The sequence below is a fragment of the Uloborus diversus genome, chromosome 5, assembly GCF_026930045.1.
Source record: "Uloborus diversus isolate 005 chromosome 5, Udiv.v.3.1, whole genome shotgun sequence".
NCBI classification, from domain to species: Eukaryota; Metazoa; Arthropoda; class Arachnida; order Araneae; family Uloboridae; genus Uloborus; species Uloborus diversus.
This window is the reverse complement of record NC_072735.1, coordinates 82,490,789-82,597,075: the sequence shown is the minus strand read 5'-3', so window position 1 is coordinate 82,597,075 and position 106,287 is coordinate 82,490,789. Positions and strand designations below refer to the sequence as shown.

The 106,287-nt window shown below is 34.4% G+C and overlaps 1 protein-coding gene across 1 annotated transcript; it reads left to right on the top strand.

Annotated features, from left to right (window-relative positions):
- The first annotated feature begins 13,250 nt into the window (after window positions 1-13,250).
- On the top strand, window positions 13,251-73,813 carry LOC129222613 (uncharacterized). Its single transcript, XM_054857137.1, has 8 exons — window positions 13,251-13,464; window positions 49,123-49,202; window positions 50,265-50,340; window positions 51,890-52,051; window positions 68,917-69,072; window positions 69,969-70,115; window positions 71,081-71,420; window positions 72,571-73,813. Exons 1-8 carry the CDS (start codon window positions 13,314-13,316, stop codon window positions 73,811-73,813), a joined length of 2,355 nt encoding a protein of 784 aa, XP_054713112.1. The 5' UTR covers window positions 13,251-13,313.
- Window positions 73,814-106,287: the final 32,474 nt, after the last annotated feature.

Below are 106,287 nucleotides of genomic sequence, written 5' to 3'. Positions count from 1 at the left end.
TTTGAAATAGGTAGTATACGATATGAGGGTGAGAGGCAGTAGCGGATTTTAGAGGGGGCACGTGCCCCCCCCCCCCCCAAAGGATTAATTAATTTCACTATTTTGTTTATTACTTTTTTAACTGACCTTTCCTTTGCACTTTTTTACGTAGCCCCCTAATTAAAAAGAACACAAAACACACACACACACAGCATATTTTGAATAAAAGCATTTTTGTTTGCTAAAGAAGTCATACTGGAGTCCTAGAGTGGCAGAATACATTTATACATTTAACTCGCTGGTTTCGAATTCAAGAGACCGTATTATCGCGATTCGTCCATTAATTCTTCTTTCATGGAATCAAAAATTAACATTTTTTAAAAAATGTGTAGGCGCACCTAAAACAGTCATTTTGATCTAGGAACCTATTTGCGAAATTATAGATTTCTTTTTCAGCTAATAAAAGATGCAAAATGAAAGAAATCATATGGTAGTTTCTTAGAAAAACCATGATTTTTAATAGAAACAGCATGCAGTATCAATATGTTATCTCAACTGTATCATGGTTTTAAGAACAAATCAGCAATTGTTTTGAAATTCACACAGAAATACTTTCTGAATGCTTTAGTGAAACTTATATATGTTATGAAGTTATGATTAAATTAATTTTGAAAAACTCAAGAGAGGTATGGGTTTATTTAATAACCTTGCCCTCGTGTTATAATCATTATGACAATGTTCCTTGGTAAAGCCGCTCATTATCTAGCATCTTGGTGACATTATATTGGGTTCAGTATTTAAATGGCTTGAAACGTTAAAGATGTATTCCGCCCACAATCAAAGTATATTAGTGCTTAATATTCATGTACTTAGAAGTAGATTCATTGACCTTAAGGAATCCTAAAAAAAAAAAATAATAAAATAAATAAAAGAACACGCACATTTAAAAATAAAGTCGTCAAAACTTTGTTATGAAACATCGAAGGCGGGGGGGGGGGGGGGGGTATTCAATTTCCCGTGCCCCCTCCAAAAGATTTTTCTGTATCCGCCCCTGGTGGGAGGTCCTATGTTTCATCCAGAATACTTGCATTTAACTATGCAGACGCTTTAAATAAAAGTTTCTTAATGTTCGGAGAAATAACAGAAAAGCTGACAACCTAAGGAAGACAAATAGCTATATGAGATAATGCTCTCTCTCCCCCCCCCCCTCCCACACACACCAACCCTTATGCTTCAAGACCAAATAATAAAAGTTTAGCTAGGTTCTTTAATGCAGAAAATATTCACGCATTTTTGAAAAAACAATGGTATTTTAAATAATTTATTACATAATGGGGCATTCCAAGGTATTTTTGACATTTATGTAGAGTCCGTAACGTGACCTTTTTTGCCATAACTTTTTAGTTTACTGTTTGATTAGCATATTATTTAATTTTGATCTTTTCCTACCAACGCACCAGCTCAAATTAAAATAATTTGCAAATCAAATGGTAAATTAAAAAGTTATGGCAAAAAAAGGTCACGTTACGGACTCTACATAATTTTAAAAATACCGTGGAATGCAACTAATACTAGTTAACTCCATCCAAACTTCTCAATTTTTAGATATCTAGAATCGCAAAATTCCTGATAGTCCAAAAGTAATATGTGAAAGTGGCTAAAAACATTTGAAGCAAGCATCAGTTGTGGAAGAATGAAGAGCAGTGGCCCATCCACAAGGGGGGGGGGGGGATCGCCCCCTCCTTCCAAAAGCGTTCTAAATTTGAAAAATTTCCAGGAGAAGGCCACCAAACCTCTCTGCCCCCCTCCTCCAACACATCATAAAAAATCGCCCGCTACCATATTTTTACGACTTTACTTTTCAAAAATTTCCCGGGGAGCTCTCCAATGTCATCGAATATCGTCAAAAGTTTTGGACTTTTGGAGCTTTCAAAAATAGCCGTGGAAGATTCCTTGAACCTCATCATATTACCTAATGTTACCAAAATCATCCTACAATTGCGTTTTTAAGACTCCAGTTCCAAAAAATTTCCACGATGGAAGACTACAAAACCTCCTCTTTTTCCTAACATCACAAAAAATCCTAAACTGTGTCTTAGAACCGTAATATGAACATATTTCCCTGGGGAGAGTTTTGAAACTCAGACCGTTGCCTAATGTCTAGAATGAGAGCTTTCGATTGCGTTTTCAAGACCTCAATTCCGAAAATATTCCGGGGATGAGCGCCCGATCCCATCCCCTAGCATCAATGAAGATCCTGTAACATTTCGTTTTGCAGCTTCAAAAGTTGAGGGACAGCTTCTAATCCCATCCCTTCCCTTAACACTCCCAAAGGTGTGGCCAACAATCGCATTTTCAGTACTCCAATTCAGAACAATTTCTGGTGGAACGTTCTGAAACCCGTTCCTTCTCCCAACGTCATAAAAAAAATGGCCTACAACAGCGTTTTCAGGACTTCAATTTTGAAATAATTCCGGAGAGGAGCCCCCAAGTATTTCTTTCCTCATCTTTCATCATCATTCAAAGATCGTCTAAAACTGCGTTTTTGGAAGTTCTACATCGAAACATCTCTGGGAAAGTTCTGAACCCCATGTCTTCTGCTTCGTCTTCAAACGTGGTCTACAAATGCTTTTTTAGGACTTCAGTTCCGAAAAATTTTCCGCTGGAATGCACTTGAACTCTAAAGATCTCTCGCATTTTTAAAGCTCTAACATCAAAAAACGATTGAAGAAAGTTCCTGAATCTCATCCAGGAATTTTCCCTAATCAAGCCATCTTTGGTGCCTTGAAAAGAAACTTCAAGCCACCAAAAATGGCAAACAATTGTATTTTCGAAAATATACATTTAAATTTTAATAATTTTCCAAAGAGGTACCTCCAAACCTCCCTTCCTCCTATTAACCCCCAAAAAGAGTCTAAAAATGAGTTCCTTTCAACAATTTTTGGGAGTGAGCCCGCAAACACCTACTTATACCCGAATAGTAAGCAGCTCAATCAACAAATCCATAACTACCTTGAAATTTTATTTACATATACAATTTTTGTATTTCATTATTTTCGGAACAAAAACTGGTAAAAAGAGATGCCATCTTGATACTGTAACGCTTCTTTTATGAGGAGAAAGTACAATTGAGAGACTGGCTACTGTGAAAATACCTCATGAGTCCTCAACGAATCAAAAGTTGAGGGATTTTATTTGGATAATGGATCCTAAGTACTAAGAGATATTCTTCCTTTTTTTTTTTTTTTTTTTTTCAATTTCCAATTTTTTATTTTTCTTACTCGAAACACTTTTAACTATTATTCAAACTTTTCGAATCAATCAATACATTATTCGGGAAAAAACATGCTTTAGTTCTTTTTTTTTTTAATTTTTCTTTTTATTAGTCCCCCCCCCCCATAATCGCCCCTCCCAAAAAGATCGTTTGGATCCGCCACTGATAAAGAGTTTCCATTTTATGACAATTTAAGCTCTTTTTTTTTTTTTGTTATTTTAAATTAATAATATTTTATTTATGGTGTCCAAATGTTCCCCATGTGGACGATATTTGCATTTTTTTTTTAATGTTGTCACATTTTTTTTTTACTTGACCATGCGGGATTGAAGTGATTAGGTGTAAGATAGTTATTAGTCAAAAAATTTAGAAAATGAAATTAAGAAGGCAAGTTTTTGCGTAAAAAAATTATATATATATATATCCACGTGTGCCCCCTCTCTCTTACTAATACTGTTCATGCATAATGCATATCTGCAATAATTCTAATACTAAATGAACAATTTAACGCAGAAATTTTTAGAAAATTCAGTGCTTCATATGCGATTTGTGAGTGAAACTTTCAATATTGAACTAAAAAAATTTGGTACTGTTTGCTAAACATTTTTTAACTCTAAATTCGACAACTAACTGAGTCCATTTTCTTTAACATTATTTTATTTTTTTATTCTTTCCAACCATTAGCTCTCTTTCTCTCTCTCTCTCCTCTTTCTCTCTCTATCTCTCTCACTCACTCATTCAGCTTGAGCTACAACTTAGTTTAAAAACATCTTTTTAACGACTGAAACAGCACACACGGAATTAATGTATTTAAAATAAGCAAAATCATAGCTATGAAAATAGAATCAAGCTCACCCTCTCAAAATGTTAGGTATAGGTTTCAGCAACTTTAAAATATTTATGTAGAAAATTGGCTTGAACAACAAAAAAAAGTAAAATACACCATATAATTTCGAAACACAAAATTACTAAAAATTCAAAATTAATTAAACTGGTAAGTAACTATTATACAGTAGTGTAACAGCCTTGAAAAGACATATTTTCTGAAACGAAGTCCTAATTAAGCACTTATTTTGTTTTTTTCCCCCATGAAAAAAATTCATTCAGAAACCATTCAACAATGGCAAATTCTTCCACCCGTAATCGATTGCAAGTATCCTTTGCGCGTAAAGTGTTTTTTGATGTTTTAAGTGCATGTCTGGGCAGCCTGGGATTGTTATTTCAAAATGTAGCTAAAAATTGTTTTTTGAGAAAAACACTAATGCGAGATTTGTGCTTTGCGATGAGTTTTTCATTGATGATTCTTACATATTTCTTGCTATTTATGCACGGGCAATTGGTCTTTAGGGCAAACTTAAGGAATATTTTACCTATATGCAAAACCCCTTCGTAAAGGTCATGGTTATCATTAGGGTGTAGGTCAGTTGTAGAGGGTATAAATGTTCCAGAGATTCAGGGGGAAGTTTCAAATGAGGAGTTAGACTGGGAAACTAAGGGTGTAATTTTGGGGGACTCTACGGTAAGGGAGGTGGGGAACACAGTTGGGAGAGTAAAGCGTAAGGTGGCTAGGTGTTGTTTACCAGGGGCTCGGGTAAAAGACGTTAATATGGTTGCTAAAAAGAAGAGAGTATTCAATAAGGAGGACATGGTTACTTTGTGGGTGGGAACAAATGATGTAGGCCACAGTAAAAATGAGGAGTTTTCTAGGTAATGGGAATCCCTGTTGGATAAAGCAACCAGCTTTTCGACGAATGTCCAAGTGGTTGGTTTGCTTCCCAGGTATGGAGTGCATAGGAGCTGGCTAAATTAACGTGCAAGGTGTATGAACCTGCTACTGAAGTCAATTTGCGAAAAGCGCAGTATCAGGTTCATTGATGTATGGAATCATTGTAAACGGGATTGGATTGCTAGGGATGGCCTGCATCTGAGCTCTACAGGGGTCAAAATGGTTAGTGTATTAATATTAGGGGCTTCGGAGTCAAAAAACTAAGTTGGAATGGTTCAAGCATCAGGTATCGAGAGAATGAAATTTTTTTGGGTATTGCTAGAAATGGAAATAAAGTGTCGAACAAGAGTATTAATGTTAACAATTGTGATTTAGGAAATTTCAGGGTGTTAAATAAAAGCAATTTAGGCATGCTTAAAGTTTTCTATACCAATGCTCGCAGTATTAGGAACAAGATGGATGAATTGAAAAGCATAGTTATGAATGAGAAGTTGGATGTTATTGGAGTTACAGAGACATGGGCTACCGAATCTGATGCAGAGTTATTACATATTGCTGGGTATAATTTGTTCAGACAGAATAGAGTAGGTAAAAGAGGTGGTGGGGTTTTATTTTATGTTAGCGACAATTTTATTTGCAATGAATTGGTCATAAATGATAAGCCTACTGATATTGATATGGTTTGGCTGGAGTTGATGAGCAGTAAGGGAAAAAGTTACGCTTTGAAAACATTTATAGGCCACCTAATTCAAACCAGGGACAAGATGAACAGATGTACCGTATTATTAATGACATGTCCAGTAAGGGATCCGTTATCATAATGAGGGATTTCAATTTTCCGGGTATTGATTGGAATAATTTTTATCCGGGTAATGGCGACGATGTATGCACACGGTTGTTAAGAAAAGAGGAAAATTATTGGGAAGGTTACAGCCTTTATGTTAAACTTGCGTCGCCTGCTGAAAAAATGCTCTAGTTAAAGGTGGGATCTGTTGATATTTGTAAAATTCAAAAATTTTCCAAAGCATCGTATTTTTCCAAATGGCCTCCTCCGAGAATTCTGTCTGGATCCGCCCCTGATGTGTTCCATGGAGGAACTCCGACTGCTCTGAGATATCGAGATGAGATCCTTGATCCAGATGTCCGCCCATACGCTGGTGCTTTCGGTAATGACTTCAATCTAATGGATGGTAATGTACGACCTCACCGAGCTCGGACTGTTGAGTATCTTGAGGACCACGGTTTCGAACGAATAGAATGGCTAGCTCAATCTCCAGACCTGAATCCGATAGAACATCTTTGGGACTATCTTGGCAGACAGGTTTCTGCTTTAAATCCTCCTCCAAGGTCGTTACATGAGCTGGAACAAGGCTTACTCTGTGTCTGGTCTTTGCTTCCTATTCCGGCGTCCGACAACTTAATGAACAGCATAAAAAATCGATGACGTCAATGCATTCAAGTTGGTGGGAGGCACATTCCTTATTAGAACTCACTTTTGTATTGGTGTCTATGACATTTTACTACGTAACACAATGATGTTCTGTTTTCTTCAAAAATAGGCTTTTCCGCAACGGTTGCGGGTTTTTTTTTTTTTTTTTTTTTTGTTATAAATCGTTTTTGCAATACATTTATACAAATTGCTATGACGCATTCAATAAAAAACCATTTAATGCACATATCCTCCAAAAAATTTTTGTTTCTACATTCATTCATTTGTAAATTAGACGCAAAAAACTGGTTGTACCTTAGTTTTTTGAGGCCAGTGTACTTCTTATACTTCATACTAGAAGGTAAACAGAACTGAAAAGTCATTTCCGTCACATATAATAATATTTGATCTTAAAAGATAACTTTCGATATTAAATCTTTTCTCATGGGATATCAAAACCATTCGATCACATTTAGCTCTCATATTTGTTATCGATAACATTACAATACTATCGATAACATACTCCTTTGTTTCCAATCTCGCAACTGGCTTGGAGCTACACGTTGGCATTCGGCCCAATCTTTTTATTCTGGCGTCTTGCAGCGATGTTGAATAATTAAAAAGCCGTCGGGATTGCACTAAAATATCTTCCCATCTGTCCGTCCTATTTTTATGATCACAGTTTTCGTATTCAGAATAAATCGGACGGTTCAAAAATAAGGACGACCTTTTGACCCGTTTCCTTCCCGAATGATGCTTTTCATGTCTCGCTTTCCCTTATCTTCGTTATCAGAATGCTTTGTCTGTGTCGTTCTTTTAAGAAATGCGACTCAGTAATATGTTAAGGAAGTGGAAAGACTGAAGTACTAAACATAATCTCTCTGTGGCTTATTCTCCTCTTTTACCGACATTTTGTTTTTGCCATGTGTCGTTTTTTATTCATTAGCATTATAAAAAGATTCGTAGTGTTTCCCCCAAACATTTTTAGCCCCCCCCCTTGCAGGCAACTAGAGACGTACGGAGCAGCGCTTTGGCCGAGTACCATGTACCAATTATGTTTTAAGAAGAACCACCGACACACACGTTATGAATTTTGAACTCATTGCAATAGTAGTATAGACCTAAATATCCATATAATAGTTTTAAAACAAAATTCCAGCTGAAATTTAATCAGACATTATTTAAAAAGTTTTGTTTTTGTCAAAAATTTTACAAAAAACTTATTTGTAAAATTAAAAATAAACAAATAAATAAAAGGTATGATTAATCAAGTTAAAAATAAAACAAATTATATGAATCTATTATAGTTCTAGTCCGTCAAACATAAACAATTTTTAAAAGCAAATGAAACAACGTTAAAAGCTCAAATGAAGCAGGAACACTGCAGACATGTGTTTATGCATAACAAGGAACGTCTTTTTCAGTGCTTAAAATGTGAGCTAATGAATGTAAAGACATCTGACAAAAATATCAGACTTTTGTCAAAAAAAAATTTTTTTTTTTTTTTTTTTTTTTGTAAAAATTGTCATTTTCGTGGAATTGCCCTTCATTGAAATTAGAGGCACAGTGGAAATTCGTTTTTACATACATAAAATACGCTTTATCATAAAATCTGTGATTCTTTTTGGTAGGAATATATGTGTTGTTTCAGCTGATTCAACTAGACTGAGTATTTTGATTACAAGATTTTTTTTCTTCGGCAATAATTTGCTTTCGTTGTAACTGTAACGTATGTTTCAACAAAATACCTTTTTATCAGGAGCGGCACAGATTTTCATTCCGTTCTTTAAGTATTTAGTATTTCAACAAAATTATTTATTTTTTGGGTTGGGAGATTTTCATTTGATTCTGATTCAGCATTCAGGATTGCTCATAGTGGTCACATTGCCCAATGTCTTAAGTTTGTCAAAACCTATTATCCTTGCAAACGGTAGATAGCGAATAACGTGATCATTATCATGTTTTTGCATGGACAAATACAGTGTTTGTTTTTATTGATTACTTTTTGTTCTGCTTCTAAATATTTTGAGACGATAAATTTAAATTTAGTAATCTCTTTCTATTTCTTTGGTTCTTTTATTGGCAGTATCTTTCGGATTAGAGAGTTAGAAGTTACTATCATATTTTTTTAACTTTAAACTCTTTTTCTACGGCGATTTTAAATAATTCTAAGCGTATTTAAATTAGATGCTATTTTCTTTGAAAAAGATAATTTTGACGGACAGGTGTCATCTTTATATCAGGATTTTTTAAAATTATTTTTTGGACTATGTTTGGAGCTTAACAAAATTATGTGTGCACATTTTAACTAACGAAACAGAATCTTTCTTTTTATTTCGGAGTGGAAGGGGAAATTTACACTTGCTCTAAGAGTTTTTTTATTTAATTTTATAGCACGAGCAGAGCCGTTCGGGTACTCCTAGTATACTAATAAATATGAAGTGGTGCAGAAGTTAACTCACATGATTCAAGTTACTTTAAATGACTGTAAGCACTGTAGGTATATTTAAGGCAATTTTGTTATAACTCTTATATTGTTAACGAAGCAAGAAACAAAAAATATTTAAATTTTCATAGAAAGTACGATACATTCAAAAGCACATCCCAAAATTGTAATTTTGGGAGTCGAGTGTTGCGCGCCATTTTAACTTCAATGTTTGAAACACCAAGCAGACTGAATCTGCCAACTTATACTTAGTTCTTCGCTTCCGATTAGATCCACGATAAAAAAAAATCACGTCGCTTCTAAGCATCTGCCTATAATTGCTGTGCCTCGGGCTCTTGAAAAAAAGCGAAAGTAACATAACATTCCTATGTATTCCAAACTCATTACTTGTTCCGTTACATTCATTTCAATGACTTTGTAGACTAAAAATAGATTCTCGTTTTTACGAAGATATTTTGTTAATAATAGAAAGTCGTTTCCTTGAATATAAAATGTACGTTTTGCTCTTAGCGTCCCCCCCCCCCGCCTCTCAAAATAAAAATGAAAAAGTGTTTTATTTTTTCTGCTGCAGATACTGAAACTGATAGGTTTGTGAAAAAAACGTTCTCTGCCTCAGAACTGATTTTCATGTTTTCCTTTTATTAGGCAATTTGACAAAAAGTAGCCCAAAATAGTTGACCCTAGCATAATAATTTTTATCTGTGTTTCTATGACTCTCCGTGGTAAATTTATCTTTCTCTATTGCTTTCCTTTATTTTTATTTTTGAATTTTTCTTTTAATTCAATGTGTACAGAGAATATTGCTAAGAGAATAATGTAATTTCAAGCGATGATCAATAGCATAAAATTCTAATCTGTAAGCCATGTAAATTTAAAATTATGCGTCAAAATTGGGAACATTTGGGTTATTCCTTTTGAAGGAAGGGGCATTTCGAGTAGTTTTGTCATTAGACTTTAATTCATAAATGCAAATAAAGCAAGCTAAAAAATGTTATTTTTTATGGCATAAGAATTACGTAGAACATTAAAAGTTATTGTTTTCAAATAAAATAATTGAAGAATATGCAATAAAAATAATAGTTTAAAAAACTAAAAAACACGCTTTCGTAGCAAAATGAACTAAAAAGTGAAAAATAATCTTTGGATGATAGTAGTTGACCAATCACTTAATTTTAATGTAATACAAAAAAGCGTGGGGTGCTGTCTATTTACATTTTTGCTTGGACAACAAATGGAAGAAATTCAAGACAACTGATAAGAAGCCCCCCACGCTTTTTTGTATTACATTAAAATTAAGTGATTGGTCCACTACTATCATCCAAAGATTATTTTTCACTTTTTAGTTCATTTTGCTACGAAAGCGTGTTTTTTTTAGTTTTTTAAACTATTATTTTATTTTTTCTGCTTTTTAGTCCTTATGTTGGAGAATTATCAAGCGACGAAATTATTTATAAAACGAGTGCGAGGTAATATCATAAAGTTAAGACAAGGGCACCCCGATGGGAAGCTACTGTAAGTCATCGATGTATGTTTGCAGAAATCATATTTATATTACTTTGAAAATTTGAGATGCATTTGAATAAAAGTTTTGTTCAACAATGGTCTGATCAGCAATGAATTTCCAATTGAAGGCTCACCTAAATTTTGGCATGAAATTAGTTAAAAACAATTATATTTTCATGTTCTAATTACCTTGGAACATTGGAACAAATTTTGTCTGATGCAGAAAAATTAAAGGTTTTTGTAGATATTTTTAAATAATTTTTGCGAGCATTTTTTGATGTATTTTTTTAAATTTTTTCCTTTTTCACATTGTTGGATTTATGCCAAAATATTGATTAAAATTGGAGGAAACTAACAATTAAAAGGGTTAATTAATTAATTTGATTATAGAATATTGCATTGTCATCGGGGCTGAGATCGCGTGCCAAATTTCAAAAGAATCCGATCGCAGGAAGTGGGCGAAATTTGAGCTGCAAGATTCCATCACAAGATACATACATACATACATACATACAGGTGAAGCTAATAAAAGCGTGTTAAAAATGCCCGTGACGCAAACGGAACTCGTATGAGTCCCGTTCTGCTATTATATTTGAAACAAAATCTACCTACAAACCTACTTCAAATATCTTGTTCCGTCGCATGGAATGGCCCCTTTTCTTTTGCAGTAAAAAAAAATGTAGATTTTAGAGAACATCGCGTGCGTCTCTTTTCAAAGGCTCAAGAGGCCCCTATTTTTAGGCACATACTACTTTGTTTGTCGCCGTTTTCATTGTAACTTCTCAGCAACCGTTTCAAATCCGTAAAAGTTGTTTCTCTGCTAGCGGAGTGTCAATGCAAGGAAATCAACATTATCTCACTGAATTTTTATGCATTGTAAACACACTGTGTATATAGTCCTATCCTTCTCCTTGTAGCAAGTTGTTTTCTTTTCTTTTTCACTCATCATATAAAATAGCAGTCAAGTGTTTTGCATGAATATATCTTAGCAAATGCCCGGAGAAATAAGAAAACAACTTTAATATCAATACTAGGGGAATGTGGGGAGAGATGTATTTCATGAGTATTAAATGATCTGTTTCTTTTTTTTTAATATCGATATTATTGCAAATATTTTAAAACCTCAGAGCGAAAATCCCAGAAAAATTCTATTTGCGGAAACAAGAAGTCCAATACTGAAGACACACTATAACTGAAACATTAAAGTCACGGCTTATGTGAACTGAAATATCAAAAGTTTAGAAATTTTAGTTGAAAAATAATTGTTGATAATTTATCTGTATTTATTATTATTGTTATTTGTTTATTTATTTGTTTACTTTTAGTTCACTTGTCGTCATTAAAGGATAATTATTTTAATTGAATGATAAATCTTTATACATAAATGGCTACTTCTGTATGTAAGAATGTCCGGGGTAAACTTCAAAACTACTGGACCGATTTTAACCATTTTTCACCACAGATAGCTACATTATCAGGAAGAAACATAGGCTATAATTTATTTCTAAAAAAATTAGTTTAAAAAAGTTATGATGGAAAACAGTAAATTTAAAGTAATGAATGATTAAATATTAAACCCATTGTTACAAAAATTCGTTGCCTTACAACAGCAATATTAATAGTAATCGTAATGAAAATTTTAAATCAAAGCTTCTCCGGAGCAAACATGAATTTAAAGTCATTTACATATTTGGAAACTTTACTTTTTGCGCACTTAGGAAAACAAAGTAGAGAGCTTTTTTTTTTTTTTAATTCTACAAAATTTTATATGCTTAAATATTGTGCTTTCGTTTCTAACTGAATACTATTTCGTTATTCATACTTATTGCTATTTTACTTTTCTCGGTAAGGAAGAAACTCGATTTTTAATCACGTCAAAGCGGTATGTTTCGAGTTCTTTCAGTTTAGTTATAAAAGAAAACGAATGAAAATAGCGATTGTTTCTCACACTTATTACTGACCCAGGCAACGCCGGGTATTTTTGCTAGTATTTTTATAAATTGGTTGGTTGAACTGAAATTCTAAATCTTTTATTGCCTTAAAACTGAAATAGAATAATAATTTGTTTCATAAAATTGTAATACATACAAAACTTTAGCAGTTCAAATAAAATCAGTGTTTATCAAAAATATTTTAGATCTCAACAAAGTTTAAAAGACTGCTGATATTCTCCATAATAAAATTCAGTAGGTTTTTTTTTTTTTTTTTTTTTTTTTCAGATTGTACCCTTCGTTTCATAAATCTTTCGAATTGGTTAAAACTATTTCAAATCGTTCATGAAACGTTTAAGCGTTACGCCTGCTACGTGAGTTAGTAAAAAAAATTTCAAAGACAAAGTAAGCAATCGAAGAATTGCAATCGCCTTAAGAACATCTGTGATTTCTTTATAATTCACTAGTAGTATCCGCACGGCTTTGCTCGTAGTAGAAAATTAAAAAGTCATTTGGCTCGCCAGTACATTTACAAATACTGGATGAAGAATTTCCCGCCAATTTGCTATATTCATTTGCTTTCCCATGTTATGGTTCCACGTTGTGAAAATTACGTAATTTATTCGTCCATGTTGTGACAATTTTCTCGAGAAAATTTCTTAAAATTGGAATATAAAAAGAACAAAATCGAATTTTCGAAAAATCGCTTCGAGGTGCACACCTCCATGCTACGAATTTCATGAAAATTGGCCGAACGGTCCAGGCGCTATGCGCGTCAGAGACATACATCCAGACAGACAGAGATCCAGACAGACTTTCAGCTTTATTATTAGTAAAGATAAAGACAATATCCAAAAACCAGTCAGCATTCAAATTTTGAAGGGTTTTGAACAGACTTTTCAGTTTATTTTCGAAAAATTTAGTTAGTTATAATAAAATAGAAGTTTTTGGGCTTGCTCAACGTTACTGATTACAGTTAATCTAATCTTTTTATCATCTGTATTGATTTTTTCTTTTGCAGGGGCATGTGGGCGAGCGTGCAACCAAGCACAGGCAGCCCTACGCCAAGCACCCGCTCCAAGCACGCGATGTGCGTGTGCCAGTCGGGGGCCATCTATTTACTAGGTGGAAGGAGTGCCAACTTGCCCCTCAAAGACGTATGGAAGTTCAACACAGGTCAGCAAACTTTCTTTTGATACTTTTCCATGCAATTCCCTGTAATCGTAGGTTGCAGGAGCGGACTGGCCCATCTGCCTCCCATATGTGCGCCTTATTTATTTATTTATTTATTTTTACCGCGCCCTAAAACCTGTGCGTTTTTCTTGTTTTTTTTTTTTTAATCATCATTATTATTCGCGCTCCCCCTTTTTTTTGCGCCCTTTTGGAATCAAGGTTAGCACCCTCTTGGGGGTCAGAGTCCGCCCCTGGTTGGTTAGTTAGTTCCACTGGGTTTTTTGGTGCAAGAGGCTTGATAGGCTGTACTGCCCCAAATGATTTTTACGGATTTAGTATGAAAAAGTGCCAAAAAGCGAAAATGTTAAAAGAGCAAAAAGATGAAACTTCTAGAATTTTGGGAAGTTCTGCCGAAATAAACACATCCACAAAGTTTTAATTTTTGAAAAACGAACCGAAAGAATGAACTGAAAAACATTTTTGAGAAACATAAAAGCATTTTCAAGAAAACAAAGACATAAGAACGAACTTCAAGTGAAACAGAGAAATCTAATCTCCCGAAGGAAGGGGAACAAGTTCGGATGAGGTGTGTCTTTGTGTTCCCTAGTAATTTCTTCAAAGATAGATGAAACTGATTGAAAATTTTAAAGCGAATATGATTGAAAATTGGACAATTGTGGTAGTGAGAAGCAAAGGGATGTAAGTGGACTTTAAGTTTCGAGAAGATAGCATATACTATCCCTTGCACCTACGCGGAGGAAAGGTTCTCCTAACCATTTGTACAGGTTAGCTCAAAAATTTTAATTTTGGCACTTACAACATTTTGCTTCTCACTGCCTTTATTGCAAAGGATGTACAACACTGTCTGATTGACATTGTAAGTTTTGCATATTAGAACTGGTTCTCGAGAAAAGATGTTTGTGAGGGAATCTTGTGTAACGAATACAAAGAATGAATAGGGGGTAATCTTGTGTAACCAATATAAAGACGGGCTATTATAGCTTTTTCTCTTCTGGTGATCTTTGATGACTTGAACTACTCGATTATTATGTAACGTCAACTCGATTATTATGTAATTATCTACTGGTTGATTCAGAGCTAATCGTTCAAAAGCTGCATGCAAGTCGCGCACACGATAAAAAGCAAGAATTATATACGGACCTATAGTTGCAAACGCAGTGCTGGTCCGCATTGCACATTAGGGTGATTCAAAAAAAACGTTTTTTCAGCTAGAGTTCAGGACATCCCCTATTTATTTTAGACTTACTAATAGTATTATGCTGTAAAAGTTATAGCTTCATACTCCAATTTTCATACTCAAGAGGATGCTCAATGACCCCTCAATTTAACATCAACCATAGCATAGAAAATGCCACAACTTTAGAAACATTTAATATCCAAAGCTGTTTTTTTGTAAATGATTTTTTATTGCAATGTATATGCATATTGCTAGTGTATTTTATAATAGGTAGCATTGTTTTTTCAGTTCAATGTATTTTTAAGCCCCCCTCTCCATACTTATAAAGTTTGGGGAATGGGGGGTTGAGCACCCTCTTCCAGTTGAAATAGGAAACTAAAATTCTTTTAGCATATTGCTATCCACAAGTCTAAAAATATTGAGGGGTGTCCTGTTATCTAACAGAAACTTTTTTTTTACATGCATTTTCGAACCACCCTACGCTACATGCACACAAAGCAAAAAACTGATACATGAGAAACATGTCAGACATTTATTGCACAAAGACGCTTTTAGACTAAATTTTAGTTTTTAAAGAAAGTTTTAAGCAGTTGTTGAAATTCGAGGCCTGCGGCTGCAAATGCATGTAAGCGTATAAACAACGGCTTGAAACCTTTCTTAAAAACTAAAATGTTGCGTGAAATCGTCTTTGTGTAATAAATGTCTGAATGGTTTCGCATCCGTCAGTTTTCGGCTTTATGTGCATGTAGCGGGTCAGCATTGCGTTTGCATTGCAACCAGATGCTCCTCTATTATTCTTGCTTGTTATTGTGTGCCTGAACCTACAGATTTTGAACAGTTAGCTTTGAATCTTCCTTTATGTGTACTTTAAAGGGCTTAATTTGTAACAAAAGAAAGTCCTTCAGTCTTCACAATTTATTTTCTTGCGTTAATAGTCTATGATCCGCATAAAACACATATAATTGAATTATTTCCGAAATCTTAAAAGTATTTTTTCTGAAAGAGCATGCATAAAAAAAGTAAGTCTTAACCATTTTTTTAAATAATTTGACAAAGTTTAATATTTTTTAACAACTTTTTTAATCGGTGCGCGAATTGAAATTCATTTTTTACGCTTCTGCACATGACATTACAAGTGATGAAAAGTCATTCACTGATGCCATTAGAGCAAATTATCATATCCTGGTTACGCGGTTGACAACAAAGCGTAAACGTTTAGCTTACCAATGGAGTAGCGTGCCAAAGTACATCACTTGTGACGTCACAATGACCACGCCTTATTTCTAAAATCGGACAATTAAAAAAATTAAATATAAAATAAGTGTTGGGAAAATGAAAGTTTTTTTTCCCCTCGCTCCATGTTTTTTTTTTTTTTTTTTTTTTTTTTGCTTATTCTGTCAGTTTCAGTGACTAAAAGTAGTACTTTTGACCGAAAGAAGTAACCCCATTCAAAAGAAGTACTGGAGCTGAGCTTCCAATGAAAATTAAGCCTTTATGATGTGCATAAAACTTTAAGGTACGTAGTGCCACAAAGATGGTCAATATCTCTTTTGTAGGTGACAACAATCGGTTTCTCTTTGTACTAAAAAATGGTTTTGTCAAAGAAATTGTGTATGTGACTGTCCCATGTCAAAGAGACCCCATAGTACCCATAATAGTCATGAAGTTTGGTACAAAATTACTTCAGACCCTGAGGGTTTGCACCTCAGTGCTGGGAGGGTTTTTTCCCTTATTAATTTTTTAAGCTAAAATTTCACTCAAATGGCCTATTAAAAGGATGAAAGATAACCCACTCTCTTTAATATTGTCATTCGAAATACCTTTTTTTTTCTGCACAAGATGAAGTTTGTTTCAATTATTTTTTCGGACATGGGGTTCATAAAAGTGAGGCAGATACTCTGGTTTTACACCAATAAATACGAGAAAAAAAGCCTCAAAAAACAATCTTCTTGATAAGATAAATAAATACCTTTGTGCAGAACAGTAAAGTAAGACAAAACAACGTTAGAAGAAGCACAAGCACACAAGACATCCGACAAAAGCCAAAAATCTTTTCATCCATAAGCTCATTATTTTTTGCATTGAAAAAGGCGTTCCCTGTAACGCCGAAACACGTGTCTGCTGTAATTTACAAATTTGTGCTTCTTCTAACGTTGTTTTGTCTTACTTTAATCTTCTTGATGTTTTTTTAAATATTTTAGAAAAAATACCCCCTGAGTCTCCCTTGTTGTTACAAATGTTGATACTTTTGAACTTTTCACCTTTTCAGCTCTGCAGAAGAATGTTAAGGGCTAGTAAAATGCTCGCTTCTACTCCTAATAAAAATAACGTCTATGACACTGTCGAAAACTGAAGAAAATAGGAAGGGAAGGACCTATCTCAAAACGGGTTAACGAGGTGGGGGAGAGGGTGTTCATTTTCAGATGCAGGGAGACATTTAAAATAATAATTAATAAGAATGATGTCAGAAGTATTTTGAAGGGGTTTTTTTTTACCGCTCAACGTAATTAATTTTTGAGATTTTTTAAAAAGTTTTTTTTTTTTTTTAACTTTTCGGAAGTGCTCTAAAATGTTATAACTCTACTATATGTATTTTTTGCTGTATTTTATTGACTACTTCCAAAAGTTTTCAGTTTAGAACCATAAATGGATCAGCAGTTATAGCAAATAATGTGTAAACCTTTTGCTAAAATTTGTTTTAAAATCTTAAAACTCATGTTTTATGGGCAGGATTCAAAAATGATATTTTTCGAAAATATCCGATATTTTGATATATGGATGCTTCACTTGCCAAATCAAATAACTCCATAAAACAAAAAGTCGAGAAAAGTGATGAAGAAAATAATGTTATCCATAGGAGTGAATGGACCCTTCTGTTACATTTTCTGCCATCACAGGATCAGAAATGTACTGAACCAAACCTTTAATACAAATTCACATTCTAAGCATTGATTAAGCACTATTAAAGCAGAAATGAGGATTTTTTTTTTTAAAGTGGAGTTAATCGATTTGGCAACTGAGGCATCCATATCTGTATATATAAAATAGCTTTTTCTGACTTACAATCAACGCACAGCCAAAACTACTGACTGAGACTAGAAAGCTGAAATTTGGAACATAGGTTAATTTTATAACGTAAGCGCGTGTTAAGAAACAATTTTTGGAAATTTTAATTTTAAGGGGGTGAAACTGGATGGGGAGCGTTCTTCACTCATATGCAAAATTCTCAAGAACGGGCTCGAGTTCAGGGTCGAACCAGGTATTGAAAAATTAGAAATTTTACGAGGGTTACGAATATTCCAGCCTCATCCACGTAGGATGCTAATTAACGGAGATAATAATTTAAAGCTCAATTTTATGTCCACTTGAACATATGTCTATGCCAAGAAATGGTCCTATTTTTTCGGTTTTTGTACCGTTGGAAAGCCCGTAAAAAATAATCATTTCGAAAATATCCGCAATTACTAGAGCCACGGACATCGAAAAATGACTACAAAAAAGGTTAGAAGCGTTTGAAGTAAAAATTAATTTATATCAAAAAGAAATTTCTTCCTCCATTTTTTGAGCGAGATTAATTTTAGCTTGAAAAAAAGCTGAACAATATTATTTGTTGCCATTTCTTGCTTGAGTATCAAAAAGTAAAATTTCTTGCAATTGGTTTTTAACACATTGGGGCTTTGTGTGTGTGTGTGTGTGTGTGTGTGTGTGTGTGTAGCAGGTCATTTAAAATATGTTCCCTTTTGGCTAGGTTTTCGCAAGGCAATGTTTTCATGTACGATTTTAATGGATGCGTAGTAGGGTGGTCACAAAAAATCGACTTTCGAATTTCTTCCGCGGCACCTCCCCCTAAAATGTGCCAATGGACTAGAAAACATGATTTGCAAAGTTTCAGCTTAATCCGATTATATTAACACGTGTCGCAAAGAAGCTTAAGTTACGAAAAACAGCGATTTTTAGCAAAAAAAAAAATCGAAGTTTTTCCCCTTTAAAACTTTTCATTCTAGATATTTCGTTCTGGTCTCATTTTATAGGAAATTTTATTCTCGTTTATCCATTTTTTTAAATAAAAGTTACAGAATGGTACTTGGCATTATTCAGGCATAGGCGGATTTAGGACTAAGTTCCTGGGGGGGGGGGCGAGATTTTTTTTTTTTTTGAACAACATTTTAAATTGCCCCCCCCCCCCCCCATGTTTTGGTCTGTTTTCCTCTGATGCATAAGGCCATGCTTTACTTTTTTTTGTGTCGTTTTCATTAATGTGTTTTCATGCTGTCCTATTTGAATTGACCTTAAGAGAGGTGACTGGTATCAAGAGAGTGACGCAGGGCTCCCTTTTAAGTAGGACATAGAATATTCCCTAATGTAGGGGGTCCGGGGGTTTGTCCCCCGTAGGAAATTTTGTAAAATGGATATAGAATTCTGCATTTCAAAGCCTTAAAAGGATTAATTGGATAGACAAAAATCTCTGGAAAAAAGACAAATATATATTTTTTTTAAGTTTTACGATTTAAATGTGCTTTGTAATGTAAGTTAATACTTTAAAAGAAATACTATACAGATTTAGAAAATATGTAACATGAGAGTAGCATACTACTTATTAGAACAATTCATAATTTATACACTTGATAAGAAATAAAATTGAAGCACACTTTGCTTAGGAGTTTCAAAGGCTTGTCTAATTATTTTCAAGGTTTGGTTGGTTAGATTGGGTGTTTTGGCACAAGAGCCCTAATAGGTTATAGTGTGCCAATTCTTTTCAAGGATTTTAGAACATTTAATAATTTAAGGCGCCTCATTTACACTTTCCAGTCTCTGAAATTGAGTTCTAGATTATACAATTGTACAGTATTATTCAAACTTTGTAAAAAAAAAACAGCTACTTTAAGTTTAAAAGAAAAAATAAACTATAAAATTTTCTCATTACAATTACCTTGTTTTTAATTATAAGCAGTGCAGAAAACGAAAAGGAATAGAGGTAGTGTATCATTTTTTCCGGGCTAAACAGATTAACAATATGCAGTAGAAGCAAGATAAAAGCAATCAGTACAAAAGAATTTCCAAAATACTGCATTTGGGATTAAATAAATAGCAAGATATGAAACATGTGAGTCACAAAAATTTATTTCCAGTAATATGTTAAAAACGTAAGCTCCATGATTTTTACACTTTTGATGCAGGTTGTAGCAAGGAGCTGAATTTGACATATTTTTGCATTCCTCCTCCTACCATTTGTTAGAAATTTAAAAATTTCAAGTTTGTAGCCACACGTTTTCAAATATTCAAGGTTTTCAAGCACTTGAAAATGAAATTAGTTTTTTCAAGCACTTTTCATTTTTTAAGAAATGCAATTTTTTTGCGAGTTACGGACCCACTTCAAAGCAGTAGCCCGAAGCTATGGCTTGTTTATCTTATAGGCAAATCCGGCCCTTTATGTAATTCACTCTTACCTGCAGATTTTTGTAATTTTTACGAAAATTCGTCAGTTTTTATGGTTAAAGGATTTTTACAATTTTACCAATCTGAACGTGTGAATTCCAGAAGGTTCTTCAAATAGTTTTGTCTGTAAGAACACAAAATATCTCGTTTTTGAAACCACGCAAATTGAAAATAAACATTCTGAGAAAGAAAACAAATCATAACGAGTAGATCGTTCTGTTAGCGCAAATGGGGGAGGGGGAGGGGGGTTCTCTTTGTTTTAGGTTCTAATTTAATACTTGTCAATTATTATAATAGTTGCAGCTGAATGCATAGCTCGTTTAGCCTATATTTTCATTTATATACTTGCCCAAATGGTTTTCAGTCCAAAATAGTGAATATAGGCATATATTTAGCACTCCAGTGACAGCTGTACTATTAGTATTTAATGTTCTTTTTTTCTTCTTTTCTCCCATCAGAAAAAAACATTCGCTATTCTCTTCATTTTCATTGAACTATCCAAAAAAGAAAAAAAATAATGATTTTTTTGTTTTAGGATTTTGGAAGATGTGTTCTTACTCTTTTAAGTCCTCCCAAAACTTGTGTGCATTGCCCCTCTATGCCCCCCTTCAATAAATCCAAATAATAATCCAAATATAAAAATTCTCCCTTCTGAACAAGTCAAAAAAGAAAAAAAAAATGATTTTTTAAAATTTTTTTTGAAGATGTGTTGTTACTATATAAAGTCCTCCCAAAACTGGGGGGGGGGGCATTGCCCCCCTCTGACCCCCCATAAATCCGCCCATGTATTCAGGTCAAATCGTGGAAGATATCATCAATAAGGAATTTTCATGCAAAGACCTAAAAGCATTACAATATTCAATTATATTTATTTGCTCTTTGTTAATTTTAATTTATCCAGTAAAAAGGCTTCATTTGAAGGTATTTTAAAAATTAAATGCAACAAATTGCTGATTCAAAATAAAGGAACTAAGCTGTTTAGAAGAGAAAGCAATGAGTTTAAACTACAAAAAGAAAAAAAAATCAAATGCATTTTATTGCTAACACTGTTAAATGACATACACTGAAAAAACATACATCATTATGTTACTACTTTTCATTGACAAGTTAAAGTGGTAATGGCTTCGATTATGGTAGATTTTGATGAATGTGGAAAGTGCCTGCGCTCAGGCATAACTTGTAATAGGAACTGTCGTTAGTTAGAAATTAGTTTTACACCTATTTCAGCTGTGACATTGACAGCCCTTAAACTGTTTACTATCTTTTTAGTTTTAATATAATATTGGTTTCTACACTATTCATCAAGATCAGTATTTGAAAACTCTATCGATTTCGAATCTCTTTAAAAAAAATTGAATCTCTTAAATAGTTTGAGGAGAAATGAAAAAAATCTACTTTGTCCAATGAAGTAAGCTTTTTTCAGATAGAGCTGTGCTTTTGTATCCCTATCATCACAATCATCTTTATTATCTCATACTTCGGATTTTAATTTTGCAGCCTCCCTTGTTTTGATTTTTTTTTTTTTTTTTTTAAGTATCATCAAAAAAGAGAAATGCAACCTTCACTGAGTTCAGGATGACAGATGGCTAATTATTTTATGTAGTTCTGTGCCTACATCATCTTCATAAATATTCTGGTATTGCACCAAGGATTTTACTAACTGTAGATCTTGGTTGGGGGCCAAAGCTGGATCTCAGAATATAAACCATACTTTTCCATAACTATCGATGAAAAACAACCAAATATCTTCAATACCTTTTATCTCTAAATCGATTAAGGAAAGCTGATTTATGAAAAGATATATCTTTAAAGAGTATATGAGGCAGTGAGAAGCAAAGGGATGTAATTGACAGAATTTAAGTTTTGGAGATAATCATTACAAATAATAGGGGAACCTCTACTCTGCTTAGGGGCAAGAGATGGTACTATTAGCTCTGGTAGGGGCTGTTATATAGCATGATTTAGAAAAAAGTTCAATGAAAGCATACCTAGGATCTGAACTCTAAACGCGTTTTATAAGGAACTTTAAAAAGTCCACTTACATCCCTCTGCTTCTCACTACCTTATATGGCCTTGGTCATCCATCTGGTGCGATGAATAGCTCCAGGTACTCGAGAAGTAACGTTGTTTGGAGAAAGACTCCCTAAATAAGTTAGGCAAAATTGAATGTATTCCTTGTAGTCATCCGTAAGCTGCTACTGATTTCATTTCTCAAAAAGAAAACATGAAATTTCACCAGAATTGCTTATTTTGATTTTAATCTTCTATACTTGCTTTGGATTGCTTCTTATCTATACTATTCATCCTAAAATTCTTGAAAAATCTCTGGCTGAGGACAAGTGGACGTACCTGTTTTGCAAATCAAATCTTCTTTTAAACCAACTTCTAAAGTATGATAGAGACTTGCTAAATACAAAAACTTTTTCTGTAACAACTGCAATCACAAAACGCAGTTTTGCACTGCAGAAGCCCTAACAAGTCCCCGTCTAAGAACACAGACTACTTTCATGGGAATCGTAGTTTTTCCTTTCTCTAGTGTGTCGAAAGCCCTTACAAGACTGGGATTTTTAAGCTATTGCTTAGCTCTGAACACCGAGGAATAAAGCAACGTTCTTTATTTATGGCCTATTCAGCTAATTTCAAAAGTTTTACACGCAGTTGTTTGTTTTAGCTTTGAGTTTTAGAGACATAACTATAGTAAAGTGAAATCCTGTTACAACGAACTTCGAATCACCAGAAATTTAGTTGTAACAAGGTTTAAGTAGTAATGAAATTCAAGCAACATAATGGAAATCAAATCAGGGCTAAAATTTTCTTTCGTTAGATGGGATATTTCGTTGTATCGGTATTCGTTGTAACGGGGTTTCACTGTACATTTCTGATAATATTGCTGTTTTTGCTCTGATTACTTAACATTGTAAGGGGGTTACAACCTCTAACTAAAAGAACTAATACAATTTATTTTTTCATAATTCATTCTTTTTACGCGATTTGAAGGATATTAGCTACGAACTGACTTGGAAAATCTTGAATAATGTTCAATCAATTTTTACAAGAATTTAAATGAAATTAGACTTAAAGGGAATAAAATTCCTTACAAAATGAGACCAGAACAAAGTTTCTAGAATGAATGATTTTGGTTTTACAGATGAAAAACTAAAATTTTTTGCTAAAATTTGCTATTTTTCGTAAGTTTAGCCTCTTTGCGGCACATGTTAATATCATCGAAATGACTTGAAACTTCGCAAATCACATTTACCAGTCTATTGGCACATTTTAGAGGGATGCCGCAAAAGATTAGATGAAAAAAGTTTTTCCCCATGTACCTTGTGACCACCCCAGTGGCGTAGCGTAGGGGGGGGGCAAAGGGGGCACTCGCTCCGGGCGGCACTTTGCCAGGGGTGGCAAATTCTGCAACACTACAATAACATCGAAAAGGCTTTTTTTTTTGTTAAGACGGCGCTTTGCTAGGGATGTATCACTAAATGAACATCAAAATGTTTTTTTTTTTACTCTTTAGTTCTAACTTGTCTCAGGAAATTTTTCTTGTTGAAACACGAGCACGAAATAGTGGATACTGACATTCATGCGGACCATTATCTCTGGCGCTGACATAAAAAGACGAGAAGAGAGAGGACAATCTCGTTGGAGAGGATTATAAATCACAAAGATCGACAAGTAGGCAGGGGCGGACTGGGTTCCCCAAGAGGGCGCCAACCTTAACTACCAAAGGGCATGAAAGAACTGAAGTTCAAGAGCGCAAAGGTTTTAAAGATGCAAAAATAAACGAAAGCGCACAGGTTTGAGGGCGTGAAAAAACGAAGGCGTACTGGTTCAAGGGCGCCAAAAATAAATAAGTAAAATACACGAATTCCCACAGGTTTGGGGGAGCCAAAAAAAAACGAAGGAACACACAGAGGACGTTCAAGGGCGCATCGGTCCGCAAGTCCAGTCCGCCCCTGCAAGCAGTCACTGCCTTAACTAACGTGATCGCTCCTCCCCGTGTTTCCCTGGACGGGATTAAAAGACCTTATGCGCCCTTGTTTGTTTGTTTGTTTTTTCTCCTCCCGCCCTCAAACTTTTTTTTTTCATTTTATTTTTTGCTTTCGAACGTGTGCGCCTTCGGGTTTTTTGCGTCCTTGATCCTGAGCTCGTTTTTTTTTTTTTTACTCGCTTTCAAACCTGGGCTTTTTTTTTTTTTCGCCCTCGAAATTTTTTTGAGCAATCACGATTGCTGATTGTTTTCACTTGACTGTTTTTGGCGTTCCTTTGAATTTTCCCACCGCCACCCTCCGCACCATCATGGTCGACGGGACCTACACACACATACACCTACACACATACAAATACATGCACACACGCATACATACAGATACCCACACATACACACACAAAAACATACACACACATACACACAACTACCCACACATTCATGCCTGCACACAGACACAAACACATATGCCTACACACACATACACATAACCCGTACACACACACACATACCCCCCACACACAAATACACACGCCTACATACACACACTCGTGATTGCGAAAAAACATAATTTGAATTCAAGATGTCAAAATTCAAATTAATTTTTTTTCTTTTTTTTTTTTTTCATTTTATTTTATTTGTGCCATCAAACGTGTGCGCTTTCAGTTTTTCCCCCCTTTTCTTTCGCCCTCCCGTCGAACCTGTGCGCCTGTTTCTTTTTGCACCCTCAAACCTGAGCGCCTTCTCTCTTTGAACAAGTGCGCTTTCGGGTTCTTTTAATACTTTTTTTTTTTTTTTTTTTTGCGTTCTCAAACCTATGCATCCTTTTTTTTTCCGCCTTTGATCCTGAGCGTCTCCGTTTTTTTTTTTTTTTTTTTCACTCTCAGACCCAAGCGCTTTTTTTTTTCTTATTTTTCTTTCCGCTCTGGATTTTTTTTTTTTTTTTTTTGAGCAATCACGATTGCTTTTTGTTCTCATTTGACATTTTTTGATGTTCCGTTCCTTTTTCAACTTGGACCAGGGCCTCTGCAGCACCACCGCTCGCCGTCCTCCAGGCGCGGCTGTCCCCCTGTCTTCAGATATCCGCTTCTCCTGGTCGGAGGCGTCCATATCTACGCACACACACAAACACACACTCATGTCTGCGCACAGACACAAACACACATACATACACACACACACTCATGCCTCCATAGAGCGCCTACACATACACGCGCGTACACATACAGCACCGCCTACACACACGCGCGCGAACACACACAGCACTGCATACACAACACGCACACACACAGCACTGCATACTCAACACGCACACACACAGCACTGCATACACAACACGCACACACACAGCACTGCATACACAACACGCACACACACAGCACTGCATACTCAACACGCACACACACAGCACTGCATACTCAACACGCACACACACAGCACTGCATACACAACACGCACACACACAGCACTGCATACACAACACGCACACACATGCATACATACACACACACGTGCACCCACACACATGCGCCTACACAAACACACACGCGCATTCATACACACACATGCTCGTGATTGCGAAAAACATAATTTGAATTCAAGATGCCAAAAATTCAAATTAATATTTCTTTTTCATTTTATTTCATTTGTGCCTTTGAACGCTTGCGCATTCGTTTTCTTTTATTGTGCCCTCCCCTCGAACCTGTGCGCATGTTTCTTTTTGCTCTCTCAAACCTGTGCGACTTTTTTTTTTTTTTATTTGGCCCTTTGAACTTGTGCGCCTTTGTGTCTTTTTTACTTTCTTCTATATCTAGTATATAGAAGAAAGTATTGGATTCGTGCAAATTTTCGAATTTCGAATTTTGACGGATTCGAACGTTTTGAGGTGTGCTGAGTCCATTTCGACTGTTTTTGGAAAATGTCTGTCTGTCTGTGTGTGTGTGTGTGTGTGTATGTGTGTGTGTGTGTGTCACGTCTGTGTGTGACCAGTTTTTTGTGGCCGCTCTACAGCAAAAACTACCGCATGAAATTGAACGAAATTTGGTACACATATGTGCCCCTATGTGAACTTGTGCCCATTGGTTTTTGGCGCGAATTCCTCCAAGGGGGGTGGAGCAATGGGACGTTTTTTGAGTTACGCGTGCTTGCTATTCCTCAGGAATTAACTGGCGGAATCAAACAAAATTTGGTCCATATGTTGCCCCTAACAAGAGCAGGTGCTGATTCAATTTTGGTGTCAATAGCTCAAACGGGGGTTGAGTTATAGAACGTTTTTTGTCGTCAATTGTGACTGCTGTATCTCAAGAAATAACGAACGGAATCAAACAAAAAATTTTTGACAAGTAGCCCTTAGTGGGTATAAGAGCTGATTTTATTTTGGTGTCAACAGCTAAAAAGGGGGTAGCGCAATCGCCCGTTCTTTTTTTCCATTGTGAGTGCCCTATCTCAGGAAGTAATGCTACGTTCTGGTTGAAATTTGGAATATATATGAATCCATACGTAAATAGGCTTTGGTTCAATTTTGACTCCAATCGCTCCAAGAAATGTTGATTTTTTTTTTTTTTTGCGAATAAAAATAGTTTTATTAATGCAACAATAAGAAAGATAAATCGTAATAGATTGTCGTCTGCGCATTTCTCGTGATTTTAATTGTATGGAAATCATCGTAAATATTATCTCAATGAATTAAAATTTTTAACTGTTGCCATCTTATGTTTGTTAATAAATAGAATATTTGTAATTAATTCAAGTAAGGCTTTTAAAGTAACTTTTAATTTTCGCTCTTTGCTTTGCTTTTACAATAATTCAGACATTGGGATGGTCGTCAAGTTTTTGCATGTGTCATTTTGTTTTTGTTAGGAATATTGCTTCCTCGTCAAGCATGGGGAAGGATCAGAAAAAGGAAAAATATAGAAGAAAGTTTCGTGATGGCCACAACATACTAGTTTTTTTTGTTTGGTGGGGGGGGGGGGGTCCTTTGAGAGTCAAGGTTGGCGCCCTTTTAGAGAATCTAGTCCGTCCCTGGTAGAAAGATCCATTTTCGGGTCCAAAACGTAAATTTCGAATAAAAAAAAGAACTATTCATCGAAATTTTTTCGAAAATGTCTGTAAGCCTTCCCAGCACTAACCTAGATAAACTGAAAATTTTAACGAAATCGGTCCTGTAGTTTCTGAATTTACCCCGTACAGATACATTTGGATTTTGTGTTTTCTTTATTACTAATAATAAAGCGGAAAGTCTCTCTGTCTGGATGTCTGTAGGATGTCTGTGACGCGCATAGCGTCTAGACCGTTCGGCCGATTTTCATGGAAATTTGGCACAAAGTTAGTTTTGTAGCAGGGGGGTGTGCACCTCGAAGCAATTTTTCGAAAATTCGATTTTGTTCTTTTTCTGTTTCAATTTTAAGAACATTTTCCGGAGCAAAATTATCATAAGATGGACGAGTAAGTTACGAAATTATCATGACGTGGAATGGGAGAGCGAATGAACATAGCCAATTGGCGAGAAATTCGTCATCCATTATTTGTAAATATACAGACGAACCGGAATGACCTTTTAATTTTCAACTACGGGCAAAGCCGTGCGGGTACCACTAGTATTTATATAAAGAAGATGGTTTAATGCTAAATTATTGGCACACTTAATTTCATTCGTAATCTTCAGTGTGAGCGTAACTTCAATAAATATACATAATCCGGGAAGGTTTGTGACTGAAGATCCGTGATGCGACTTATATGCAACATACGGTGCTTCAAGATTTATTATTATTTTTTAATTTATATTTATTTCATTCTAGTTATTTATTTATTTATATTTATTTTTTTAGTGTTTTCTTTTTTTTTTTTTTTTTTTTTCAATCTGAACCTTTTTTCGAACATGGGGCTCATAGAAGTGAAGCCGATACTTGGATTTTAAATCGAAAACAAACTGTGAGGGGAATAAAATAATAGTTTAAAAAACTAAAAAAACACGCTTTCGTAGCAAAATGAACTAAAAAGTGAAAAATAATATTTGGATGATAGTAGTTGACCAATCACTTAATTTTAATATAATACAAAAAAGCGTGGGGGGGGGGGGGCTGTCTATTTACATTTTTGCTTGGACAACAAATGGAAGAAATTCAAGACAACTGATAAGAAGTCCCCCACACTTTTTTGTATTACATTAAAATTAAATGATTGGTCAATTTTATTTTTCTGTTTTTTTAGTCTTTTGTTGGAGAATTATCAGGCGACGAAATTATTTATAAAACGAGTGCGAGGTAATAGCTTAAATTTAAGTCAAGGGCCCCCCAGATGGGAAGCTACTGTGAGTCATCAATGTATATGTTTGCGGAAATCATATTTATATTATTTTGAAAATTTGAGATGCATTTGAATAAAAGTTTTGTTCAACAATGGTCTGATCAGCAATGAATTTCCAATTGAAGGCTCACCTAAATTTTGGCATGATATTAGTTAAAAACAATTATATTTCATGTTCTAATTACCTTGGAACATAGGAACAAATTTTGTCTGATGCAGAAAAATTAAAGATTTTTGTAGATATTTTTAAATAATTTTTGCGAGCATTTTTTAATGTATTTTTTTTAAAATTTTCCTTTTTCACATTGTTGGATTTACGCCAAAATATTGATTAAAATTGGAGGAAACTAAAAATTAAAAGCGTTAATTAATTAATTTGATTATAGAATATTGCATTGTCATCGGGTCTGAGGTCGCGTGCCAAATTTCAAAAGAATCCGATCGCAGGAAGTGGGCGAAATTTGAGTTGCAAGATTCCGTTACACGATACATACATACATACAGGTGAAGCTAATAAAAGCGTGTTAAAAAAATAGTTCGTTTTGATGATTTTTTAAATATTTCAGGGGGGGAGAGTATCACTCTGAGCGTCCCTCCTTGCTACAAATGCTCATCTTTCTAAACTTTTCTTTTCTTTAGTCCCTCAGAAGAATGTTAACGAATAATATAATGCTCCCTCCCCCTCCAAATAAAAATATTGACTTAGAAAAAAATTGGGAGGAGGAGGAGGTTGATCTCCAGAACTCCAAAACGAGGTGGGTTATAAGGAGAAATAGTGGTTATATTTGCAGGTTCGGTTCTATAAATTTTGGACCCCCTGCAACTAAATCTAGAGGGCCCTTCACCAGAGGCCAGCATATTTGCAACATTAATAAGTCTTAGTGCTAGTTTTTTACATTTTTTTTTTCAGTTTCTTGGGCCGTCGGGCCCCTTAAGGCCGCGCCACCCCCCCCCCCCCCTCTCATCCCGTACTGCGTGGTCTGCGGGTACGCAGATCCGAACCTGCATATTTGGATTCAGGGGTCATTTTAAAAAACAACATTTTATACAACGTTTTACAGAAACGACTGATACAATCGATATTGATAGTGTTGTTAAAGAATTTCCGTTGATGAAAAGTAGAAAATTAAAATTTTAGTTTGAAGAAGAAAAAAATCTTTTCAAGCATAAAAAAAAAAGTATCGATCAGTATTTCCTGTTGAAGTAAGATTATATAAAGATTTTATTATCTGAAACATGATTTACATTTTGTTTCCGTTCTGTAAAATATTAAGCATGTCGTTTTTTTTTTATTTTGTGTGTGGGGGGGAGGCATATAGAAGGACAATGTGAGAGGGGCGGCAAATTTGGTGCCTGCCCCGGGCGGCAGAACTCTACGCTACGCCGCTGGACCACCCTAATGCGTAGTTTTTAAAAAAAATCTGACTCTTACTTGTTTTGCTTACGTTATTTTTAAGGGTGAATGATATGTTTTGTTCTAATGGCGATATTGAGGAATATTTGTCTTATTTGAAGGTTGTTTTATATCTGATGAATATTTTCGAAACTATTCTATACGAGGATTTTTAAAGAGAGCCCGTCGACTCTCTTTAAAAACTGTTACCTTTATTACGTCGGAGACACTTTTTTTTTTTTTTTTGTTATAGGTACTTTACGGCATATTATTAATCTTGGCGATTGTTTTTGTTTAGCTTATTGTTAGAATGTTTGATTAAACCTACGTAGAAACTATTTATTTGGCGAAACCATGCATTATTTTATCACTGTGCTTTTTTTTTTTTTTTAAAGCAAAAAACAAGAATTGAAACAAAGTTAATAAAATGCAAAGTAATTTTCCAAATAATTAAACCAAACCATTTAAAGTAAAAAAGTCCGCCAAATGAAAAACCCCAGTAATTCGCCAAATAGACTTTAAATGATCCAGTAACATGTAAAATTATTTGCTAAATGAACAAAACGAGTCATAATTAAATGCGAACGTTCCATTAAAATAGAAATTAGAAAGATGGAGCAGGCATGACGACAATGTAAGCATATTTTTAAAATGTTCTTATATTTTACGGGATACGGGATACAAGATTTCCTTTTCGTTCTAGATGTACTGTGTTTTTTAATTACGTTGTTTTTCTGCTGGGTAATTTTCGTTTAAACATGTTCGTTAAAAACATTGAATCGCTAATCGGTTGGAGTTCGCTTCGTTCACTAATTATGTGGGTTACTGTAGCGCGGTCGCTTAGCGCGTTTTACCGATAAGCAATAGAATGGCGGGATTTTTTTGCAATTTATAAGTTACTGTTAATGTTAGTTTGATGTATTTTTTGTTCATTTGGCGAAATATTTAAATTGCAAATAATTGTTTTTAGTTATTTAAAGGCTATTTATGCATTTTAGTAAAATAAATTGATTATTTTATATCAGAGGGGGAGAGAAGATTCCTTTTAATCAAGGAACTTTTTTTTAACACGCTTTTATTAACTTCGCCTGTATGTATGTATGTATGTATGTATGTATCTTGTAACGGAATCTTGCAGCTCAAATTTCGTCCACTTCCTGCGATCGGATTCTTTTGAAATTTGGCACGCGACCTCAGACCCGATGACAATGCAATATTCTATAATAAAATTAGTTAATTAACTCTTTTAACTGTTAGTTTCCTCCAATTTTAATCAATATTTTGGCATAAATCCAACAATGTGAAAAAGGAAAAATTTTAAAAAAATACATTAAAAAATGCTCGCAAAAATTCTTTAAAAATATCTACAAAAACCTTTAATTTTTCTGCATCAGATAAAATTTGTTCCAATGTTCCAAGGTAATTAAAACATGAAATATAATTGTTTTTAACTAATTTCATGCCGAAATTTAGGTGAGCCTTCAATTGGAAATTCATTGCTGATCAGACCATTGTTGAACAAAACTTTTATTCAAATGCATATCAAATTTTCAAAGTAATATAAATATGATTTCCGCAAACATACATCGATGACTCACAGTATTTTCCCATCGGGGTGTCCTTGTCTTAACTTTAAGATATTACCTCGCACTCGTTTTATAAATAATTTCGTCAGTTAAGTCCCAATCTGATTCAAATTTTCATATACCGCACAAAAAAAAAAAAAAAAAAAAAAAAAAACAATGCCTGATAATTCTCCAACATAAGACTAAAAAACAGAAAAATAAAATAATAGTTTAAAAAACTAAAAAAACACGCTTTCGTAGCAAAATGAACTAAAAAGTGAAAAATAATCTTTGGACGATAGTAGTTGACCAATCACTTAATTTTAATTTAATATAAAAAAGCGTGGGGGGCTTCTTATCAGCTGTCTTGAATTTCTTCCATTTGTTGTTCAAGCAAAAATGTAAATAGACAGCAACCCACGCTTTTTTGTATTACATTAAAATTAAGTGATTGGTCAACTACTATCATCCAATGATTATTTTTCACTTTTTAGTTCATTTTGCTACGAAAGCGTGTTTTTTTAGTTTTTTAAACTATTATTTTATTTCTTTGATCATGTTGCTAATCGATCGGAGTTCGCATCACTCGCTAATCGGCTGGGTTACGGCAGCTGGGTCACTTGCCGAGTTTGGTGATGAACGATAGATTTGCGGAATTTTTACTTTTGAAAGCTACTGTTAATGTAATTTGACGCAAGTTTCAAAGCAACTTTAAATGTAATTCAATGTTTCGGTGAATTGTTTTGAATTCCAAAGAAACTTTTGATTTGTTTTTAACCGAATGAAATGTACGACTTTTTCTTCTTCTTTTTTTTCTGACGACGATTTTTGAATGGCCCACGGCATTTTTTTTCTTTTTTCGTTATACAGATGAGATAGCTAATCAATTGGAGTTCGCTTCGCTCGCTAAGAGCTGGGTTACGGTAGCGTGGTCGCTTGGCGGATTGGCGACAAACAATAGAGTTGCGGAATTATTTTACATTTGAAAGATACTATTTGATGTCTTTTTTGGTTATTTGTTGAAACAGTTCAAATTGCAGATAAAAAACCGCTTTATTCGCTAAAGGGCAGGGTTATCGTAGTGTGGTTGCTTTGCGCGTTAAGCAATACAGTTGGACGATTTTTTTGAGTTTTAAAGCTACTGTAAATCTTTTAAAATGTCTTGGTGAATGGATTTAAATTCCAAAGAGACTTTAAAAGGTATTTTTGAAAAATGATTATTTCACAAAAGGGGGGGGGGGTATTCAACGGAATTCCGTTAACTTCTTAGCACGGGCATCGCTGTGCGGGTACTGCTAGTAACAGAAATTTTCAATCAGCACAATTTAAAGTCTTCAAAATAGCAAATGCATCATCAAATCACTTTTTATGTTAATACTATTATATATATGTGATTGTTTGTGAACATGTTTGTTATTCTTTCATGTAAAAACTACTGAATGGATTTTATTGAAACTTTACAGTAATATAGCTTATGCATCAGAATAACACATAGGGTACTTTTCGTCACGTAACAGGGGGCAAAACCCTCCATAGGGGACAGTTTTCATATAAATTCTCTAACATGGGGGTGACAAAATACTTGCACATATTAACATTATATGTCCATGGAAAGCTCTGATTTTTCTGCTGAAGATGGCACCTGTTCGAAATTTTTAAATAAAATAAAAAACGAGTTATAAGCTTTTTAGTTCCATGTTCGAAAGCTTTCATCAACCTAATTCTGTATTTAGTGTATCATCTCAGCTCTGTCGATAGCTAGAATTGTTGTATTGTTGACCATGAAAGGTTCAACAGATCTTATTTTTAAAATCCGAAAAGCCAAATTTTTAGAAAATTCAATGCAGAATTTCCAATGAATTATTGCAATTTCCTTCTTTGAGTTCTACCACAACATAATGAGTCACCTTGCTTCTGCTTAGCGGTTTATTTTATATTTGCTTAATAACAGGTGAAAATCTGCTCTCGGAAACTAAATGAGCATATTTCCTCTGTTATATAATATGAGCTCTAAGCTGTGTGTCCTTGCTTTCTGCAACAGATCTTTGTAACCCTCTCACCCGTTAAAATCTGAGGAGCCGACTGAACAAAGCCCAAGGGGGATACCACTTGCATATTTACGTATTGAAAAGCAATGTGTGATTAATAGATTGAAATTACACTCGCACATACGTACATCATCGCTCACTGCTTTCAAAAACGTCATAACTCAAAAGTTAGCGATTTTGAGTCAGACTTTATTTTGACTTGCATTTCTATCCTCATATAAATAATAGCCGATGATCGAGTAACCCGCGTGTTTCAACAATGAAACTCGCGCCACGACATGATAATTTGATAATATGTTTTGGTAATGTTTAACATGCAGGGAAAGGCTTTTTTGTGACAAGGCTGAACTCGATCCGTTAACTTAACTGTTTTACTGGTAAGACTTTCTCATTTTAGGAAGACGAAGAAACCAAAACAATTAACGCTATCTATAGTCCATTCAATGAGTGCTCAAAACAGGTGTTTAGCGTGCATGGAATATGCGATAATTTTTGACTTCAGAATATTGTTAGGGGTAGTTAGTAAGTAAACATACTAAAAGTCTCCGACCGTCGGGGGTGAGCTAAAGATAGGAGGGGGAGAAAAATTTGGGTTTTTCGAGAAAATGTCGGAAACGGTGGAGAAAATGCGTTTAAAATAAAAGTTCAAGCTAAATAAACTTCTTATGAAAATGTTTCTACACATATTTGTCAAATTTTTAATAGTTTTCCGGGTATATGTTATGAAAAATCGATGATTTTCGGAAAAATTCTCTCTTTTTGTCAAACATTTTCTCTTAGTGCATCCCAGGATCAGTATCCATGAAAATTGTCAACGACAAATTCGTAGAGCTTTCAATTCCCTTCAACTTGATATGCTATTTTGTTTTGTTTTATTCTATAAATCTAGAGTTACAGAATTTCAAACACGCACTTTCATGGCAAAACGTGGAACACTTGCCTTTCACAAATTTCAAACTGACTCGAAGGGATCGCGTACTTCCTCTTTCCTCAATAAATTCGACAGTCCTGATGGACAGGAAAGAACTATTTGTGAACTACTACAACACAAATGATGTTTAGGGGGGGGGGGTCGTTATATTGTGACTTTGTAACAAGGGGGAAAGAAAGAGTAAGAAGTGTGACATCAAGCATTTTTAATACGAATATGTTTATAAAAAGTAGCTCGTAAAACGAACTTTGTGACAAAGGAGGAGGGGGAGGGTAAAAAATGTTGTGAAAAGTGTGACATTATTTATGGACAGCCCTTTACCAAGGAATCGGACGACGATTTGCAAAATTACGTATATGCAGGAATTGGTGAACTTAGGATGTGCAGAAAGTCAGCACTATACATACTGTTCATGTTGAAAGGTTGTGTAAAGCAGAGATTCAGACAGCTGAACATAAACAAAGATGTTTAATACGAAACATGGAGACACACATACAGCAAGACATAGAGAAAAGTAGTGAAGACCCGATAAACAAGACTGTGGCTCTTTAAATAGAATAGAAGGCAGATTTTCGGCATCCAATGATATTTCACAAATAGCAATAAGCTTTCTCCTAAGTCCGATGGTGAATTAAAGAAGAGATTTCGTGAACTCCGTGGAAAGCTGCAAATGTCTCTTCCAATAAGAAATAAGCACAGTTCTTTCTTTTAAACCAATAGAGAAAGCGATTACATGCAACAGTTCAAGGAAATCGATAACGACATTAGTTTAATTTAATTTGGATTTGTTGTTACTAAGGATACGTAGTCTACAAAACTGTTAGACTAAAAGAGACGGTTGTATAAACCATATGGACATCCATGTCAGTTAAAAAATTGAAACGACGGTCAAACAAGAAGGTTTCCGTCCAACTTTCATAATAACAGTCAGCTGACAAATACGCTAATGATGAAGCTGTTGAAAAACGAGACAAATACGCTCCGAGCTGTAGGTGTTGTTGATATTGCGAAGACGGCTATCATCAGATGGCAAAATTCTTCGGTAACTATCATTTGAGAAGAAGTCTTCCTGGTTGTTCTCTTGATAGCCAAATCCCTAACTGATCACAACATTCTGCTGTTAAAATGTACCAAAAATCTAAAATCATACAACATGTATCTAAGGTACATATCAACAGTTCTTCTTCCTCTGAATCCATTGAGGCTGCTGGGATCATATGTATCTCTCATGGTATGGTGCTCTAGCCACAGAAAAGTCCCTCAATGAGTTCCGTTACAGATCATTTATCAATTAACTGCAAACATCAAGACTGATCTCTAACTCTGTAAGTTCCTAGCTACAGGTACACCTGTAGCTAGGAACTTAATGGTAAAGTACCGGATTGGGGGTTTGGGAAAGGAGGAATGACCAGCTCGTGCTGAAACTCTCGGAATCGGATGTTGCTCCTGACGGAATCTTGAAGATGATTTTGACCGATTGCTTTTCTACAAGTGACCAGAGGATCACTTGTAAAAAATTATCGTTAAACTACTCTGCCTGCAAGGGCGGTTGCAACAACGGAATCAAAATATTTACCGGAACGAAGGGGACGACGATGATATCAATATATTACCAATTTCTTAGAACAACTTTTCCACTGCTGGTGACATGATCCTTCCGCCTCAGAATAAAACCAAGGTGTCACCTTAAGGATGATATTTTAATTTTCTAATTACTGTCAGTTCATATTCCATACATAAACACTTCCGCAATATGATTAGTAATGATGTAATAAAAACTATAATTACAAAAAGGTGATGCCGGTCAGCTACATTTACCGGATATCCGGTATCCGGCCTATCCGGCTGATTTTTTAACTATCCGGAACTATGAGGCATCCGATCCGGCAAGCCACTCCGGATCCGGATATCCGACAGTTTTTTGCAGGATATCCGGTAAAGAATTTATACAGAAAACAGAAACCGACTATCACCGAATAATGCAGAAAAACTTTTGTTTGTAATGAAAAATCTAAAATATTCCCCTGCATTGATAAATAAAGATTCTTAAGTGTATATTGCATGAAATGAAGCATAATTCTAACTGTCATATTCAACGCCGATCTTAACTTGAATCCATTGGAAGTTTTAGAATGTTGAATAAAGTAATAATTGCTTTTCCCTGAATAATTATTTTAACTAAGACTTTCAACTGGTATTTAGCATTTAAAATAGACGGTGAATATAGCAGTGAGAAATAACAGCTATAAGTTATTGCTTCATTTTCTTCTTTCTAAATTTTTAATTGTATAGTATAATTTTTAATAATATATTTAAGAATTTAATTTGTATTTTTTAAGAATGTGTATTTTTATTTTTTCTAGAATTAAAGTAAAATTTAAGTTTATTGTTCAAATATAAATTTATAAATTCATTTAAGAAAGATTGAACATGTTTAGCATATTTTTTAATATTATATATAAGATGTTAATTTGCATCATTAAGAATGTGTAACTTTATTTTTTGGAATTTAGTAAAATTTCAAGTTGATTATTTAAGAATTGGTTTATTAATTTATTTTTAAAAGCGTGAACGTGTTTAACACGACTCTTAATAGTTTGTTTAAAATGTTAATTTGCATCATTTACGAATGTGAATCTTTATATTCTGAAATTAAAGTGAAATTTTCAGTTGATTATTTATGTATAATTTTATTTATGTTTAAAAAAAATTGTTAACATGTTGAGAACGACTTCTAATAATATATTTAAGATATTAATTTGCATTTTTTAATAATGTGAATCGTTATTTTCTGGAATTAAAGGGAAATTTTAAATTGATTATTTAAGCGTAAGTTTATTAATTTGTTTTTAAAAAGTGAACACGTTGAGAATGACTTTTAATACTGTATTTAATATGTTAATTTGCATCTTTTAAGAGAGTGAATCTTTGTTTTCTGTAATTAAAGTAAAATTTTCAGTTGATTATTTTAGCATAAGTTTATTAATTTGTTAACTGAGGTGCCCACCTGAGGGGGGGGATGTTTTAGGGGTATTTTTCTCTCTTTTGGGGGCTTACTATTTGGGGGGTTATTTATGGTTTTTAGGGGGGGGCCTTGCTCTTAGGGGGGCACCCCTGTATTTAAGATGCTAATTTGCATCTTTAGAGAGAGTGAATCTTTGTTTTCTGGAATTAAAGTAAAATTTTCAGTTGATTATTTTAGCATAAGTTTATTAATTTGTTAACTGGGTTGCCCAGCAAGGGGGGGGGGGGGGTGTTTAAGGGGTATTTTCTCTTTTTTGGGGGGGCTTTCTATTTGGGGGTATTTATGGTTTTTAGGGGGTGGGCCCTTGCTCTTAGGGGGGGCACCCCTGTATTTAAGATGCTAATTTGCATCTTTAGAGAAAATGTACTTTTATTTCTGGAATTAAAGTAAAATTTTAATATGATTATTTAAGTTTATTTATTTATTTTTTGAGTCAAACTGGCCCTGTTTTAATATTTTCTTTTTTAACTTGTATGTTAGAAAAATTTTACACGTGCATTATCTGTAATAAAAATGATTTCAAAGCAAAGTTTTATTTTTTGTTATTTCTAAATTGGAAACAAGAAAATGTATTACTTTATGATGAAGTTTTAAAAAATTTCTACACGTCATGCTAATCTAATAACAAATACGACTCATTATACGACCTTTATGATTTCAACTATGAATAATTAAAAGTTTAAACCATGTGTACATTACATACAAAATTAATTTTTGCCGAAAGTTTGTCTCTTTCGAAAAAATCTGTCGAAATAAAACAATATTTTAATGTTTCATTTTATATATAGCACAATTCCTAAATTAAAATATAGAGGCTCTAAAAAAGTACATTTGAATGTACTTAACATGTTTTTAAAGAAATGATATGTGTAACAAGTTTGTTTTATTGTTTTGAAACGGCGTTGTAGAAAAATATGCGAACATGCAATGCAATCGAAATGCCGGATATCCGTCGGATCCGGCCCGGATATCCGAATCCGGCAGTTAAGGGGCATCGGAAATCCGGTATCCGGTATCCGGCAAAATCACTATCCGGTGCATCCCTAGAAGAAATATTCATTTATGTTACATTATAAGAAAAATGAGTATTATTCTGCATGAAAAATAAAGTTAAGGAATGAAAATAACGCATTGCACTGTTTTTACAATAATATCTACCTAAACTTTAGAGAAATTGAGAGCTGAATTTCATGTTGCAAATTCAAGTTTGCAAAAATGTTACGTTCGTCACACTATAGTAATTTAGTTTCAAAACCCAATTTATGTGATTTATACTGTGTTTTATTGAATAAATATTACACATACGCTTTATTCTTTCACAAAATTCCACAAAACCACAAGTAAATGACTATAAGACGTTTTAAACTCTGATATGCAACAAAACAGAGTATCTGAATGTTACGTTCGTCACTATGGAATGACCCTAAGATAACTCTTTAGAACTCAAGAAAAGCCATGTTTCATAATAGGAAAATTTTTCTTCCTGCCTTGGCGGAAACTCGTCGACATATTAGGTGTTGAGACTCGTAAATACTGAAAACAAACAAATGAATTTGAATGAATATTTACAGATGAGAATATATACAAATATTCAAGTATATACAAATGCTTGGTTACAATGCGTACATCTAAAAGAGGAATATCGAAACTTATTTTATAACTTTCTTATCCAACGTTACGTATCTATCGTAAGTCGTAGCTTCTCAAAAATAATATTAAGAACTCAAAATAAACAGTAATAATATTTTCTTCTGTTGCAAATACAAAAAAATAGGAAACTGAACTTACTTAAAAGAGGTAAAGTTAAACTGGAGTTCCGACAATAAATCTAAGAATCAAGAAAAGCCTCATTTAAAAAAAATACCTTTTTTCTTCATAAAAGGTACCCTATGTTCTATTCTGCACCCCTGACAATGTGTATAAATAATTTTATGATGATCGGTTTAGTAGTTAAGGCGTGAAAGAATTACAAACAAACAGACAAAGTCACTTTCGCATTTATAATATTAGTAAGGATATCGTCGTCTCAAAGCAACAGTAAGATATCTAATTCCAGGAATGACACAAAGATATCTTACTATTGCTCTGAGGCGACGATATACACATATACACAATTTAAAATATAGGCAACTATAATATAATATACAAAAAAAAAAGTTTGATACTAAAAAAAAAAAGAGAGAGGACAGTTCAGTTTATGGTAGGAGAACTCCAAAATCGCTGTAATCTGGGACTTGTAACGAGTTCCGGGGTGTTAAAAAAAGCAGGAAAATATCAATTCTATTATCTAAAGGGAATACCTTTGTTACATTTCTAGTTGGCGAATATTGATTTCCGTAGCCCCGCCTCTTAACCAACCTTCAAACAAGGGGATGAATGGGTTACGGAATAAATTGCGAAATGAACTGCTTCCGGTGTTTGAGGACATCACCAGTAGGGCGAGTACGGGGGGGGGGGGGGCTCTTGATTAAAATGTCCTTAACAACTGCTTTGTTTTCCTTTCTTTTTCTGAAGATTTTTGAACCCCCTGAATTTTAGTCTTTCACTCCTTAAATACTCCTAAGTTATTATTTCTCCTTGTTTCTCCTGTTTCTCCATGTGCTTAGCTACTGTTGCTAAACCCATTAAGAACTTAACTCGTATGATCACGAGCTCTGTAGCATCCTCGCGAAATGACTGAAAGTAGATTGCTGATTGGTAAAATCTGTACCTCAGAGCCAGAAGGACGTAAATCACATTTCGATGATTTTTCAGGAAAGTGGAAAAAGGTTTTTTTGGCGGTAACAATTAGACCTGGTAAACAATTAGAAAGGATTTTTTTTAAAGAATGACGGTTTACATGGCTCGATGCAGAATAGGTTTCTACATACAATGCACTAATAAACGGAAAATCGCAATTTTTAGACTAACGTCCGTCTGGCTCTGAGATACGGAAATAAGTACGTGCTTACGGCAGCAAGAAAGCGAAATGCATCACAAAAACTTGTAACAATAAATAAAATCAAGTGTCATAAGAAGAGAAACAGAAAATGTTTACCAATAGGAATGAAATTAATCAGGACTAAAGCTGAAGGTTTCATACACCGTTTAATAGTAAAAAAAAAAAAAAAAAGTTGAGAGCAAATTTGGAAAAACTGCAAATGCGTTCTTCTAACGTTGTATTATTACTAATGGGGTAAATATGACGGTACCTCCTAAGTATATGGGGTGCCTGTGTTTTTATTTTTTTAAATACATGAATCCGACAAAAAGTCCAAAAAGAATGTCGGAACAAGCTGACTAATGGTTGATTCTTTGTGTTGTGACTAGAGATGTAAAATTTCCGGAAATTTTGAAGTGGTGTAAAAAAATCGGTTTTTTCTGGAAAATTGAAAAAAATGGAAAAATTGATTTTTTTATGAATAAAAATAGGATTTCTTAATAGCTCTGTGTTTCTTGGAACATATAAAGGCTTAAGCATTAAAAAATACATGTAATCCACACGTCTTCTTTTTCTACTTGACAAAAATGCACATAAAGGTAAGTTTAATTTTAAAAAACCTTTAAAAGGCAGGTATATTCAGTAAGTTACCGGCCTAATTAAGGCGGTAACTTACTGAATATATCTGCCTTGCCTTCAATATTCGAGTTGTACCGAACCATTGCTTTGGTCACTCGTGTAGTCAGTGCTAATTCTGCATTAGCTACCAGTTTGTTTGGCACTCTTAGCTTTCTTAAGAGGTTTCCGCCTCCAGTTCAGTCACTCCTATGCCGGGCTGATGAGTGCTAATAAGCACGAAACTGAAGTCCTCGGCTAAAATTGACTGAGCTGGCGGTGTATTTCATGCATTCAAAAGTGAGTTTAGTGAAAAATCCTTGGATTTCCACGAGAGAAGTCGTTCGTGAGGTGAAAAATTTGTGACCGATAAGTGCGACTAAAGGCAAAAACAGCTCAAACAGAAGCTTTAGGAGTTCCAAAAATTTCAGGCATTCGTATGACTCCAAAGATGCCAGAAACGTTTGCGACGGGCTCCAAGTTCACGCTGGAATAGATACCTTTCACTGATTTACCGTTCAACGAGCTCATAACACCTAAAACAATAGAATTTGGTCTGTAGACACTCAAAGCACCTTAGAAAATGTTATACAACGCCACAATCCGAAGTCTGACTTTGTCTGTGGATCAGTCCAAGCGACAAAAATCTCTGGTTTTTTGTGAATGAGTACCATAAAATGAATCAAAAAGTGTACCAGAGTTACATTTTAGAAGCTGTTGTACTTCTGTGGACCTAATAGCACTTCAGCACAGCAATGTAGACTAGACATTTCAATTTTACTCCACACCAGTTCATACGGCCAAAAAGACAAGAATGGTGCAAGGCGCATTGTTTTTGACATGATATCATCTTTAGAGTGAACGCTCTACTCGCTAGACCTCAATTCCATTTATTACACTGTATGGCCTGTTTTAGAGCCAAAGGTCTACCCTAAACTACACATAAGTTTGGATTCTCTAAACCAATTGCTTTATAGGGAATAAGATTTATTAAAGAACTTGCGGCACTTGAATAAAAATTTCAATTAAACAGTTGCACCTCTGTATTACTGCAAAAGGTGGCCAGTTTGAAACCAATTAATTTATTGATTGCTATAAAGCTCTTCTCATATTATTTTTTTGTTTTTGGTAATTTATTTATTTTTAATAAAGTTACGTAGAAAATTGCTTGCCCGAGTTTTTTTGCCACACTCTGTGCATTTGGATCGCGCAGTCAGCAGAAAAAAAGTTATGTGATCAAAGTTACCCTTGTTTGTTTTATGAAAAAGGAAAATAGTTTTTTTTTTTTTAAGTATTAAATGTTTTTTTATCCATATGCAAATTATATTTGCATACAACAACTTGCATTATCAAAGTTAGACAGTATTTTAACATGCAAGGAGGAGAGGGGAGAATTGTAGAGACGTACCGAGTAGCACTTTGGCCGAGTATCCGAGTACCGAGTACTCGGCCTTTCACTACTCGGCCGAGTTACCAAGTACCAATTATGTTTTAAGAAGAACCACCGACGCACATGTGATGAATTTTGAACTTATTGGAATAGTAGTATAGACCTCCTTGTCCATATAATAGTTTTTTAAACTAAATTCCTGCTGAAATTTAATTACGCATTATATATACAATTTTGTTTGTGTCAAAATTTTTACAAAAAAATAATTTTTAAAATTAAAAATAAATAAATAAAAAGTATGATTAATCAAGTTGGAATTAAAACAAATTACAGTAAAATCCCTCTAATGCGGACACTAACAGGACAAATTTTTTGTCTGCAATATAGAGGTGTCTGCAGGACAGGGGTTTAATAATGTTATTTGCATTGGAACTGGGGAATTGAAAATTGTCCGCCTTTGAGGGGTGTCCGTTAGGAGGGGTTTCACTGTATACCAATCAATTATAGTTCTAGTCCGCCAAACATAAATAATTTTTAAAGCAGATAAAACAAATGTGCAGGAACACTCCAGACACGTGTTTCTGCCCCCCCCCCCCCCCCCCGTTACAAGGAACGTCTTTTTCAGTGCATAACATGTGAGCTAAAGAATGTAAAGACATTCAACAAAAAAATTCGACTTTTGTCGGATGCCTTTAAATCTACGAGCCCCCATTTTGTGCATTGAAAAAGGAATTCCTTGAAATGCCAAAACACGTGTCTGCAGAGTTCCTGCATTGTGCTTTTAACGTTGTTTTATATCCTTTTATTTTTTAAGCAAAGGTATTTTTACATTTTTATTATTAATTTTTGTTTGTAGCAAAAATCCATTTTTAATATAAAAATTCCATATTTTCTATACTTACCTTTTTTGCGTAATTTTTTAATAAATAAGTTTTATTAACTTTGGGGACATTAAAATAAAGATTTATTCCATTGAAGCATTACAAACTTCATTATTCTCAAAATTTAAATTTGACTTTTAAATTTTAATTGTAAATGATTGCAGAATATAATGCTTGCTCTTTTTTTTTTTTTTTTATAAATTTTAGTATCTCTTGGACAATATTCAATTTTTTGCAACTACTCGGTATTGGCCGAGTATCTGATCAGAATTTGGCCGAGTACCGAGTAGTTACCGAGTACTCGGTACATCTATAGAGAATTGCATCAGTATTTAAGTTGAGAAATTTCTAATTTTATCACTTTTTGCTGAAAATTTCAGTTAAAACTTCTGAAAAGTTGAAAAATTCATTTTTTCAATTTTTCCGAGTTGGAAATCAACTCCTTTTTTCTCCGAAATTTTCAGGTTCTTTTCGATTGTTTTCATTTCTAGTTGTGACAAGAGGTTATAGGTGTTTGCTTATTTTACAGTATTTATTACTGTAAATTACTGTTACTTATTTATTAATAGTAACCAAGCTGCACCTTTGTACGTTGGAAGTTGTTCCTTTATAGGCACTCATCTCTCTGTATTAATGTTAAATGCGTGTTTTTTCAGTATTTATTAGATTTCAAGCATAGTTGATGCATGTGATTAAGAATGAAAATCAGGTTGGAGACACGTGCAATATAGGTTAGAGAGCCGTATTTAGGAAAAGCCGGCAATGAGGGGTAAATCATGTTTATTTTTCTTCAGAAAAAGAAGCATTGAGAAGTTAAAATGAAGATGAAAATTCTGCTGCGTCACTGCGTAAGGTCATCTTCAAATGATCAGGGGTGAAAAGTGCACTTGGTGTCAGAAATGCCTCAAATAGGCTCACGTTGGCTGCGCTGATTATCGGGAAAAGAATATTAATCATGATATACAAGCAGTTATTTTCTTACGTTATATTTGTGGTACCCCATAATAGGAGACATGTTGTGTTAGCGAACTTTTTCATAATTTTTCAAACAATTAAAATTTATAGCTGGCATTTTTATTTTAAGCTTTTGAAGTGAAATGATTCTAATCACAGATGCCCGAATCTCATTTTATTCTCAATAATCTTTTTTTTTGTTCCCTTAATCATGTTAGTTATGAGTGAGAAAAACAAAAGCTACCCCATATTCTGTGCTTTTATACTACTCTGTACCAAAAACAGTATTATTTATTTATTACTGAATTATTTAATGATCGAAATAAAAAACGAACTGGTCCCTGTCAATTTTAAATTTGAAAAAAAAAATTCTTGCGGGATAAAAAACATGTTCTCATAGGTAAAATATAACTAGCTTCCTTTTATGCCTCTATCAACAGTGAAGATATATATTTTATTTGCTTTTATCACTGAATTATTTCACCAATGATTAAATAATAGATGTGTAAGTTAGTCATTAAAAGTACTCTACTCGTGAGCATTTTCTATGGTCAGAGTTCTTGAAGTAGTAAGTTACTTGGCCCCTTCATATTTCACTTCTCTCTTGGTATGCCAAATCATTCCGAAATGATTTTCTTTCTCTTCGCTTGTTGCCATAGCAACAGGGAAAAGAATGGAGCAGTGGGTCAATGACATTCTCGTCCCTTCTCTGGCCAGCGAACGTTTACCGGGTGCAGTCTAAACAATCTCGTTTCTGCAAACGATACAATTGAAATCACAACTTCCACTTCGCTGCTGAAAAATCTGTTTATGCGAGTTCATCTTTGCATTACGACATTATTTTATAAGTAAGAGAATGTGAGGCTAAGTAAAATAGTTTTTAAAAAAAGTATATTTTTCAAGATAAACAAATTGGAAATTCAATTTGAAAATTACGGTACATGAAGGGAGAAAAATGTGTTTTGTGAGATAACCTGTATTAAACTGTTAGTTTTGTTCCTCGAAATAAAAAGGAAATTAGAATATTTTCCAATGAAATTTTTCTATTTGTTCCTCAAAATAGTTTCTTTGGAAAAAATTATAAAAAGAATGAGAAACGACAAAATGAATCAATAAATAAAATAATTAATGAATAAAAAAAGAATAAATAAGACAGTGAATGATTTAATAAACGGGTGAATAAACAAATGAATGCCTACGAGTTCATTAATAAATGAATAAATCGATGAATATGTGAATGAATGAAAGTAAAAATAAAATTACCATTTCACTTTGCCCCGTATGCACTTGATGAGTTGTACTACACAGATAAAATTATAAGATACCTAATCTCTACTAACAAGGGCACCCACATAGGGGAGCAAGTGGGGGCTAGAGCCCCCCCCCCTTACAAATGAGAACTTCCTTGCTTTTAGTACTCCTCTTTGCAAAAATGTAAAAACATTTCTTCTTCAGCCATTAATGAATAAGTTATTAAAAATGGCAAATTTTAATGACTCTAATCTGCCCTGAAATCGGTTTCCATGGAGAAAATATCCTGCTAAACCATGAAGAAAATATCTGAGCCCCCTCCCCCCTCCCTTATAATTTTGCACATGGGCGCCCATGTCTATTAATGATAAAGCAAAAAGTTTGTCTGGAGAGACGTTTTTCATGATATCTGTCTGTTGCGCGCGTAGGACCAAGACTGTTAGCTTGATTTTCATGAAATTTGGCACAAAATTAGTTTGCGACATGGGGATGAGAACCTCGAAGCGTTTTTCGAAAACTCGATTGTTTTTCTTCTTCTGTTCCAATTTTAGGCTCATTTTTCACATAAATTTGATATTATGGGGAGAAATATTTCACGCACAGTTTTGAATTTTGGTCATTCGACAGCTTGGAATTTTTCGCTTAAGATGAAGTTTGTTTGAAGGTTCTACGAATACTAGGAGAGCTATGAGAATTGTTTTAAAAAAAAATCCGAGGCTGAAGCATATTTTATGTTGTTTTAAGAAATACATTTTAGTAATTGGAAAAATACTCTGAGGGAGAAGGGGTTCTTCTGATCCTTGATACCTGATGATTTCTCGTTTGCGTTCTGTGTGACTTGAAAAGATATATGGCAGGGATTGGGTACATCTTTACACTGAAGAATGTCCCACTTAATTGGAATATTAAACAGACTGCCACACGAGCAGCATCTTAAGAATTATTGTTATGCATGTACGAGTATTATAACTATTTTAAACTACCAAAATAGAAATTTACTGTAAGTGTTACGTTACTTTATTTCATACAAATCTTATAACGGCACTAATGTACGATAACCAGTCATACTAATTAAATATAGTATGCACCTTGGATGAAATAAATAAAGCGCATCTGTTAAATAATTTATTAGTACTGACTAAAGCCGCTTAAAAACTCAAGAGGACCGTATGCAAGTTTAAGGAGCCCGGTTCTCTAAAAGAGTAGCTGTGTTCAGGGGCGGACTGGGTCACCCAAGGGGGGTCGGGTCAACTTCGAAAAAAAAAAAAACGCACACGTTCGAGGACGCAAATAAAGTGTAAAACAAAATTGAATTTAAAAAAATGAAAAGGTTCGAGGGGGGTAAACAAGGAACACACACTCGAAGGCGCAAAAGAAAAGCCGAAAGAGCTCAGGTTTGAGGGCGCGAAAAAAAAAAAAGAGTCGCACAGGTTTGAGGGAGCAAAAAAAAAAAGCGCACAGAGGTTCGAGTGCAGAAAAAAAAACGAAAGCGCTCAGGGTTTGAGAGTGCAAGCAAAAGAAAACAAATGCGTTCAAGCCCAAGGGTGCAGATAACGAAGGCGCAGAGGTTCGAGGCGTAAAAAAAGAAGGCGCACAGGTTCAAGGGAGTGAAATAAATGAAAGGAAGAAAGAAACGAAGGCGCAAAGGCGGGAGGGCACATCGGCCCTCTGGCTATGTTATCTTTGTTGAAGCTCAGAAAGACATTTATATTTTCATTTTTAAGTGTACATTTGTACGTAAAAGAATGAGAAATTTTGTATATGTTTGAAATTCTAGAGGTTTGCATTAGTCATAGATATTAAGAAATAAATACATTTGTGCTTATACAGTGTTGGATTTACCACGTCGCAATTATCAGGGGTCCCCACGACATAGGAACCCCGAAAATGATCCAAAACTACACACGAAATTTTTTTTACATCGACAAAATGTCCCCGAATTTCATTGCGAGGGTCCTCAAACAGGGTGGCGACATATCAGGGAAATCAGGGAGATCAGGGAAAAGTCAGGGAACTTTATTAATCAGGGAAAAGTCAGGGAAATATCAGGAAATTGTGAAAAAATAACAAAAAATCAGGGAAAATTGATTTTATGAAGAAAAAAATTTTTTTTTCTTTACAAAATTAAGTACTCTAATTCTCTACGCGTTTTCCGCCAATTATCTGTTCAAAAAAAAAAAAAGGAAAATTAATGAGGTGCTATTATACACTGCTGCATACTTGTGTATCTTTTTTCCTCAATGTCAAAGTATTGAATCTTACTTATTCCCCACAGGATGAACATCCTAAGATTGCTTCTGTGTTTGTTATGTTGTTTATTTTACCTAGTTTGAAATTTCCTTTTACGCTTTCAATGCTACGTAAAATAAACAACCATACAGGCAAAGAGGAAGCCTTCATTAATGCCTTAGCTCCTTTGCCTTTATTCCGTTGTCTTGAAGTAATTAGCATACTGTAATCACAATTTCAAGAAGAAATCTTAGGTTTTTGAATTAATACTATAAAAGCTTAAAAGTTATTACTTCTTCGCGTTTTTAATTTAATTGCTAAATTTGAACTTTCAATTAAAAAAAAACTTTGTTTTTTGCCGTTATACTATTTGTTGTCTCCGCAGATTATAAAGGTTTTCTTTTCTTCAGACTTAAGTGATTCTTTAATTTTATAACTAAGTTGTATTCTTCTTATATTTTGAAATTAACTAATTGCTTTTATATTTCTTTTTTTTTTCCTTGCATATCAAAGTTGTTTGTTACTAAAGCAATCTAAGATTTTTTTCCGTTACATACTGAAATCATTTGAAATAGAGTTAACTTGTGTACTTAAGTAAATATCTTTATTTTTTTATTGTTAAAATGCTGTATTCATTCATTAAAATCTATGTTCTTGATTAGAGAAAAGCTCCCTATGAATGGATGTCAAATGATTTTATCTTTTTTGCATAAATATGTCAATTAGTTATATAAGAATAACTACATTACTTCTATTCTTTCACTATTACTTCTTATTCTTGCAACAATTATTATACTGTTTGAAAATTTAGTTAAAAATAATTTCAATTACTTTTTAGTTCTATCATAAATACGCATATGTTTTTAAGAGTGATTTTAATAGTTTCTTAAAATTCTTATGCTAAGTGGTTTCTGGCAGTAAAGTTTTTTTTTTTTTTTTTTTAAATTTTCTAGTCTTTCCATTGTAGAAAAATTTAATATACTATTTTGTAGGTTTTTCCCCCCCAAAAGTGACTTTATATATATATTTTTTTTAAACCATTTTATTAAAAAAGTAGTATCTTTTAAAAACATATCATTAGTTCAACAACTTTACACAACTTAAAACGTTTAAAATACAGCATGTTATACAAACATACAATGGATTTCAAGTAGAGCAAAGAAAGAAAACCATTATCATTGGTAACGTAAATCAGGGAAATTTGGTGAACTTAATCAGGGAAATCAGGGAAAAGTCAGGGAACTTTTTTTCACAGTTCCTGTCGCCACCCTGTCAAATGTGTAAATCTGCAACTGGTGCTAAAAAAAGTGAAAGTAAAATCATTGGAATTAAACAAGCACATACTGTAGAACATTGCAGACACGTGGTTCAAGATCATAAAAAACTTTTTTTTCAACTGACTGTATGGATGTCAAGATATCCGAAAAGAGATTGTAGTATTCGCCATTAGTCGTCAACATTTTGAAAGAATAAAATGTTTGAATTGTGTCTTCCTTTCTGTTAAATAATTCTCCTCGTCTTTCTTGCAGTGGAAAATGCGTGGGAGGAACTGAAGTGTCGTGGAAACCGTCCACCTTGTCTCCAAGAGCATACCATGGTCTGTTGGAAGGTAAATACCGTGTATAAAAATATATATATATTTTAAAACATACTAGAAGAATTTTTCATAAAATTCAAAAGCATAATATTTTTTTGTTTCTCAACTTCTTTTTCCTTTACGGAGTGTAAAAAAGTAACTTTGTTTAAACAAAAAAATAATAGATTTTTCAAAACTTGAATCGAATTTTTGGAACTTAAGTTACTAAACAGTTTACATTTATTGATGTAACTAAACTTGGTATTGATATTTTCAAAAATTTAGAACACAATATTTTAAGTTTGACTCTAGCAAAGTCCTATTTTAACATGATTTCAAACAAATTTTAATACAAATGTATCTGATTCAAATGAAATGTAATCTACATAACATAATCGAGCACTAAATCCAGAAAAATCGGGGAAAATAAATAAATTTTGTCGGTTTGTATAAATTAGTAAATAAAGTTTTTTTGTTTGGCATGTAACTAACTATTCTAAGGTGTTTTGACCCGACTGGATAACTTCTGAAGACAGCAAAATAGGCAGATCGAGTTGCATTACGAATTTTAAACTTAACGATTAAAAAATAAGTCTTTGCAGGAATGCCAATCGCACGAAATATCAATAATATTAGTAGCTATTCCTTTAAAGATGTGAACGTAAATGCCGGTTCTAGTTTCCAGTCTCCTTTGAAATAAAGAAATTTCCAAAAATTAGAAATACTCCTTTTACCCAAAAAATAAAACAATGGGTTTGTGTTTACCTAAAAAAAGTAGAACTAGTGAAATTTCTGAATTTTTATAGATTTCTCGGGTAAAGGTTAAAAAAAATTTAAACGTTTTAAATCATAGATTTTTTTAATCAATTGATTTAAATAATGATTAAAATCAATCAATGACACTTTGATTTGCTTAATCGCACATTAATAACAAGGGAAATTTTATCATTATTTCGAATGCTAAAATTTCATTTTTTATTTTCAATTTTTTTGCATTTAATATCGTACTGTTGTCGTTTCGTTCCTTTTTTTTCCGTGTTCATCGAGCGTTAGTATTTGATGAAATGTTATTTGTTTAATTTCTTTATGCTGTAGAACACGATTTATGTTTTTGGAGGTGAAATCGGATTTGCTTCTACGGGAGAAACCCCCTTGTGGATATTAGATATTAGTAAGTACATTTTATTTATTCAATTGAATGTGGTTTCTTTCAAACACAAATCCATATTTACATTCCTGTTTCTTAAAATTGCCAAAAATGGTATTTATTTGTAGTTTTGTTCTACTTTTCTGCTGCTGAGATTCACCTTAGGCTTTCAATGAATTTGTTAATGAGCACCTGAATCCAACTTTTTCTTTTGTTCTTATATTCAAGGAGAGTTGTATTCTTTTTCAAATTATTATCAAACAAATTCTCTGAGGAAGTAAATGTTTTGCATCAAAAATACTTGGAATACTTTTTCGGTTTGGACGATTTACTATAAATCAAACAAAAAAGGTTTTACACTACAATTTGGTATACATCGGAAACCATATTTTGCCAAATACCGAATACACGGCAGAAAACCGAATATTTGGTGAAACAAATTTTAACTGTAACATTTATTTTTGTTTTATGCAAATTTAGAAAGTAAAATGTTTACATATTTTGTGTCTTATGTGAAATGTGAATACATTTCTATTTATCCTAAATTTATCTACATTAAGTATGATTATTAACTTTAAATAAATAAAACATAAAATAACTCACTTAAAAAGCAACTTAATATGGTAAATGGCTAGTAAACGTTTTTTTTTTTTCTTTTGATGTTATTTCTTCCCGTATATTACGCTTCTTGATTCACCGTATGACCGGTTTTAACATTTTTACGCAAATAATGCCGACTTGATTTTGCTCATTTTCCTACGACGAATCTCATTTACAGTAAAATTCCGTTACAACGAATACTAATGCAACGAAATTTCCGTTTCAAAGAAAGAAACTTTCAGTCCCAGTGTAATTGCTGTTACATTGTTTGAAGTCCGTTACAACGAAATTACCGTTACAGCGAACAAAATATGTGGTCTCTTGAAATTCGTTGCAACGGGATTTCACTGTATTTTATTTCTTCTGAAAACAGAAACATGATTTAAACCATTTCTCATGACTTCTTTCCGTTTAGCCCACTAAAATATGGAGAAAAAATGTTTTCGTGACACTGTATTTCACATCTTCTGCCTGGAAAAATGTGACGCAAAATAGCATCGCCCATTGTTTCATGAAATGTAGATTTCCATTCATAATAAATTCAGATAGTATATGACATGAATTTTTATTCAATAAATATGTTGTAAAATCGTTGTATTTTGTCAATCTACTTCCATTCAAATTATTTTGTAGTATTTAATAAAAATTTGGTTGACCCCTGTATAACGTTTTCCCGCTTAAAGCAAATGGACAAGACTCTATGAATTCTCGTTACTTCAGTCTTAAAGTAATTCACTGAATAATGTGGTGAATAAAGTGATTTTTGATTACGCGTTTGTTCTCTTATTTGCAGCGTATTAAATCGTAGCCTTTCATTAGTGTGGTACAGACATATTTATGACCTATTTACTATATATTTTTAACGTTACTGTTAATTTGTTACATAATTCTGTCAATAATTAAATCTGTTAGGAATAATTTTGACGCTTTGAAAACTGAAGCATTTTTAATGAAACTTATTTCATGTCCGTAGGCACTCAGACGTGGAAAAAACATCACGTGCGGAATAGTTCAGTGCACCAACCTTCGGGGCGCAGGGGCCATTCCGCAGTCGTGTACGGAGATCAGATGCATGTCTTTGGTGGGTATCAAGACCTCAGGGGATCTTCATCCGAACTCTGGACTTTCGACTTGAGTAAGTTGACCACTTTGCGATGCACCAGACATTTCAGTTCGCCGATTTCTATCGTTATCCACTACGTTCTATCTGTCTTAAACTACGGTCTTACTGTCTTAAACTGATAAACTACGTTCTATCTGTCTTTCCTTGTTAACATGTCTATGTTCTATCTATCGACGAATGCATGTCTTAGGTATCAGGACCTAAGTTCTTCAACTGAGTTCTGAACTTACAATGAGTTTTACTTAAACAAATCGTCGCTAAAAGGATGAAAGGGCGTATCTCACTTTTCAGCATTTTGCAGAAAACCGATTTAAAGATTTCCGGTTTACTGTATCGCTTGAGAACCGCCACCAGTGTGAGGGACTGTAACTTTTTACTATTTATTGTAGAGATACGCCCATTGGACATATTATAAATTCGACTTTGGACATTTCTGTGGCGGTCATAACTCATATTTCGATTCTTTTAAGATACGCCCATTCGTCTTTTTAGCGGCGAAATGAATCATACAAAATGTATGAATTACCTGGCATCATGAATACATGAAGATAAACAGAATGAATTGGATGCCCCATTTGATTCAAATGCAAATGCCCGTGATCTTTAAAAAGGTTGGCTGCATGACGTAATGGTTAGACGATGCCATCCTACGCTCTCGGTCGTGGGGTTCACTGCTGATGGATTTTCAAGATGCAGAAAATCGTCCAGCACCTATATGCGACACGTTAAAGATTACTCAAGTCTCTAGTAATCTCACACACTCTATGCTAAATTAATTCCTGGTGTAATTTCGCATTGTAAGAGCCCAAGTGCTTTCGTCTGGTGGGAAACTGGGTGTCAAAACTCCCAACTGCAGTGGAGATCGCGTCTATAGCGGTGGTTGGTGAAAAAATTCGATGACCAAACATAATGGATCGCACCAGGTCTGTGTATTGGGAAGAGCCAATATACACGACTTATTTCATGAGCTTATTTAATAAAGTTGGATTTTTTATCAGTTAACGGGAATCGGAAGTTTGAAAGTGAATTAACAAGATATTAACCAACATTGGAATGTCTGGCTGCATATAATTAATACACTCTAAGACAAAAAAAAAAAGTTGCACCATGAAGGAAGTCTTAGAATACAATGACATTTGGAAGGTATGTTAAGTGTATATGGAAGAGTAAATGATTAGAAAATGAGAACGATATAAGCAAAATTTATTGAACAACATACACAAAATGGGTAACATTCAGTATGGGGTATGGCCGCCATTATTCCGAATACAACATGCTAATCGTCTTGGTAACGAATCGTACAGGTTCTTAATGAAATCCTGTGGTAGTCTATCCCATGCTGCTTTAACTTTGTTACGGAGTTCCGGCAGATTTCGAGGTACGGGTGGAGTGTTGACATCTCGTCCCATGGCATCCCACACATTCTCGATTGGGGACAGGTCTGGTGAATATGCCGGCCACTCCATGCTGTCTAAGCCTTGAAGACAAGCTCTAGAGACGGCAGCAATATGGGGTCGAGCGTTGTCTTGTTGGAATAGCGGCCGAACACGGGTGCTCAGGAATGGCAAAGCAACTGGCTGCAGGATCTCTTGAACGTAACGTTGGCCGGTCAAAGCACCGTTAATGAACACTAGAGGTGATTTTGCATCATGTGCAATTGCGCCCTACACCATGACACCAGGTCTCGTGGACGTATGACGCTGTACAATAAACCGTAAATCTTGGCGCTGACCACGTTGCCTCCACACGCGGATTCTATTGTCGTCTCCACCAAGACAGAAGCGGGACTCGTCAGTGAAGACTACGCGATACCATTCGACGCTCCATGTCCGTCTTGTACGGCACCATTCCAATCTTTTCCGACGATGCAATGCTGTTAATGGCAGTCGTCGTAACGGTCTACGTGAGCGCAGTCCCACGTCGTGCAGCCGTCGGCAAATGGTGCGACCACTTATTGGCTGATTGATGGAAGGTCCCACAGCCCGTTGGATGTCTGCAACTGTGCTGGTTGGATCGTTACGAGCTTGCCTTACGAGCCTCCGGTCCTCCCTCGGTACGGTTTGTCTCGGCCTCCCTGAGCCTGATTGACGCTGATATGTGCCTTGTTGAGTCCACTGCCGCCAAATGCGTGCAACAGTAACATCAGTGTAACCAACGTGCAGTGCTATCCGTCGAAATGACCATCCAGCTTCTCGGAGGCCAATTATGCGACCCCTTTCGAACACTCCTGGTTGCGTAAATTGCTTGCGAACTCTATTTCGAGGCATAATCCAATGTTAAACGACGTAACTAACAAATCAGATTGAGTTAAATTAAAATTGCTGCTCTACTGGACGCCCTTTTATAGCTGGTCTTGCGCTGTGCTTAGGGCCACCCTGCGCGCGTTGCATGCGCAACCCTAACCTGGAAATTTAATCATTTGCATATCTTAGGCAGAAGAACCATCCCTCCAAATTTCATTCACATCGGTCCACACCTTCCTGGTGCAACTTTTTTTTTGTCTTAGAGTGTACAATTAATCGCCGTGGCTAAAACTATCACATGTAAGTTTTCCATAAGTTTGCATCTAAAATACTAAACAGCTATGGATGTTTCTGAAGAATGTTGCAATAAACTATTTAATTTTATAGAGTGCCGCTTATAAGCTTTAAAAAAAAAATGAAAAGAAAAGAAATCTAAGCATTAAGAAAAATCTGCTACTTTCATATGGAGATTGGTGATACACTATGTTTCGAATACTTTTTTACGATGCGTTTTAGTATATGTGTATCATTTCATACGTTAGTCCTTGAAATATATCATAAGGTTTCTGAACGTCCTTGAAAAGTCTAGAAATGAATTTAGCTGAAGAAAGGGAACCTTAGCAAGTTAATGTTCCCAAAGTTTCGTTAAAAGTGAAGAAAAAATATATAAAACCAAGTTATTTATTTTATATTGATTTGATAACTTTTTTAACCTTCCACTGTCGCGCTCTTCCTAACATGGTTGGTCGTCTTTGAGGTATTTCCGAGTTTTTGAAAGCTAAGTTAAACTAATTTTAGTTTAAATAATTAATTGCTACCTATGAACAACTGTTTTATAGTTAGTAAATTTAATGAAGCTCTGTGACTTGAAAAATAATAGGGATTCAGCTATCAGGTGCGCGCGACTAACAGATGGAAGGTAAAAAATTTGCACTCAAAAGCTCTTGAGTTAGTCTCGATAAGAAAAACTACTAAAATTTAAATTTCGCTACGTGTTAAATCCCTTGCATAAGTTAAAGCAGAGAATGACACAAAAACCAATCCGATATTTCTATGCTATATAGCGACTGATGCCTTATTGCTTGCAACTAACCTATCCCTGCAATTATTTCAAAATTGTTGGCGAGTGAACGTGAAAGGGAAGCACACACGTGCCTCAAGTTATAAAAAGTGTGTCTTGATATTTTTTTACCATTTGGGTAATGTTTTAGTTAACTTTTTTACTTGAATTGATTTTGATTTTACATGTTAAATAAATGCTTGTGGTTTTAAATTGAATGAATTCTTGAAAGGAAATTTACAGTCCACATAAGTTGTATAAGAGCATCGAACAGTAAGTAAAGTCAAAATTTGTTTCGTTTCGATTTTCATCTAAAGTATTTCCCTCATTTTTGTCTTTTTAAAATGAAACTATAAAACTTTCACTTGCGATTGAATAACGAGCGCAACAGGGTGTTTCGAACGTCAAACGTCATTCTTTTTCGCCGGCTTCCTGCTGCCATGAATAAGTCAAGATGCTGTTTCCCCCGGGGCTCTTCGTGACGTGCCTTCCTAACTGTTGGCACCCTGTATTCCTTGAAAGCTGGGGAGAAAAGTGAACTTCTTGATGGATGGAGAGAGCTGAGCACATCCTCCACTTGCCAGTTTTACGAACTGTTTAATGTCCCCCTTTGACTTCAAGAACTTCGAGGGGTGTTTGAGGGAGGGGGGGGGGCTGTGTTAGATCATCAACGGTATTACAGTTGGTGAAAACTCACTTTTGATACATACATGATGCATATTTTCAATTTAAAGGATATTTTTAGCGCAAATAAAGTTTCTTGACATAAATAATAATTAAAATAAACGTTATCTTTTTCATGCCGTCAACTTTAAATATACTTTTTTTTTTTTTTTTTTTTTTTTTTTTTTTGCGTTTTGTTTTTTGCAAACTAGGGAAGGCGATTATCCGCAGCCTGTAAATGTAGGACCGTTTCTGAGAGGATCGGCTCGAAAAGGTACTCTTAATTTCGGGAAAAGTTGTGATGGTTTTTCGCCGACTAAGTTATTTTATTTTATTTTATTATTTTTTTATGCGAGACCAATTTTAAAAAGAAAAAAAAACATATTGGTTCTGTTACTCAAATGTTTTTTTTTTTTTTTTGTAAAACAAAATTTAAATTCAGGGGCGACCCGATTTTTTTGGGGAGGGGGGAGAAGTATTCCCAATTTACTGAATGAAGCTCTGAATGAAACATTAGGCATCATTTCTAAAAAAATAAAAAATAAAAATCACATTATTACAATAGTGTTTCTAGATTTGCGGAATCGTCAGACAAAATTTGTAAAATAAGGAAATTTTTGGTCTTTTCGGGCGCCCCAACTGGAGGTCTGAGTGACCTCCAGTTGGGGCGCTCTTGTTGAAACTATTTCGTCTAATCTTATTCTTGTATGCAAAAGCATAGTCTATGCATAACACTATTCATTTACATTTACACATACTTCATGCTGTAAAGTTGTTTTTTTCACATTAGTGGTATGCAAGCAGTGAAAACGGTTTGCCGATGAACTGATTCACTTGTAAAGGTTCCATAACCGAATAATTTTTGAAATTAGGGACATTACTCTCATTTAAATGAGACAAATTTATGTGCAACAGAGATGAACAGGGGGAGAAACAGCCGATGAACGTTGTATATTCAGCATTTTTACTGACTGCTGAATGTCACTCGCGTAACAAAAAAAAAAAAAGAAGGAAAAATATTATAGTTTGGTATATTCTATTATATCATTCTCAGAGAGGCTAAAATTCTGAGCTCGATGGCTTGATTTCTGCCGGAGTTACCAATTTGCTCTTTAAAAGTAGTCTGGACGAGTGACTCGAAAAATTTCAGCTATAATTCCAAAATCAATTTCTGTAATTTATTTATTTATGTCTAATTTTTTTCAGTATTATTTTAACTTTATTTTTGAGTACTTTTTTGCGTGCATTGAAACGAATCACCAAGAAGGTTACAATTATCAATGTTATTCTTTTATATTTTCTGAAAATTTAAAACTTTCATTAACTTGTTTGCAAGTTTTGTTGGCAAGTTTACGTAAAAATGATACCGAGGAGTAAGTGAAATATACAGGGTGTTCCGTTTATACCTCAAGACCTTTATTTTTGCAACCGTTAGTTCTAGATGTATACTTCCAAGTGCAAAAATGTTCAAAATCAGATGCAGAATTTAGATATTGAAAGTTTGAAGCAAAAATAAAAATTAGTCAAAAAATGCAAAATTTAACTTTTTATACGGGCCCTAGGTCCCGTTTCCTTTTTACAGAGTGTACTAACTTTTTCCCTGTCGCAAGTTTTGGTTTCATACTTTTTTTTTTTTTTTTTTGATACCTTCTATTTCTGCTTCAATAGAAACTTGTAAATTTTAAAATAATTTCTCCTTTTTGTTTTGTTCTGCTCATTTTTTTTCTTCCTTGTAGCTTCTAACTGCTCTTGTCTGAGGGCTTCTTTAATCGGAGTATCAGTTAAGATTCTGAGCATCCTTATTTTTTTTCCTTTCATGGTTCCTTAGTTTTGATCCTACTTTTCCAAATGGTCTCAGCTGGGGTAGTACACATGTGACGATGTGGAAGGCCTGCTGAGAAAAATACTTGGATTATCGATAAGCCTTTTTCATTATTTTGACATCTAACGTGGTTATGTTAGTGTTTTGAACTTACTGTCTTACTATCTTTAAAATAAAGAAAATGTATTACAGGCTGAATTGTGTATAAAGTTAATGCTAAACAATCATGAAGCTTACAATCACTATATGATTGTAAGCTATAAGATACAAATCTTTTACTTAATTTAAAATGAATGGTGGTTTTCAAAACTAAATAACCTGAAAATACTAAAGATTTGAAACAGTACAGAGCGAAAAAAGCGTCCGAAGCCCGTTTGAAAGTAAAACACAGTACGTAAGACACAGTAACGTGCGTAAATGTGCCCTAATGAAAATGTGTAAGCGTACCCCGTCGGCAAGTTTGGATTTATTTTTAACGTGCATAAAATTTAATAAATATTTTGTCCATACAAATACAATTCTCAAAAAAGGATAAAATTCTCTTAATCTTTATATATTTGTTCTTAACCGTGTATTATTTACTCACAATAAGCTTCAAAACATTCAACACAAAATTTACTCAACTTGGTAGAAAACAGATTTTCCTATCCGCATGTTAAATTGAAGCTCGACTGATGCTCAAAAACATGTGAGAATATTAGCTAGGGAGCAATATCAGTCTGATATGAGTGGTTGGATCTCCAGTTATAACTCGTTTTGGAAAAAGGGCACTGCATAAACGTGCGCAATGCGTAAATATGCCCCGGTCTACCTTACCCTTATCTAGACTTGCCAGACGTCCCGGATTTCAAACAAAATCCCTGTGCCCTGGCCGGTTTACTTCACGTCCCGGAAATAAAGGGTGTTTTTTTAGAGGTATAGAACTTTAAGTTGGCAACACTGTTTGATATGTGTGCCATTTTGATAACTGTCACTTGTTTTGTGTTCAGTTCGGTTTGCCATTTTATCATAAATAGACAACAAGCAACAAGGCGTGTAACATGCCACACAGCGCGTCACAATTGATTTATTGAAAGAAACGTTCTTTGAACGAATAATTTCGCGTAATGGACCCGTGAATTGGCAAGCAAGATCATGCGATTTAACACGGCTGGACTACTTTTTGTGGGGCTATGTGGAGTCTCTGGTCTAAACTGATAAGCCACAGACGATTGACGTCTTGGAAGAGAACATTCGCCACCTTATTACTGACATACGGCCTCTATTGCTGCAAAACATGAGAAAATTGGACTTTCCGATTAGACTTTCTCCGAGCCAGCCGAAGTGGCCATATGCCAGAAATCATATTTAAATAAAACTGGCAAAAAATCATCTTTCGAATAAAGCAACATTCATGGCAATTAACAACATTTAACTATGTTTTATTTGAACCTAACGTTATCTACCTCTAAAAAAAACACCCTTTAGATACATTTGATTACAAATGACCAAAAAGGTCTAAAAATAGTTAACTGTGAATGATCATTTAGGATAATTACTTTATCATTTGTATCATTGACTTGTAAAATGAAATCTGTTTAGCTTGTGAGGATTTTTACAACATTAAAACCCAAAAAAGACTTAAAAAAAGTCCTATAAAATGTATGTCTAAATATTGTATATTTTTTTATTCCTCATTCAAAGTTTTTTTTTTTTCCACCGGAAATAAACTGCAAAGGTTTACATCTCGGAAGTGAAATGTTCACGTTTTATCGATTTATGACATTTTTTCTTACCCCTGTTTTAGGTTCATAATTTGTAACCATTTATTTATCGCATTGAGAATAAACTGCACAATAAAACGCTCCAAAAGTCAGCTAATGGTGTGTACCTCTTCGAATATTAGTTATGCGGGGGGGGGGGGCATTCCGGTGTCCCGGTTGAACATTTCAGAAATCTGACAAGCCTACCCTTATCTGAGGTTTTGTGGGATTTCATAGTTAAAAGAAAAATACAATTTTTTCCGATGAAATCTACCCTTTCAGCTTACTGCAATAAAATATGAAAAATTATAACTTTAAAAAGATTTACCGTAAAATGGTCCAACTATGGGCCATTTTTCGATGTTTTCAATGAAAATTCCGCATGCATCTTTTATTTAAAAATTTGAGAACTTTAGCAATGGTAGCTATACATTTCATCTTTCAAGTGAAATGTTTAAAAAAATCTATGTTGTAAATAAGGGGAAGGAGAATTTTTTCCCCGTAGCCCGTAGTTGTACCCCTACGGGGTACAGCTATGGGCCACCTCATTTTAAACTAGAAAACACATTGAAAACTTGATCTGGTCTGTTGTTGTCGGAAGCTACAATTTGCCCTCTGCTTGAAAATACATCAAGATTTTTTTTAGTCCATCATTTACCTTTTTTTTTTTTTTTTTAAAAAATTAAGGTTTAATAATAACTTGTCGTCTTGAGTGATTAATAAAGTTCAACATGGTAAATGTTGGTAACGTTCTTTAATTGTATGCCTAGGTTTTGACATAGAAACATTTGAAAACTGGAAAAATAATATCTATACTTAGGTCTACTATACTAGGTATATGATCCTTGTCTAGGTCTCGGAAAATACGTAGGTCTGACAATTTTGAAACGAGATCAACAAATATCTTAAAAACTGAATTGTTAAATCACATTTCATATTCCAAATTTTATCAAAATAAATATTTTTAAAAAATTATCTCAGTTTATATTTGGTTCGGAATTCGGTCAGCACCTTCTGCAAAACCTCTTGCAGTACTCCTGAAAATCCTGAAAACTCCTGAAATTTTTTTTTCTTCTAAGGGCCCTTAAAACTCCTGAATTTTTGTTTTAACTTCCTGATTTGCCCCTTCTCCTCCTGAAAATAATTTTTACTAGTAAAAGTGCTGCATCAATCTCAAAATAAAACTTTAATAATCGCTAAATTTTAATTCCATGTTGTTAGGCGGCCATATTGAAGGCTGCTGCAGCTAGAACCAAATCAAAAAATCTCGTATTATACAGAGCACTCAGTGCTTTTCGCAAATACATGTGGTGTGTTCGAACCGACTGACCGGTTACTCCGTTCGAACATGCCCATTACTTTTACTAATCGTAACTGCCACTAGAGAACAAACCAAGAGCATGTCCTAGGTTTTGTGTTAACTGCTATTAAGCGTATTTTCTTTATTGCTAATTAGTAGTGCTATTGCTATTTTGTACTATATTTAGCATTGATAATACTAAATATACTGTAAATACATAATATACAAAGTACTATATACTAAAAACCGCTTGTATTATTACTCCTGAAAATTCTGCTTTTGACTCCTGAAAACTCCTGAAATTCATTTTGTTTGGAAGAGTATGAACCTTGTGAATACGGGCGATAGAGTAACTCCCAAGCTTTCTTCTGTCTTTTCTTGACATTCTTTACAATAAATAAGACAAAATATGACCAAAGCATCCTTACAGAGAATAAAATGAAGTTTCAAACCACTAAAAACCGCGAAAAATAGGTGACCCATTGTTGTACCCCAACATTCCCATTTGTGAGAGCTTGTGAAAACAATGAAACATTTTAAGTCAACAATCGGCTAAATTCATAACTGACAAAATAGTAAAGCAAATCTAAACTTAACGGATCTTGGAAAACAGCATAAGTGATCTGCCCAAAGGAGACTTTTGGCTCTTCCACGATTGAGTCTAATCACGCATTAAGAACGACTAATTTTTCTAAGATATACAACGACAATGGCGATCTCTGAATTAGCGACTTTAGCTACCTAAATGTTTACACTATCTGGTGAATTTTTTTAGAGCTCGTAAGTTCAAAAAAAAGGCTACTAGAGAGCAAAATCATCACCATGGCAACAGTGGCCCATTGTCGCCCCCCCCCCCTTGGCACAAAGTTGTACCATTTTACGGTATCTGGTACGATACATTAAGAATTTGAATTATAAAAGTTTTTTTTTTAATAGCTTATTTAAAGTTTATTAGTTTTTCATGAGAGTTATTACAAAACTTAAAACGTTTTTCAGCAATATTAGACGAAAGTCTCTGACAGTCAGCACAAATTTGCTTAAATGCAAACAATGCATTCCAAACATAAAGAAGAAATTAATGGAAAAGTACTTGACGTCATGAAAAAGTGTTTAAGCAAGTATGGGAAACGTCGATAGATGGAAACGGAAAATTTCTTGCTTACGTGTTGCTGAGTAAAAAAGAAGAAAGTAAGCAATAAAAATGAAATATCGATTCGATCGTGGACCAAAACGTGAAATTAAGCCATTTTCTCATTTCTTATTGCCTTGATCCGTCGATATAATGGTCCTTTTCGCAAAATTAAATAAAATAAAAAAATATTTTTTTGAAAAATAAAAGAACATTCTTATCGATTAGGTTTCCTGATGTACCAGATTGGAATTCCGTGCTTTTCATCCCGCTTCCGAGGGATTCCTGGCGGTTTGCGTTGCTATGACGACGAGGATGACTCATTCCCCCTCTTTCCAAACTTCGGGACGGAAATTGTGGAGAAGGGGCACGTTTTGAAAGGGCCTACCATGGGAGTCATCTTCGAACCTGCGAATTGGACTCGCTTATATTAAAAAGATACGTTCTCCAGCCGTGCGCTAATGGGCTGATGTCAGCTTCCCTCGTCGTGGGTTTTGTTGAGAAATTGCCCTTGTGGTGAAGCAACATTTGGGTTGGGAGTAAAGCGGATCTTTAGCTTGGGAAATGAACTGAATTTTTAGTAGAATTATGTCTAATCCAAAAGATGCCTTTTTCTTGCTTTTGAGCCTCAGTTATACTAGCGTTATGTATAAAACGAAAATGGGAAAAAGGACACAGTGAGAGACTCTCTCTCTCTCTCTCTCTCACACACACACACACACATACACACACACACATACACACACACACACACACTTGAACTCTTGAATTGCAGAGCCACTCTGTATCATTTCATTAAAAAATATATATATTGGCAATTCCACGAAAATGTCAACCTGAGCATCAAAATTTCAATATTGACAAAACTATAGGTATTGTATATCATTTAAAAGCTTGAAATATATATTTTTTAAAGTGTACCAAACTAAATTTTAATTTATAATTTTTTGTATTGAAAATAAGCCGTAACAGATGCTATATCTTTTCCAGATTTTTTGGGGGGAAATTTGACATGTAGTAATCAAATTTTGTTCTAAAACAAATTCTAACTAAAAGGAAAGATGGTTAGTGTATTTTGTTGTACTCATAATACAGTTTTATATTGGAAGCTTATATCAATAAATGTCTTTTTCGTGTTTCTTTCAGAAACAATCTCAAAATCAGTTTATAAATATCAGTTACTATAAAAAATCAACTTTTTTCCCTCAGCATGAAAATTATTGGTGGAAATTTTCCAAAATTCATATTCTCTGCCTGCATCACAAGTATTTGAATGCTGAATAAGTAGATTTGGAAGTTAGCATCTGGAACACCAAAAATTCCTTAGTAACTAACTGACACACTTGATACGGTAACTGACTGACATTCTGTTTAACTTGAAAATGGCTACAGTGTATTTAATTTAATACTCCTGAAAACAGAATTATTTTATTTTTATTCCTTTAAGTGATATCGATCAACCGAATTCTCTTAATTTTTACGAATGATAACATATTTTATTGATTTTATTCATTATTCATTCTTACATAATTTAGTAATGCTTGAGCCTAAATTTCAAAAATATTTCCCTAACATTCGAAAAATACATTAATTCAATACAAAAGAGGATAGCATTTTACAGTCAGTACAGCCAAAATTTACAACATCAACTTTTACAGGGAGAAATAAAATTCTGAAATATGGGAAGTGACTGCTAATAAAGAACATTTCTATGGAGTTTCTTGTGATCTACAATATCTTGTAGCAAGAGTGATAGATGGTAATAGGGGAAAGGCTAAGGGGAAATTCTCGCTAAAAAGACTTGTTCAACCATATGAGTAGCTAAGATGATGTAGAGGAAATATAGAAATAGTTTACTTTTTATAGCTCAATAATTTTCAAGGATGTGATCTATTTTTAAATATTGAAGAAAAAGAAAAGGTTTGCAAATCATTTAGCAATTAAAAAAAATATGAGGGGAAAAGGGGTTATCGAAAGAAAAATATAAATTCTTACTTTAATTGCTTTTCTTTTGCGTAGAGGTTCATTTATAAATTTTAAGGCTGTTAGGCATTCGGTCAAACACATTTATAGATGCTAAAAAAGAAAAAAAACTATGGAAGGAAGGGCTGCAGAGTTGCAATCTCCTACAGTTTTTGTTTTCATTTCACGTGCTACAACTAGGGTACACTAAGGGTGTAAACTACTTTAACAAAATACAAGGTAGCACAAAATTGTTATCTTGATGTTAAAAATCGATCTATATGTACGTTTTGTATCTCCCTTGCTTTTAAACGTCTTAATTATCATATTAAAACTATATTTTGTAGTAATTTTCTACATGGTTTATAATTTTGGGGGTCCTCATATGCTGAGGGTCCCCTGGTCTAACCCTAAGGGCAGAGAAAGCTCTGCTTTTGTGTACACTTATTTGTATGTTTTACTGCGTAATTCTGAGTTTTTTATGTTAGGATATATAGGAAACTTACAAATGTCAGTCAATTAGCTCACGAAGCTATTCTAATTACTCTTTTGAAATCAAATGCCGTATGCCGAAAGGTTATTCCTTTTTCTTTGATCCCAATTGTAATTTATGAATAATTCCTTTTGCTTTCAGAGGAGAAAATTTTATTGAATCTATATTACTTTTCCCGCAGGTTGCATTCATGTAAGTCGGTTACCGAGCTTTTAACATTTTTTTTAATCATCTAATTGCGTTTTAAAAATTCAATTATACCATTAAATTTAGCTTCAAGAAATCAATAAACTAGGAGAATTTTTTTTTTTTTTTTTGTTTTGAATAGGTATTTTGTATTCTGTAAGCTACCGCCCATTAGCCAGGGCTAAGGCAGAAATACATGAAATACACCGCCAGTTCAGTCATTTCCAGCCGAGGACAGCAGTTTCGTGTTTATTAGCACTCATTAGCCCGGCATAGGAAAGTGACTGAGATGGAGATGGAAAAACCTCTTGCTTTTCGGTCACTCGTCTGGTCTGTGCTAATTCTATATTAGCTACCAGTTTGTTTGGCACTCTTGACTTCCTTAAAGGTTTTTGAGAGCGATAACTTTGTGATTACTATTGTACAGAGCTGCCAACTGCTACGAAAAATCGTAGTTTCTACGAACTACAGCTTTGAACTACGACGCTACAAAAACATGTCCAAAACATACGATTTTTTTTTTTGTTATCGCAGGAAAATTTTCAATCATTACCGATATCATCCATATTATAATTATTTACATAATATTGCCTTTCTTAATAATAATCTAAACGTCTATTAAAAAATAAACAAAAGCAATTTACTACAACTAATGTAAAAAAAAGGAAAAAAGGATTTTTTTTTATTGTTTGTATTTTTTTCAGAGTAAAAGTGTTATTTGCCCTATTGTAAGTTCAAACGGAAATTAGTCATTGCATCTGTTGCATTCGGAATTAAATTTGCCGTTTTGCCCCCCCCCCCCCCCTTTCTCCCACCCGCATAAAACTCTGCTACTAATATAGTTTTTCAAAAGTTGGCAGCTCTGACTATGTATCATTTCTGAAAGAGACAGCGTTATAATAAGCATTGCAATCAGGACTTAAGAGCCAGTTTTTTTGAGGATCAGGCAGGCTAGATAGTTGACATTTTTGATTTTGCTGAAATTTTCAGGACATCTCCCTTATATAAAACTACTTAAACAAGTGTTTTTTTAGTTTTGCAAAAATAAAAAAAATTCTTTAAGTTTTTGGAGGTCAAAGTTGGATTTTGTTCGTTTTTTAAAGAAAAACATACCAATTTTCCTCGGCCAATACTTTTTACTTTAAGAGTGAATCGTGGCACTGGCGATTATGTTGTGTTTTACTATATCCTCGATATCTGTTAGTGCTTAATTAGTTGCGGTGGACCACTTACGCAAAGGTCAGGGGTCACTCAAAGTTGCACAAAAAAAAAGGTTTTTTTCTGCAACTTTGACCGTTGAAATCTTCTCGGCCAACAGTGAGCCACAGTAGTATATATTTCGTTAAATACATACCAAAGAGTAGTATCTAAAAAGAGAAATATTTGTGTGGCTGACTTTTGGCGTACTGAAATATTTGACTCTGAAATTGCAGAAATCACAAAATTACAGGATTTTCAAGGTCATTAACTTCTTGCGCTAAGAGTCAGCAGATATGAAACTACCTGGAGAAGAAGCCTTTCTTGTCATAGAAACACAGTCCGTTAACAGATCTATGGCTACTGTTTCAACTTTTACATAATTTGGCTCTAAACTTTGCTCAACGAGTGCTCCTTGTGGCGCTTTTGAAAAAATGCCAATTACCTGCTTTTAAGTATTTATTAATATTATTTGCAATAATATTATCATAAATTTTCATAAGCTAACTAAAATGGTAACAAAAGACAACATATACTTGGAACCAAAAAGTCTATAAAATACTCTGTATGCAACAAAAAATCTGTCTACTTGCCACGTGACTTTTCTTATAACATCTTGTCTGCCCTTTTCCATCTTTAATTAGTTCAGATTCGAAATAGCATTTGAGAATAACGAATTAGTTCAAGTGCGGTAAGCAAATTGCTGTACAAAAAAAGGAAAGCAATGTATATAAAACTCATATCTGATACAAAATAATATGTCCTGCCATACCAAGTTTATAATGCCAATTTAATGTTCTACTCGTACAATTGATAATATCGACATGAACTCAAAAAAGAAAACCTTACGTATTCAATTGTGCTCTCTTGATGAATGTCGTTAACGTCATCAAAAATTTGCAGACATGTAAGAAAAATTTGGAGACTTAATGTACCGTCCTTTTCTTAATTTATTTAATTGATTTATTTATTTATTTATGTATTTTTTTTAAATCTGTAAAAAAGAGGCTTCTGATTTGTGAAGAAATCATATATCTGGAAGGTTGAAATAATATTTTTCTATTATGATCTATCTGTTCTCTCATTTCTTTTGATGTGCTTTCTGGGATGATTTTATAGCAGTTTCCTCTCAAATCATGAAAATATCATAATCGTGCAATTTTTATTTTTATGAGAAGTGCGTTTTTTTCCTATGGAATTTGGGAAGGGCCTAACCACACCTGAGCAGATTCATTATTCTGAAATGAAATCTCCTGATTCTGAACAAGTTACTGATGGAAAAGGGAAGACGAGATGTTACAAAAAAAGTTCCCTGGTCAAGTAGACAAATAAAAAATAAGAAATAACAACGTTTGCAGAAAAGTGTTTCGGCGTTACAAAAGCGTATGTCTTTTGTCGGATGTCTCTTCATCCATAAGCTGATTTCTTTCGCATTGAAAAAGGCGTTCCTTGTAACCCCGAAACACTTGTCTGCAGTAATATTCAATTCGTGGTATTTGACGTTGTTATTTCTTACCTTACTTTTCATTCACAAAGGTATTTATTTAACTTAGACAAATAGAGTTTTTGTTGCATACTGAGTATTTTATAGACTTGATTTTCATTTTGATTCCAAGTATATATTGTCTTTTGTTATCATTTTCATTACCTTATAAAAATTAATGATAATATTACTGCAAATAATAGTAATAAATACTTAAAAGCAGGTAATTTGCATTTATTCACAAGCGCCACAAGGAGCACTCGTTGAGCAAAGTTTAGAGCCAAATTATGTAAAAGTTGAAACAGTAGCCATAGATCTGTTAACGGACTGTGTTTCTATGACAAGAAAGGCTTCTTTTCTAGGTAGTTTCATATTTGCTGACTCTTAGCGCAAGAAATTACTGAACTTGAAAGTCCTGTAATTTTGTGATTTCTGCAATTTTAGAGTCAAATATTTCAGTACGCCAAAGGTCAGCCACACAAATCTTTCTCTTTTTGGATACTACTCTTTGGTATATATTTAATGAAATGTAACTACTATGGCTCACTGTTGGCCGAGAAGATTTCGACGGTCAAAGTTGCAGAAAAAAAAACACTTTTTTTTGTGCAACTTTGCGTGACCCCTGACCTTTGCCCAAGGAATCAACCACAACTAATTAAGTACTAATAGATATCGAGGATATAGTAGAACACAAAATAGTCGCCAGTGCCACGATTCACCTCTTAAAGTAAAAAGTATTGGCCTACGAAAATTGATATGTTTTTCTTTAAAAAACGAACGAAGTCCAACTTTGAGCTCCAAAAATTTAAAGATTTTTATTTTTTATTTTTTTACAAAAATAAAAAAAACACGTGTTTAAGTGTGTCCTGAAAATTTCAGCAAAATCGAAAATGTCAACTATCCAGCCTGCCTGATACTTAAAAAAACTGGCTCTTAATTTACATAGGAGCTCACGGGAACTCAGATCCTGCACTGCTTTTCGTTTCATGCAAATTTTAATATTTTAGACGAAATTTAGGTTATTCACGCGTAAAAATGAGTTGTGGGGACTGTAGGGCTCCTGCGCTTCTTTTGGTAGAAATTTAGCCCTAATTTCAATAACTGCGGTATTATACATAATATCAACATCTAAAACATGAATTTCATTATTGAAATAACGTATGACTAAAATTACCTTGAGAACTCTTTTTGTCTCTTAATTCTTTTACTGTAACTCACAAAAATATTAAACGATAAGCAGCTAGCTTATTCCCTGTGCTGCCGTATTTCTTTTCCATTTGAACCCTATCCTCGTTGAAACGTTTTCCATTTTCGTTAGAATAATGCTCCCATGTTATCCAGGATAGGTCCGTAATAATGTAAAAAGTAAAGTTTTAGGGACAAATTACAGCCCAATTCATTTTATGAGGAAAAGAGGGAGCATGCATTATCTTCATAATTTTCAGACTTTCTACTTCCTAAAAAGTTGCCAGATATCTCCTGAAATGGTCACTAGCTAGCTCCTTAAGTCACAAGCTAGAAGCATTCTCTTTCTTTCTTCATTTTTTTCTCAAAACTAGAATGTCAGCCAAAGTGTTAATACTCTTTTATGTAACAGGTACCGAGAGATGGCACTTGTTGCTGACACCAAGTTATTTCGAGCAACCTCCTCCAAGACACAACCATTCTTGCGTCGTTCATGATGGAGCCATGTGGATTTACGGTGGCCTCACAGATCTACAACCCAGAGGAGATTTCTGGAAATGGGATTTCAGTGAGTTTGAAATTTTTAAATTTCGTTCATTTTCAATACTAGTTTCACTTCTTATTAAATTAGAAATGTTTAATATCTTGAACTTTATAAACTTTGATTTACTTGTGTTGTAAACAGGCGATAGTATAATACCAAAGGTTCATACTCCTTGTATTTCAGTAGGGCTACTATCTTGAGCTATTTCAGATTGCAACAGTTGGGAAAGTTTATCTGTAGGCGGTTTTCTATCAGTAGTTACAGCTGTTTTCTTATTTGAATAGTAAAACCTACATTTTCGTCCGTACTCAGCTGCAACTTGCTTGGCAATGGAGAAATCAGCTGAGACAAAGCGAAAAAAGTATTCCTCAGCGCGGTGTCCAAAGTTTAGGGTGAAATTCGTCAGTTTGCTTTAGAAATTGGATTAGTTTGTTAAACCCATGCATATGTAGCTTTCTTTTTCTTTTCTTTTTCATAATTTCTGTAAATTGTTAAATTTTTTCGTTTTCATAAACGGTGCAACGAAGAGTAACATCCATTTGAATCAAACGCGCCAGCCAATAACAGCTCACAGACAGGTGATCTCCTCCAATTCAGCAAAAGTAGGTAGGTACCTAGAAAGAAGGACGTTTTATCTGTTAACTGGGTGGTTTATCTTCCGTGATTCGTGACGTCATTTTCAAGAAACTTTGCAAACAAGTATAACTCTAAAAAGAAAATATATTTGTCCTATGTTTGCCAAAAAGGGTCAGATTGAAAGGCAAAGGGATCAGAAGAAACAGTGAATACGATAGTGATGCTAGAACTATTAGATATATCCTTGTAGTAGGAGATTTTTTCGTATTAGACGCTGATATGCTTCATTATGTGTGGTGTAATATACTGTAAAATTAATTTTTTCGACATGTTTATACTTGTAGCTTCTCACCAGTGGTCAAGAGTTAAGACGACTCGAGGGCCGGGGGAGCTTCATGGCCACGCTGCTGTCAAAGGAATGGCCTTCATGTATGTCTTTGGAGGGGAGCGAAGTGGAATCGCTCTCAACGAACTGTGGAGGTTCCATTTTGGTGAGTATATTTTACTGTTTTGATAAAATGTGGTTTTTTAAACCCATAGGGGTGGCTTTAAAAAAAACAGTAATGGATTTGCCATTTATTTTGAAAGTGATTTTGTAGTGAGTACTAAAAATTAATGCATCGATGCAGTAAACGACAGCTAAATTTGGTGATCAAACGATTCGCGGCAAACGAGCGTACTGTTTGAAGGAAATAGAACGAACCACACTCACACACACTAATGCCTACGAGAGATTTTTAAAGATCGATGTTCGGCAACACTGACATAAATTTGAATATTTTCAAATCTCAAAACTTTCAGCGACGGCAAAGGTAGATGAAGTTAATTATTCGCTTGCGCAGAAAAAAGGCAACTAAGATTTTTGTTTCTTCATTACGACAAGTGTAAAGCCAGTATTACTCAGTTTTTACCGATATGATTTGTTTATCTGTTTTAATGAGTGCATCAGAATGTTAACACGCACTAGTTGGGAAAAGCTCGGTTATCTCCAATTGGCCCTAAGAAATTCAATCTTCGATTATTATCACTTCATAGGAGCACACAATTGGCTACTCCTGCTGCTGACTATCGAAACAAATATTTATTAAATGAAGAACGTATTTGAATAAACGCGGTCGTGTTCGAATAGAACGATCGGTGGATTCGGGTGCCCTGGCACAAACCGGAAGCGTTTCTTAGTAGAGTCTTTGATCGTATATGAAAATATTAATATTCTACTGGCACTTACCACTAACACTGTCAACCGTTATGAGATCATCCGCCCTATTTAACCGATAAGTCTCTATTGAACTTACCGAAATACTTAATTTCCTCAGATATCCCATTGATCAAAACCAACCACAAGATGCCAGAGATCGCTCAATTGATTAAGAAATTATATTTCTTGCACTCTGAAACTTGATATGGAAAAACTTATTGGTGAGTGTATTGGAAATACACTTTTTCTTTCCAACAGCAACGGATACCTGGGAAAGAATCACCACAGAAGGCATCGTGCCACCTCCTCGCAGCCGGCATGTCGCCGTCCCGAACCCGGAGCTGCATCAGGAACAAGAGGCGTGCCCCAAGAGCGCCTGGACGGAGCCCGTGGTTCCGGTTCGTGCCAATCCGCCCAAGTCCATCTCCATGTGCTTCGGCCAGACCGGACACGCCGAGCCGGAAAACGGAAAAAAGCACTTCAAGTTCCGGGTGCATCCGGTCTCCCGGTTCTGCAGTAAGAGTACCAGCTCGGATGAAGATGATGACGACGAGTACACGGTAGCCTACAACCCCACTTCCGCCCAGGTCAATCTCAGGTAACAAATGTCTTTGATCATAAAACAGGGTGTTTTAAGTTGAGTGACGGGACAAAAAGACTAAGGTCATTGTTAAAAATAAAGTTCAATGTTGTAGCAAGAAATAAGTTAAATTTAGCTGCAAAAATCTGATTGATGATGAGTTTCACCACTGTAATGGGGCTTTTATAAACAGGTTACCACTAAAAGCGTCATTGCATTGGTGAAATTCCTCACCAAGAAGATGGTGTAGCGCCTAAGTTTTACTAGATTCAACTTATTTCTTGGTAAAACACTAAGCTTTATTTTTAACAGTCTACAAAAGTTTTAATCGATTTATTTAGCCGAAATAAATTCTGAAGCTTTAACCGTACAAGTTTCGTATTGTAATAGCCGATTTCGAAATCACTTGTAGAAGCGATGTGGATCAAAATGGTGCTATCCATGCAAGACAACGCATACTGTGTTTTGGAATACATACGTCAGAACACCATCCTTTTTCGTCGTTCAGTGACATTTTCGCTCAATATTTTGTGGCTTCAAGATAAATACCACTTGTGTAAGACTGAAAAAATCAGCCCAGAAACAAAATTTTTAAAAAATCGTGAATGCTTTTTACTCAGTTCCAAAAATGGAAATAAAGTGCGCGTTCTGAACTAAATTTTGATTGAAAGTTAAACTTCAATTAAAAAGAGATTAATAAAAAAAAATTTTACCTAATGTGGGTTGCGGAATTTACTGTTTTCTGTTCAAATTTTTTAAAAAAAGGACCAATTGAAGTTGTAGAAATTCAGTTTTAGAATTCGTAGTTCAGTCATATTTTAAAATTTCATATGTTTTGCAAAAAGAAAAATTCTACAGTGGCAGTTTCTAAGAATACAAAACAAAGCATAAAGAAAAGTTATCATGTTTTGAACTAGCGGGACCACGAGGTGAAGAAGTGTTTCCCAGTCGAAAGAAATTCATTAACTTTTTTTTTTTTACTGAATTATTTTTATTGACAAAAAAGGTGCAGTTTCATTTTATTTCCTATCATACAAATACGATCGCCGTTTGTAAGTGATAATTTCTCACAAACGTTCAAATGTAACTTTTTAATTTAACTTTGCATCACCCTCCCCCCTCTAATTTTGGAAATGCGTTGAAAGTTTTCTTTCTTTCTTTTTTTCAGGACGTTACGAGATAAATTCCACAGCAGCCGGCTTGTGCGCAGCATATCAAGCGGTAGTTATTCCATCCTACACAATCATGCCAACGAAGTACGTAAAGATGAGTTGGAGAAATTAGTAGAAGAAAGCACTCCTCACCAACAGCACAAGCCCCGCTTAAAGATTCAGAAATCACAAAGCTCAGACGCCGTTCTGGAATCCGACAGCGAATCCGCAACACCGCAGCATAAACCAGCATCCAATTCCAGGCACCTGGGGAACATCACGGATTCTCCTCCGCTTTGGGTAGAAAATCCGAACACTTTGCTCAGATCGTCGTGGTCCGAGCATACGTTCCAAAACAACCGCCATTCACTTCCAGTGAGTTCTAACAGGATCACGAACGGCAACGAGCACCATAACACGTGCACCACGCCGACAGCGAGATTAAGTCGGTTGGCTTTCGATGGCCCACTATCCACAGTGCGTGATGTGATTGAAGAGAACAGCGAGAATGCCGACGAACCAACGATCGCTGAAAGCGCAGTCCACAATAACACCTCCGCCAACTTCAAGAACAACACGGAACTGTTGATCGATCTGAACATCCCCGATGAAAGTTCAACTCGCTGTAACAACTTTAAATCGAGTCACACGATCTCGGATTTCGCTTCTCAGATATACACGCCAGGCATAGAAAGTCGCGAGCTTCCACATTCCGTGTCCCACAGCTCCGGATATCACTCGTTCACGGAAGACGACAATGGTTCCGAGTGCCATCGGGAATTTGCCGGCTGTCTGAACTCGACTGCTGTGCGGAAACTCCTTCTGAAGGGTCGCGATCTGGAGCTGAAGACGTTCACGCCGAACGAACAGCCCCAAAGACAGACGGACAGCAACAGTGATATCATCCTTCCTCCGCCACCCCAGAGAGCCCGTTCGCTGGAGAGGACGTCCCAGAGGAAGCTGGTCAGGAGCTATCCCTCGGGTGGCAGCATAACGCCCACCATCTTGATGTCGACGAGCATCGTCGAGAACAGTTTCGTGTCCAATATCGATCAAAAAGTCGCTCAATTGGACTCGCTGTGCAGTCCGAACAGGCACGAGGTGCCGGAGTCTCCGGCTAGGCGATGGTCCAGAAGCCCTGCCAACGCGAAGCCCGCGCAGCACCAGTGGCAGCTTTGCTTATATGTGATCGGTGGTCGCGAACAAGGTGCTCCGGGCATATACCGTCAGCCAATCTCTATTTGGAAGTTGTATGTATGAACATCATATCCTAGAACAGTATTTTTTAAACGAAAAATAGTTCATTTATTCTTAATGAAGTCGAGCCTTCGTCCGATGTGTATTCTCATTTCCGTTCACCCTCCTCCTTCTTTTAGATTTAGGTATGAAAACAGGGTGTTAGGAAATAGCTAATAGCAATGGGGACAGAGATACAGTATAAAGCAGTGATTTCCAACGTGGGGTGCTCATCCCATCCGAATGGGACGAGCGCCCCAATTCTAGTGGGATGTATCTAAGTTTAATTCTATAATGGGATGCATCCCACTAGAATTAAATTTTTGACTTTTACTGATTCCCTTTTTATATACAATAACATTTTTTTTTATATTTCAGTTTTCATTCTTACATGTTGTTTGAAAGCGTTTTTTAAACCTAGTCTTTGAGGATTGTTCACGAGAGAATGCATCCGTGGTTTGAGTAATACGAATCCTATATCATCTTAAAAGGGCGTCTGCATTTTTGGGGGTGGACGTACCAAGAAACTTTTGGGAACCACTGCTTTCAAGTATAAAATACTACTTTTAAGTAAAATAACGCATTTTTGTCGCCAATTTCTGACCAATTCTGAAATATTTCCGTATTAATTTGCTGATATAAAATGAAATGAACATTTTTTCGCTTATCCAAATAAAACCAGTAAGTTTTACCAAACTTTTTGAACAAGATAAGCCCGGTAGCAGAAACAGCGTGATGCCGCGGTGTACGTCGAAGATTCTTGAGATAGGCTACAGATTATATCTCAGTTAGGGCGAGGGGGAAAAAAACATTTTCAAAGGGGAAAAAAGAAAAACTTAAATTTCAGCGAACGAAGATTTGTTTTGTACTTAATTTCCTGGGTTTTAGAATATATTCTACAGGTAGCATGTAATTTCAGTTTTTAAGTTTAGCTTCTTATTTTCATGCATTTTACAATTTAATCTAATGTTGGTTCATCTTTCAAACTATTTGAGGGGGGGGGGGGTAATCTGCGTCGCAGACTGATGAAAAAAATTCTGATCCCTGGAAAATAAGTTCAAACTCCTTCACTCGTCGGCATCCTTCGAGCGATGTATACCTAATTGTGGATAACTGATTTACCGTTATAAGTATTCTTAATTATGAACATCAAACTTGTTACATAGCTCTGCAAACGTAAGTATTTTGAAGCCATTTTTGCTCACTTAGTATTGAGGTCGCAGACTGATTTTTTTTTCTAAAATTTTCCAAACATGTTAATGTTTTAACCAATTACTAATACTAATGCAAAAGCTACTAACTCTTTAGCTTGTTATGCCAAAAACTTGTAAACTCTATTTCATTGGGTACCAGTATTATAAGTTATCAAAGTTACTATTTTTTTTTTTTTTTTTTTTTTTTTTTTCTGTGATAGAAATATTTTACTTGAAAAAAAATGTAGATTGAGCTGCTAAAAATTGAGAATGAAACTATGTTTTTATGTTTATGTATTGTGAACTTTAGTAAAAAATGAACTTGAGAGTTGAGAGCATTACTCGATATAACGATTTTTAAGGGTTTCGTTTAAAGGAGGTTGTGGTTTTCATAAAATATCTAAATTTAAAAAAAAAAAAACTGTTAGAGTGCCTCGGAATATCGCTTATGTCAAGCATGGAGAACTCACTGTCTTCTTTTAGAAGGCCTTAACAGTCATTTGCATGACTGTACAAATATTTTCAGATATTTCCTATCGGTGTAAAAGGGTGAGGAGCCGTTTTTCAATGAAAACGCCACATTAAATTTAGTAGTTGGGTAAAGGCTCACACAGGCAAAATCTTCAGGGTAAATTGTTCTGTATTAATTTTTTTTTTTTCATAAATCTTTTTCTTTCATTTTTTTTTCATTTTTTTTTTCATTAAACAAGCAAAAACAAAAAACCAATTTAAATGTTATTACACCCAAACCTGTTTTTTTTTTTTTGTGTGTGTGTGTGTGTGTGTGTGTGTGTGTGTGTGTGTGTGTGTGTGTGTGTGCGGTATATGTAAATTTCAATCAGATTGGGACTCAATTGTCGAAATTGTTGATCAAACGGACAAATTTATCTTTAAAAATGGACGAAATATCTTTAAAACGAACGATTGTTTTATGCGATTTTTTTATGCGGTCCCTATCTACCGCGCAAAAACAGGTTTGGGTGTACTTTGTTTTTACTCATTACCTATACTTACTTTTTACTGAAGTTTAGAAAAAAATTGAATGACTTATTCCGAATCTCTTATCGAATCATTTTAAATTAATGTATTTAACTCTTTTGGTGGCAAGGCCATGCCCAATCAATTTTAAACACCAAGCCGAGTACATTAGAAATTGTCGCCAAGAGAGGTGAATAGCTTTTTGTAGCGAATTTCCTAATAGAAAAGAAATTTTTCTATAACTGTCAAATTTTCTGACGTTTTTTTATACAGTAGTCCTGTAGAATTATGGGCACCTCACTTTCATTTCTGTTCTGATTTTTTCGTAACTCTAACGTTTTTTATTTTGTTTAAAAACTTTTGTTCGAAAAAAAAACTGGATTTTGTAAAACGTAGTCAAAATCATCCACGCAATCTATAAAACGCTATCTAAACTCGAATGCAGGCCCCTTAGCCGGAGCTCGGGCAGAATTACAAGCAAATTTAACAACTTAGTCAAACTAAGGAAAAACAAATCATAGGAGTGAATTATTAGAAAAACTCTCTTCAATATTAAATTTCTGAAGTGAATGGGTAAAAAATGTATTAATTACGAATAAATTTAAACAGTACTTTTTGAGGTCACTTAACTTTAAGCAGAATGTATTGAATTTGCTGTAATTAATTCCATAAAAGAAAATTTTACGTTTCAATCGTTGCGAAATGAAGCAAAAGCGTTATAAATACTAACAGTTAAAAATACGAATTAAAGATTTTTATCGCAGTAGTCAACATGAGAAGTAAAATAATTTTCGGATCTTTCTTTCCCGTGGATAATTAAAAACTTTATTTTTCGTAGTTAAGAAGTTAGCCAAGCAGGTAAAACATTTCAATGTTGCACGGATGTCTGATTGGACAGGTTAAGTGGGTGTGTCTTGTTTTACCTCTTTCAGCAGCCATTGACCAGATCCTGAAGCGCCTCCTATAATTTATTGGAGTTGGGATTTTTTTCCCTCAGAAAGCTCTGAATTTCTCCCACAGACGATGCATAGTTTATGATCTGTTAAATACCGGTCCAAAACCAATCCAAAATTCAGGACCAACTTTAAAAACGAATAAAGACAAAGAGATGCGGTTTGCACTAAACGGATGGAAAATAAGCCGGATTTTGTCTGACAATGAACCAAAAACAGTTCTGTTGGCGACCAACAGATGCCGCTGTCGGATTTCTGATCTAGGATCATGCGAAGCAACAAACGGTTTAAAAATGATCAACGGCAGCAGGTAATGGTAGAAGAAGCTAATATGTATCGTAATGCTGTCCATTGTTGATAAAGCCCGTTATTTAAACTGTATTATAAAAATTATGGAGAAATAAAAAGCTGTAGCGCCATTTGTTGGTCGAAAACTGAACTACTTTTATTTCGTTGACACACAAAACACGGCTTCTTTTCGATTCGTTTAGTGCAAACCGCATCTTTTTATCTTCATTCGTTTTCAAATTATTCATTTTTAAAGTTGGTTCTGACTTTTGGATCATCCTGTAAATGTATATGACCTTAAAATATTCTAATCGAAATATCTATTTTTTGTACTTGTTCTGTGTCAAAAGAATTTACTAAAGTTGTCTCTAAACAAAACTATCTTTAAAATCAGGATTTAAACGGAATTCAAATTTCCCCATAAAGCCTAATGTTCATTTCTTTGAATCTTACAAAATTGAAGGAAGAAAAGTTCAAAAAAAAAAAAAAATAATAATAAAATGACGCTTAGGAGAGCTGTTTTAACCAAGAACTTTTGAACGAATATATTTTGCCGGATAAGTTCTTTAAAAAAGTGAGACTCACAGACACACATTTTCCCTATGTCATAAACTTGCTTAAATCATTATTTATTTAAATTTTATATTCCCTTTGTTTTTAGAGGGCAATCTTTTATGCTCTTCTTTATTTATTTTTTACTTTTTACTAACTTTACATTAAAATAGACTAAGAGTAGGGTAAAATAATGTATTTACTAGCATTCTTATAGAACTGTACGTTGATGGCATTCAAATAGTACTTGGAAATTCAATTTTAAATTTGTATTTCATGTTTAATTTTATACTATTTAATACGAAATTCACGACACTTCTTCGTGTTATATTTTCAGAGCTATATTTGAAACTACTTACACGGGAACTCTCTAAACTTCATTGTTGAAGTATAAGATTTATAATACTGAAAATATTTTTGATTTTGAATAAAAATGCAAATCAATGTGCAACCCAAATTCAAAATAATAGAATAGTTTTCACCTTTTGGAAAAAAGATTATTCTAACCAAATACAAGTGCAAATTAGGAATTTAAATGAACGTCCTTTAAAATCTTACATACCGTGGATTGTAAAATATTAATATGAATTGAGTTGGATAGTTTTTTTTCTAACTTGATGCAATTATACAATACTTAACTTCGTTTTTTCTCCTATTTATCACCTTGACGACTCATTCTGAACAATAAAAGGTTTTTAAAAGATGTAAAATTATTTGAACGCCAAGCTTCATACTTGTGACAAACTATCGGTTAACAGATATGTAAATATTTTCGCTAATTTTTAAAATTCACATTAAATGAATAGATTATTCTAATTTTTTGACCCATATAAAAAATTAGTATAATTTTCCAATGTGTTAATGATCTATAAGTTGTTAAAATATTATCTGAAAAGTTGTTTAAATTGATTTACTCATTCATGAATAACGTGTTTTACTCTTTTTAATTTGCATGCGTTCATTTTTTCCGATGCAGGGACAAGTTTTGTTCAAACAGTTCTGATATTCTATTATTTTGAATTTGGGTCGTGCTATAAATAAATATATCATCTTCAGAGGTATTGCTAGAGGTTTTTCCAAGACTTAAAACTACTCGACATTTTTCAAAGGAGTGAAATTCGTTACGGAGACAAAAACAGGGAGGACCACAATAGTGATCAATCCCACTAAAAAAAAAAAAAAACTTTTTAAGAATAACACGGAAGAAATACACGAAAAAAAGAGGTGCCTAATACAGAGCGATTCAAAAAGAATGCTGGGAATTCATAAGGCTGCCGATAAGGGAATATTGAGTCTACAGCCATCTGGTGGAGCTTAAATGAAAGAGCGAGTTGTTTTGATTTGCTCCCACTAGATGTCTCTGCGTGTTATCGTATGAGTCCCACTTGTTATTTATTACTCAGTTAGTCAAAATGACGATTAAGGGGTAGGATGATTGGTCCTCCAGGTCACCAGACCTAGCACCATCTGATTTTTTCTGCGGGAATATGTAAAGGGCACTGTGTTTATGCCCCCTTACCTGCTAATCCTGGTGAGGCATCTTTCAGGCGAAGTAAGTGAAAAAAAAAAATTCTTTTAGAAATATACACGTTTGAAACCCTACCATTCTTTTTGAATCACCCTATTTTTTAATTTTTTATCATAACAATGTTTGACTTTTTGTGTTAAAATGAGTAAAACGTTCGAATATAGTATTTTTAAATTCCAATAATTCACTTTTTCTTTTTCCGAGATGCTAAAGTTATATTAAAAATACATTATGTAAAAATTCGCTTGATTAAATTTTTGAGGTGTATTTCTGATCCTATAGTGAGTGTAATATGATTTAAAGGCTTTGGAAATTCAGCTGATCATTTTTAATTAATAAAACTAGAAAAGGAAATACCTGGCTGCAAGTTTAATGTAGTGGGCCTGCAGTGTGATTAAGCAGAGATCTCTTCTTAAAAATACGCGGGAAAATTTAGTCGGGAGATATGAAATCCTTTCTAGAAATCCTTTTACATGATTGGCTTCGAACAAAAATGCAATTATTGTTAAAATAATAACCATACTAAAATCTCAATTATAACTGAAGGAAAAGATCTTATAATGTAGTATTAGTAAATTATACTCCATTAATAGAGTTTTGGAAGCAATGATCTAGTCATTTATACTTTTGTGCAATATTGTTTTCATACAAATGAAAGTGTAAATATACGAGTATTTTGTGTCTAATTGATATAGATATGAAAGCTGAAAGCTATGCAAAAGCCATTTCTATATATTCCTTTTTATGTATGTTTTGTGATAATTTTGTAGTACATAAATCTGTATTTGAATAAGAGTCGACATTGTGTGTAAACATTTTTGTGAGTTATATATTAGTATTGATGAAAAAGAAATATGTGCAATTGCTGAAATAAATTTTTGAAATCATTGCATTTCACTTGTTCTTTAATTCACAATAACATGAATGATACAAAAACTTGAATTACCTATGTCTGAATCGTATTCACCTTTCACAGACCCTGAAACAGCAATTTTTTTGTACTTCCTTCGTCCCAAATTAGTTGCAAAAAAAAAAAAAAAGAAAGGTATGCCCACATAAGGCGTGGAATCTGGCAAGCCCCCAAGTTACGACGATTACATCTGAATGGATAAGCAGGGGGGGGAGGTAAAATAGCGATGGGATTTTCATGCATATAATGTCACTAGAGCATTATTAAATTACTAGAAAGTAGGGATGCACCGGATAGTGATTTTGCTGGATTCCGCATGTCCTGCACCAGGGGCGGCAAATAGGGGGGTCAAGAGGGGGCGGTTGCACCCCCAAATTTTTTGAGCAGAATGATAGAAAATGGGTGAATTCAATTTACTTAAGTCGGAAATAAATGTTCACTAAAGGAAATCTCGCTGGTTCTCAGCAACTATTTGATGAAACTCGACACATTCTCAGACTAGAAGAAGTGTTTTTCGTTATTTGGATGATGACTTAGAAATTCATGAAGTATTTTCGGCTTTTTCAGAACATAGAAAACTGATAGAAAATCATGGTTAATTTTAACTAAAGACGACATTGCCTCATATAGGCTAAATATTTCACACTTGTGTGCCCAGTGTTACGATGGTATGTCCAATACGAGAGGCTCGTGAAAAGTGGTGTGGCAGCATGGTTTTTACAAGAAATTTCCTTGATATTTTACATTCACTTTTACGCTCATTTTTTAAGTGTATGTTTATTTAATGAGTGTTCATTGCTTTCTTCTGCTAGAAACACGTTTCAGCTGCTCAATACACTATAATGTTTTCATAGAAACTTCTTCAAAATGCATGTGATTATTGAAAAAAAAAGAAATATTAACCAAATACCTTTTATGGGGCTCTATAATTATGCAATCGTGGAGTGACACAGGATAATCTTCAAGAGAAAAACGATAAAACCATTTCTCTATAACTTCAAAGCAATGATTTGACGACTGTAAGAATTATTGCAAAACGATTCTTTCAATGATGAAAAAGCTCATGCCCTTTAGCATGTATGACTTCGTTTGAATTTTTATCCAATTTGTTTGTATGGGGAAAAGGTTTTTGAAAAATGCTTTACTCTATCAAAATCTATATCTTCAATCCGCTACTCGACTATTCAAACCATAGTTCAATCTACAATCGATCTGTGTGTACATTTCAATCAATCGTGAAATTTTTCAAAAAAAAAAAAAAATTCTTCCTCCTAGCCAATTTTAAAGAGGCGCAAAAAAAAAAAAAAAGAAAGTGACAAAAATCCACATGATGATGTGAAGTCAAACATTGATTTTTGAATATTTTGTATGAATTAATACATTCAGTTTCGAATGAAATTAACACAAAATTTGATGATAATTATTTTTCTGTATGGTTGGCTGGGATTATGGTTATTTGGATTGGATTTTGAAAACGAAAAATAAAATGTTTCAACTGTGAGTAAAATTTTTAGCATGAGGAAAGAATAATTACAAGCAATATACCGACAGAATGGTTTTCACATACAGAGACTGCAGTTCCGTCCTTATTATGGGCTCATCAGTCTGGAATAGTGAATAACAGAGCTGGAGGCAGATGATATCTCATTGAAGCTGCGAGCACCGACATGACTAGATTATTCAAGGATGAAAAGTTTAAGCCCCTCACAGTTTTATAATTAGCATGGGCGATTTTGAAGAGCAAGATATAAAAAGTGCTTTTATACATAACTTTGTGTTACTTCAATTATTTTTTAACTATTACAATCGGTTCAGCTAGTAGAGAAAGTTTTTTTTGTGTCTCAGGAGGTTAGAGAAATATTTTCGAGGCACAAAGCGGGAAAAAATACCTTTTCTATTTAGCTGAACTGGCAAAACAGCACGACATTGGGCACTGATAGATTAGTAACACGATTCCCTGCTCTTCCGAATTCGAAAAATCATGCATTATAATTTTTCCAAAAGGTATAAAATCTTTAGCGGCGAGATGTTTTGTATGATAAATTTTTAGTCAATGAATCAAAATTTTAATTGTTTCTAAACACTAATTTTATTCATACTAAACCGATTTTATGACAACTTCTTGTTAGCTAATGTGTGTTTGGTTTCGCTTTGGGTTATACATATTTAAAAAAAACTCGACCCCCCAAATGAAATGGTGAAATGCCGCCCCTGTACTGCACCTCTTCATTTGCCGGTTCCGGATATCCGGCTTTACAGCTCCTTTTAGTTACATCGCATGTTAACATATTTTTAATCTTGCTACAAAATAATAAATCAAACTTCTTTTACACAATTTTTTAAAAACATATTATTGAATAGTTTTATTATTCACATTTATCTTAACAATAAATCATAGTTGTAATTAGACTTGCATGACGTAGAAAACTAGTATGTTGTGACTATCACGAAACTTTCTTCTATATCTTTCTTATAATTCTGATCCCTCCCCATGCTGGACGAGGAAGCAATATCCAATATTCCCAACAAAAACAAAATCACACACGCCAAAATTTGACCTTTATCTGAAAAGCAAAGTACAGACTGAAAATTGAAAATTATTTTAGAAGCCTTGCCTTAAATAATTACAAACATTTATTTGTTAACAAACACAAGATGGCAACAGTTTAAAAGTTTAAATCATCGCGATTTTATGTTCATTTTCCAACAAGGGCCGTGGTAGCGCGATCGGTAGAGTGTCGGATTCGGGGCCGGAGGGTCCTGGGTTCGAACCTCGATGGTCGAAGACCCACCGTCGTCATTAAAGGGGACTGGGCGACGTTAAATATGCTCGTGGTCTCAATGTCCTCCAAGTGAAACGATACCTCTGGGGGTGCTAGCACCAGGTAGCTATTAGCTCCTGAACTTGTTCTAAATTCTCATAAACTGTTCGATCCGGTGATGGTGCTGCCATCTATCGGTATATAAAATAATGGAGGCAACGCACTTAGTATGCAGTCCTCGACATAAATACAGTTGTAGTCAGTTGTGACTCGGAATAGGAATAGGAAGGGCCGTGGTGGCCTGATCGGTAAGGCATTGGACTTCGGGCCGGAGGGTCTCGGGTTCGATCCTCTCTGGTCGAAGATCCACCGTCGTCATTAATGGTGACTGGGCGACGTTAAATATGCTCGTGGTCACAGTGTCCTCCAAGTGAAACGATACCTCCGGGAGTGCCAGACCAGAAAGTTATTCGGCTCATGGCATGGTTCTAAATTCTCGAACTGTCCATAGATGGCACCACCATCTATTGTGTTGCCTTCTGAAAGCAAGGAGCCTGGCGCAGTCCTTCATAGTTTGAGGGCCAGAGGTCTCTTTGATAGTTGATAGTTGGTTTTCCAACAATTAAAATCACGCGAAATACGCAGACGACGGTCTATTACGATTTATCTTTCTCATTGTTGCATTTATAAAGCTATTTTTATTCACAAAAAAATTAATAATAATTTGAATTCTGAAATTTTTAATTCAAATTATGTGTTTCGCAACCACGCGTTGCGACAGGACCCTACTCATTGGAGTTATTGTTTCTAGAAACGGCTCCTGTCCCCTCAAGCCTGCCCCTCCTCCTAGGCGGTTAAGTGTGTATAGTTGTGTGAGTGTAAACCTGTGTGTATGCACTTAGGCGCGTGTGTATGAGCGTGCGAGTGTGTAGGACTTGGACGCCACCGACAAGGAGAAGCAGATTCCGAGGGACAGTGCTCAGGACCGGAGGAACCGCAACTGCAGAGGACGGTAGGCGAGGGAGGCGGGGGGGGGGAATAAAATCACACAGCGTATAACGTCAAGGACAGTCAAATGAAAACAATAAGCAATCGTGATTGCTAAAAAAAAAAAAAAAACAGCCCTCCCCCCCCCACACACACACACATAGAGCAATTGGCGCTAAAATTGAACCAACGCCTGTTTACATATAAATTCACATTTATTCCAAATTTCATCCAGAACGTAGCATTACTTTTTGAGATATGGCACTCACAATGGAAAAAAAAAATGAGCGTTCGATTGCGCCACCCCCTTTTCAGCTATTGACGCCAAAAGAATCAGTTCTTATACCCTCTAAGGCAGCGGTCCCCAAACTTTTTAGGTCACAGAACCCTTAGTAACTTGCTTTTACTTCAAGGAACTTCATTTTTAGCCTACTTTCTTAGTAAAAGTCAGAAAAAGAAGAAAAAAAGATTGAAAGAAGGCTTAATGCATCTTAAAAATATCGCGAAAAACAAAAAAAAAGTCAAAAATAAATAAAATAATTAAATAAATATCAAAAAATTAAAAATTGGAAAGTAGGGTATTTGGGGGAAAACGTATGTCGATCGGTCTGTCTGTCCCCCCCCCGTCCCCCCCCCCCCCCAATGACTTTTAAATGAATAGTCCGATTCGAACAAACTTTTTTTTGTTCGAAAGAGCTCAGCGAGGACACCTCATTCCCATATTTCACTTTTTGATTTGAACTATTTTTTGTTCAATTTTAAACAGTTCAAAAAAACCTAACATTAGCGCCTACGGGGAAATTCAAAGCAATTCCGAACTGTGAGGCGAATTTGCTTCAAACTTTGTAGGAAAAATCTTTTGATGAAAAACTTGTATATAAAATATCTTTTTGATTTGAACAATTTTCCGTTCAATTTTGAACAGTTCAAATCAATTAACATTAGCATTAACATTAGCGCCTACGGGGAAACTGAAAGTCAATGTAGATTCCGTACTTGAAGACGGATTTACTTCAAACAAATTTTGTTGGAAATAGCTCTTGACGCCAAACTCCAGACTCCGACTCCGAGAATTTAGGGGCACCTGACTCCGACTCCTGTGCCCGACAATTAATCGGACTCTGACTCTCCGACTTCGACTCTGACTTCGTAGCTTTGGCAAAAATTTAAACACGGAGGACAAATGACTGACTCCGATTCTTGGATATTCGACTCCAACTCCTTTATCTCAAAATGAGATTGTCTCCGACTCCGACTCCACAGCTATGGTTTTAACTGTGAAACATTTATTGTTGATATGACTTGTTTTTATTTTCACGCTAAAGTTTTAATTTAGGTATTCAGTTTTCGGCGAATAAACTAGAAGTCATTTATATTTCCACATAAATATATGCGCAGACGATTTTTTTTTTTTTTTTTTTTTTGACAATGAAAATTATTTCTTTAAGTTGTTTTCATTTATTTTATTGTTTTTATTTATTTTGGTAAGTGCATTAATTTATTTAAAAAATTATTTTTGTCAACAGGGGAAAAAGAAACTTTTTTTTTTTTTTTTGGTATGATGTATTTATTTTAATGGAGCTTATTAATTTTAATTGTTATTTTTTCGTTTTGAACAATTTGCGATTTTAGCTATTTTTGCGAATATTGATCAGGTACTAGAAAGTAGTGATGTTCCGGATATCCGTATCCGTATCCGCGGATATCCGAGGGCAAATAAAGATCCGTATCCATATCCGTTACTTTTTTGACGGATCTTAAACGGATCATTTCAATTCTAAAATTTTTCAAATATTTAAATAAAAGACTTAAATTCCTTTTAAACTAGTTTTTATTCCTTATTTAAATTATAAGGTATCATTTCAGAAGCCAATTTGCCCCCCCCCCCGTTGCAAAAAGGAAGGGGAAATAAATAAGCTTTAAAAGTGTTTATCAGTGTCTTTTTGTGGCATCGTAGCTCCTAATCAGATGAACCGATTTTGGTAGTTCATTTTTCGTTCAAAAGGTGACTTGATCGAAAGTGATCTTAGATTGGCCTCGTTTTTGTAGAACTTCAATTACCGGAGATATTAATTAAAAACCGATTTAACGTTTTTCACAGTTATGGTAATAAAAATTTACCCGTGCGTTAAAAATGTTGGCCCTAATTGAAAGAACGAAGTTTTCTGCGTATGATGTTTATTTCAAACTTACATCTTATATACAGTAGGAGCTATAATCTTGTTAAGTAACTTTTAAATGCAATTCTAAGCCTTTATACGAGTTAATAGTAGCGATTTCATAGTCGGAAGTTAAGGAGAAAAAGCTCAATGATTTAAAATTTTTACCTGTTGTCAGTTCATATTTGTTAACAAATGTGTGTTCTAACCCGCGAAATTCCTCTTAATATGAGGTCGGCTCTCTGGGACATGTTTTGTTTTTTTAATTTTTAATTTAATATTAGTTTTCGTTATTGATTTGGGGTTTCTGTTATTCTTTATTTTTGTTTTAATCGGCATCCTTCAAAAAACGTGAGAATAAATTCTCTATTTACTGTTTGTAAAGGTGTTCCCGGCTCAGTATTTCGTCGGTCGGAGAAGTTCGGTGGAATGGGTCAGCGCTGCATTTATGCTGAAATAAAATGCGAAAACATATTTCTAGCCTATCCAGCAGCTTTACACTCTTGCACCTGTATCCTAAATCCGCCGAGTAAGCTAGAAATAATTTTTCACATTCTATCTAAGCATTAATACAGCGCTGAACCATTCCTTCCAACTCTCCCTCAATTTTAACGGAGATTTCTTTAATTAGTAAATCATAATCTTGATTATATTTTTGCCGCAGTTGACATTTTTTGAAGAAACTGCCATTATTCTGACGGGAATACCTTCCGTAACAAATTTTACACTGGGATAGTTGAATTGGGTTAAAAAAAAGGAAATACGTATCCGTATCCGCGGATCTTGACACTAATGTTCCGGATCCGTATCCGTATCTGCGGATCTACTTTTTTAATGCTCCGACACATCACTACTAGAAAGTACAGGGCCGTTGAGGTAAAAACGGGAAATGGGACACAAGTATTAAAATTCTTATAACGCAAACAAAAAGGATTTATTTTGTACACAACTTTGCAACATTATAGAAAATATGTTATAAAAAGAAATTATTCTATATAGCCGCCGTTAGCTGCCACCACTCGCTCAAGACGTGACCGGAACCGACCGCATGCATGTTTCACCTCCTTCCTGTCCACGTTGGGCATCACCTCAGTAATGGTGGCTCTCAGCGCGTCCTTGGTATTATGAAATTTTGCGTTAACCTTTTCCTCAACTACGCCCCAAAAGTAGTAATCGAGAGGATTGCAGTCCGGGCTGGAGGGTGGCCACAAGTCGGGTGTCCAGTGGTAGGGCACATTACTGTGAAGCCACGCTTGGGTTTTTCTCGACTTGTGGGCTGGCGCTGAGTCCTGCTGGAAGACATAATCTCTTCCGGCGGCCACCATGTCCATCCAGAGCTTGACTACCGTTTCCAATACGTGAATGTATCCATCGGCGTTGATTCTGAGACCTTCTTCAAAGAAATGAGGTGGCATAACATCCCCTTCGCTGCTGATAACCCCAAGGACTATGACCGCTGCTGGAAATTTGGTGTGCATGACGGTGGGCATTTCTGAAGCATCCACTCAACTGACCTGAAGATAACACCTGAAGATAACCACTCAAGAATCTCCTTTGGTGATTTACCGGCACGAAGGGACTCAAGGATCGCTGCTCTTCTGTCTTGTTCCCGGCTCATGTTGTTGCTTGTTGTAACGTGTCTATATGCGCGCGCCTCGTGACGATATGAACTGCACATTAGATAACCTATTCGCAAATATGCACTCAACAACCGCTAGAGGGCAGTTAATAAACAAATTCCGGATTTACCTCAACGACCCTGTAGTATGGGTATACGGGAAAGTAGGCTCGTTTAGTTCTAGACGGAACTTCTTGCTGTTTATGGCTGAAAGACAAAGTGTTAAGGATGTAGAAGTCAAATGATTAAGGTGAAAAATTATCATCATTCGATAGAAGAAACTATTGATTACGTGAGAATTTCTGTATTTTGACAGATTAACACGTTTTAAGGTGCACTGAACCTTTCTTACCAATTTTGGAAACTATCTGTTCGTTCGTTTGTGTTCAGCATGTATTTGACCGATTTCTTGAGAGCGATTTAACTCAAAACTTAATGCATGAAATTGAAAGAAGCTTGGTGTACATGTGCATTACGGTGGGCCGAAATAAGCCGATTTTTTTTTTCTTTTTACGAAATCCATTTTTGGATAGCGCGCGAAAGTTGCGTAGTTGGCTAGTTAGCACTCACAAAAAATTTCTTGGAAATTAAAAAATATCTAGTCAGCCCTATTTTACACTGAAAACCCGAGAAAAAAGAGAAAAATGAATTTTGCTCAAACTTTTTTTTATAAATAAATTTCAAATATTTCGCTGGAATGCAACGAAAATGTTATATAATGAGCCAGTTCGAGCCCATAAAATGTTTCATTAATTTTAATGAATATTTAACCCCACCTTTCTAACATCAAAAATTGGAGAAAAATCAAAAAATATTGGATTTCTTCAAAAACCAAATGTGAAAATTATTTTTCAAAATTTATTCATAGACTTATTAATTAAATAGCACTATTAATCATAGCAATTATTATCACGCAATAGTATCATAACATTTTCAAGAACTACATATAGAGAAAAAAAATTTTGGAAAAAAAAAATCTACAAATTTGATTTATCAAGGAAAAATAAACAATTGTGGCTTGTGTCAAACCAGCCATTTTTGTTGCAAAAGCTTCTTCTCTGGCTTAAGGAAGCATGCGCATCAATCCATTAAAATCTGACTTAAAATATATTTTAAATTTTCGATGTCAAAAGTTTTATTTAGTTGAAAGGTGTTACTTTGAGTGGGTAGAAATACAGTTTTTTCCCTTTTTGGATTTTTGAAATTTGAACTAATGATAAATGCCATTTAGTGGTGCTTCAGTTTTGCTAATCTCCAGTAATTGGGACATGTGCCTTTAAACACTAATGTCTTGTGCAATATGTCACTAGTTTGATTTCTGATACTTTTGCAGCAACTATATTATATGGATTCTACTATTGATTTGAATCCTGCAGAATATACTGTTAAGTTTTTAAGAGAAACAATAGAAAACAAGTATGTTCGGCCATCAGTCAGATATTGCGACTGTGGAGAATAGGTTAATTTTTTATGGTCCCTTAGAATCATCGGGGTCAATGTTCCTTTTTCTGTGGAAACAGTTATAATTCGTAAAATCGAAACTGCAGGTGTGCTCCCTCATAAGGGCAAGAGCGCACCCCCTCAATATCACGGAGCCCACCCCCAAAAGCAAGAGATCCCCCTAAATGAGAAAAATACCCCTAAAACAACCTCCCTAAAGATTTTAAAGGCACAGTTTGCGTCATGACCCCCCCCCCCCCCCAAGAGGTGGGCACTCCTGGAAACTGCATAACTAATGAAACAACAGTAATCTAGATATTTTTTCCCGTAAAACACTCCAATATTTTTTTATTTCTCTAAAATACTTTTTCATCATCAAGATGTGTAATTTAACATTAATTTATGTAAAATTACCTATTTTAAATTAACATTAATCATGTTTTTTATGATAATAAAGTTTGTATGTAATCTAAAAGTGAAAAATAAAGTGATTTTCTAGTTTTTTTAACATGTGCCAATCACTGGATCACAAGGTGTCATACACTGGGGTATCAGGTGAAAATTACTGGTGATTTTGGTAATTTTTATGTATATATTTTTATAAAAATATCAATTCAAATATTTTTGATTTTAGTGAACTAAATAGATGCACAGATGTGCAATCTTTAATGCAAAAATATTTGCAAGTGAATATTTGTTTTCTAAGTAATGAAAACAGAGGTAAGTTTTAGGATAAACTCTTCAAGTGCCAATTACTGGGGTCGTTACCCTATTAGGGAGAAGGAAGTTTTTCGGACTCTCTCCCAGAATGTTGCCGAAATTGAAGTTTAAAAACACAATAGGCTGTCTTTGGTCAAATAAAAGGAAATTATATTTAGTTTTCGTATCCCTTCTCTCCCACCTTCTTAGCTAAGTCCCTATCTTTTATTTATCTCTTTATAGTAAACTAGCAGTACCCACACAGCGATCCCGTTCTAAGAAGTTGAAAGAAGTCCGTTGAACAGAAAAATTCCACGCCTCCCTTCTGATGTTAAATGATCATTTTTCTTCGACTAAAATGCATACACACCTTTTCAAAAAACCTATTAAAGACTCTCTGGAATTTAAAACTATACGGCAAAACACATAAAAAGATTAACAGTAGCTTTAAAACTCAAAATAATCCTTCAACTACATAGTTCATCGCTTAACGCGCCAAGCAACCAAGCTACCTAAACCCTGCCCTTAAGCAAGTGAAGCGTTTTTTACCCCTGCAATTTAAAGTGTTTCGCCAAATAAACTATGTTAATAAAAACGTTACAAAGAACAATCACAATTGAATAATACGATAAATCAAATTATTTACTTAGATATGCAACTATCTTCAACTATAAGACCAAAAACAAACGTTGAAGAAATAAGGAAAACAAAACCCAATAGAAAAATTCTACAAGAACAAATTATGTACCTGAACATCGAAAAAAAAAAAAAAAAACGCATTCAAAAAATTTGTTCTATGATCACAACAGCGTAGCATGGGCGTGGTTCCTCGCAGCTATCGACACTGTCGGCCAGCGCCCACTCGAAGAGTTAACTTACCCCACTATCTATTAAGGATTCATACAACTAAACAATTAATTAAGCATTTAATTTGCAATAGCAAATATTTCAGTCAATCTAGTGTAACAAAATAGCCTATAACCTTCCTCAATTAATTGAAAATTATTCAACACAAAAAGAATTTTTCAATTCGTACCAGTAGTTCCCGAGATTAGCGCGTTCAAACAAACTCTTCAGCTTTATAATATTAGAATAGAAATAAATTTTCCTGTTTTCATAATATTTTTTATTGCTGCTGCACTCCTATTAGTCATAGCGTAATGTTATATAGCCTATAGCCTTCCTCAATGAATGAACTATTTAACACAAAAAGAATTTTTTAATTCGAACTAGTAGTTCCTGATATGAGCTAGGGCTCGACTGATGGCATTTTTTGGCCGATGGGCCGATGCCGATTGTTGGCCGATTGTTCAAAGATAGCCGATGGCCGATGGCAAAAAAAAAAATCTAACAGAAATAAATTGATAAGATTGTCAGGGATTTAAAGGATCATTGATTCATTTCACTAAACTTCCCTTCTACGAATAAGGAATTGTAATCACAAAAAAAAATCAGATTTCGACCTAAATTTCTATTTTACGATCACCCAATTTAAACTTCCCTAGTTTTTTCGGCGCATCTGTACATGTACCTAACAACATATAAATGACCAAAATATCCATTTTGAACACCTCCTCAGTTAATTATTGCAAATTCTCTTGTGATGTCTTCATGCGCGTAAACTTGCGTCACTCAAAAACGTTATGAAATAGTAAGTTGAAAACTCATACGTACGTACTATGATCCAAAAGTTCGAGGACAAGTTGTATAAAACCTTACCCTCAATATTTCACATTACCGAAGTACATCTATCTACAAAATAGTCGCCTTGAACGATTATGCACTTCTGCCAACTTTCGTATAGCTTTTACAAGTACTCCTGGAAGACATTTATCGCAACCTCCTGTAAGGCCTCTTGCGCTGCTGCTTTAACTTCATCGTGGGGAAGAAGGCGACTTTCGTGTTGAGGATGCACGGTTCCATTGGTCAATACTCTGATATGACAAACAAATAACATAACGTTTCGTCCTACTTAGCTCCGTGTGACTTTTACCTGTTCCCAGCAAAAAAACATTTGCATGGACGCCGCTTTCTTCCGTCAGGAGAAAATAAAGCTGCATCACAGAAAGAAGCGAAAAATGGCTTCCAAGAATGTTTCCAAAAGTTATATGAACATTGGCAGAAGTACATAGTTCCTCAAGGTGACCTTTTGAAGGTGGATGTGCGTTGGTAATGTGAACTATTCTGTGTAAGGTTTTATACAGCTTGTCCCCCGAACTTTTGGATGGTACTACGTACAATCTGTATAGGGTGTAATTGTGCTTCTCCTTTTTTGACTGCTGTATGATGGAAGACAAAGAACATCCGAAAAAAAAAGAAAAGAAAGAAAGAAAGAAAAAGGAAGAAAAATAAAGAGACTGTTTTTTTTTTTTTTTTTTTTTTTTTTGAACATTTAACTAAGATTTCAGTAACATTGTAATAATGTATGGATTTAGGTAAACTAAACATAGTTAAAAAACATTAAATTATGTTGCTTAATCATTCAAAAAAAAATTAAGAATAAAACTATGAAACCGTCAACAAATTACGTAATTAAAGTAGAAAGATTTTACGTAGACATTTTTTAGTCATCAAATTAAACAAAAAAAGGTGACAGATAAATTACAATATTAAATCATAATAGGAATATTTGTACATTTTTTAAAATTTATGAATAGAAAAGTTTTCATTTTTCATAAAAGCTATAACAGTGACATACATTTTGCGGAAAAAAGAAATAGCCATGAAAAGAGCGAGGGTCTTAAAACGCAGCTACAATAAACAAACTCAATATTTACACCAAGTTAATAACTGAATACATATACTACTTGATCTGATGATTGCACACGTAATATTGAATAATTTGATTGTTCAATCTTTTATGAAGCAATACAAACAAGTTCAAATTAAATTTTTCATTTTAACACTAATTTTCTGAAATTTAAAAAATTGCATACTTGAAAATCATTGAAACTTTTCTATAACATATTATTAAAAATATGATGAAAACGAAAATAACTTATTCATTGATTTTATATAAATACATAAAAATAGTTACTTACAACAGACAAAAAAAAACTCGATCGCTATTAATGTTGCAAAAAAGATGTCGCATTACGAAATATAGGTGAAACAAGTATAAGAAATACGCAAAATGACATTTCTTGACCAAAATAAATAATCGCTAAATATTTAAGAAACGCTTGAAACGACGAGGGTGGGTTAGGGGGGAGGCACCCTCTGATTTTGGAGTAACTCACAACATTAAACTTCGGCCCCAACTTCGGCTTCATTTTTTTAAATACAGAACCGCTACTACCAACGCCTCAGAAGAGTTTCTGAATCTACTTCAGCACTTTCGATGAAAAAATTCAAAATTCCCTTCGATTTCCGAATTATGTCACCATTCAAAACATCTTTAATCAATTTCTCATATTAACGCTCTAAATTCTTTCTAAACAATAGATAAAGTTTGAAAAAAAAAAAATACAACTCTAATTTTATGAATGGTGTTAGTTTTAAACAACTCAGAAATACAACTAGAGTTTAGTTTCAGAAATCGAGGGAGTGGGAGGAGGGGCACGCAAGTGTTCTCGGAAATACAGAAAATAGTCGTAAAAAATAGAGTTCAAAATAATCATAACCATTGAGTAGAAAAACCCTTTTAAAACTTGCATCCGAGTTTGTTTCGACATGCAGTGGCGGATTTAAAATATAGCAAATGTTGCAATTGCGCGAGAGACCCTATAACCATAGGAGCACCGTAGGAGTTACAAAAATGCTTATGATAAATGTTTTACAACTTCAGTGATAGAGAAATAGGGCCCCAAAATGTATTTCGACGGGCCCAAACTTGTAGCTCCGCCGAAGCGATACAGAAAAGACTGCATTACTGTGATTCATATTACAAATATCGAAAAGTTAAAAATTACCGTCGGTTCAAGGGGAATCTAACAAAATTAAAAAAAAAAGTTTTGCCATCTCATATTTGTTTCCATAGTCTCCAATTCGACAATATATCACCAAATGATCGTCAGTCTGAGACGCTATATTAGTTTTGCATTGAAATAAGTAATTAATAGCCACAAAAAATGAGTAAATAGGCTTTTTAGAACATCTTATCGAAAACAAAAAGGGAAGTGCACAACTGGAACGTACCACATGCCACATGTGAAAATTTAGCCGCCTACAGCTTACCATTTTTGAATTATGACTTATGAGAAATACATACATCCAGCCGCAAGAAACAACGCAATAATTAACTTGTTTGGTACCTGAATGCAGTATTAAAAACTCTTTCAGCGGTGACTAAAATAGAAATTCATACTGAAATTTAAGTAAACAATTTTATATGAAAACAATAACTCCCTTTACTTTGTATTGAAAAGTAAAACAACAAAGATCCTTTTTTTTTTTCAAAAAACATCAGCCAATTTCATCGGCTTTTCGGTGTTTTTTAAGGCCGATGGGCCGATGTTTCCTGCAAGTTAGCATCGGCCGCCGATGCTGATGCCGATGGCTAAATTGTTGAACCATCGGGGCCGATGCATCGGCCAGGCCGATGCATCGGTCGAGTCCTAATATGAGCGTGTTTAAACAAACAAACTGTTCAGCTTTTTTAATTAAATAATTAATAAGATAACTAAGACAATGATACGTCAGATAATTTTTTTTTTAACAAATCATTTTTATCATTTTTTATGCTGTTCTCTAAAAAGAACACTCGAGATTTGCCTCATGGCTGACTCGAACCTACCCTCACTATATCACGAAGCCCAAACTTTCAGGTCGAGCCACCATGGCTACGCATGTTTTGCGTTCCAAGATTTTATATTATAATATAAATTTTCCCGTTTTCATAATATTTTTTATTGCTGCTTCACTCCTATTAGTCACAGCGTGGTATTATATATTCTATAGCCTTCCTCAATGAATGGAATATTATTCAACACAAAAAAAATTGTCAGTTCGAACCAGTAGTTCCTAAGATTAGCGCGTTCAAACAAATAAACTCTATTGCTTTATATTAATAGTATAGATCAACGGTTCCCAACCTTTTCCTCCTTGCGAACCCCTTCTAAACTCCGAAAGAAGTTGACGAACTCCTTGTGTACTAGTTGCAAAAAAAAAGTATAGACAATAATATTTGAGAGATTTTTTTTAGTTTGATGCTGCTCCATAGTTTATAACAAGAACGAAAATATAATTGCAAAATATAGAATTACAAATACAGTGCCCGCCGCTTATTAAAATCACATTCGTTCTGAGGACATTTGATTTTATAAAGCGGCTGATTTTATAAACCGGCGCTCATGCACTGAAAAAAAAAAAAAGGTTTTTAAGTATAAATACTCTAAAAAAGAAATAATTTACGATTAGTTGTATTTTATTTTTAGTCTTGTTGTATTGTATTATTTTAGTTCAGTTGCAAAATACAGTTGACATTTTAACTTACATAAGGTACATTTTTAAAATTTCACAAGGGTCTTAAGATACTGACTTATTGTTGTTTGAATAAGAGAATTCGAAAGTAAAGATTGAGAAATCCCTAATTTAATTGCAGCATCACACTAACTACATTTAGGAAGCTTGTCATACTTATTCAAAATTTCGAATTAATCTTTCACACTCAAGTCGTCACGACTTCCTAGCTAACAATTTTAACTCAATTGTAAAAATGAACTGTCAGCCCCTGTAGATAGCTGAATGAGCACGAACTGATTGACTCAGTGGTCAGTGAGCAGGACTGCATGTTGGAACAGTTCTGCGAAGAGGAAACAGGCAGCACCAACTAAATATATGGCTCTGAAACAATTCTCTTGAGACTGCTTCATTCTTCTCCTTTTTTTTTCTTCATTCAACTCCCCAAGAAAAAAAAACGATGTGGAATTTGTTATTTTATTAGTGCAGCAATGTTTTAAATCTTTGAAAAAAAAATAAAATCCTGGTTCTATTCAGAGAAGAATTAACATATGCTCTCCAAAAGTTTGATTTTATAAAACGGCGAGGATGATTTTATAAAGGAAAAACCTAACATGTTTTGATATAGAAATGATTCTGTTCTTCCAGATTTGATTCTATAAAGCGGCTGATTTTATAATCCAGTGATTTTATTAGTGGCGGGCACTGTATTGCTACGAACCTAAAATTATCGCTAAAAAAAGATGACTGAACAAATTCGCCATAATATAAACACAGTGACTATTCTCTGTTGAGCTTCAATCAATTTTGAAAAATTTTTGGAAAAGGGATATTTGTGGAGGCTCAAAGTTTGGCTGAAATTTTTCTGACACAAGGGTACATATACCTGTATCACTAAATCAGAAGTCAAATAAAGAATAATCTTTAAAATACCTTTCAGAGAACTGTCTCAGATTAACTAAATGAACTTTTTTCTTCTAGTAAAATGAAAAAGGTTTAAGTCTTCCTGAAAAGGACTACGACCCTAACTGTTTGATCAAGATATATAATTTGATTGCTGAAGAATTTTCTTGTAATTATGCTATAAATGCAGATTACAAAATGCAAATATTGAAAAATAATATAAGCGTCTATTTTTCAATATACGCATTTACTCTAATTTTTACTCAAAAGGTAATTTTTAACAAAAAACAAACATTTTTAAACTCACTACAAAAGAAATTTTTCACACGAACAATAAATTCCTTATTTACATAAAGTGCAAATTAAGTTGCATCGTTAAATTCCATTGATTTTTTTTTTTTACTACGTAAATCTTACACTGTCAAACTTTCACCCACGAAAGTTCTATAAAGTACTGTTTGACATTTTAAACCGCAACCTTCCTCAAATTTGCGCATGCGTCAGGTCGCTTCTGATTTTATCAAAATAGGGGAAATATTGATAAGAAAGATAACGAATGTGAGGGGGATTTTTTTTTTTTTTTCTGTTGGATTTGTTTATTAGAGATATTGGCTCGAGTTGAGGTTTTTTTTTTTTTTTTTTTTTTAGCAGAAATGCTACCATGGTGCATTCTCTTCAACAAGCTGTCACCCCTTTTTAAAATAGAACCGTTCAACGGTGCTAGTCGCGGCTTTCGAGATCAGACAGTAATTTTTCATATTTCCTTTAGTATTTTTGGGTCGCTAGCCATTCTTTCTCTTTTTCGACAACAAAGCTCAAAGTAAATTGTAGTCTATGCAGTGTGAAAATTAAAGCAACAAACAGCGTGATCTCACTTCTGTGCATTTTTGACTCAACACAAGAGAAGAGCGACAGCTCTTCGTCGGACTCAATGGTTAAGAAACTAAACATCAAAATATTTCAGACGCTCGCATATGCTTAATGTGACCAGATTTTTCAAGCTAAAAATCAGGACACATGAGGGGGGAGGGGTAGAGTAGTTTTTTTTCTACAGGCTTAATATTTTACGAAACAGAAAAATGCCAAGAAATAACTCAAATGTACCAATAAAGAACGGCTCCTCCTCTTCAATCCAAATCATGGTGGAGGTAGTTCAGCTTATTAAAAATTAAAGAATAACATTTTATATGGCGTTCTTACGTTTACTGACAGCAAAAAATCGGAAACGCGTTTCAAAAATCTAGATTGTATGTTATATTTCTTGTGCGACGGAATTTAAACAAAAAAAGCGGGCCTTTTTCGACAAAGCGGGACATTCCCGCAGCGGGACAATAAGACAAAAAGCGGGACGTCTGGTCACATTACATATGCTCCATGTAATGTTTTCCTCAAGTTTAATCAATCTTTCTGATCAAAAGTTTCAGAGGAAATGAACACTTTCAAATTCTTTCATATGAGGACATTGATTCATGAGTAGAGCTATCATCTTTATCTTTACTAATAATAAAGCTGAAAGTCTGTCTGGATCTCTGTGACGCGCACAGCGCCTAGACCGTTCGGTCGATTTTCATGAAATTTGGCACTAAGTTAGTTTGTAGCATGGGGGTGTGCACCTGAAGCGATATTTCGAAAATTCGATTTTGTTCTTTTTCTATTCCAATTTTAAGAAAACTTTACCGAGCAAAATTATCACAACGTGGAAGGGTAAATTACGGAATTATCATAACGTGGAACCGTAACATTGGCGAGCAAATGAACATAGCAAATTAGCGAGAAATTCGTCATCCATTATTTGTAAATAAACAGGTGAACCAAATGACCTTTTAATTTTCAACGACGGGGAAAGCCGTGCGGGTACCACTAGTTCTCAATAAAAGAGCTGAAACCAGCCCACTGCAAAGCGCAGAATAAATTTTTTAAAGGTAAAATATGTCAGCAAGTATGCAAATATTTTCATGCTAAAAGTATCGACTGTGCAAGAAACAAATGAATAAAAAAGGAGCAAAATTTGCTTGAAACCGCTTGAACATGAGTCTTCATCAGAAACATGCATGTTAAAACTGGCTCCGCCATTACAATATTTTTTTCACGAATCTTCAGAAAACCTATCGCGAACCCCTAGGGATTCGCGAACCACCGGTTAGGAACCGCTTATACAGGGTGGCGACAGGAACTGGAAAAAAAAGTTCCCTGACTCTGATTTCCCTGATTAAGTTCACCAAATTTTCCTGATTTACGTTACCAATGACAATGGTTCCCTTTCTTTGGCCAACCTGAAAAGCATTGCAATTTAAATAAAATGCAGTGTTTAAAACGATTTAAGTTGTTAATTAAAAATATGTTTTGAAACGATGCTCTTTTTTTTTTTTTTTGGTAAAAATAGCATATTAAATTATCGACAGAGAAATATTGTAGGAAATCAAAAACAAATACTTAACTTCCAGTTAACATAATAATAGGAACCAGTTAACATAACAATTCTAAGAAATTATTAAAACCACTCTTAAAGAAATATCTAATCATGATAAAACTAAAACATTTAAATGGAAATAATCTTGAACTGAATTTCCAAGCAGTATAATTGTTGCTGCAAGAATAACAAGTGATAGTTAAAGTATAGAAGTAATGTAGTTTTACTTACGTAAATAATACTGCCGTGTGCAGGTAAACGGCAGTATCGGCAGAAATTAGTTTTGGAGATATTTGAAGAAATGTGTGGTGGATTCTGTAGTAACAAAACAAAAATGTTGGAATTAGACTTTTTTTTTTCGCGCCTTTTTTTCAGCGGAAACCAAATAAGCGAGTATGTACAAAAAAGATAACGTAGAATAGATGAGAAAAAATGCAAAAAAAAAAAAAAAAAAAAAAAAAAAAAAAAAAAAAAAAAAAGGAAAAAGAAAAAGAAAAATGTGCAATTACTGCTTAAGACCTACACACAGAAGAATAGACATATTTATGTAAAACAAATTGAAATCTTTCAACAACCGGTCATATTCAGCTATTTTCTAATCAAGGACTTAGGTTTTAATGAATGAATACAGCATTTTAACTATTAAAAAATAATAAAAATATTTACTTACGTCCACAACTCAATTTCAAATGATTTCATGAGTTGTCGAAAAAAAATCTTAGATTACTTTAGTAAAAAACAACATTGAAATGCAAAAAACAATTTTTAATTGCAAAATTTATGTGTACACTAGCTGCGTGCCCGGCGTTGCACGGGCTACCTAAAAAATGTAAGAGCAGTCCAGTTGATGCTTTTGTAGTACACTGACACTAGTTTCTAACGCGTTAAGGAATAAATAAATGCGCGTAAAGCAAGGTTTGCAAAACACCAGTAAAACATATTTTTGCCAAAACACCTCATCAACGTTAATAATCGTTATCAATGATACAAGTTATGAGTACATTTTCAGTCAGCACAAAAGGGGAAAATATATGCATTATCAACTATAATCTTTACTCACGTTAAACTGAATTACGTCTGATAGACTATATCGGAAATATTTATGCACAATAACAATCCGCTTTTTACATAAAATAGTCTACTACCCGGCGTTGCCCGGGTGTTTATTAATGCAACATACCACTCAGATAAATATTTGGATGGATTCTATCCACATGGTCGTACAAGAATTACATCAATCCGTTTTCCAGGTACAAACCCTCAAAGAACTCAAATAACTTGTAAATCACTCATTTACTTTACGACGTGCACGGTTCTCCTCGAAAATGAAAGTTATGTCATGTGACGCGAGTTCAACACTCAGGCTTGAACCAAAAAAAAAAAAAAAAAGTCAGTGAAATTTTGTGGCAGATTGCGGAAAACCCCCATAAAGTAAACATTTTAAATCCCCTGATTACAGGAAAAGCCTCAAAACAAAAACAAGAATTTTACCTGAGCATATTCGAGAAAAAAAATGGCAACAGATCTTTCATCTCAATGATTTTCTTCACGCTCACATACATTTTAATAAAAGCATTGTTGCGGAAAGTTGAGATGAAGCACTGAATAATAATTTAATTGGAGGAAAGCCTTCGAAAAATAGGGATTTGATTTTGAAATCTAAGAGTAATAATTAATAGTTTTTAATTGATATCTTCGCTAATTATTATCGGAGGATTATGTTAAATAGCCAAACATGAAGACGGGAAGATGACGAATCCATCGATACCTGGTTCGATGGTCAGTTCACTGTCGTTCGGGAGAAGAAGCTTGGACATAGATAGATAGATAGATAGATAGATACTCAGATTTTATATGTATAAGATGGTTTTAAAATAAAAGAGTTTTAAAGTCTGGAAAAAAAAAAACCTTCGTATAATTTGAAGTGACAGCGAATAATACCATGTCAAAAAAGCTCATTTGATTTTCATTCAAAATTCAATTTTAGCAATTAAATTAAAAATGCCAAGTGATAACTTTTATGATTTTTTCAGTATTAATTTAAAAAACAAAGATTTCTTGAAATCGTGATAACAGTATACTAATTACTTCAAGACAATGAGTAAAGGCAAGGGAGCCAAGTCATTAATGACAGCTTCCTCTTTGCCTGTAGGGTTGTTTTGTTTTATGTAGCATGGAATACGTGAAAGGAAAATTCAAGCTAGGTAAATAAACAATTTTACAGACACAGCCGCAATCTTTGGCGATTGAATACTTTGACCTTGAGGAAAAAAGATGCACAAATATGCGGCACTGTATAATCGCAACTCATTAATTTTACTTTTTTTAAAACAAATAACTGGCGGAAAATTCGTAGGGAATCAAAGTAATTCATTTTGCAAGAGAAAAAAAATCATTTGATCAATTCCCTGAGTGATAAAGTTCCCTGATTTTTCCCTGATCTGTCGCCACCCTGTTATAAATAAAAGTAAAGTTTCAAAGAAATTCTGTAAGGAAGTTCTGTGGCGGGCCTGCGTCCAGGAGACCCCATAGCACCAACAGCGTTGAAATTTTGTACAAAATTACTTCGAGCCCCGGGGGTGTGCACCTGGGGTTTTATTTTTTTTAATTCGAATGTTTTTTTATAATAAATTTTTTAAGCTCAAATTTCGCGTAAATTGGCTATTATTGCCTATTAAAGGGGTGAAAAATTACTTGCATATATTGATATTATATATCGTTGGAAAGGGTAAAATTTTCCGCGTTCTACACAATTTGTTTCAATGCTCTAACTTCAATACGGAGGGAGTTATTTGCGTTTTCAGCTCGAACCTTTTTAGGCTTAGCTAAAATTGAGGCACTTCTTTCTTCATTAAATCTATCAGTAAAAAGCGAGGAATAGTCCCACTTTTTTCTTTTTGACACCACTGGAAAGAGCGGCTTTTTTTACTCCAGATCTAACACGACCTGTGGTCGAAAAATAAGCTTCTATATCCAAATGAAAAAAAGTAACAAGCCGTTAAAAATCAAGTTAGAATATTCTCATATCCATTAAAATTATTGATGTTTTATTTGGCGTTGCCATAGCTACATCTTTTCGATTCGCATGTTTCTTCTTTCTTATTCATAAACTTTAAGAGTTTCGATTTTAACGGAAAATCTTAGGCTCAACTCAATTCAAGCCCTAAGCTAAAAAGCAAAATATATTACTAGAGACCACGCATATATGAAAGCGACCTTTCAAACGTAAAAAACTGCAGTTTTGCAATGCTCTGGAGCGCTTTAGCCCTTACGGCTCTGCAAGTTGGTACAAGTTATTTTGAAACAAAGGGAAGGGGTGCTTTTTGATCCAAACAAGGGAGTTTATAAGGGGGGGGGAGAGCATAATGTGTTTTTAATATGTTTCTTTTTAATTGACGATTTAAATCTTTGCGAATCAAATAAGATTGCAAAGCAATCTTCGGGGGTTGGTGAGCGGTAGCGAGCAGGGGGCAGAGCCCTCCTAGTTTTGGAAAAAAAAAAAAAAATGTAAGAAAACTTAGTAGATAATGCATTAGCAATTGTCCCCCCCCCCCAAAAAAAAAATAAATTAAAGTAGCTATTGCATTTCCTTTCTTTAAATCGGGAGGTCAGGAGTTGGGGCTATTCCCCCACTTAATGTCAGTTTACTTAATTGGCCAACTAGTCCGGTGCCTAGAGACCCTGTTATTTAAGGGATACAAGAGGGCCCCGAAGAAGTGTTTGGCCTACGACCTCTGATATCTGAATCGGGGGCCCTAGGTCAATAGGTTCTGGGATCCTAAAGGGGACCAGAACAAATACATTATAAGCATTTAAAACTAAGCTTGATTTACGGAAAAAATTAACAAAATTGAATGACAACAAGGTTAAAAAAAAAATTTGGGCCCTTTTCAATTCCGTCCCCCCCCCCCCCCCCGCCCTACAGATCCTACCCAAAAACTTCTCTTGGGTGTCTTTTTCCGGGCTCCGGTACTGTTAGGACTTTTTCCTTTTCTTTTAGGAATTTTCCCTTCTTTTGGTGGCAGGTGGCCTATAGGGAGGGAAATATGGTACTTTTTGCACCGAGCCAAGGTTTGGTTTTTGCGTAGGGAAGTTCAGGGCCGTCGGTAAGGGGGGGGGGGGGTGACACCCCTCCACTTTTTTGGAGAAAGGGGGCGCCGATTTTACGTTATTATTAATTTGAAATGTAAGGAATCAAACCGCAAATAGGAAAAAATGCGGAGGGTTCTTAAATGCAACTTAGAAGAAAAACAAAATAATTAAAACATAACTAGCAACATCAGTAAACCTAAAACATTCGGTACTCTTCAGCTACCGCGGCGCTAATCGCCAAAAAAAAAAAAAAAAAGGGGGCCGCCAATTGTCAACACCCCCCAGATATTTTAGCTAGCGACGGCCCTGACAATTGGCCCTTCTCTCTACTTAGGGCCTGTTTACTCAATAGGTCAACTAGGTCGTGGCCTAGAGCCTCTGCTATTTGGGGGCCCCAAATGGCTAAAACTATTTTAGCACATAACAAAAATTGTAATGTTTGGCTACGTGAGGGCCCAGAAAAAGTATTTGGCGTAGAGCCCCCGATTCCCTTTACCAATATAAGCTTTTGAAACTAAATTTAATTTTCAGAGAAATTTAATCAAATGTATTGAAAACAAAGCCCAAAAATTTTCGGGCACCTTCTGACTCCAGGTCTTTCCGCGTTGCGGTACGTAGTTACGCTACTGACTGCGTTGTTATTTGTTTATCTCGCCTACATTGTTTTTTTTTTCCCCTCGTCGATGATTTTCGTAACTTCGGTGCTATTTTGGTTTTGATTTGAAGAATATTGATATGCTCAAATTATTTGCTGGATCTCATCTATGGGGAAACGCGTCCTTTATAAACCTTTCATTTGATTCACTTTTTTTTTGCACCTTCATCCCACTTAAAATATGAGGGAGCCAATAGCGCATAAATACTCAATAGTTTTTCATTGACTATTTTTTACGCTACTTCTCTCTTTTGACGGTCTGATCTCGTGATTACTTATTAATAATTATAACCTATAAATTTACTTTATAAACAAAAAAAAAAATTCATTTTCTTGAGACTGCATACCTCGTTCCTTTTTTAGTTTTACTTGCTGCATTTGTAAAGAATTGAATAATTTAAGGGGCAAAACATTTTTTTTTTTAATTTCAGTAAACTATGCAATTCATTTAAACTTTTAACATGCATACTTATTTAGCAATCAATAATTTATTTTTAAAAATTAAAAAGTTTGGCCACTATTAAAAAAAAAAATAATTTACGAAAGTTTCATATTTAAAATCCCTAAGACCTTTTTGTTTTTGCATTTACTTCAAAAATGTTTTTTGCTAAATGATCACAATAATCATCTCTAAAAATCTGTGCATTCATTTGCTTTTTTTCATTAGAAAATTTTCTGTGATTAATTATGTAAAAAATCGAAAAAATTTCTTAACAAATTTTATTTTTAAAGGTATAATATGCTCTAAACATTTTAGTAATGTATAAAATGCTTATCCAAAGCACAGTTTTGTTAAATATATTATCCTGACTGCAAAAAGTATTGCTTTAAAAATGTATCTTAAAAAGAAAAAAATCCTTAAAGATTCCAATAGCATGAAAAGACAAAAAAAAAAAAAAAAAAAAAAAAAAAAAAAAAACATAAGAACACATAATATCGAGCATGACCTAAAGCCACTCATAACTTTTTAAAAAGTTGAACTAAAGTGACGAAACTTTTCCCCATGGTTTGGAATAATTTCTAATTTTGAAATAAGCTATTATTTTTATTCGATTGTTTGGTCATTTTTGCGGTAATATAACCCCTTAAAAGCAAAATGGGGGGGGGGGGGGGGACTCGCATTTGATCCTTTCTGGTACCAACGAAATAAATGTTAAACTTCTTTGAACTGTTTCAATTTTTTTTTCTTAAACATAAAGTGTGTCCGAAAAAATCCACTTTTTAAATGCTCTATAAAGATTCAATTTTTTTTGTACAGCCAACTGTATTAAATTTTTTATCTTACTTTCGAAAATTGAAGCCTTTAGACTCAGTTGTTTGAATAAATTATTTCTGGGGCGATCCCCCCCCCCCCTTCCCGAATTCTTTTCATAAGTTATTTGCGGGAGGGGGGGGGGGGTGCAGGCAGACAGAAGAACTGGCACATAGGCTGCTTTCAGGTCTTCAAAGACTCATTGCATTGATGTATTTTTAATTCATTTTCGATTTTAACTTTTTTTTTTTTAATAAAAAATAAGTACTTTCATGCTTTTAATTATTTACATTATTTCTCCTTTGTTTATTAATATTAATAGTAACGAAAAAAATAAGGTAGTGAATATAAACAGGGGTAGAAGTGGTTGACTTGTAATATATAGGACATTTTCCACAAAAAATATACAGCAAATATAGGACATGTTTTTATGAATGATTTTGATGTGAAAAAATAAACAATACATACAGTAGGCGGCGCTTAATGTGATCACTTTGGGACAAATGTAGTTTGATAACAATAACCGATTGATAACAATATCCAAATATAATCCAGGATGCACAAAATGATTTTTTCTTTCAATTAAGAAGCATTGATTTTTACAGCTGCAAATTAAAAGTACAATGACTCAACTGAACGCAGTTTTAAATTATAAATTACTAAATTAGCAGAATGGAATAGCTCTTTTTTCCATCGATTAAATAAACCATCCCTCTGATGCTACTGAGTCAGTCTTTTTTGTCCATTTTAAAAGCAAGATCTTCTGCTTTTTGTTGCATGGACCGTTTACTTGCGCATCCTTTTCCCTGACGTTTGCACACCACAGTTTCAAAGCAGATTCAACTTCACCATCTTTTCCAGCACGGTTTCGCTTTTTGTTTAAATTTTAATTAGGCTTCACTTTGTTTTAAATCTCGTCACTCATCAGTTCTTCTGCAGCATTTCAATGACTCATCACGGTGAAATTGTTAAAGCGTTTTAAAATGTAACTTTTTTCCTTGACAGTTAAATCATTGCATCTTTTCTTAATCTTGCAAATGTTTGGCCGTTTAGAGTGAAGGTTTCTGTGTAAGCAGGGAGAAAAATATTCTGCTTTATTGGTAAAAGAGGAACTTGTTTTCCTGGAAGCTACGTGTCAGGATTTGCCTTTGTATTTCTGTTGATTGAGGAGAAAAAAAGGGGGGAAAATTGAAATTTTATGGAAAGTTCGATTTTTTTAACGCATGGTAATATAGAAGTGTTTCGGGACTTCTTAATTTTGATAATACTAAGCGAATGATAACATTAACTGTGATCACATTAAGCGGCGCCTACTGTAGTTTATTTTTTCTAATTATTTTTGCACCAATTATTATCAATGATTTCAATGAATCATACTGCATACAATTTAAAAACCCAAATAAAAATGTTAGAGTTTCCTGTTCCTGAAAGAATAATGTAATAAAAAGATAAGTTTACTTATATACAAAAAATATTTTCAAACAAATTTAAACAATCTGAAATATATTTACAGTTAATACAACTATTTGCAATCATCAATTATTTATATTTTGGAGAAGCTTTTGCCTAACATTTTTCTACATTTCATCTTTAGCCAAGTACATCAAATCCATTCCTCAAAAATTTTTACATTAATCTCTCTTTTTTTGCATAATTACCTACATTTAAATACTTTAAATAGATTTTTTTTGTATTAATAATGGCTGAATCTTCACCACA

What these genes read in the sequence shown, in the direction of transcription:
- LOC129222613 (XM_054857137.1), top strand. Translation starts at nt 13,314, where the DNA reads ATGTGGGCGAGCGTGCAACCAAGCACAGGCAGCCCTACGCCAAGCACC. An exon ending in ATACCATGGTCTGTTGGAAG is followed by an intron (nt 49,203 to 50,264) that starts GTAAATACCGTG and finishes TTTATGCTGTAG; the next exon opens with AACACGATTTATGTTTTTGG. An exon ending in ACTGTGGAGGTTCCATTTTG is followed by an intron (nt 70,116 to 71,080) that starts GTGAGTATATTT and finishes TCTTTCCAACAG; the next exon opens with CAACGGATACCTGGGAAAGA.